The sequence below is a fragment of the Stigmatopora argus genome, chromosome 9, assembly GCF_051989625.1.
Source record: "Stigmatopora argus isolate UIUO_Sarg chromosome 9, RoL_Sarg_1.0, whole genome shotgun sequence".
Taxonomy (NCBI): Eukaryota; Metazoa; Chordata; class Actinopteri; order Syngnathiformes; family Syngnathidae; genus Stigmatopora; species Stigmatopora argus.
In genome coordinates, this window is record NC_135395.1 from 8,740,581 (window position 1) to 8,884,268 (window position 143,688).

The following is a 143,688-nucleotide window of genomic DNA, read 5'->3' on the forward strand; positions in this document are numbered from 1 at the left end:
GAAGGAGGCCAAGGGGTTTCAAATGATTATCATTATTGTTGTCAAGCAGGGGCGGGGAAACATGTCCGCATTGCAAATTTGATTTTTAAAAATGGAACAACTGAATTAGGTTTTTAGCAATATCAAAGCAATTTTGTTGTCACGTGACTTAAAAAAAACCTGTTTGGTTCCAATAGCGCAAGAAAAACATATTTATACACAAATCAGCCATAATGGATTATAAATCACCTAAAAACTGCTGTTTTTCATCATACTAAAATGTTCAACTCCATATCGATACGCATTTTTAAGGTACTCGGACGTTTGGTCGCCGGACGTTTGACAACATGACAGAGAGTTTGCTGTTGATACCAGCTCTCAAAATTATATTCATGAGAGAGAGAGAGTTTAATATCTAAATATCTGCTGTTGAAACCAGCTCCCAAACGTCCGGTCAAGCATTTTTTAATACTATATAAATATAAATTGTGGAGTAGCACCACTAATTTCGTTATACGCAGCTGTTGTATAATGACAATAAAGGCTTTTGATTGATTGATTGATTGATTGATTGAGGCTTTTGATGAATGCCCAAATTTAAATGTCATTTTTTGGGAACTCTTTCAGTGCCATTGATAGACATTCACTCATGTGGCTCTGAAAACTAAATTCAAACTCCCCAAAGTACTTTACAACTAGCAGACATCCAATACATTTTGCGGTCAGCCCTCCCGGGTCAAAGGGGTTGGACACCATATGCCAATTAACTAGGATAGGCTCTCCCAACTCCCGCCAACCTTGTAAGGATAAGCGGGACGGATCACCAATGAATGAACGCGAGAGACGTCCGCCTCGTTAGCTGCTGGAAGTTTCTGCCTTCTCTTGATTCGGCGCGAACACCCGCACTTTCGTCTTGTTCTTAACGAGCAGCACCTACAGTTCAGTCAGGTATCGTGCGTCATTTATCCGCTGACACCTGAAGCTCACCGGAACGTCTAACGAGAAAGTAAAGGTCGCGCTTACCCTCATTTTAATGATGTCTTTTTGTAACCCCAGAAAATGTTGAACTTATTGGCCGCTATTGATGGCAAGACGTCAAATTCAGTTTACCGGCGTTTGCTGAAAACTGTGGTTACAAAAAAAATACAATAAAATAAGGCTAATTTGGAGTCCAATAATATTGCTAATCCAGGGGTGTCCAAACTTATTGCACATTGACAGCTACAAGATGATTGTGTTGCTTGAAAAAATAAAAATAAAACCCTGAAAACAGCCGTGTCCTTTTCCCGCAGTGCTGATGGGTCTAAATATTACCACGCCACAACGCCGGAAAATCTATTTCAAAGGTGAGAGCGCAGGCTGGGAAACGACAGCGTGTGATTGCGCCACTGTTTGCGTATATCGCTTGACAACAAATCATTCGGAGGATTACGACTGTGACCGCAATAAATCTCTGCGATGTTCTACTGGAATTTAGAGCTTGGCCTTTCGACCTTTTCTCTGAAATCAATACAAATACAATAAAAAGTAGTGATCATAAACTTGTCAATGTTTTCTGCTCTGGTGCATTGATGAGAGTTCAAACAATGATTTCAATTGGAAGGAGGGACTGTGAAACTAAATCATGTTAAATATGACTGAAGGCGGGAATGAGCTCATCTGGGCAGAAGGCTTATTCTAACGTCAATTTGGTTCCATATCTCAAACCCAGGAATAGAGTCTATGAATAGGCCTGGTATTAATTATTAATAATGTAAAGTGGCCAAGAGCAATCATAGAAATGAGTACCTTACCTCCATCTCAATGGTCCTTGCGAACAAGATTAACCTTAGAATGGAAGTTGTCCAATTTTTTCAATTAAAAAAAAAAAAAAAGTTAATTTTCATTCCACAGGGGTGCTGGAGCATATCCCAGCCAACATTGAGCAATATGCGGTACACAACATAAATCAACTGTCAGCCAATCGGAGCGCACGATGATACAAACGTCCGACTACACTCATACCTGAGGACAATTTTGAGTGTTCAACCTACCGTGCATTTCTTTGGGATGTGTGCGGAAGCCGTAGTACCCGAAGAAAACCCACACAGGTACAGGGAGAACATGCAAACTCCAATTTCTGCAAAACAAAACATGTAAGCGTAAATATTTTGCAACCATATTTTGTGCAGCATGTTTTATTTGCTTAAAAAGGGATTTGCGACCCCAGTTTCGGACCTTGGACTGGCTTACGTTAGATCCTGAAAATCAAGCGACTCGGACTCAAGTCCAAAAAAATAAGTGATCGCGACATGCCGACTTTTCCAGTGTGTTTTTTTGTTTACCTCACAGTCTCCTGTGCGCTGTCGTTTTCTCGTAACGGCCTTAACTTGGACTCTGTTGACATCAAAGAGTCAGTCGACTGCGGAGCTGGCACGGTCGCTATTGCGGTGGCATTTCTCAATGTCGGCACGCCAAATGTCAACTCTTTGTAACCTTTACACTGTCAGGGGAATCACACTCTGACAAGTCTACCTCCTTGCAGGGGTCATTTTGACTTGGCCATCTACAGTATATGGCCACACTGGATTGTAAAATGAATTTTCCACATGCAGCCGCAAGTAGAATGAATGCGTTTGAGTGCTTTTAGTTTCGACGCTCGGCTTCTTGCTTGACTGAAAGTGAAAATAGCTGATGAGAAAAAATATTGTGCCCAAGTGGAAATCTAAAAGAGCGTGACATTATTTACATTCAAATGGGGACGCAGTAATTTAGTATTAAAGACAACAATTCTTATGTATGTTTTGAAAGGCATGGCTATGGTAAAAAAAAAATCTACAGCTCTAAAGTTTTCCCACACTTGATAAAATGCTTAGGGGGTCTTTGTTTTTGTTCCCTCTTTTATCCCACTACCAGTTTTTTTTCTGCCTGGAGATGGTGAAATCAAACATGGAGCTATTCCATCCCTTCTCTTTCTTCCACCAAAAAGCGAGGCATGATTATCCATCTCCTGCATCAATACATGCTAACCTTGAAAGACCTTCAGAGCTTGAATGGAAAATTGTGCGTTCTGCGCCACCTGCTGCACCAAACAAGAAATAAATGAAGAGGGAGGTGTTCTCACGAGGATCCTCTTATGGTCAATATCTTCAAGTGTAAGGGGAATAAAAGTGAAACTTGGTTGGGGCAAAAAAGAGCAAAGTACAATTGTTCTAGACTACAGAGTTATGAAGAATGACAGATAGTTTGAGTACATTGACTACTTGATTTAAATACCTAAATGTAAATTTGCTATTTGTAATAGGTTAAGTATTTAGTACAACATGATTTTGTAGTCACATACTGTGATATTACAGTCGTAAGATCATTTATTTTCACTCATTTAACTCGTGTTTACGGGTTTATACCTTATTAAAGTTTGATAAAAACAAAAATTGGGCATGACAAAGTTGCGAATTGTGCACTCCTTTGTCCTGGATACTTTTTCAATCACAAGAGACACAGCACTACTACCAACTAACAGAGGAGGGCGCTAAAACTCCAAAAGCCATTTTCCAACTGCCATTGAAAACCAACAGAAGAAGAAACCTTCGCTCGACTTCCGGGTGACAGTGTTTCGTTTCTGCAGAGTGGTTTGAGTCCCCTTTTTTCATTTCTGCCTCATCAACACAACCATGTCTTTGGAAATTGAATCGGCGGAGTGAGTAAACAAACTATTGACACCCGGTATTTAAAGTACACTAAACAAGAAGTTATTTGTCATGTTTAGCCACATGATGCGAAGCCTTGTTCTACGCTTCTTTTCGCGATGCTAGGCTAAGCTAAAGCAACTCAAGTTTGCGTCAAGTGAGGTTGTTTACGGATAATCGAGTACCTAAGGGCACTGCACTTGCGAAATGACTCAGATTAAAACTCAATTTCCTAATGCAAACTAAAACATGAAAGAAAATATCTCGGATTAATGTAACTTTTGTGACTCTTCTCGCTTGCAGTGTGGTACGACTCATCATGCAGTACCTGAAGGAAAATAACTTACACAGGTCGCTGGCGACCCTCCAGGAGGAGACCACGGTGTCGCTGAATACGGTGGACAGCATCGACAGTTTCGTGGCTGACATCAACAGCGGCCACTGGGACACTGTCCTCCAGGCCATCCAGTCCCTCAAGCTGCCTGACAAGACCTTGGTGGACCTTTACGAGCAGGTAGACCTAGGGATGTGACAAGAAATGACACGTCAGCAAAGGATGTCACAACTACTAATTTTTTTTGCTGTTTGATCATTGCATTTGATGTCATCCCGTCACATTTGCTTGGTGTTCAGGTTGTACTCGAGCTCATCGAGCTGAGAGAGTTGGGGGCGGCACGTTCCCTCCTCAGGCAAACAGATCCCATGATCATGTTAAAGCAGACCCAGCCGGAGAGGTACATCCATCTGGAAAACCTGCTGGCTCGCTCCTATTTCGACCCGCGTGAGGTGAGGGAGATTTATTCTGGTTGCGCTCGTGATGACGGTCCTTCAGTTTGAGTTTCTTTGCAGGCGTATCCAGATGGCAGCAGCAAGGAGAAGCGTCGGGCGGCCATTGCTCAGGCCTTAGCGGGAGAGGTCAGCGTGGTGCCGCCCTCCCGTCTGATGGCTCTGCTGGGCCAGGTGAACTGAAATTGTTCTAGTAGTTTTTACTGCAGAAATCACAAGGGACATATTAAAGCATCAGATTCTTCAACTCTCTTGAATCGTAGTAATCTCTATTTTTGGACTGTATCATATCTTCACTTTTTCTTTCTTTCCTGAGCAGTCACTCAAGTGGCAGCAGCATCAGGGTCTCCTTCCTCCCGGGATGACCATCGACTTGTTCAGGGGCAAAGCGGCCGTCAAAGATGTCGAAGATGAGCGCTTCCCCACTCAGCTCAGCAGACTCATCAAGGTAGCGTACTTGTCTCACTCCATAGTTCACTTGTGTATTTACAAGCGAGGATAACGTGTTTGAAGCATCTCATTTTTTTGGACAGTTTGGTCAAAAGTCCCACGTGGAATGCTCCAGATTCTCCCCTGACGGTCAGTACTTGGTGACCGGCTCCGTGGATGGCTTCATTGAGGTCTGGAACTTTACCACGGGCAAAATCCGAAAGGTAAATCAAAATCCTCTTGTGAACAACTTGTAACTTGCCTCACGCGTCACCAATCCCGTGTTTTTTTTTTTTTTTTTTTTTTTAAGGATCTCAAGTACCAAGCCCAGGATAACCTGATGATGATGGATGACGCCGTGTTGTGCATGTGCTTCAGTCGAGACACCGAGATGTTGGCTACCGGCGCTCAAGACGGAAAGATCAAGGTGGCTTAGATTTTGAAAGCGGCCAAACGGTGTCCAAAAATGGCCCAGAGATTAATGTTGGGCAAATGTTGGGTATCTGGGCAGGTGTGGAAGATCCAGAGCGGCCAGTGTTTGAGGAGATTTGAGCGTGCGCACAGTAAAGGAGTCACCTGCCTCACTTTTTGCAAGGACAGCAGCCAGATACTCAGTGCCTCCTTTGACCAGACCATCAGGTAAGAAGAGGTTCCTGTAGGGCTATTTACCTCCACTGCCATTTTTGGAGTATTAGGCGCATCCACCAAATTAGTCAAGAAAACTCTAGTCATTCATGTGCAAGCCACTCTGGACTATAAACTGTAGGGATTAATATAAAACGTGTATAGGTATATAACAAGAATATGTAAATATTGACCCAAGGAATAGTTGTGGTGGGAAATCCAATGTACTAAAACTGCTTTGTTTATGATGTGTATGTTCCTTACTATTGAACCCTCTTAGGATCCACGGGCTAAAGTCGGGCAAGTCCCTGAAGGAGTTTCGTGGACACACGTCGTTCGTCAACGAGGCCACGTTCACTCCCGACGGCCATCACATTCTCAGCGCCTCGTCTGACGGCACCGTAAAGGTAAGCCCAACCCCGTGTGTGGTGTTTTAAGAAAAAAAAATGGACTTATTGTGTACCTCAGGTGTGGAACTTTAAGACAACCGAGTGCAGCAGCACCTTCAAACCGCTGGGCTCGTCCGCCGGAACCGACATCACCGTCAATAACGTCCTCCTCCTGCCAAAGAACCCAGAACACTTTGTTGTTTGTAACCGCTCCAACACGGTTGTCATCATGAACATGCAGGGACAGGTACAGGCTTCGTCGTTTTTTTTCCCCCAGCGGTTTACTCAAGAATTCTACAACGCAACTATTTTCAGATCGTGAGGAGTTTCAGTTCCGGTAAAAGGGAAGGTGGCGACTTTGTGTGTTGTACGCTGTCGCCACGCGGCGAGTGGATCTACTGCGTTGGGGAAGACTTTGTGTTATACTGCTTCAGCACCGTCACCGGCAAGCTGGAGAGAACGCTGACGGTACGGCTACGGTATTTGCTGTTTCAGAATAAAAGTGCTCATTCCCGCCTCTTTGGTGCTCGCCAGGTACACGAGAAGGATGTGATCGGCATCGCCCACCACCCCCACCAGAACCTCATCGGGACCTACGGCGAGGACGGCCTCTTAAAGCTGTGGAAGCCCTGAATCGTTTTGTATGTGCTCTCTAATGACGTGAATACCACCACTACGCAAGAAGCAAGCTCGTACTCGATGGTTTAGAAAATTTAAAAGGATTTGTTGTTTTTTGTATTTTTTTTTCTCCCGTCTTTTGTAAATATTTTTTAGGACTTTCCACTCATATGTATGCTGTTTTTTTCCCACTTCTCCCTCAATTGAACTACCAATAATATACAGTACAATTGAAACATGCATTTCAAGCAATGGGACGACAATATCGATGTTAAGAAACAACAATCCGTTACGGAATAATTAATTCTGTGTATTTTGTTCCTTCTCAGCTGTGCGATTAAAGCTGTTTAATTTGCTTACAATGTTTTTTTTTTTACCATAAAAAGTTTGACATTTAAAATTCAAAAGCCAACTAGAGAATTCTGTTTCTGAGGAAAATGCATGGAAATGTTGAGCTGCAATGTAGGACAATTACCGTAACAAAAAAATTATATTGGTACAATATTTAATTGCAAGAGTATCAGTGTTCAGTTGTTTATTCGTTTTGTAGCTACCATCAGTGACCAGAAACTTGGTGCTAAGGGGTAAATGAGGGCTCCTTGATAGTAATGGAGGATATTTTTACTGAAAATCGTATTTTATCGTGACGTAATTTTCTTGGAACATAAAAAAAAAAACAATCTATTACTACTATGTACGAAAAGAGAGGGCAGACGAAAGCAAAGGCAAAGAAGCTCTTCCCCGACTCGGCCCTGTTCCAAAAATGGGGGGACGACCTCAGCGAGGAGGAGCAGAGGGAGGCTGAGAACTTGTTCATCAAGTACGGCTACAATGCTTTCCTCGGTGACAGCCGTGGGCTATCTACCACCTATACATTTCCACAGTACCGGATTGGCAGATCTTGGGGACATGCAAAATTTACGAAAGCATCCTCCCTGGTCTATAACAAAGCAGGTTCAAGTACAAGTAGAATGCAGTACTGAGCATGCTCAAGTAAGTGAGGGAAAACAACTCCGTGAAAAGAAGGAGGGGGTTGTGAGTCAAGGCAGACTTCATAAAAACTCATAGTTGCAGCCCTCCTCCTCTGCTTTTCTTTCAGGTGCTGTTGATATGAGGGCTGGCTGCTTTAAAACCATCCTGCCGTCCACCTTGGTGGCCTTGTTGCTGCTGTACATGGGCTCTGTTTTTCACAGGACCAACGACAAGACAAACCAGCATCAGGGGATGATGAACCGGCTGGAAAATATGGAGGCCACGATCCAGAAGCTGCGTGAGTCCGCTTTGATGAAGCCACACACGTGGCATCAAGTGTTTTGATTGGATTGGCTCATTTAAAAAAAAATGGCCTTTTGCCTGAGATCAAGGGCATGGAAAATCTTTCAAAATAGCTGTCCATTCTACAGTCAGTGCGGTAGACAAGCTGGACCCGAAACCGACAGCGACCCAAGCAAAAGCTGAGATAGAAAAGAGAGAGCAGACGAAAGGGAAGGCAAAGAAGCTCTTCCCCAACTCAGCCCTGTTCCAAAAATGGGGTGAGGACCTCAGCGAGGAGGAGCAGAGGGAGGCCGAGAACTTGTTCATCAAGTACGGCTACAACGCTTTCCTCAGTGACAGGCTACCAATCAACAGGGAGATCCCCGATACACGTGACGCCAGGTATAGCTACCGGAACTGAACCAGCAACAAAATGCATGACTTGCACGTTACAGGCAAGGATTGACACATGCTCCATCTTTCTTCTGGAAAAAAGATGCGCAGAGAAAAAGTACCCCGCTGATCTCCCCAGCCTGAGCGTGATATTGATCTACCTGGATGAAGCTTTGTCCATCATCAAGCGGGCGATCCGCAGCCTTATCGACAAGACCCCAGCCGACCTTCTCAGAGAGATCATACTGGTGGACGACCACAGTGCAAATGGTCAAGGAACTGAACGTTTTCTCCAGTATTGTTTCATTCTGGTGAAGATCAGAGCACATTTTGTGACCCATTTTGTGTGCATGTAACCGCAGAGGACCTGAAAGAGATGCTGGACGACTACATAAGGGTCATCCACGAGGAACGCCCAGGCCTGCTGAAGCGGGTTGTGCACAAGGAACAGCTAGGCCTGACCCGAGCTAGACTTTCCGGCTGGGAGGTAGCCACGGGTGACGTGGTGGCCATCCTGGACGCCCACATTGAAGTTCACCTGCAGTGGTAGGTGTGCTCTCAAGACAGGTTTAGCTTGTCAGGGAGATTAAATATTTGACTGTTTGCATTAGTGGTGGCATAATAAATTCATACGGTGATACAACGGAATATTCTGTATCCCGATTTGTTAGCGATACGCTCCATGTATCATCTCTAGGGGTGTGATGGTAAAACAATGGTTACAATGTTTTTAAAAAGGTGTCACTCTTTAATAAAAGAACCACAAGTTTGCTAGCAAGATTTTGCAATGCAAAAGGTTAACTGAGCATTCAAAGCCAGCCAGTCTTGTCAGTTGGAATGAATTGGACAGCGATGGTTGTCTATTGGTAGGAGATGGCTGAAGAAAGATATTCAGCTTGTTTTTCTTTTTATGAGTTATATCATAGAACAAGGGTGTCAGAATCGGGTTGGTTCGCAGGCCACATTAATATCAACTCCATTTCATGTGGGCTGGACCATTTTAGATATAATATTTAGATTTTTTTTTAAATATAAATTGATTAAAAGAACTGGTTCAAAAGTCCTGAATATTCCATTTTTTATAGATCAAAAAAAATGTTTATTTGAGCTTTTTTTCTTAGTAAGGGAAAATCTCTTTTAATCATTATGTTCCATATTAAAGTAGAAAACAGAAAATATTTTTATATATTTTTAGATTTTACAAAATGATTTTTGAACTACAAACAAAAATAAAAACATGGATGAAAAAATTGCAATTATTGATTTAAAAGGGGGAAAATCAAGAAATATCATATACATCTATAATCTTCATTTTAATTTGATCCTAAAACAGAAAGTCGGCACTCATGATTTACTTTCCCGGGCCACACAATATGATGCGGCGGGCCAGATTTGGCCCTCGGGCCACCACTTTGACACCCGTGTCATAGAATCTTGCAGTTTGCACTCAATCCTTGTTTGCATTGATGCCAATGTTTTTAGGGCAGAGCCGCTGCTGGCCCGCATCAAGGAGGACCGCACCGTCATCTTGACGCCGGTCTTCGATCGGGTGGGTTATGATGACCTGAAGGTGAACAAGTACGGCCCGATGGCCCAAGCCTTTGACTGGGCCCTGTGGTGCATGTACGAGCAGTTCAGGCCCGAGTGGTACACGCTAAAGGATGAGTCGCTGCCTGCTAAGTGAGTTACGCCCGATCAGTTTTACCATGTATCTTGACTACTTTTGTGAAAACAAAATGATTTTTGCATCCAGCTGCATTGCAAAAATATCAGTATACTCAGTATTAGTTGTTTTTGCATGATTCTTCATAATAATGAAGTATACAGTATTTACGTTTTACTTGTTACTTCATTGGTTGCCCTTGACGGCACTAAACAATTTGCAACGAAGCACTATTTCTTCTACTGTAAATGTGTAATTCTTCACTCTTTTTTTCGGGTGTTTTTCTTCTTCTTCAAATTAGGAGCCCGTCCATCATGGGGATACTTGTGGCAGATCGCAAGTTCTTCGGCGAGATCGGCAGCCTGGATGACGGAATGAAGATATACGGCGGGGAGAACGTGGAGCTGGGCATCCGGGTAAGACGTTGAGAGCGCTAAAACAAAAAGGCCTTATTTGCTGAGCGCGATCTGTTGGCTGACGGCGGTGTTCGAACCGGCAGGTGTGGCTGTGCGGCGGGGGCGTGGAGGTCATCCCCTGCTCTAAGATTGCCCACATTGAGCGCAACAGAAAGCCGTACCTGCCCGATCTCAGCGTCACCATGAAGCGAAATGCGCTGCGGGTGGCCGAGGTGTGGATGGACGAGTACAAGCTTAATGTCCGGATCGCCTGGAACCTTCCCTTGGTTGGTTTACACCGGTCTTGCATCCGTGTCCGTCAATGGTATTGGGGAGTACCAAGAAATAACCCAGATCACCTTAACCCTACACCCATGCTTCGCAATATTAATTTTTGGTTTGTTTGCTTGTCTCCTAGAATCAAAGCTTGGACATTGGCGACGTGTCCGAACGAAAGGCCTTGAGGGAGCGGCTCAAGTGTAAGCCCTTCAAGTGGTATCTGGATAACATTTACCCCATGTTGGACCCTCTCGCAGATCTGGTCGCCTACGGAGCGGTAAGAATTCACAGCCAGTCCTCCCAGTTTGAATGAATTAGACGTCTATCATTGTCAATGACAGGCCAAGAGTTAAGAAACATGGATTTGTCCACAATAATGTTGCAATATTACAGTGTTGCTGTATTTATTGACAAAAATGTTGCAAGGAAACATTCTCCTAGTCTTTGAGAAAGAGAAAAGTTTTGGACATGTTTGGATATTTGTTGTATAGGCATTTTTCTTCATTTCTAATGATGTTTTATCATGTGGCACTCAGAAATTCTGACCCAATCTGCAAATATTGCATTTCATTCTACTTCTCTGTGCAGTTAATAAACCAGTGGAAGCCAGATCTTTGCATCGACCAGGGTCCTGTTCCAGGCAGCACCCCCATCCTTTACAGGTGTCACTATTATGGTCCACAGGTACCAGCCTCATCCCTGTTATTATTTATTTTTATTTTTATTCATTTTATTTTGTATAAATTGACTTGTTGAGCTTTCAATGAAGTTATGTTTGACACCCTTGGCCTAGATTGAATTTCAAAATATATGTCACATTTTCTGCCACGATATTACCATAGCGCTGCTATTACCACAAAAATGGGCAGCTCTACATAGGAGGCATCAAATCTCACAAGTACAACAGCAACCGCTGCCTGGTGGACCCCGACAGTGGCGCCTACCCGGCACTCCACGAGTGCAAGTTGGCAGAGCAAAATAAGTTTCACATGTTGTGGGACTTTAAGCAGGTGGGTGATGGGATTGGGGAGGATGTCTATTGGTTTTGAGCATTAAAAAATAAAACACTGACCGCTTCCAGGGATCCTTCATCCAGAACCGGCAGACGAAGCGCTGTCTGGAGATCGCCCAGGGTCAAGACGGCAACTACCAGCTCATCGTGCAACGCTGTAACGGTCAAATCTGGAGAATACAAAATTACATGTCAGAGAGGGTGTTTTGAGGGGAACAAGAGAAAAGTTAAATGAGAGTTTTTTCCCACTGATGGGTCACTAATTCCATCAAATAAGGATGATACTATACTAATAGGTGTAACGATATAGTATTGGTATGGTGATATATCATAATACTTTGTATTCTATTTAGATATTGCTATAACCTTTAAAAAAGGTGCTACCAAATTTGTCCACTAGTACAAAATGTTTAACTAATTGGCTCTTGTTGGTCTTAAATGTAAGGTTTAAAAAAAACACTATTCATGCAATCAAGGGTTATAGTCAGGGATGCACATCATTTTTGAAGTATTACTCACAGGAATACTGACCGGTCTTATTATCTGCTTCAATTTCCAGTATTCTAAATAATGAAGTTCCTGTCAATGTCAAAATTCAATAGACTGCAGCATGGCCCTCAAAATTCAGAACTGCAGCTTGTTGCAATAATAGATGATAAACAGAACAATAGAAATGCATACATGCTTAACTTTATGAAAGGTAGCCTAGAAAAACAGTACACGATGCTTGCCGTAATTAGTCATTTGGCTTGTCACTCCATTTGATCAGAGGCTGGTTAGCTACGTCTTCTCGACTAACATGTATATTAGCGATAGCTTGCGCTTTATTAATGTGCGCATATTTGTCAAATATAGGGCGATTGGACTTTTAGGACCCTTTATAAAACCCACCTGTTTATCTGATGTTTGTGGATGTGAGTGGCAAATCAGATCTTGCACCGCATTGCAGTGCGCTAATCGTTAACTTCAGGCTACAGCACGTCCTGGGAGTCACTTTTTAGGTAAAAAACTCGGTTGTTGGTTCCCGATCCGGTTAGTCGTTTCTTCTCTGGTGGTGAAAGAGCTTATAAGCTTCGTAAAGTCTTTTTTTTTTTGCATTTGCATGTAAAGGTGACACAAAAGCACACGATGTTAAGTTTGTGTAATTTCTGTTGCACCTGCGCACCAATTATGTGCACGCCTGGTTCTAATCATGGAGATAACCCCGTTTCCAAGACAACAGCACCAAAAGCAAATGTCTGCATGACCACTTCAGGAACTTTTGCACAAATGACAAATAATGGATGATCTGTCGAGAGTAAAACTTTATTTACATGAAGTTTTGTTTTTCCATTTAAACAAATGAATAAAATGGGACTTAGTTGAAAAGTGCCAGCTTCCACTTGACCATGCCTCTCATTGCAGGAGGTGTCAGTATCTCCAAATCTGGAATGAAAACATGTTCAAATCATAATTTTTTGGGATGCAATATTTATGTATTCTCAAAGTTCAGCTTCCTGTATATACCCCAGAAGATTAATAAACCATTGGAATTAACAGCATAAAAACCCAAGGTCAGATTTCTTTCTGTACTATTTACATCTAATATACAACTAAAACTCTTTTAAATGTTATATTCAGCATATACTATTTTAAAGCTCAATTGCATATTCAGAACATTATTACAACCAAAAAAAATTGAACTGAACTTTACTCATTAAACAATTCTCTTATTTAGAAAGGAAAGAAAACATTTTTCAGCATTTTTTAGAAATCCATTCAATTCTGAAACCTCAAATATTCTATTAGTTTAAAAAAATTCAAATATTTTGTGTATGAGCTAGTTTTGTTAACCTTCTTGCGATGTTGGCTGTGGTGTTTGCTGCTGCTGCTGCTGATGATGATGATGATTGTAAGAAGCCATAATACTGTTTGCCGTTGAGTTTGGTCCTGTCAGCTAAAACACAATCGACATTTTCATTGTTTAGTGCTTTAAAGAAGCCATGTTTCTCTAAAAACTAAAATAAACTCGGGATGTCCCGGGTTCCTGATTTGGAATGATTAAATATAATACCGGCACGTGGCTGCCTCGCATTCCCTGAGGCCACACTTGTGGGATGGCTGCCTCAATTTCGCGCAGAGCCGCAGCGAAGACCAGCTGCAGCTCCTCTGCTCGCTTGTCGAAGTGGAAGAGCAGGAGGGCTTTGAGCATCGCCTCGACCTCCTCTGCAACGCACGGCGAAATGGCAAGACCGCGACAGGGATTCCAATGAAAAGCGGCTTAAATACATAAACGAGGTCAAAAGTGGGAATGCGTACCGGTCATCTTGTCAACGGAGGTGACGATCTCTCGTAAGGCGTACAGGAGAGCTCGCTCCTCCATGGGATTTCCTTCTTTCAAGCTCAGTTTCTTCCTCTCGGCCTTGCGGCGGTTCTTTGAGGACCTCCTGCGTGACAGCGAGGTGCTTTTTAACAGGACTCGGTTCGTTTCCTAAAATTTCGGTCTTGAGGAAACTAATAGTAAACCATGTGCCTTGACCTCATGTCTATTAAGATACGGGATAACGGGTCTCTGAATAAGCGACTTACGAGGACACTCGCGAGTTGCTTTGCGAGTACTTGGACCCGCTCATGACGCTGCTGGCCTCGGAGTAAAGCTCGGCGTCCGCGCAGTCGGGACCGTCTTCGTCTGCCGGGAAACGAGACCGATGACGTCGTCTCGGCGACCAATCGATCGCCTGAAGCACTCACCCAGGATGCTCATCCGGGCTTTGTTCTCCTTCTCCCGCCGCACCAGTTCCAGACGCGTGCGGTGCCGCGAGAAAGTGGCCGTCTGCGTCTCCACCGAGAAAATCTGCGCGCTGGCCGCTGGCAACCAAGACAGAAGGTTTGATTTTGGAGAAAAACATTCTATTAGCACAAAAGACTATAAATGTATACCTTCAACCAGAGCGGGTTTCAGGTTCGTCTCCGTGATGTCGGCTCGGTCGTGCATGTGAATCTTAAGAACAAAAAAAATATATAGAAGCAAAAATAACAACAACAAAAAACCATGTATATGTACATTATTTATATATATATATATATATATATATATATATATATATATATATATATATATATATATATATATATATATATGTATGTATATATATATATATATATACATACTAGACATAGACATAAATAAAATATATATATATAAAATATCTTATATTGTTTTTTTTTTCATTTCCACCAACCAGTCGTAGCGCCTCCTCCCAGGCCGCGCCAGAGATGAGTGCCAAGATGGCCTCTTCACAGTCCTGTGTGATGGCAGAAAAACCCAGAGAATTAGTAATATTCTTTTTGACAATAGAGTTGTTTTGTGTAAACGACCCACTTTGGCATATTGGTCCAGCAGCAGAGCCGCTTCCGTGTAGCGTCTCTGTTCACTCAGCTTTCCTGAAAAAAGCAAACAAAATACAAACAAGACCTTTAATGCCTCAAAACATGGCGGCCATCTCCATAGTTGAAGATCCACCCTCACTGTTACCTGCCAGATCTCGCGCCAGCAGGGCAAGTTGGTCGTCGGGCAGCGGAATCTGTTGCGCCACGCAGACGGCGTTCTTCCAGTGGGAACCGGCGGTGAAGGCCTGCAGGGCCCCTTTGAGCTCACCGCATCGCCACAGCAGCAAGCCCGCCTGCTCGGCCTGATGCTGTTCCAGCAGGTGCTGGGCGTAGGCACAGCTCAGCGCCTTAGAAGCAGATTCGAGAAGTAGTTGTGAGACGAAGCTGAGTGGGAAGCGGGGGAAGCTGGCGTACCTTATGCTGAGCGCTGTACACTGGATAAAGACGCAGTGCTTGGTTAAATAATTTCTGCTCTTTTACCAGCTGCAAAGCTTCCGGGAAATGCTCCTCTCCTAAAACGATGGACAGCATGCAAGGAATGGAGTGCTGTTTTAATTGTAATGACATGAAAAGTAGTGCTGCAAATGACTTCAGAATAGATGAGCAAATATAAAATTTTCAGACTATAAGCCAACGTCAACCATCCATCCGATCATGTGATTGGCAAAAATGTCGTTGACCAATAGCCGCTTGGGTGTAGGACGAAACAAAATGGAGCCCCTACCACATCTGCTCAGGTGCATCAGAGCCTTGCCATAACGTTTTAGATGTTTGTCAATGCTGTAGCGCTGGTAGTTGACCTCCATGCTCTTTAGAGTGTTCAGGAAAGGGAGATACTCTTTGGGGTCCTGCTCAGGTAAAACACATAAGAGAATTCTCATTAGGCATGTTCCCAACTCATACTTTAGCACGTGAGACCGAGTCAACTAATATTGAGGATCTGCCTTTACCGTGTCCGGATGAATACATCCGAAATATATGAAGGAGGAAAAGTACATCCAAATGTCCAATTTGAACAAAGACATCCGTTGTGAGGCGTAGATCGTTGTTATTCATAGGTTTTGGTACCTTTTGCGATTTCTCGGCCACCATGAGCACCAGATCGAAGTCGTACGTCCCCAGCGAGTGTTCGTACAAGTCGTTGACGTTGACGAGGAAGAGCAGGTACTTCAGTGCCTCCTCTGCATTCACAACGCCGTCTCCTTCGGGAGGCTTAACTGCAAACATGATTAGGAACTAGAGTTTTTTTCTTCTATTTCAGGCAGCCCTAGTTTTCCTGCCCTTGACGGTGCTAGACGTCACATTCTGATATCTCAACATATCTCAGTGTCACGGTCACCTCGAAGGTTGTGGACCTTTTGCAGTGCGCTCTCCAACTCGGGAACTGTTTTCTTTACATGTGCGGTCAGTATGGAAAGACAAAACCTGAAAACAGTGGGAAGAGAACACAGATTTTAGACTAACGTAACTAGTGTAGGGGAAAGTTCAAAGTTGTACTCAAAAGTATTGAACCTTACTTGTTGGGATCTGTTGCTTCCATTGTGCTGCGTAAAGCGTCACACACCACGTCCACCTTCTTGTGTTTGGGAGTGTGTTCCCGGCTCACTGGAAGCTGCGCGCATCCTTCAGGGTAAGGGTACATGGTGGTGCTTGTGTCTTCTGCCCTGGAGGGGAAGATGCAGTGTTAAACACTAAAATTCAACAATCAATGGTCGCTTCTGTTGCGACAGAGAAAAATGTGCCGACCTGAGCTCGGTGAGGAACAGGTTGATGTTGTTGATGGAGTCGAGCTGCGTCAGAAATGTGTGCGCGTTTTCCAGGAACACCTGAAGAGAGCAGATTGGAATGCCTTCAAAACCTTCATCTTGCAGCAAAATGAAAGAAACTCACTCTCTTTTTTTAAAATGAAACTATATTTCATAATAGCCCCCCATGAGGACAAGCGGCTCAGAAATGAATAACCTTTAAGAGTTGTGGTCGGGCCTTGTGTGTACCTTTGGGTTGTGGTCATAAATGAGGTTGAGGTTGATCCGCAGCTTCCTCATACACTCGAAAGCTTCCTTGAACCTCAAACTGGAAATCCAACAATGGCGGTTACTGCATGAATCAAACGCGGCGGCTGCACTCTACTCACTCGTCAAGCCACTGCCTGAGTTGCGTCAGCACCAAAGCGCGATGGTGGACCGTCTCCAAATTCCCACGCGGCATCTCCAAACCCAAAGACACCATAGTGAACATTTGCAAGGCGACGCCAGAGGACGCGCATTTTGGCGTTCACCTGTAAGATGATTCGCGTATCTCGTGGCACCACTGTGACCACACGGGACCCCCGTTCCACCCGCCGTGTGGTCTCGTCGTTCTGCCCGCTGTCCTGGGTCAAGGCTAACCTCAGCGCTACGATGTCAGATTCAACATTTTAGTAGGACATAGATTCTTAGTGGGGAGATATTGGTAACCTATTGAGATATATATATAAACGAGATATTGTCACACCCCTAATGATGAGATAAAGTCGCTGTACCTTGAAGACTAAGCGCCGTAAGTCGGATGCAGCGGCACGTGTGAGCGTATGTGGTGACCACCAAGAAGTCACCGCAAACGGCGAAGGACGACACATTGGAGGCGAGCTGAAGGGTGAAAAAGAAGCAGTCGATTTCAAAGCCAACAAAATTGTTGATTGACGTTTCAAAATGACCACCGACCTCCACGTCTTCTGCATACAGGTGAGATCGGTCCGTCATGCCCAGCACACGCTCCTGTTGTTTTGAAATGACTCACTTGAGTTACACATTCATATTTATTGTCACAACCCTATTATACTATGCGCTTTTTTAGTTTGATTACCTGTCCATCCATACTGCAAAGGGCTATTTGCGTACATGGCACAGGGAAATTGACGACACACCCGTTGGAGTCCCGCCACTCCTCCGTGGTTGGCTCGGAACAATCTGCACAACCAGTTCAATCTTTGGATTATTAGTTTGGTTCATTTCTAACCTGTCAGCTTGCAAAAAAGTATCTGGCAGCTTTCAAATAGTGTTGCGCTGACACTTCAAAAATGAAATCCATGCAACATAACTTTAAATAGTGTGTATATTAACAACTGACCCCAGAGCAGTTTCCTCAAGCGCCCGTCCTGCAACTGTAGAATAACAGAGCGTGTGCTGCAGCAGTGGACCATGCTTACCACCATGCCGTCTACCTCCAGGCGAGAGCTAAATATTCAGCAAAATAAAAATAAAAAAGTCAGACTGTAGCTAAAAAATAAGTCGCACTCATCAATGTTCTTATTCGTTACCTAACTGTGAGCATGTTGGAGTCCTGGTTCGGCCGCAAAAATATTAGAACGGAAGATGTGGGTGACAGAGCCGAGCTAACAGCTACAAAGAGATTGTCCTGAAGCCACAGCAGATGTCGCAGAGAAAGCGGCATCTTCTGGGGGGCCGCAACGCTACGAGTATGACAGAGACATGTTTTAAGAGGACACGGGTAAGTAGTTAATAATTGGCAGCATTATTTATTACCTGTATGTTTTCTGGAGGACCAGAGGAGACACCACAGTTTTGAATCCATTTGCTACTTTGTCATGTTCACCTGCAGAATCTGTTCAAGCAAAAGGTGAGGGAAATAAACATCCAATGCTACGCCAATATATAGTCAGCTTTTTGCCACATTACCTCAAGGCTACTATTTTTTTACTTTTCAAGATGAAATTTATTATTTTTTATTTTTAAGCATTAACTCAGGGCTTGTTCAATCACTGCCAGGCAAATTGGATTGGACGTCTATTCGATGTCAATGGCAGAGACAAAATTTTAAAATTTCAAAGTAATTTGTCTGCAACCTTTGTTCCGCAAAACTGATTTGCAAAAAAAAATAAAAAAAGGGGATTGGTGATATTATTTTTCTAATTTTGGAGACCCACCTTCGCGAAAGACGACTACATTTCCTTTAGCTGTGAGCACCGCCAGATGATTGGTCCTCTGAGGCTCACATAGAAAGGTCACCTGATTGACGGGTGACTTGAGCTGCAGCTCAAAGGAGCACATGGGTGGCGGAACCACGTTTTGCCTGAAGGTGGTCACCAGGATCTTATCTGAAAGGAGTCCATCAAACTGAATACTTGATCGTATGAATCACCTCCTTCTTCTAATTCTTTCTCCCACCTCCGTCGATCACGGCCACGTTGGCTCTGTCCGAGGCGTCTGTTCCCGGGCTCCTCTCTGTGGTCCAGCCCCACTCGTAAGACAGGTAGCTCCAGCCGCGGGTGACCACGTGCAGCCGCAATGAGTGCTCCGAGTCCCAGCTAACGCAGAGCGGAGCCTTGCTAGGGTCGCTGCCGAAATCTAGACTCTGCTTCAGGTACCAGTGGTAGTTTGCCACCGTCCACAGTTGCACTGAAGGCGGAAGACAGAACGTTCCCGCCTGCGGTGTGTAAGTGACGGCAAAAAAAACGAAGAGAACTCACGGCAAGCGTTGACGCGCCCGTCGGGATCGGCTGTTAAGTCCTCCAACCAAACTGTGAGAACAGTGGAGTCATTGTTCCACAGAAGCTCCTTCACCTGAAAGGACACGAACCCATATATGAGACCCAGGAGAGGAGGCTAGAACCCGATACAAACACGAACGAACCTTGGCCTGATCTTTTTGGAGAGGCAGAGTGAAGTCTCCGTGCAGGAGGCCATTCTTCTCCATGAAGACCACGCTGTGCTTGTTGGGATGGCGTCGAGTGCTTGCCATCAGACTGCCAGATGGTCTGAAATATTTTTTTTCTATTTACCTCTGTGCATTCATTATTGACATTCAGATGAAATTGTGATGTCCAATGTGGTGAGAAAAACGTTTGACTAGTGGTGTTTTCTACTTACTTCCAGCAGAGGGACTGCTCCAGGCCGTCGACGGGCTCGCTGGTGGCCTGCAGAACGCCCTCCCGGTTCCACACTCGAACCTTCCGGGCTCCCGTGAGCGGGCACACGGCGCTGACGGCAAAGAGCTGTCCGTCCCCTCGCCACGTCAGCCGGGGTCGGCGATCGTCCCAGTCCGCTGCTTGCCTGACTTCCTGGATGCATATGAGTCATAAACATTGTTACGTTTTACAGTCCTCTTTCAAAGTGAAATCAGTTTACTGAATTTTCTTCCGCAAACACACGTACCTGAGCCTTTGTCCGTGCGGCCACTTTCCCTTCTGAGCCGTGGAACTGGGTCTCCTTCTTGCCCCAGCCCACTGTGATAAACTCCCCTGTCAGATGAGAAAATACGTTCTAATCTAAAGTATTTATGATCTACCTACCGTATGCATGCATGTACATCTATGTTTATGTATGTATATATGTGCTTATATATGTGTGTATGTATGTATGTGTGTATATATATAATGTGTGTGTATGTACATGTATGTGTATATATATGTGTGTATGTATGTATGTGTGTATATATATAATGTGTGTATGTACATGTATGTGTATATATATTTCAGCAACACGCTTATTTATTTATTCATGTATTTATTTATTTATTAACTTACTTATTACCTATCTATTTATGTCTAAAATGCCTTTCCTATTTCTGCATCCTCACCCTCTTGCTACTGCGACAACAAAATTTCCCGAATACGGGATGAATAAAGTTATCCAATCCAATCCAATTCAATCATTCCATTTATTTATGATCCAAAAATCAGCTGCTCTACCTTCCCCAAATGCATCCTGGTGAATTGAAAACTCTGTGATGGGCTCAAAGTTTTTAGTCATCATGATGATGGTTTCCTGACCTGCAAGCAACAAAATATATTACAAACTCCCCAGTGTAGGTTGATAAAATACATTCTTATTCATACTGGAGGGCACAAACAACTGTATTGAAATTATTTCAAGGCCTCACCGGTGGTCAGAATCACAAGCTCTTCATCAGGACTCCAGCTCATACCAGTCAGCCCGCTGTCCACGCTTCCGACACACTCCAACTGTATCGATAAAAAAAAATTAAAGATCTGTTTTAAATATGAAACCAACAGGAGAAAACCCAAACAACATAATGAGATACTTGGTTTGTGTTGAAGTCAAAGACGATGACATCGCCGCCAGCTGTGGCCAAACACGCCGACTCGACCTCTGCCAAATCCTGCAGGCCGACCACGGAACCGCTACCGTCGGTCGGCAGGTAGCCATCTGCAGTCAGCGAGGCCTCACTCGCCACCTACAAACAGGAAGGATGAATAAAAGATATGCTTCAACAAAATACAACTAGAGCAGTTTCCACATTTTGGGAACCCATTTTACCTGACCAGTGTGGAGATCGAACTCTGAGATGGAGTACTGGGAGGCAACCAGTAATGTTCCAGCGTCAACACGCAGAGACAAACACTGCGGTGAGCCCGGACTCTGCAGCTCGGAAATATGGCGGCTCTTCAACAGCAGGTTCCTCATTGCGACTCAGAAAAACACCTGCACAATGAATTGCTGTCTTAATGATTTGATTTGGTGATTCTTAATGATCCCATTTACTACTTTGATTTGCTTTGTACTTTGTGCTTTTGCTTTTGTTTTGTACTGTCTAACTTATAACTATGCCTTTCCTCTTGCTACTGTCACAATAAAATTTCCCGAATACGGGATGAATAAAGTTATCCAATCCAATCCAATAACCATCCTCTGTATCCCAATAGCTTGTGCAAGGCAAAAAAATAAATATTGTATCGCCATATTGTTAGATCATCTTTATCGTAAACCATGCGAATCGTATCTAATCGGGAGGTCTCCTAGCTACGATCTCTGCCAGCACTAATCTCAAGCCAGAGCAATAAGCATCGTGACATTTTCTCTGCTAATACGAGAAGAAAAAATGATGAAAATGCAATTAAAGCGGTACATTTTATAATTAGACTGGAATATTTTAGTAACTCCGAAAATTGACATCAGAACGCCAGCTAAACATAGTTTGAATCTACAGAAAATTGAAACACCTTCCGATTTACTTCATAGTCATGAAATTTAATGACGGCTAAAAAAAACAATACAATTTGAATAACTTAAATTATTTTTTGTCAGGCAGTCATTGTTCGAAAATGGAACTCTGCGGAAAGCAAACTGCGAAGAACGAGGATTTCTTTCTGAATCGAAAATCAAGAGCACCCGATTCATTTCTAAAATTCAATACAATCATTAAACACCTACCAGCAGAGGTAAATTAATATTTTGTTGCGCCTGTGGCACAACACCAACAACCACACGTGGCTACGTCACACTCGTAACCCTTGACCTCTTCCTTCACAACATTTAGCTCAACTCACATTGCCCTCTTCCGGTCACGGAGGAAAACACCGGGGAATACCAGCAAAAAGTTTACATTTATATATTTTATATGCTTGAATATGATAACATTAATCAAATCTTGTGTAAACTACATCCAATAAACAGATACAATTTTAATCAAAATTTTACAACTTGTAGTGCCCGGATTTCACTTTTGGTCAGGTATTCTCGCGAGATTGACCATGACTTGATTGCATGACGAGTAATAAAGTGGGCGGAGCGCGCGACTTCGGAGTGACAAGACAACGAACGAACGTGCCGAAAAGATAAATATATATATATATAAAAGGTAATAATATGTTTCATCCTTTGATATAAAGACTGCTTTTGTAACCGATTTTCACCGATTGAAAGCGTTTGACTTATTTAAGATGCGTCAGCGACACAAACGAAGAAAAAAACTTGGCTTGTTTAGGTCGTCTTTATTTATATTTGATTTCACGACTTTCACATTTGTAGCTTTATTTTCCATTCAATTTTCTAATGTTAGTATTTTTTATTATTACTATATGTATTTATGGACTGATATACTATTCGGTTGTTAGTCTCATTGTGCCTTACGATTGGCACCCTTGTGAAGATAAGCGGCACGGAAAATGAATGAATCAATATACATATTATTCTATTATATTATTATTCTCCAATGTTTTATGTATATTTGTTAAAGGTAAATTCAGGCATTAAGGGGTTTGACATGACTGCTAACATTAATACTCCAAGAAATAGTGTGGAAAATCTTCATCCAGACACTTTGAAAGGAAATTCAGACAGTTCCTAAAAATATAAATGAAGCATAATTTTTCTGTGAGTTGTCTTGATATTTTTGTCTTCAAGGAGGCGTGGCTTTACCCAAACTAACAACAGCATGGCCAAGCTGTCATCTTGGGAAATGTTGTCCCGCAGCATTCCGATCTCAGAAGGATAATGAATTTCTTCCGTGTGATGCAGTACTTGTGCACCTGTTCCATTTTTGGAAAAAAATATGGATTTTTTCAACTCCAGACTATCATGCACATAGGCCTCGAACTAGGGATGTGAACTTTGATTACCAAAGGTTACGATACAATTTGCGATATAAGGCTGACGATATCGCACTTATCTCACGATTTGGAAATAGAACAATTGTCAGGAAATCGATCAACGCTATTCTTCGATACAACTAATAGAAAGAAGTTCATCATTAGTTTATTTCTCGTAGATGGCCGATTCGTTTGAAGTGGGACAATGGCAGTGAATTAACATTGATTCTCTGCCAAAGCTCCCACTTCAAATGGGTTGGGCGTCTACAGAAGTCAATGACAGTCAACGAGTCAACATGGACATGTGGAAATTTTGCTAGCAAAATGTCGTCCTGTTGTCGAGAAATACTACATTAATCCACTTGTTTCGGCTTTACTCTAACTTGACATCTTGCTTTGGCATATTTTGCTGTACGTATAATTTCTATTGACCATTTTCTGCATTTGTGATGAACCTTCTGAATATTCTCCTGGCAGCACAACATGACCAGCCATTTGGGAAAAGATGGACCATCCCACCCTGCTTTTGTTTGCCGCCAGGGGACCCCTTCAATTGCTCGGACACTGTTGGACCTTTAAGCCCATCCAGTGTGGAGGAGCGGAAGTTGTTCTGATTGGTCCTCGCCTGGCCTGTGTGGAACTGTCAGCCAGTAAAGTTTGCTTCAAGGTAAGTGTCACTTCCTCTTCTCTACCACCGGCTGCTGCAGTCAATCAGCTTATTGTCCGTGTGTGTATAAGTGCGCACCCCCGCTTTCTGTTTTCCTCTACCGCTCCCATCCCCCCGACACACACTTTATAGTGATTCGACACTCACACACTCGTGTCGCATGCAGTGTGTGTGTTAGTCAGTGGAGAAACTTAGCAGCCTGTCTGTGTGTTTGTTTTTTCCATGCAGGAGGAACATCGAGGATCATCACCGAAACGTTGAAGTCTTCATCACAGGTTTGTCTTGCTGTTGTTTTGCAATTTGAGCATGGGAAAAAATAGGTTTGGGTACTTTTGAGGCCTCACCATAAGGTAGAATTTGTGGCCATAATATAGCCATGCCAAGAGTTATCAATACATTGGTCAGGAAATCGATTTGCAACCTTGGTCAAAAGTTTTGGGACTCCTTCTCATTTAACCGATGGTAAAAAGTTTCAAAATCATGAACATGGGTGTACGATATTATACGGAATAATATAAAAGACAAAAAGTTGATGTTTCCAAATGCGAATGAAATATACAGGAGGATAGCAACAGTTCTGCAAATAAACAAAGCAGCTCTATTATTGCAACATTCTTGTAAACAATTAATAATAATAATTGGACATAGGCTTTGTCATCATCATTGACTCAACAAACAACAACAAAAGCCTAATTGTCATCATACCCAGAAACTGCGTATGATGAAATTGGTAGTGCTTCTCCATAAGGTGCGTTTTCTCGGCAAAAGACCCAAATAAGTGATAATGTCTTAACTCATTAACTGCCATTGACAACAATAGATGTCCAATTCATTTAAGATGGGAGGACTGATTTTGAATGCTCATGTTTGAGTGCCATTGACGCAAGTGCCAACTCAGTCACATTACAAACTATTAGAGACTTGCACGTTACTTTATGGAGTTAATGGATGATTTAAATTGAATTTCTCAGCGTTCTAATTGTTTTACCACACATTGGAGTCATTGTTTCGCAATTCGCCATTGTGGTTCAAATTGTCCCAACGGTGCGCTCACAGATGCATTGTCAGCGTCTCGCTCAGCTCCGGCTCACGAACTCCATTGCAAAACCTCCCTCTGCCCCCCCCCCATTGCGTCCTCAACTATAACAACAAAACCTCATCACCTGTCGCCCCCCAGCCATGCCTATCTGTGTGTTACGCAAAATAATAGCGCAGTACACAAAAAGCATTTTTGGTCATTCATTCAACTGAGCTCAATAGACTCTGTAGAAAACATGTCAAATTATTTGTGAATTTATTTTCTATACATTGACAGTGATCTCCCCTATGGAGGTGCCCGGGTTCCCGCCACCTGTGCCCTTCCCTCGAACTATCCTGAAACACTCTCTTTCGACTCCGGGTGCTGTGGAGCACCATTCCTTGAATGAGCCGTCTCCTGAAATCGTGAAGCTTCACGTGGATGGAGATTTGGAGGACGATCCATTTTTGGATGCGGAAGAAGAGCAGGGTAGAGAAGATGTGATTTCTTCTGTGGGGCAAGTGGAAAAGATGGCGGAGGAGGAGGAGGAGGAGGAGGAGGAGGCCGCAAAGGAGAGAATGGCACAGAGGCAATTGATGGCTGTCGAAGAGCTGGTGCAGTCTGAAAGGAACTACCTGAAGTTGCTGCAGATCACCACCGTGACCATTAGAAGTAATCTGCAGAAACTACAGGTATGACATGTCAATACATATAGAGCAATTAATAGAGATATATAACCACATGGCAATTAGAATTTAGTAAATTATTAGTAAATCTGAATCTGCCAATATCGAGTCCCGATCCAATAGGGGAAGAAAATACATCCATTTTTTTCCTCTTATTTTATAGCCATGTAAATGTTAGTTATCAGTGGTTTCAAGCGACAAGAAAAAAAAACTGAGGTCCTTTTTTTGCTAATCAGTTATGCAAGCACAAAATAAGCTAGGAAACATATTTGATTTTACATAAACTAAAAATACTATTAATTTGAATGGTAAAACTAAAAATAAAGTTGGTCGTCTAATGTGATAAATTGAGTTGTTTTATTTTCTTGACTTTTTTGCTGTTGCTGGGCAATTTCCTTCGTTTCTGTAAAGTTTGTTTTGATAAATATAAATACAACATATAAAAAGTAGTGCATATAACTTTTGCAATGTCCTTATACTAGTGGGTTATATTGTTGCTGAGCCAATTAAACTGCTGCCACCCCCCAGTCAAAATAGACTATCTGTCAGAAAAAAATATAAAATAGCTCTCTGTATTGTTGAAAGAAAATAGCAGTAAACAAGTAGAAAAAGTCATTCTTATCCAGAAGAGTGGATGTTATTACGGCCACTGATTTATGGTGAACACATCAGCAGCCTGGCTGATTTCAATCAACTGCCTGATCGTTAATCACGGGGGAGGTAATGAAAGGTGGCTTGTGAAGCGTAATGGAATCTGGCTTCGTGAAGGCAAGCGATAAGGTGTGATAGAGATGGAGAAAATAAAAATAAAAATGAGAAAGTGTACTGCTGCTCAAACAGAAATAACATGCAGGATTTATAGCATGTGTAATGTGAGGGTTAGAGGCAATAAAGGTGAAGCTGCATAGGCTTATTCTTGTGAAATCATAAAAAGGAATGACGAGAGAAGGAGGGAAATGTCATGAACATTGTTAAATGGTGAAGAATGGCCTCATTTACACAATGATGCACTTGTGCGTTGTTGTTGTTCGATGGTCAAGTTGCTGTCTTGTTTTCAGAGCACAGTGCAGATTGTTCAGTGTTTCACTGGTTCTGCCATCAGACTTGCCGGATAACAGATATTCTGTTTCTTGTCATTTCCTAATGACTTCAATGTTATTGAAAAAGTGGCTTTTTGTATTGGAAATCTGTGAGGTCTAATTTTTTTTTTTTGACATTACAAATCTTTTTTTTTTTTAATGGAAACTGCCCAGTGAGAGACATCTAATATATAGCTGTATAATTTTGGTCTAGTGCGGGGGTGGGCGAATTATTCCACCAACCCATAAAGAGGACACCTTTTCAGCAATCTGGTGTCCTACAAGTGCAATCAGTGAATTGCAGTCAGGTGCTTCTTGTTTCAGCCCAACCCCCGATGGGTAAACTGTCTGTTCTGGATAGGTAGGGACAAAAACTTGCACTCACAGCATTTGAACCCAGGAAATGGCAGTATACATTATTTCACAGACTGCATGTATATATCTGTTTTGTGTTTTTTTTCACAGCCTCCATTGGTCAACTTGGACAGCATGTTCCTTTACCTGGGGGGTTTGATTGACGTGTCCAGTCGTTTCCTCAGCTTGCTAGATCAGAAGCATCAGCGGTCTGGAGAGTCAATCACGTTGGAGGCATTGTGTAAGTGGGAGCTCTCCAACTTCAATTTTTTTACAAGTCATTTTCAAGTCATACTTCCTGCCAGGAAACATGTTGCTTTTTGGAGCAGGGAGGATTTCCCTCAAAAGTGAAACATCCAACTTCAGAGCTCGGGACAATTCCCATCATCCCTAATTTTGCCACGTTTGATTTCCTACCAGGCGACTCATTCCTCAGCCTGTCGTCCGAAATTGAGGCTGCCTACAAAGAGTACTTGGCCAACTACAACCGTGTTATTGAAGTGGAGAACTCCTACAAAGAGAAGGAGGCACTGTGGAACCAGATTGTTCAAGTTATCAAGACGTCTGCGTATGTTTTTAAACTATAACCGGCAGAAACTTTTGAGTTTCTGCCCTGATATCTGTCATTTTGCAGGCCTGAAGTGAATGCCACCTCACTGAGTTTCTTCCTGGTAATGCCCGTGCAACGCATCGCCCGCTACCCTTTACTCCTCCAGACCATCCAAAAGCACACGGACACACGGCACCCGGCGTACACGCTGCTGGAGCAGACGGGGCACGGCGCCATTGCCATCAACTGCCGCATCAACGAATACAAGCGCTTCCGGGAAGTTGGTAAGAAGTGATTTCAGCAGATCTGGATTCAGTGACGTGATTTGTAGTAGTATGAGCTCTTTGTCTGTTCCCGGCAGCTGACAAGTACAAGAAGAGTGAGACATTGAGCATCATAGATAAGATCAACCGCTTGAATTCACGCAGCATCGCTAAGAAAACAGCCAGGTTGGGACAGTTCATCAAACATGAAACCGGCATGGTTCCCAAGGTAGCACATACTAAAACTCTCACTACCCAAGTGACCATAATACGACGAGTATTGCTTGTATGTATATTATCATTTTAAACCCATGCTCTGTTGCAGCTGGTGGATGAGGAGTTTGATGGGCTAGAAGGATTTTTTTCCATCTTAGACCACGCCATCTTGCAGTTGCTGGTCAACGTGGAGCTCTATCTCCACCACCTCCAGGTAAGTACACACTGGAAATGTAGAAGCCGGCCAACATATAAGCACTTCAGCAATCATCACTATCTTTTTTTTTTGGTTCCTAGAGATTCCTGAACTGCAGAACAGAGGAATTTGACCTGGACATGGATGGCGAGAAGGCACCCATTTGCTATAAGGAGATCACCAGCGGACTCCGACTGTGGATCCTACCTGTATTTGTGAGTTATCGTCCAGCGTCCAATAAAATCCCTTTCCGAATGAGGTGGAATTGGGAGTTCTCGTACCCTGCAGGAGGAAAGAATGAGGGACTTGATCCACAAGCCTTTGTGCGCACTCCGCGACCTCTTGGTGGGCCCGAGGAACCTGATCCGAAAAAGACTGCACAAGCTGCTTGACTACGAAGTGATCGAGGGCAAGACTTCCCTGAGCTATGAGGAGCAAGCCATCGCCAACACGTACAGGTGAGTTTTTTTTACAAGAGCCTGTTCCAATCTGATTTGGATAAGATCCCACTTTTTGTGTCATTCCAGGCATGAATTCTCGAGTCTTTCTTAGTTTGCCTATCTAATTGAATGTTACTGAGTGAAACTATTCTTGGCCCTCCAGGACGATGAACACGTTGCTGCTTAACGAGCTTCCCAAATTTAACGGTTTGGCGCTACAGATGATCTGGAGCATGCTGGGAGCGTTCAGCTGCCTGCACAAAGACCTGGCCTCGGACTTGGAACAGCTCTTCCAGAGCTTTGCCCAACAGGTATCTGCGCCAGAATCACTAACTATTTTCGATTTGTTCTCAGCACTTTTGTCTCCTCGCAGCTTCCACACAGCTCTTTAGATGCCGGCGCATTCTGGGAGTGGGCCGAGAAAGCGGTGCTTGAAGGGGCGAGGGCTTTGGACGCCTTAGCTCAAAGTACGGAAGAGACGCTCCTGGCGCCGGACTCTCAGGTTGCTAATTTGACATTTTTCATTTGTTTAGACCATCGGCAACTATATATTGGAAATCATCAAGTAACACATTTTTCTGTCTTTTCCCCATTTCAGCCCCTGAACGCTTCCTCGCAGCAGCGACTCCAGGAGCTGATGGTCAAGCATGGCTCAGACAAGATCTATCAAGTGACAGGCGCGGTGGTGGGCGGCCGAGAATTGAACCTCACCCTCGCCAAAGGAGAACTGGTGGCCGTCCTCAACTACGCAGACACCCGCGGGGACAGACGCAGGTGGCTGGTGGATGCTGGAGGTGAGTAACTGGACACCCGATGGCACTAGGAGTTTGAAATAATAGCAGAGCTTATTTTAGGCACAAATCTATCCCAAAATGTGACAAAAAATGCATAATTATGAAATTAGATCCTAATTAATGTTCCTTTCTCAGCTGCTTTGACCCACTAAAAATACCTCCAAACAAAATATAATGCAACTACAAGGATGTGCTGCAGATTTTTGCAGTCTGCTAGCAAGCTATCCATGCAAAGGCTTTTCTCTTGTTCCAGTGTTAGCGTTTTGTCATTTTGTCAACATGTGCTGGCTGACACAGCACTAAAATGCATGAGCATCAATTCTGGTAATTACGATAAAAACTGGGCGTTCAGTGATGCATTGTTTTCGATGAAATGACTAGGAAATGGTCAAAACAACAGCCAGAATGTAGTGCCAAATTTATTTTCTATATGCAAAATTACATTTACATTTACATTGATGATGCTGAGAGTGCTCTATTGAGTGTTATTTACAACGGTTATATTGAGAATGCTTAAACTGTAATGTAGTCATTGAGGGTAGGACACCAATGCACCATATTAGCGCCCTCTTGTGGGTAATCCATTTTCAAAACAATTCAAAAGTAAAAACTATCAATATACCCATTTTAAACCTCACCAAAAATAATTCCAAGAACCAAGTAAAGTATTTTATTAACAGTATTTTATTGAGGTTTATGTCATCATCTTGAGTAGAGGTTGTAACTTCTGGGTGCCTTTTAAATGTTCTACCCAAAAATTAACAAGGAAGTGACCCAAAATCCTCTAATACTAGTTTCTAGTATCTAATATTAATCTTGGCTAATATGGGTGCATTTGTCAACCGTAGGAAGACGGGGCTACGCGCCAGCCAATAAGCTATCCCGCTACCACCAGGCGGAGGAGGCGCCACCACCCTCGCCTCACCTGAGCCTTCCAAGGGGGGCTGGAATTGTCAGGAGACACTCGGACACGACCCACATCCCACATACGAAGGCAATGGCGGCAACGTTCAGCCAGCCGTGCTTCCAGGTGACACTCGACACATTTACGACAAGTTAAGATGTTAATGACTTCATATCAATTGTAAAGTAATCCTCTTGAATTGAAGTGGAGACTTCATCTCAAATAGACACACTCTTTAGCCCATTGCTTCAAATTCTTTCCACAATTTTCTTTACTTCGTTTTTCTATCCTGTAAATGACAGCCTATTCCTTGGCTCACTACAGTTGAGTCAATAAACCCCCTCAGCTATTTACATAAATACAGAATCAACTTAGCAATAGCATTTACTTTTAGTCTTCACATTATCATAATAGCATTACATAATTGCGTTGACATGCTGTAAAGCCTGAAATTAATGTTCCTCACCGAGTATTTATTTACTAAATTAAATTTTGTGGCTGCATGGGATTGATTGATTGTCATTTGACTGTGCACGCTGCAGGAGGGGCGCCGGTCTGTCACGCCCACGCATGCATCCTGCATGTGCTTCCCTCTGTGTATGTGTGTGTTATTGATTTTTTACTATTAATTCATGTCAGCGTGTGACAGCGGTGTCAAGGCCTGTAATCGTGCGTGATAGTTTATGTGACTGCGCAAACTCCAGAGCGAGAGCAAGGTATGGCGCAATTTCATTACACTTGTCTGCACGTGCATACGGAGCACACTTTCTGACCTCCTGTCAAATTGAATGATAGGTCATGTGACCTCTTCAGGCGTCCCTGAGCGTCCTCATAAAAAAAGACAATGCATAATCCAAGGCCAAGTGACCGTGATGATGACAACGACGATAAAGGAGAGTTCGATTTAGGCAACGCGGCCGTATTTTAGCCTCAATTGTGTTTTTGTTTTGGTCTTAATTAGCCACCTACATCTTTTTAATACCATATCGATTATATTAATAACCTATTTGGATACAAAGTATTACAGTATTGATTTATGTGAGCTGCTGACATTGTCGTGACAACGAGCTGGCAACTAAATTTATCAAGGGCACAGTGTCAATGGCACCCTGCTCAATAGCTTAGTGTGTGGCGTGTGTGTATGAAACATGTAAACATGCTGAAGGGGGAAAAAGCATTTTATTTTGAAAAGTCAATAATGAAGATAGAAAAAAAATCATGAAACGTAATAATCAGAAACCAGGAACTTTTTGTAGTTTGTATACAAAGTGCATATTTAGTAGTTTGGTACAGACTGGCGTAGTAAACTACAAAAGATTCGTAGTCTTTGGGGGCTCTGTTAAGATGACATGTAAGAAGACTCGATCAGCATCTGTCTGACACATTTGTATTTATTTGTCTCCAGGTGTATGCGGCGTACAGTTTCACGGCGCGAGGTAACCATGAAGTCTCGCTAGTGGCGGGCCAGCCGGTGCGCGTCCTGGAGCCTCATGACAAGCGGGGCAACCCGGAGTGGAGCTTGGTAGAGGCGCATGACCGGCAGAGGGGCTACGTGCCCTCCAACTACCTTGCCGTGGCGCCCGCTGCAACCGCAGTCACTTCAAAACGCCCATCCTACTAGTGCAATGGTATGCATCCACAGGTAAATATTGCTTGCTCATTCTAGCCTGAACAACTAGTAACAAAATGTATCAGAGAATCCGGTAGGGAAAAAGAAATGGCAAAAAATAGAATACATGCAAAAATAAAGCCAAGACGGACAAAGTCAATTAAAACATTCGAAATCCAGGCAAAAAGTAAGTCACAAACTTGTCAAGAACAGCAGCAGTAACTCAGAAACCACATTTATATGCCCATGCGCACACACACACCTTTGTTTAAGCTGTTTTAAAACTGGTTACTATTTTCTTCTATTGTTTACACTTCTTGTTTTTCACTGGCTCTTTACTTCATTTTTTGATTTTTCTTGATTTGACTTATGAACATTTGTTTCATACTTGATTTTTGTCTCTTTTAAACTTGATTTTGAGTTGCTCTTGACTGTGTTTTTATTGGCTTTTGACTGCTTTCCACTTTGTTTTGGACTATTTTTACTTCTCTTTTGTAACTGTTCTGAAATAGCTTATTCTTTTTTAAAAATGTCACAAACCTTTAAAGGGTATGAGGTCGTTGGAGCTGAGAGCTTCAGGTGAACTTTAATAACTGGAAAAAGGAGCCTCAGTTTCAGTTTTTTTTGTGTTACCCTTTAATAGCTATGCTAGCATCCCTGCATGGACATTGAAAGACCTGGTGATGCTTGTTGCCATGGACACAGCTTTACTCACTGCAGGTCACATTACTGTGAAGAAACAAGAGCAATGAAATGAAGGAAATAATCGTTTTGTTTAATGTTTCTTTGCATTTTGTTTTTTAAAAAGTCATTGCACTACAGGACTAAAGAAGTGTCAGCATTAGTAGTGAGAAGTGAAGTAGTAAAAATGCAGGAAGACAGTTCTATGTGATAATCACCAGCTTGCACAATCCTAATAAACATGAAAACAATCCACAAAGTTATTATTGCTCATACCAATGATCATTAAGATAAAGAAAAAGATCAAGAAAAAACAACTGTTTTTCTAGTCTTACAAATTATATACATTAAGAACTCAAATACATAAATAACTGTCAACCTAGTACATACTGGGAATGTTACCCACATAATCTTAACATTAGTTGCATTGTACAGTGTGTTGTCAATATCAATGCAAAAGTACAGTTGTGCTCAAACTATGTATAGTATATATGTTTCCCCTTATTGTCAAGTGTGATGATTAACTTATTGGACACTAATAGTGTCTGTTTTGTTGAATGGAGAATTGTACTAATGCTGAGGTTTACGTGAATAGAAATAAACTACCAACACATCTTACACTCACTTTGTCCTAAGTTTAATTCATTAAACCTTTGCCATGCCCCAAACACAAATTAACCCTGTGAAATTCCAAGTGCGGATAAAGAGCCATTTGAACGACAGAACCCTAAAATATGTATTTAAGAATTCACTCTGTTAGCATGCCCTCTAACCAATGAATGAATGAATGCATTTCTGAGTATTCTTCATTTCTCAGTCAGTAAACAAGGATGATTGGAGTTGCACCATGTCCGTACTCTCACTTAACTCACATTCGTGCATGCGTGTATGGTGCATGTCTTGCTCCATCAGCAATTTGACGGAAAATATTGTTAGCCATCTGCTGCTCGACTGCAGACGTAGCATGTTTGCATCTGTGTTCCTGGAGCAAATTTGCCAGTGTAACAGTGAACAGATCTTAGGCTATAAATATCTCGTCCTCCAGTCCAAAGTAGGCTAAAAATAGAACTGCTCCCTCATAGATGCCCTCATGTGGCGCCCAGGAGAAGTGCACAGACCTGATGTTGAACTTCTGTCCATCAGGGAGAGATTTGTGTTGTCTTTAAGTCATTCCCTAAATGAAACGCTTACTGCAAAGATGAGTTCATTTGCATGGTGAACATGCCGGTGTGCTTGTGTGCGTTTCTCGGTTTGCATGCAGGATGACAAAGTTCACCAATTGGTGCTAATGGCAGCCTCTGGGTGACTTCCAGCCATCTGTATCATTGCATGCAATAGTGTGTATGTGTGTTGGGAGGTTAAGGGGAGGGGGCAAAAATCAGTCGCTGAGAATGTAACGGTGTACAGACTTATTTAGGCTTGTATTTGTTGTTTGTAAAATATTAGTGCATAGAGGACAAACATGCGAGAGGATTAGTTGTGATGCAGCAGGCCCAACCACATCTTTAAAAGTGAGTGTGTTTGTGTGTGTGTCAACTGACATGCCTACTGATGCTTTGTAATGTAAGCGACCTAGCTTGTGACTTTTTTTGTTTTGACTGCACAAGCTTCACATGTAAACTGTATAGAAGAATAGCTAACATTATTATTTTTTATAAAGTATAGTTAGTTTCCAGTAAAAATGGATTGGACGCCTGTCACTGTCAATGGCAGGTATAGCACGCCCTCACAATGGAAGTGTCATATAGCTACCCAATGGGAAATGGCTGATGCTGCAAGTACACAGATGGCAGACTTGATGCAGTTTGACATTTGTATCGCTAAGTGTATTAATCCACTGTGCTCTGCAGCCTTGTCAGTGCACATCTGTTACCAAACATCTGGACACTGTGTGTTTTGCTGTTTTTGTCTATGTGGACCCCACAAGGTACACACACACTCACACAATTGTATGTGCGCGTGCACTTGTGTCACCTTTCTTCCAGGCCATTGCAACTCTGCATGTTATACTATGAATTGCCGGATATAATGATTGACGACGACGTCCAATCATGTCGCTCTTAAATGTTAATTCAAATTCTTTAAATGGCTTTATCGCTTGTAGAAATCCAATCCATTTAAACTGGGAAGGTGGCAGCAAATGATTGAATGTTGATTCGGTGCCAACTCTCGCACTTCAAATGGATTCTACGTCTAGCAACATCAATGATAGAAAAAAAGAAGCATTTTTTTTCTTCTCTGGTCAAGATGCTTACAGCCACCAATTAGTTTATCCCAAGTCGACGACCAATCCATTTGAACTGGCAACAAATGCATTAACAAGAAAAATGTCATCTTAATGCTTAATCTTTGGTGAATGTAAAAACAAAAATTAGTTGTGTATCGTAATGTAATCTATAGGATTTTTCTCTTAACCCGGCGTGCTGTTGCGGGGTGGGGCCAAAGTTAGAGCGTGCGTTATTGATGGCACTGACCTTCCGCCTCATGGAATGACGGGTGCCTCGCTCAATAATAAATTGGACACTTTCCTGTCAGCCGGGGTTTGTCCGTGAGAGAGTGACAGATATACAACGCGTTTTAGTTGCCGTGTCTCTGAGTCAATTTGGTTCTCTTGGACCTGTTGTCATCCAGGTTGTGTTGTTGTTTATTATTATTATGGTGATGAAGTCATCAAGTTCAAGAAATAGCAAACAAATTACCTGTCTGATATAAATCAACTTTGATCACAAATGAATTAGACCTTAAATGACCAATAAATCCGTTTCACACAGTGCAAGTAAAAAAAAGTCTTTACTTAACTCCCTTTTAAAAAAAACAACCAATGTATATATTATTAATTGGATTTAAAAATCCCTTTTTTCCTCCCACCCGATTCCAACCCTTTGCATGTTGCCAGATTGGTGGGTTATAATCGGGGCTAATATTATTTTGTTGCCTGGTAGTTGGCTGAATGGGTTTATGATTTTTTAATGTATTTGGGATTTTGGGTTGGACCCCCAATACATTTTAAAAAAGTGACGACATCATATTAGAAAACATCAAGACCTGGTCAAATTTGCAATCACATGATGTGATCCTCATCCTCATAATACAAAGCGAATTGAAAGGATTTCTATTGGCCAAAAGAAAGTCAAGTGTTCTGACTTTACCAAACATTTTCCTAGTAAGGGCCTCACGCGGGGGGCTCCCCTCCAACGGATCGACCCTGTGGCCTCCACCTGCCCGGGGTCGCCGGGAGCTTGTGACCCCTTTGTTGTTTTTCCACTCCAGCGACATAGTGTGTGTATGTGTGTTCATGTTAAACAAACACGCCAAGACTTAACCTTTACACCACGTTATGAAAACATGTGAGGTGGGGGCCCTCACATTCTGGGAGTGTTCTGACGGACCCTCACACAACAGTGTGACCGTTACATGTATGTCATAGTGTGTGTGTGTGTGTGCGTGTGTGTGTTTTGGGGAAGACTGGAGGCGTTCTTGTTTTGAATTCCTCCTAGCCAACTGTCACAATAAACTTGTAGGTTCTCGTCCGAGCGTGTATTTGGAAAATTACTAGAAATGTGACCGCAACAATATTTTAAAGGTGCTATGAATTAGTGACCTTATAAAAAAATAAACATGATTTCACTAATGTAGGAAAATAATTTGGGAATCCAATTGGGAAACAAAACAGTGCCCTAGTTTCTAAAATGTTAACTCTAAGGGCTGATTATCATTGTCCATACAACAATTAATTTAGTTCACTACAAAAGACAAAATTATTTCATTAGTTTGTAGTTGTGTTTTTTCCCCCCAGGTAGCCTTGGGTCAATAATTGTTGGGAAACACTGGGGTAATGCGCAGGATGAAAAACAAACGTCCTTTCCTGGTTTTCAGTTGCATCTCGAGGGTATTTGCTGACTATTAATTATGCTAAGCTACAGGAAGCTCTTCTTCTCCATCCGCCCCGTTGAGCAAGCGCCTGCTCCTGTGACATCATCGATCCAGCGCGGCCTTCAGGTGGCCTTGGAAGCGACGCAATCACACACGCGTATGCACGTACACACTTGTAATGTCAAACTGTGATCGATAGCAGGGCTAATGGGAAGCTAAAACATGCATAAACACCTCCCACCACACACACATGTAAGTAAAGAGGAGGAATCAGATTTGTCACCCTTTAATGATGTTTTTATTTAATTTTTTTAAATCACATCCATGTAGGACAGAGGTCTCATACCTGTGGCCAGGGGCCAACGGTGATCCCTGTGACAATATTTTGCTGACCCCATTTCACATACCAATTGTGATAGTTTACGATATTTAAATGATATAAATAAAATTAAGGAATTCATTGAAAAATCCATTTGGAAAAAAATCTATTATGTACAGAGTCATAAGGAAAAAAAGGAATTAAAAAAAATGCTAATGACAAAAATAGCTTGCAGTAATAACAAATTTAAATAATTCTAAATAAAATAGGATTTTCGCCAGAGGAAGAACACTGTTTATTATTTAAATATAGTATGCTGTTAGGCATCCAATCCATTTGAAGTGGGATGGCTAACTGTGAATTATTGCAAGCAAAAGAAAACATTGCAAAAAAAAGTGAGCATTACAAACAGTCAATAGAAACCATTAAATCCCCCCCAACCCCCCTGTCCCCTCTCCTTAGCCATTTTAAAACCATTATATTTTACTATGCCATCAGCATTTCAGGTCCATCTTTTTGTCAGCGTGTGTTAATGTGAAGCTATGTGTGTTAGCATTTTTATGTTTGTTTGGTGCAGTAAGCGAAAGCCGGATGAGCTGTCATCATCATGCAGCATTTTGGATGAGTTTGCAGAGGTTATTTGAGGATCTCTTCTATATGGCCTCCATGCATGTGTGTGTTCGTGCATATGTGTGTGTGTGTGTGTGTGTGTGTGTGTGAGCGTGCTTAGAGGTAATAATTATGTTGGATTTCTCAGTCACTGGAGCGAGGGGCAGGCAGGTGCCCGGGGAGCTAAACTCTGCATCCTTATATTCCCTCTATATTCATTTTGTAGGCTTTCTGTATTCTCTCTCTTTCTATAAATGTGTATAAAGTACGCATTGGGGGGAGGTTGACAATATATTGGGATACATTCCATCTGTGAATCGATATTATTGGTTAAAACAGTTGCCACTCTGTTGAATACATTAGTTGTCCAAGATTAAATGAATGAGATGCCCATTTATTTTTCTGTTTTGAAATAGGTTATTTTTCCTTGAATTCGAATATTGGCCCATGTGTCGATCATTTTTCTACATATCGTGATAATTGTGGGCCTTGCATTAGGGGTGGCCTGGTGCCAACACATTGATAAGAAACTTAGTACTATAGTTATTTGTGCCGTCGTGAATACTCTTCTGCCACCGGTGGCCAAAGCTTGCAAGTTCCATTGTTTGCTGCAGTAGGTTTTCTGTCGTGATTTCTTGCTGGTGACTCATAATAATGCACACCCTCTCCCTCTTACACGCGCACACGCGGGTGGGATTAAAGGATGGGTAGTTTCAGAGCAGCAAATTTTTGCTCTTGGCATCATCATTGTGGATTTATTTTTTATTTCATGAATTCATTTGGATTGAAAGGCATTTGTGTATATCATCTTTTCTGCCTGTGGGTGGAAATGTTTTGGCTCCTTCATCAAATCAGACCAAAGTGTCGTTGAGTTAAAAAACAAATGTGACATACAGGTTGCTGGGTGCCTCAATTGAATGTAGAAAAAGGTTCAGAATAAAAAGTAAGCATCAATAATCTTAATCAAAACAGTTATTATTTTACTTCATAACTAAAATTGACGGCAAAAGACCAATTTATTTAGCGTTGTAATTTACCGTATCCCCGCTAAAATTGGTACAAAATTCCTGTTGCATTCTTTGCTTGGCGCGCATTATAGTCCGGAAAATACAGTACAGATTTGCCATATTGACAAGAATAATTATGGGGATGCAAAGTAAAACTCCCCTCATGTAATAGTGCATTTTTAAAATGCGTATATATGTAGTATTATGAGTAGGTTATGGTTAGGTGTGCTTAAAGAATGAAAATGACAGTATTTTCTATTTTTAAAAAGATCTTAGCAGAGTAGGAACACATTTTTGGAATCAGTCCAGTCAGTACTGCTTGCGGACATCAGAGAGTTAAAAGAACTTGGAAAGAGTGTGACATTGGGGGTGGGCAGCAGGCGGGCTGGGGTGTGGGGGGGTGGTTTGTCCACCAAGCGCAGTGACACAGAGACGGGGCGCTGCGATTGGTCGAGAGCGTCTGTTGTATCCGAGTGGAAGCTGAGGCGAAGGGAAAACGTTTCCACGTGCCGGCGGATCACATGACTCATCACTCTCTCTCTCTCTTTTTCTTCATCCTGCTTCTCTCCTCTCCTCTCGTCTCCTCTTCTGTCCTCACTTGAGCCGCCTCCTAAGCAACCAATCAGAGGAATTGCTCATTGAGCATCCCCTGCTGCTCCAGAAAAGAATGTCCGCAGAAGAGCAGGCTGTTGATTTTGAATGATAAGCAACTTGAGAGAAGGCCCGCGTTATTATGTATGTCAATGGGTTCAAAGGTCACAGCCAGCTTGGCGTCCTAGGTCACTTTTTAACTCGGCCCTGTTGACGCATTTAGACTCAGAACAAAATTCAGATCAGGTGACGTCGTCATTGCTTTTTAGGTTCTTTTTATTTGTTATTACTGCTCATTTATTTCATATTTTAAGGCCAATTGTTTGTCTGTGAATGTTATTTGTTTGGTGATCCAGGGTGATAAATAGTCATTTATAATATATATGATGCACATCTTCCAAGCACTTGATTTCACCCTGCACATTTCCCGTTGTCGCGAAATGAGGGTTTTTGACATTTCTGTGGCAATATAATGTTACTTTTCCACTTGTTTCCACTTTTCCCTAACTAATTATTGTGTGTAAAAGTGAATCCATTTGAATTCTTACTGTGATTAATGACAGTGCATAATGGAACCCAAGTGGCCCGCGGGCTATACATTTCTCCACCCATGTTCAAAAGACAACATTTTGTACCGCATCAGCATTTTACGTCCTCTGCGGGCACCCACTCTGCTACCTTTTCCAATTTTTTCCCCCTTTTCTTCTCACGGGATGCCTCAGGTTCTCCTTGACCTGACCTTCACATCTCATCCACCAATGGGATGATAGTTAGCGGACCGCATGACTTCACATTTTCTCGTACTTGAAGATTACCCCTGCAATTTGCGCAGTGAAGACGGACTAAACGGACTTCTCATCTCGGTATATTTCCTCCCGGGAATGATGTGCTCAAGGTGCCGCGGGCATTTAGGTTTCTACCTAAGCTTAGGCTTTCAAATGTGGGCTTTAGGCAGGAGCATGACTGGGTCTTGTTTAGCATACAATGGTGTGTAGCCCCCCCTGTAACAGTGCGGCAGGATGCAGCCAGTCGAGCTCTCTGCCAAGTATGCTAAAGTTGAAGGTCAGCCCCCTGAGCAAGGGAGCCCTTAACGCAAACGGGCCACGTGAATCTGGCAACTGGGCAAGCGTGTCATTGGATGGTCCTCAATCTCTTACTGCGGCCTATCAAATACAGTCATTAATCACTGTGCCGGTGCTACGTTAACAATCTTGATCCGCTTCCTCCCACAACGGCTTTGGCACCAGCAGGCGTGAGACGCTCAAATGTTCATTCGCTGCCAACCTTCCCGTCAAATCGGATTGGACGTCAAGTAAAGTGATAAAGTCATTATTGCGGGTGGGTGCATCTTGGCCAGAGGAAGACCTATTTTTTATTTTTTGACTAATTGGCTCTCATTACTGCTGCTAGAGATCTAATCCATTAAAGCAAGGGTGTCAGACTCGGGTTGGTTCGCGGGCCGCTTTAACGTCAACTTGATTTCACGTGGGCCGGACCATTTTAGATATAATATTTAGATTTTTTTTAATAAATGGATTAAAAGAACTGGATTAAAAGCCCTGAATATTCATTTTTTTATAGATCTAAAACAATGTTCATTTTAGCTTTTTTTTATATATTTTTAGATTTTACAAAATGATTTCTGAACTAAAAACAGAAAAAAATTGATTAAAAAATTACAATTATTGATTTAAAAGGGGGAAAATCAGAAAATTTAATATACATCTATACTCTTCATTTTAATTTGATCCTAAAACAGAAAGTCGGCACTCTTTACTTTCCCGGGCCACTCAAAATGATGTGGTGGGCCAGATTTGGCCCCCGGGCTGCCACTTTGACACTAGTGCATTAAAGAATTAGAATGAACTCAGGCTACCATGAGTGATAAATAAATACTGTTTTCTTGTAAAATTTCTTGGGTCTGGCTAATTATGAGGTGTGCCTTTATAGTCAGAAAATTACAGTAATTATCCAGAACAGCTTGAATGTTCAGCAGCGTTAAACATTCCACTTATATGTACATATGTTCACATGTCTGAAATGCAGTCACATCTATACATTTGTAAATGTTATGTATAGAGAAGACTATAAATGCCAATGTCATTTTTGCGCAGCGTCAAATGAGAAGTTTCAGAAGTTGATCCCACGTCGTTTCCTTTCAAGTCTGGCAGCTCTAAACGTAGAACTGTCTTGGAACGTTGACATTTGTACGTTCGGCCTTGGGGTCATCTCTTTTCTGTCAGTCGTCCAACTACCACCACCGCAACTCTGCTAACCGCTATGCGTGGCAGCTGCATAGGCTGCATTTCTGGAGGGGGGGCGCTCAGGGAACACAGTGTCCTCGCCATCGTAAATCTAGGTATCGGAACGGATCTTAGAAACAAACATCGGGAGGATTGCCTTTCGTATTTGATATCGTTACAACTAACTTACTATTAGAGATACTTTATTGCTCTAAAATAGATTCATATTTCAAATTGGTCTACCGCCGTCAATGGCGGCCACTGTATTAATGCAAATATTTCCTGCTTTACTATCAAGAGTATTGCAAAATCAAATTGACCCTACAACAGTAAACTGATAAAACAAATACTATTATCAATATTTTTGGAATGCAATATCCAATATCATATCAAAATACATTTCACAATTGATACTCCATTTTTACAAGCCTACTAAAGACAGCTCATCAGCCATTAAAACAATCCAGTAGCACAAGAACCCATTTGCGCATGGATTTTCCGTGAAATTAACACCATTGCTGCAATGACGACAGAATGCAAAGCAATATACTGCGATTTGTTTTATAGTAGTGTGTTTTATAGCACTGTACATAAAATGTCCTCCTAGACCAAACTATTCCACAGACAGAGCAGGTTTTTACATTTTTAAGACACCGAATTGATGAAAATAAATCCCCTTCATCGCTTGTAATAAAATCCTGTCCCCAACAATCAGGTAACAGGGTGATAACTGTTTCAGCAGGGCTTTTTTTGTTCACCTGTCAATGGACACAGCAGCTCTGTTTGCAACCTTTGTGTGTATGTGTGCGGGTGTTTGTCGGCTCGTGAAACGTGAACCCCCCGCAAATACAAATGCATATTCTGGAGAGCGACGACAAGTGTCTTTTTATTGCAAATATTTGGAATGTCACCATGTTTTATGCACATTGTACCTTCAACCAACACCCAAGGAAATTGAGATGGGTTGTAAGAATGGAAGTGCATGCAGGTAATACCCCCATCCCCCCCTAATGCTGGGAAGCCCTTAATGAGAAAAAAAAACCCCGTAATTGGTACCACCTGTCGCAAATTGTTAACCTTTTGCAAATGCACGTGACTCACTCGGTCACCCGCACCAAAACATAATGAAAATCTGACAGAGTGCATTTTTATCAGAGCTTTTTAGACTGTTTTGAACCATTATATGAATTTATATTGTGCAAGTAAAGTTATTATTCATTAGAAGTAGGAACCTCTGGGGCTCTCACGATATTAATTATTTATGGGTATTTTTACTGGGAAAACGCACTTTGTGGAGTAGCACCACCAATTTCGTTATACGCAGCTGTGTATGATGACAATAAAGGCTTTTGATTTGATTTTGATTGATTTTGATATGATACGATTTGAGGGTTATGTCATTTGGTCAATGCAGCGCTAAAATGCAAGTTATGATTATTCATGTGGGTGATGTTACAATGTTCTCTTAGACATCATTTTGGATTGAATTATTATAAAAATAAAGCAGGATTTAAGTGCCAATTTCATTTTCGACATGTATAATTGCTCACCAATTCTTAAGACCTTTAATTGTATGCTTGCTACTCTTTACTCTGTATTTTGTCAACATGAGTCTTGCAGAAGAAAAACTTGTTTTTATGTAATAAATATCAAAATAGTCAAATTTCTTCTGAGATGTGAAAATATTTTGTTTGAGTTGCTCTCTCAAGCCCGGTTGAGCATGTAGCTACTTGTTTGACTTTGTTATTATGTTTTCTTGAGCTAATATAGCCTACTGAAGATATTCGTAAAAGGGGGCTTTTTAAAGTAATCTATAAATAAAACAGTGCAGAGTCCTTGATTTTTCTCCATAAAGTTCCTTTCAAAATCAGTAGGTCGCACTAACTTGCAAATAAAGACGACGTCAGCGAGTGAAGTTCTTTCAGGTAATAAAAATACTTTTTCTAAACATTCCAAAGAGTTGGTTGAGGCATGTCTACTGAAATTGGGATTAAGGAAATGATGATTCACATTTGGAGGAATGAAGAAGGAGTGGAGTTGGCCACATAATGTCATCAAGTCAAGTGGATTAAATAAAGAGACTCATTCTGTCAGTAACACAACTTGTTTTTGTACTATAGCGACTCATTCTGAGCAAGCACATGTGTGAGCCATATGTTATACTGTAGAACCATCCTCTATTATAATACCCAAACCACTTATGAATTCCCTTATTGGACTAAGATTGATTCATTTGATGTATTTTTGAAATATATATTTTTTTTCTATGCAATTTTTACATTTTTAGCCTTACTTTTCAATTGAATTTCCTATATTGAGTATTTTAATCAATACTACAATTTGTATCTACTTCCTCCAATGCTTTATGCATAGTAATTGTTAATCAATTGGCTGCCATTGACGGCGACAGACGTCCAATCTATTTGAAGTTGGAAGCAGTGCATGAACGCTAGTGATTTTTAGGCTGAATTGTGATGCTATAACAAAAATAACATATAAATGCTGAAAAAAGTCAATGTTAAAATTGAAACTCAATTCGTTATTGTATATATATACCTGTTTTGTGTGTGCGTGTGTGTGTTAGAGAGAGAGTGTATGGGACGAGAGCCAGTGAGCGTGATCTCCGTGTAAACAGAAGCGCCCTCCACAGGCCACACGTCTCATTGCAAGTGTTCCGTCTATTAGCCGGAGCCCGGCTTCGAGGCGCCTCATTCACTAGAAGATGGCGGACTGCGCTACACTATTAGATGAGGAACTCTCGTCTTTCGTCTTCAACTACCTGACAGAGAACCCCGACAGCCAGGTAAGAGCCACGATCGCTTTGCACGAGAGCCCGAATGCGTATTTGTCTCGGATTGTCTCCACCGTCCACCGCCACCGGTGCTCGGAGCGGCGAGAGGCCGGCTATAGGGAGACCTTCGCCGGCTTGTCAGCGGCTTTTCGTCGGCTCGGCTCGGTGCTCCGGCTGGTCTTGATTGACGACGCTCGCGCGGAGGTGGATGTCATCATCGTCGCTTTGCACGATTCTGGGAGATTTCACGTGTGATTTTTTTTTACATCTCGGGGGGTGCCTGAGCGCGGATACTGCGGCTCCCCTGCTGCAGCTGGGGGAATGCGGAGCCGCACTTTGGAAACTTTTTGACGCATTCTTCACTGGGGAAGCTGGCTGTCAGTGCAGCCCGGCGTGGACACGTGGTGACTGACAACGTGTGCACCATGCCCCGAAGGGGTTGGGGGATCGGGCTGATTGCAGAGGGAGGTCTTCGGGAGGTCTTTTTAGCCTTAGGCACCACAACTGTTATTATTATTCGTTGTTGGATAACGACGCCGCGTTGACGATCCGTGGCGGAGGAGAGAAGGGGGGGGGGGGGGGGGGGGGGGGGGGGTTGATTCCCAGTAGATCTCCCGAGTTGGTTCAACTCTCACGATCCACCGTATCCCCCGTTGAGGGGAGACAATATTTTGACTGTAAATGGAAGATGTTGCCTATTTTTGCAAGGGGAGGGGACGCGTTATAGTTTGCGTAAGCTCTCGTGTTACAAAACGCAAGTCGAGCGTTTGTTGTGGTTCTTGGTTATATGAGCTAGACACGAGCGTGCATTCCGACTCGATTAAAAGCACCTTTTTTAAGAGGATTGCCAAGATCGCCCGACTCGGTGACGCGTGCGCACACCTTGCTAAACCGAGTGGCAACTTTGGCGAGGAGAGACGTGGCATACATCGATGATCGATCATCGTGGTGGTGATGCGATGCGATGTGGAGGCGATTTGAATGTCACGTGTTGCTTCTAAATGGAAAAAAAAATCGAGTCCCTCTCAAAGTGAGCTTTCGGAGACGTTCATGGCTGGATTGAGCGGCTAGGGATCAAGGCTCTTAATCCCTCATCTTGCTCTTGGATGGATGCCGCGCTTCCGAAACACGCACGACGTGTGATGCTCGATGCTCGAGACACCCCCCCCACCCCCAACCTCGAGGCCCTCCCCTCCCCACAAGCCCATCCATTCCATCCCTCTCCAGGATGCACCTCCATCCCACCATCAAGCCACCCACCCACCTTCCATGATATAACCACTGCATCACTGTTGTGTGACATTGGTGTCTGCATCATGTGTTCAAGCAGATTGGCACTTGAAGCAGGTTAAGTGTGTGTGTGTGTGTGTTCTAATTTTAACACGCTGCATTAACCTTTACATTGGACTGCATTGTGACATTGCAACATTCAGCATTTAAGCTGGCACTTTGGCACACATTACTTTATGTGCTGTGACCTTGCTCCCGATAGACGTGGCTGGTGACCACGTTGTTGCACTCCCAGGGGGTTTTAGTGGGTCCCGTGATGGAAAACAAGCCCAACCAGTCCATTTCCCGATTCCCAAATCGGGATGATAATTTAGGGGTGGGACAATAAATCCATACGTCATCATGCTTTTTATCCGGATGAGCTATTGGCAGTGCCACACGACTAAATACAATGTATTTATTTGAGGCGGAGTCTGAAGCCGCCATCTTGGATGGGGCAACCCGTGGTTTAAAACTAGATTTCAGCATGTGTTTTCTTAGTACCGCCCCGATATTATAGTGCCGTTTCAGTACCGAATCTAGTATCGGTACCAGCGTGACCAATGTTAATGATATGCTAGTGCTAATAATTGATAGATTGTCTATGTTTAACTCATTTACTGCCATTGACGGTGCCAAACCTCCAATCCGTTCAGACTGGCAGGTCTTCTCGGGGTCACAATTATTTGTCTAATTGATTAGTAAACGAATCATTTTCTATTTTAAGAGAAGCAACGTCGTCAACCCTTGTTTAGCTTATTCCTTTACGTTTTTTAACTCAACGGCTGGCCTTGACGGTGCTGGACGTCGAATCCATTTTTGTTATCACAAGCCTGATATCGAAAATACTTTCTTATCATGTAGCAGTCAGGGGTTCCCATTCCTACTCAATAGGTAACCTTGCAAAAGGCCCTAAAACTGATTTTACAAGTCACTGGGTGTGTTAGAATTACAGGGAGGCCCGATTAACACAAATAACAATTGTCTCCTTTAAAGCTTATCTTTTGCGTTAATATTTACTGGAGGTTATTAAATGGTCCTTCCCTTGTCTCTCAATTCCACTGTGCTCTCCGCTCTTGTAATACTACTCCTCGTGATGTGTTACAGAACCGCGCTGCTGCAGTCATGTGAGTCGTAGTGGAGGAGGGCGGGAGGGAGGTTTGGGAGGAAGGGAGGCGTTGACGTGACGTTGACACTGACGCGCCTCCCCCTCTTCTTTTACCCTCCAGCATGTGACTTTTCCTCTTCCTTCTCTGGCTTGGCTGGCTGTCATTCCCCTTGTTGCACATTCACACACTTTTTTAGGCTGTTTTGAGTGACGTTTTGTTGGCGAGATAGCTTTAGGGATATGTCATATTGCCGATTGTCTACAATTTTGCACTGTAGAAGCACCTGGACTATGTGATGCACCTCCAATTTATTTTAGAAAATAGTATTCATAAATAAGCCACACCGGAGTATAAGTGAAATGTACACCTTAGTAACTCGATCTTGTTACGTAAAAAAGATACTCTACCGTTGTCTCTTAAAGACTAATGGAAAACTCTTTAAATGAGGTGGTTAGGTTTAGACCGCTGTGTCAAAAGCTATTTGAAAAAGTAGCGTCCTACTTCCTCACAACTCAGGGGGAATCTTCCTTGATTTGTCAAATTTGTAGTTTCCCTTTGTGAGAAGCAGTGGTCTACCAGAGCACTAATGCCTGGTATGATGTGGACGCTTCTTTCCGAATAGCCCGAAGGTTAACGCAGGGCCTCTTCAAAGGAAAGAGCGTTGGGTTCGCGCTCAATAATTCATAAAGGTGCTTACACGGCTTCTGTTTCGTCATCATACACTTGCGTCTATTGGATTGGACTGACGTGTTCGTTAGTCGTGTCAAGGTTCAACTTTGAAAATTCAAATTGAGCATTTTGAAATGTGTTCGCGTATGACATCTCAAAAAGCGTAACATTTCATTTTGAAATGCACCCTATCAGGTTGCTTTTGAAAACTTCACTTTACTTGGCAATATGCGCGCTATAGCATCTTTCTCAAGGGGGCATACAAAAAAGCTTGAGGAAACATTGCTTAAAAAGACAAAGTAAGTCTATTGTTTTGCTTTTAATTTGGTATTTTAGGATGAATTTCAATGAGTCATGGATCTGACATCGATAGTCATCCAAAGATGAATTGAGCAGAGTTGAACCTGGAATTTGTAAGCCCGATGCTGCCTTCATCTGACGCGGCAACAACTAAAAATAACAAATGCTTTGTCAAGTGGAGTAACGCAAGGCGACTCAACCTTGTGTGTATTTAATAAATAAGTACGTGCTGACACTGCTCGCGCCAGCCTGTGCCTGTCCATTGCACCTGGTTGCCACGGCGACACAGCATGCTGGCACCTGTGTGTGCGCGGGTGTCCAATGGGCAATGGAAATTTCCTTCAAGCTTTTTTTTTCCTTTTACACCTGTGTCCTTGAAAGCCCTCATGTTTACACATACAAACAAAAGCGCACACCCATCCATCATTGTTGTGTTATGAATACAAACTTTAGTGGTCAGGCTACAATATCAGTGAGTTATATCAGTGTGTTATATCAGTCATTGGCTAAATCTTATATAAGAAGGTGTAGCTAAAAGTTGGGAGATGTTTTTGTCATTTGAAGTTTGATCATTGGATCAACTCATTAGGAGCCAGCCCAGGTCACAAAGTATGTGTTGTGGTAGTTAGTAAATGATGGAAATGCATATTGAAAAGAGCTATTGACGGCAATACACGTCCATTCCCTTTCAAATGGGACTCAGGGGAACAGATTATGTATATACGCTAGGTGAGGTCATGTAAGGTCAATACGCAAATGATGCACGTATATTTGAATGTATGTCTGTTTAATTGTAAATTTATTACAATTTTTTAATGTTATTTTGAATTATTTCAATTTTTAATGAATCACATCTCATTCTAAGTGTAAAATTTTACTATCATAATAATTGTTTGTTTTTGCAAAATAGATCCTTTTAAGTATTTATTTTTAAATGTGCAGTTTTTTTGGTTACTTTTTAAAATTATTGTCCATTACAAAATTCAGGCAGGCAACACTAATGCAATAATTAGATGTCACAATATTGGAAAAATATAGAAAAAAAACCTTTAAACCCCTAAAATATTCACCTTGTAGAATAAATCATCCCCCAAATAAACTAGAATTTCCAGGATACATTTGCACAACTCTTTTTGTTACTCGTTGTGCCACCTGACCGACGTATGTTGTTACCATGACGACAGACAGCACTGCTCCAAATGCCAAGTGACACTTTAGCAGACGTCCTGGGTTCCTGCATGCGCCTTAGCAGCAGGTTGCAAACTTGACAGAGTGACATAACCCGCAGATGCCCCCCTTAATCTCCCTAACCTCGCAGATCCCATAGTCTTAATCACACACAATAATCCCGCTTGTGGATTACCTATAGTGGAAACAACACACTGATGCAACTATGTTGGCCGTACGCGTTAGCGTGCGATCGTAATTTATGTCGATATTCTGGCGGAAAATCGATATTGGGATATGTCGCAATATTCAGTAACGCGACGGGTTACGTCAGTGGCAGGTAAACTAGGGCTGCCACAAATAATTTACTCATCATTTGGTAAATTGTTGACCTCAAAATTGAATTGAAACATGAGCATTCATAGTCAGTCTGTGTGTTTTAAATGAATTGGACGTCTATTGTTGTCAATGGTGCGCATTGTGTTGAATACATTGTAAAAAAAAATCTAATTTAGAGATTATATATATCATGTTATCGTAAATAGACATGATGAGTCGATGTGTTAAGATCGAACCCAGGTTAAGAACCACTGATCTAAATATTATGTCATGCAATGTACATTTTCCCGGTAGAATAGTATCTTTGTTAGTTTTAGTTGGATTGTCACACAAAATTGCAAAAAAAAACATTGTTTGATTTTTCCATTTAGGTTTACGTCGCTTGTTTTTCTCTTTAATAGTTTTGTATATCGTAGATTGATTTCCCGAGACGTGTAACAATAATTGTCCCATATTCCCCAAATCATGAGATGATTATTATCGAATTGTATTGAAAATCAGTTTATTGGCAGGTACCCAGAGATTGCTTAGTGTTTTGGTATTTGTGTAATAAATTTGTGTGTGTAGTTAGGATTTTGTGTGTGTGTGTGTAAGCGTGTGCGGCCAGACATCCCTCCAACGTAGTTTGCCTGTTGGCCGCGTCAGGGCGAGCTCCAGTCAAAACACTGGCATCATGTCAAGACAGAGAGAGAATGAGAGAGAGAGCGAAAGCAAGAGTTGCACTGTTCAGGCCTGCGGCAATCAGACTTTTTATTTTTTTTTATTGTTATTGCAGCGAAAATGAACGCAGGCAATGAAATGAGTGGTCTGTCTTAAGTGGGAGACACCAGGGAGGGTTTAAGCCGTAATATATCTGCAGGGAGAATCCAATTATTAGCAGGAGTAGCAATAAGGGCCACTTTAAGCACAGCAGATGAAGAGGAATGTCGTTAGCAATCAAATACTCTTAATAGAAATAGATGACGACGATGACGGGGATTCTAATTGCAAGCTGATCCAAAGATCAGATTGAAACGGGTCAAACGGATTTTCATGTTAACGTGACAGTGCTGCCAAATCTGGAACATGTCGGGATGATATTTGGTTAGATTTTACTCCTTCTGAAACGGCATAATTATACCCGGCAAAAACATACAATACACTTTTCATTGAAATATCTGTCTTGCCAAAATACTACCATATATAAACTACTGTACATGGACATAATATATGTGCTTTAAAGGGTGTTATTGTAACTAATTCATCATCCATTAAGATGGTAATAATGTATTTTTAATTTTTTTAAACTACTATTAATAAAATATTAAAAATCTCGTCAGCAGCCAGTCGGAGCAAAGCTATTAATTTGATGATGAAATACTTTTATTTGACTCAAGCAATTGTTTTTAAATGAAAGGCAGGCTGTTTGCAGAAGCAAGCAAAAAAACAACTAACTTAGCTTGAAAAAGAACGTTATTGTTATGTGTCAAAGTGGCAGCCGGGGGCCAAATTTGGCCCACCGCATCATTTTGTGCGGCCTGAAAAAATAAATTATGATCTTTCTGTTTTAAGATCAAATTCAAATGAAGATAATATATGTATATTTTATTTCCTGATTTTCCCCTTTTTAAATCAATAATTGCAATTTTTAAAATCAGTTTTTAGTTCAAAAAGCCTCTTGTAAAATCTAAAAATAAATATATAAAAATATTTTCTGTTTTCCACTTTAATATTGAATATAATTAACATTTTTTTTCATTATTTTAAATGAAAAACAAATGATTAAAAGACGTTTTCCCGGCCCACGTGAAATCAGGTTCACATTAATGTGGCCCGCGAACCAACATTTGACAATGTTCCTGAAATAAAATCACAAAAGAGCCTCTTGGGTTAATTTTAAAAGTAGAAGTGGCGTAAACAATCAGCCTCTGGCTTCTTCCAAAAGTCTGCAGTAATGCACAGCAGGTGCTCTGCGCATGTTAAAAAAAGACATTTCCCTGGTGGAGGTCACAGCGATAAATCAGCTTCCAAAGAAATAGGACAGGCGGCATGAGCCTCACAGCGGGCCTCCCCGACGCTCCCCTGCCCGACGGTGACGTTCTAATGCACTTAAAGGTGGAACACTTCAGGTGTATATTTCGTACGATCACTTCGCTACGCTTGTGTACCATTTGGCTTTTGTTTTATGCTTGTTTTTCCCCTTAGAAAATGTATTAGTGCTAGCTAATTGCCGCATGTGGGATCAAAATCCTTTGGGAGTTTCCGCTCCGACGCCTCACGCCATGATATCATTTTCATCTCAATGCTATTGAGAAAAAGGGCTCCGGATGAGTAGTTTACGCAGATGACAGATGGTATAATGACAAATGTAATTGAGAAGACCCTGGCATTACGGGGGGAACACTTTTTGTTGATCTTACCTATGCACAAGGGCAAGCGGATAAATCCAGAGTTTCGTGGACATTGGTAACACAGATATGTTAAGTGCCTTAAATCGCCGTCGTTCAACAAAGAATTTAACATTTTCACGTAAGAAAATCAGGTAGATATTCCATTGTAACTAAATGTGTACACTTCAAAAACAATTGTCATTCTAACTACCAAAGACAAAAACTGAAGATAATTTTATTTGTTTTAAAAATGGGTGTCAGACTCGGGTTGGTTCGCGGGCCGCTTTCACGTCAACTTGATTTCACGTGGGCCGGACCATTTTAGGTATAATATTTAGATTATTTTTTTATAAATGGATTAAAAGAACTGGATTAAAAGCCCTGAATATTCAGGTTTTTATAGATCTAAAACAATGTTTATTTTTGCTTTGTTAAAATATATTTTTAGATTTTACAAAATGATTTTTGAACTAAAAACAGAAAAAATGGATTAAAAAATTACTATTATTGATTTAAAAGGGGGAAAATCAGGAAATTTAATATACATCTATACTTTTCATTTTAATTTGATCCTAAAACAGAAAGTCGGCACTCGTGATTAACTTTCCCGGGCCACACAAAATGATGCGGCGGGCCAGATTTGGCCCCCGGGCCGCCACTTTGACACATGTGATTTAAACGATTGAGATGACTCATTTTGTATTGTTGTATAGACAAACATTTGAAGTATTTTTTAGTATTTTTTTTAAACCAAAAATGAAAACATTATTGTACAGTTTCAGCTCCAAAGATACCTGACACATTTGATGCACTATGAATATGACATTTATGTGCTTTGAATATAAAGTAATGGCAGGAAAAGGTTACCAGTGCCCACTTTACTTCATTTTTCTATACACTCAAAAAATAAGAGCATTTGAAAAGCTGGTTTTATGCCGCTGATGAGCTCCAGTTACACTTTCAAGACTGGCATCTTGCTTCAAGAGTTTATGACGCAGTGAACTCTGCCCCTGATCTGATCTGCCCAGATTAGCGTTCAACATACTGCAAATCCAGCGCCACCCCATACATATTGCTTCATCGTGCCGATGTGGCAATTAGCCACCACGGCAAGCAAATGGCAGCGGCGCAGAAATTAAGCCCCGCTTTGAAAAATCAGGCCAAAGGTCTCCGGCTTGACACTACTGACAAACTCGGCAGTAGATGAAATATTGCATCTTCGATAGATCAACGGGTAAAAGCAATATTGTCAACGTAAAGTGATTGATTGATGATTTATTACAGGTACATGTTTTATGGCTAGTTATCAAAGTGGGCCGTCATCCAAGTTAAAAACAAGGTCTGAAAAGCTCACCGTCGTCTTTGTAGGACACGTTAGAAGCGGCTGAAATTACACAAGAATAGTCATACTGATTTGGCAGACTTCCAGTAGCTCTTCTGGCATGGCTTTTTAAGACTTTGGGTTTGTTCATAATAGAGACGGGTTTTAAATTCCATGTTCCAAGGCCGCGTTTTTGTCTGTAAAGTACACCCTGGGATTGCTTTTCGACATTTTTGGGGGTCTACTTAGGGAGTGTCAGAACAGGACATGTGACAATTACATTCAAGTGAGTAGGCAGAAATTTAGTATTAAAAGAAAAGATTTTTTTTCTTCCAAAAAATGATACAGGAGCCCCAAAACAAATGGAATCGGTGCAACACTTCTTTTGACTCTTTTGAACTAATACCCAAATTTGCTTCAGTACTGGTAGCATAATTGATAGTATATGTACCAAGGCGGTCGATTGGCTCAGGCATGATGAGGCGGGTAGTGTGTGATATCATTAAAGTTTGTATTGGTGGTGATAAAGAGAGGGAGCGGCTAAGATTAATGATGGAAAGTTTATAGTTCTTGTGTGCAGGCAACATGATTGTGCCTGCATGCAGGATTAAAAGCGAAAGGCTTTTTTGGGGTGGGTCACCCAGAACAAATAAAGCCAGGTAGTTTAGTTCCTAGTAGCAATTTTATGGACATTTTTGATTTCCTTTAGAGACAAACTTTCTCTCCTCAGTTATTTGCATGTCCATCAAAAGTTGAACACTAACTCCAAAGTGGCAATTTGGTCGTTTTACAATTTGAGCAGTCACAAAAAATCGGTTCCTCTAGGTTGGCTGCCATTCACTGCACTAGATGTTCAGTTTATTTTCACTAGGAGGGGCAAATGAATGTATTCAAGTCAATACTAATTAGACAAAAACACGAAATTGGGCAAGCATGTCAATCAAGAGAAGACTGACTAGTGTGATTGATTGAATTTGAAGGAGCTATTACGGTCAGTCACTTCACCAATTTCCCCAAGTTCTTCAAAGACAGTGTTTTAGCCATTTGCAACCAAATTTCCAATCTTTTATCCCCGGATGGATGAACGATGTGATAGCGAGAGAAATGATATTTTCCGCAAGTACTTGCGGCTGTATTATCGCGAAGAATTTGATCCCTCACTGCAACGCCTGAGTAATATAGTCTTTCAAACAAGTTAATCATTGCCATAATTGGGAGTCGGTTTCTTGGGGGGTTTGCGAAGGGTCACTGGCAGCCCCCTTTCCTCTTCTTTTTGCTATCTTTTTATCCTTGCTTTTTCATTTTTGCCGGGCACGCTGGTTGACCTACTTCCCAAAGACCCGCTCGGCTTGCGTGACCACAGTGCTGCAGCAGCATCACACACCCCTGCGCTTGCTGCTTTGTGATGCTTACACATGCACATTTACTACCCAGCACACTCTGTCCTGGTCGTACGTCTACCTGAAGATGATGTACTCGAGGATTCGCCAAATTCCTGAAGTAGGACAGTCCAGGAATATGACTCAAGTCAGACTTAAGTAAAAATAGCCCGTTTTGTGAGACTCCGCCTGTTTTCGGTTCAAACTACACATCTCGATGATTTGTAAATCAAAGCTCACCATTTATAGTATTCTTATTTTTTCCCATTCTCATCATTGCACCTTCAAAATGTCGAATGAATGAACACACTCCCAGGCTAAATGGAGTGGACATCTAGCGCACGCAATGGCGGCTAATGAGTTATTTGGGTTTTCATCCAGAAATTGCATCTCCTAATTCTAATTTTAGACAGAAAATAGTCAATTTTCATGTCATGACATACAATTTTCCTTGCATTTTTCAGAATAGATTTGTCTTGCTTGATTTTTGTCACGGTAACTTTCTTCCATACATTTTTTTAGGTTAACATCGTGTGACGTGGCGTGTACCTTTTTTTATTTTTCGAAATATAGAGTTGAAAGCCCAACATGGTGTCATAATAGCAATAAAGTAGTCGTATTACTTGTTTTGTAGTTAGCGACACACCCACCTAATTCGTTCTTTTCCCTCGCCCGAGGAATGTCGCTGGCGCCAATGATGCAATACAATATAGGTAACAAGGCAAATTCTTCAAAATTTCAAAATGTATCTAGTCCATTTAAAAAAAATCCAATTCACATAGTTCATACATAAAAACATCAATTAAATCAAGACACAAAGAAGTGAAACACATTTTTGTCCCACAAATTTAAAAAAAAAAAAAAATCCAAGTGTATTTTGGTGACCCAAAAATTCATTGTAAGTCTCAAAAAAAAAGATTGAGAGCCAACTTTTAAAGAGGCTCTGAAATTCAGTTTTTCTGAACAACAGTTGGGGAAAAAAAGCCACTTTTGAGGTTGAATTTGGATTGACATGTCGTGTATTTCGCAATTACTTTGATTGAATCACAGTCGTTGTCATCGTTGTTCTTAAAAAATTCCTCTCGGCTTGACCCGGGTTTAGACTTGGAACTTTTCGCAAAATCTGATATGGCCGTTCTCCAGAGGCTAAGGTTCCAATGTTTGTGTGCAATAATTAACACATCATAGTTACTAAGTTACCATCTCTCGTGTTTGATCATTAGTGTCGAGCCACCACATATCCTGCGTACTCTCACACACACTTTTGATTTGATGTGTTGTATATTTTGTGCATGCTTGAGCCAAACACACAAACATACACACACACACACACCTTTGTTTAGATATCCAAAAGGTTCCTGCTTGTCCTGACCTGCTCCCACCCGCTTTTCATTTTCCTCATGTTTATGTCCATATCTTATTCACTCCCCTTTGTCTATTTCATGTTGACTTTACAGAGACATTACTGTCAAAAACCCACGCAAAAGCGTGCACACCCACACGTACACTAGGTTTAGTTTTTACTGTTTGAGACGAAGGTACAAAAATATCGTTAGTGTTTGAAATGCAACTTTGAGTCACAATAATACCCTGATATTTTGAGAATCCTGATATGTAGTCTTATTAGAAATCACAATGAACATTTGAATTTTGTATGTAACATAACTTGTATGCACAATGTTTTTCTAATACATATCAATGTAGTGTGAATCGGATCATCTCGTACGGTACTCGGACGTTTCGTCGAAAGACGTTTGGTCCCCGGACGTTTGGTTGACCGGACGTTTGGTAGAACGGACGTTTGGTAGAATGGACGTTTGGTCGCCGGGTAGTTACTGTTGGAACCAGCTCTCAAAATTATAATCATGAGAGAGAGCGAGAGTGAGTTTAATATCTAAATATCTAATGTTAAAATATCAACAGTAAACTCTCTGTCATAATTTGACAGCGAGCGAACCCGGCAACCAAACGTCTGTTCTACCAAACGTCTGTTCTACCGAACGTCCGTTCTACCAAACATCCGGTCGATCAAACGTCCGGTCGACCAAACGTCCGGTCACCAAACGTCTTTCGACGAAACGTCCGGTCACAATTTCGGTACAGCTTCATCCCAATAGGTTGGAACGATTCACTAAGTTAAAACGGCCCGATCCTTGACTTTGCCGATATTTTCCGCCTCTGATAGCCCGTGTGTAGCTCTGACTGCCTTTCAAGGCGAAATTCTCGGGTTTTCATTCAAAGGGCTTGAGCTTGCTTGTCATGCTAAGCTAAGCTTTCAGAAAAAAAAGTAATGCGGAGACGTCCGAGCTTGGCAAATGTTCCATTTATGGCATCGCCGTCTCCTGCGACTGAAACGAGGCTAATTAGTGAAAGGTGGGGGTGCTCACGATGGACCTTTTAGGGCGAAGAAGAGCCCTGCACCGCCTCCTCATCCTCATTCTTTTGCTCTACTGCAGTGCAGGATGAAGTGCGCTCTGGTTCACGTAGCCTCCAGCAATATATTTTTTTGGGAGACTTTAGTGGATCGCCTTTATCGTTGTCATGATTCAACGAGTCCGATTAGTGTAATAGTGATACAATTCAATCTAAGCCTACCAGGAAGAGTCGTTAAGGGATGCTTAAAGTAGGGGGTTCCCAATCACATATTTTTGCATGTGAGATCAAGTCACCTGATTTTGAAATTGACAGTTTTAATAGGACAGTCCAAATAAAACAAACATCAAAATTGTACTTATCATATTTTCTCTCGTATAAGCCACACTCTTAAAATTGCCTTAAAATCGTTGAATTTGACCATTTCTCGCATATAAGCCGCCCCCTGATACACAATTTTCAGTATGTGTTTATTTGAATAAAGCAGGTGTTTTTTTCCAGACCCTGGTGAGGAAGTCCAAAACTGCTTGACGCGAAAACACGCAAACGTCTTTTTGTAGATGCCGCAAAGAGCCTACAATGAGTGCAGATAAACTTGGGGGAGGTCGTAGGTCGTAGTTCAATGTCTTTCTGCTTTTGTATTTGCGTGTGCGTATGTGTCCTAATGCCTAATATGGAGATGCTAGCTGTAGCTGTGGGAGTCTGTGTGCCTTTGCCAATTATGCACATGCACAGAAACCAACTTTAAAGCAGTTTTTGTTTGTTTGTTTGTGCCTTTAGCTGTGCTATTCTCAAATAATTTGACTTTTATTATTATAATAATACCAATAGCGTTGTGACTATATATATATATATATATATATATATATATATATATATATATATCAAACTACTAAATTCACATTTTGTATCAAAACTAAGACTTTTTATCAATTTACTTGAACAAAAATAAAAAGTCTACGTTTTTGGCTCGTCATTTTATTTTTATCTCATGACGATTCATTTTAAAATGCAACGTCGTGTTCTAAATAGGTTTTGCATCTTGCTTCTATTGTGACTCAGTTAACTCATCAAAACGTTAAAGCCGTAAAATAAGTTATACAATAGAAAATTGGACTGTTCCTATCGTTAAAAGTAGGTAATTATTCCTCAGGTGTGCTGTGGGGCATCAAAACGGAACACCGAAGAAGTCTGGTCACACAGGACTAATTCTACGTGTTAAGCCACTTATCCGTGGTTATCTTGTGGCGTCAGTCTAAGCGGCCTAGTCAGCTAACTCAAGGCCCTACTCGGACAGAGTCGTCTTTTTATTTATTTATTTTTATGTTTAGCACTTCCGATGATGTCAGATGCTCTTAAGGTAGCTTTTAAAATTGCTCTCATTCAAGTTTTTATGGCTGACATTTATTGTATAGGAAAGACTAAAAAGTTTGAATGACCCTCTTAACCGTGAAAATAGAAATCATCTTTGTTTTCTCGGACTAAGCTCTGTTTTAAGTCATTAAGTGTTACGAGATGTTAGTCGTCATACATTAAAAGTTCAATATAAGTACTTATGAATTACCCAATGGTGGCAGGTTTTTCCTCTTTAAAAAATCTCCCTTAAATTCAGATTGACCCTTCAAAACAGGCTGAAAATTGTATTGTGTACATTCCTTAAATTTTGCATTTTAGGGACATATTTTTTTCGATATATTGATTTTTGCGGGCTATTCACTTTGACTAAAGACTCTGTAATAACGCTGCGGTCAGGAAGCATTCGGAGAAGGTGGCTTATGATATTAGATTCATGCCACAATTCAATAAGTGTCATGTGAAATAACGCATACGGCAAACGTGTTTGAAGCGTACAAGAATTTCTTTTATGCGTAGATTGTGTGGAATGGCAAATTTTGATGGGATGCTTTCTGTCCATTAACGCTTTAAACACGTATCACACAGGCCATATTTCACATCACGCTTATAAAAATTTGACAGGAATCTAATACCATAAGCCACCTTCTCATGATCCCAGCGTTACTACAATGCGACTCGGGTTGAAAAGTGCGCAAATGTTGGGCTGTGTTTCGCAAATCTGTGTGAAATGTCAGGATGTGGAAGGGAATTTTAATGGGGGAACACGCACTGTCTTGTAATAATGTCACTGCCATTGTGCAAGTGTGAATGTGTGTGTGTGTGTGTTTGCTCGGCATCCCTCACACCTCAAGGACAGAAAAGACGATTACTTTATTCTCCCTCCTGTATGTGTGTAATGATGTTAGACGACCACTGCAATATCTTGATGTATCTTATGTGTGGTTATAGTATTACAGTATGTACAGTATGTATGTGTGTGTTGTCCTTGCATGTGACAGGACTCACAAGAGATATTATATTTTTACGGTCCACAGCAAAATGCGCATTGGCAACACTAATAACTGCAATTGGATGTCAAATGGGGCTGTAAAATTCTGTCTCATGGGCCGAGAATGACCCCCATTTTGACACCAGTGTCCTATAGGAATGAATAAAAACATTGAAGAAAAAAACTAAAAATAAATACATGGTAAAAGGGCAAAGATTTCTTTTGGGGATCTCTTGTAACTGACATTCTTAGTGAATTTCATATGTCAAAGATCCAATTTTTGGGGGTCATTTTCTTGGCCATTCTTTGGGGGTCACATGGTGTTATAATGGCTGAGTGACACGTCTAACCTTTTCCTGTGTGCCGTAGTGTTAATATCTTCTACGTGAGTGTGGCCATGATGGATAGACAAGGCTGCATGTGCTGACATTTGTGTACGTATTAATAGCTAAGCGTGTGTGTGTGTGTGTGTGCGTACATGTGTTAAGTGTGCGTGCTAATTGCTAAAGTCCATTCTATTTTGGCCCGCTCGCCAAAATAGACGACATAACTGGCATGCAGTCTTTGAGGCGGCCACAATTTTATCTTTCATCTGACCTTGCGAGATGCAGCTAACGTGTCCTCTAGCGTTCCGTTATTTTTGGCTCGCCGCCTCGCTTTAAGTTATGACTTTCTAAGTGTGCTCATGTATTTGGAAATCAACGTTGAGTCGCACGTGGTGGTCGTCCAAGGTTCCCGTGGTAACGCCTTTAAAGAGAACTAATGTGGTGGCTCAATGGCATTTATTGATATTTCTTAACACCGGCAATACATTTATTAGCTCAGTCATTTTGTGGTCATTATTGCTTGCATTTTGATAGATCATGAAACTGCTCATTCTAATCGGGTGCACATTTTGTGTCATGGCGTTTCAGTTTAAAATCCAGTTATGGGTGCTTCATTTGGCTTGTGCGGTCGATTGGTCGCTGGTCTTTTGGTCGCCGTCTTTTGGTCGCCGGTCTTTTGGTCGCGGTCTTTTGGTTGCCCCGACCGCGACAACGGGCGACCAAAAGACCGGCGACCAAAAGACCGGCGACCAAAAGACCGACGACCAAAAGACCGGCGACAAAACAAGGTAAAACAACACGGTCTACGCATCAATAAAAGCCAACAATGGCCATGAGCAGTTTCACTGAGCCGACGTGTGAGTGTGTAAGAGTTTGTATGTACATGCGTTGTCCCTTTAAGAAGTTACGTCGACCAAAAGATCGGCGACCGAAAGACCGGCGACCAATCGACCGTGTACCTTCATTTGGACCCTCAATGAGAACCAATGAGTGAACATGGATACTATTCTAGTGGTTCACATTCAATATTAGAAGTCTGGGTCCAATATAGTTGATATATTGGATGGATGGATGAAAGCCAATGTATAGCTTTCTCAGATTATATACTTAAGTTAATCAACTGGTTTAAAAAGACAAGTGAGTAATGATCAGTCTCCTTCTTAGGACATATTCACATCTGCCCTGGTTGGCCTGGACTAAACCCAAAGATTTTGTGGCGTGCACGTTTGGGGCTGTTGTGAATGAAAACCAGCGAACTCTGATGCGGGGAGGGCAAAGTGCTGATGTGGTGAAAGTCGATCAAAGGTGCTGGAACAACGAAAAGGACGCAAAAGTTGTTTCACTTGAAGGGTTGCAGGGTCCATATTGAGCAACACGTGTGTGTCCTTGCATGGATTTATGTCTGCGTGTGCGTGTGTGTGTGTCAATGGCGTCAGTGCGTTTGGCCGTGACTAGTTGGTCGGCTACTGTAACGCAAAGGTGGTACTTCTTCGCTGACCAATGACAGGATGGATGGGTTAGCTCCATTTACGTGACCAGTTCTTGAGGGGAAATAGAGCCAGACATTGCAGTAATGTTTTTACTATTGTATTTTATGTTATACTACGTTGATTTTATTTACAGTTTGAATCTATTATGTTCACTGTACAGCACTTTTTAATAACTGCTGTTGTTTTTAAAGTGCTTTATAAAATCGACTTGAGTCCTCAATAAAATTGGACCGATATAACGGGCCAATTCATGCACTTTTTTCAAGATCAGTAGATGAAGATCTTTCTTAAAAAGTTCAGCCGATATGATTAAGATGTCAAATCAAATCTATCTGGCTTCACCCTGCGCGCACACACAGGCGTTTGTTGCGGTGACACCACCATGTTGGCTACTTCCATGGCTGGCTTCATCTCCCTGGAGACGGAGGATTGCGCAATCGCACACACACACACTAACACGAACAATTATCTCTCATTCAAATGTGTGAATTGTCTTCATCGTGTCAGGGGAAAAAAATCGGCATCCTCACATGACCCTTCGCACTCATCACGGTCGAGACGAAAGTACCCCCCCCCCCCCCCCCCCCCCCCACACACACACACACACACACACACACACACACATACACACACACCCGATGGTGCTCAGGGGCTTCGACATGTGATGTAAGTCGGGGAGGGAGAGAGATCAAGTGTAGCGGGGTTGTATCTTGGAGCAACAAGAGTAGCCTGCGTTGCTTTCAAATGCACTCAAGCACATCCGTGTCTTTCTTAACTTGTTCACTGCCATTGACGAGGTTAGATGTCCAATTCAATGAGTTCAAAACCATGAAAAAATGAGCACGCGGTCCTATAGTGGGGTGTCTTTTTTTTAGAATTTTGTTGCTTAGCATGTCTCCGTTCTCAGATTGACCTTCCTTTGTGGAGTTTGCATGTTTTCCCGGGCCTGTGTGGGTTTTCTGTGGGTACTCCGGTTGTCGTAAAGGTTTCAAAATGAGTCGGAAATTTTATATAGTATTATTGGTTTGCTCTTATGCTTACGGTAACTACACAGTATTGATATTGGATGTTGGGTTCCAACTTAGGGGCAGTCGTCATTGCACCATTTCATTTGGTTCCTGCGGTTCCATCTTCAAGATGGCAACTCACTTCCTCAGCTGCTTCCCGCTGTCACCGCCCTCGGGAGGTGAGGATGCAGCGTCTGCAGGCCGGCGTGAGGATGAGTGTCATGGAAACAGTGCGGCTAAAAATATAGCGTGCATCACGCGTGTTTCCTTCCTGCACTCGCGGATGAAAAAATCCCAATGAGAAATGTCGGGAAAAACCCCACAGATTTGGGCAACAGTTCAATAAGGAATGGTGCTTTGATATATGAATGTGGAACGGACATATTGTGTTGTTGTTCCGGTGACCAAAAAACAGGCCCGATTGTGTCATGTTCACAAGATCAGAATTGAGTAAAAGATTAAGTAGTAACTCATTTGCATTGCATTGAATAAATCAAAGGCTACAAGAAGAATATATAGTTAATTGCTAACAAAATATGCAGCGTTTCACTTTTTTCCCCGCGTTATGTAGTGTGTGGTTTGAGAGATACTGTCCTGTTGCCAGGTAGAACAGGTTTGAGCAAATGTCGTCTTGAGGTGGATTTTAAAGCGCCACGAATTGCAGATTTGTTTTGCACTCAAGGCTTAAAGAAGTATCGACGTATAGTCGTATGTCTCATCAAATAACCGAGTGGAATTATTAATTCATCGCAGACAGCTTTAGCCGTTTGTCTGCATTTTAGCGAGAGGAGCAGACGGGGAACGCTTAGCGGCAAATTGTTTTCGACGTGTCCGTGTCCTCGTCGGTGTCATCTCACATTTGTCAACAGTTATAACAAAGTGCCTGTGAAAGTCATCACATCGCTCTCAATAATAGGGTCTCCGAGCCCTTCCTTTGGTGGTATTTCTCAGTAAATAATGTATGAAACCTGAAGACTACATTTTCCTAACAGGTTCGTTAACCCATCGGCCGCCATTGACGACGCTAAAACTCTAATTCATTTTAATGGGGAAGCGCAAATTCCTTGGTTCTGCCAGATCAGGATTGGAATGATTTTAAAAAAGCCTGCACTTGAAGTCGCTAATGCAAATCAACACTGGTGGAGTGTATTTATATGTAAATTGTCATTTCATTGGCATAATGAGGCGAAGCATGTATTGTGTGATGTCTTTAAGTATGCAGGATCTGTGCGACTGCAGCTGTAATCACTGCAGAGTGGAGATGGCTGTGTGCACGTGTGTGACGGCTTTGCTTGTTTTCACTGTACGTTTCCACGGAGCCAAATGGTGGCGTGATTCCGCAGGAACAGCGTGCGGCGGCGCGGCTCGGTGTCAAGGCGCAAAGCCTCATCAATTTGCTGATTGGTCATAAACATCATGGATGGGAGTGTGCACTCCAGGCCGCTAGTGGGCAGATTCGGGATAACTGGAATTACGCGCTGAAAGTATCATTGGGAAAACGGGGTCCAAATGTTTACAATACATCAATCATTTGATTTCCATTTTTCCTCTTAATGTTAAGCATTTATTAGATTAGTTTAGATTAGATTAGATTAGATAACTTTATTCATTCCGTATTTGGGAAATTTCACTATCACAGTAGCAAGAGGGTGGGAATACAGACATTTTAGACATAAATAAATAAGTTAATAAATAAATAAGCGTGTTGCTGAAATATATATATATATTTATATATATATATATATATATATATATATACATACACATTATATTGTCTTAATGTTAATGTCTTATCGTGTCAAAATTTATCATGTATTGAGTAGGGGGAATACAGACACAGGAAAAGACATTTTTGACATAAATAAATAAGTTAATAAATAAATAAATAAGCGTGTTGCTGAAATATATATATATATATATATATATATATATATTAGATTGCCTTAATGTTAATGTCTTATTGTGTCAAAATGTATCATGTATTGAGTATAAAATAAAACTATGACTTGTGACTCCATCCTCAAAAAGTAAACAAATGTTCTGATAATACTGTGAAATTTCCCTGCGATTTTTATCCAAGGAAATTATTTTTCTTTTAATCTCAAAATTATGGCCATTGTTAAGATTCCCCCAAAACATATCTCAACCTTATTTCTAAATTGGACTTATTTCACCTCCATTACAGTAAGCAGTTTCTTTTAATGGTCTTTTTTCCCCATTTGAACTAATATCCTGAAATCAATAGAAAACTTTATTTAACAACTCTTTAGACTGGTATAAGTTTTATTGTCTTGTAAGATTTTCTCTAAAAATTTACCAATTTTTCCCTAGGTACCCACTATTATAAATCCTACGATTTCAACTTTAGTGTAACCTCCAGCAATACTAGGTGTGTTGCACAGCCAACTAGTGGCCCTGGCATGCACAGCACCCCATTTTTATCCATTGCCCCGACTGACTGACTCACTAAGATGCTCCAGCAAGTATTTTGAGTCAATCCATTTTGGACGTGGAGCATATATGGCACTTGCGGACATGTTTTGAAGCGGCATGCGAACGTTTGTGTGACTTTGACAGTCGGTGCACCCCCTGAGGCCTCCATTCGCACGTGATACGTTTAGGAAAAGACCGCCGCCGTTGTGTGTGTGTACGTGTATGCGAGACAGCTGTTTCCAGCCATATCCTTTCAACCTCTACCCCATCACCCCAACACACACACATAGGCATAACAACACACATTTTGGCACCCCACTTCTTCTCCAGAAGATCTCTGCCCATTCTGGCTGGCTGCGATCGAATTTCAAAACAAAGCTACCCCCTCCCCGCTTTTCTGGCACCAACTTTTCCCACCCCGGATGGAGGGAGCGGGCTGTTTATTGACAGTGACACCCCCAAATTTCCAACACGGGTAGGATTAGATGAAATTTTCCCACACCTCGTCGCCATTCTGGTTTGCGTGTGTGGAGATGCTTGTTTTTGGGGGCGCCTTTGATGTTTAAAAGTCAGGGGGAGGTCTCATGAGATGTCGGGTGGGGAGCGCGTCCCTCTGGAGTACCCGATGGAAGCTTCCAAAAGGAACTTCCATTTTTAGACGTTAAGCCGAGGGAAAGAAAATGGAGAGTCACTTGATGTTCTGCTTTGAACTGGAGAATGAGTTTGGTAACAAGACGGTCTTTTTCGAGTGAACTTCACCAAAACGGTACCTTTGGGTATTAGTAGTCATGTTGACACGCCCGTTGGGGCTTTTCAGCAAGAAAACAACATTTTCTTCCAATAAAAGCCACGCTGGGCTATAATTTGCAGGTGTCCACTGAGGTCACGGGTGGGTTACAACTTATGTTAGCTGACTTTGGTTGGGAGAAGTAACATTAAGCTGGTTGTCAGCCAATAGCGGAGGCGCCGTCATTTTCACGATTTTATAGATGCATTTTCATCCCATGAAGTTCTCTAAAACAATAATGCTGAAGAGTTGTGGGCTCTGTTCTCAAGTAGGGGTACTCGGACATTTCGTCGAAAGACGTTTGGTCCCCGGACGTTTGGTCGACCGGACGTTTGGTCGCCGGGTTGTTACTGTTGAAACCTGCTCTCAAAATTATAATCACGAGAGAGAGAGTGAGTTTAATATCGAAATATCTAATATCAAAATATCAACAGTAAACTCTGTCATAATTTGACCGCGAGCGAACCCGGCGTTCTACCAAACGTCCGTTCTACCAAACGTCCGTTCTACCAAACGTCCGTTCGACCAAACGTCCGTTCGACCAAACGTCCGGTCGACCAAACGTCCGGTCGACCAAACGTCCGGTCGACCAAACGTCCGGTCGACCAAACGTCCGGTCGACCAAACGTCCGGTCGACCAAACGTCCGGTCGACCAAACGTCCGGTCGACCAAACGTCCGGTCGACCAAACGTCCGGTCGACCAAACGTCCGGTCGACCAAACGTCCGGTCGACCAAACGTCCGGGGACCAAACGTCCGGGGACCAAACGTCCAGGGACCAAACGTCTTTCGACGAAACGTCCGGTCACGCAAGTGGTTCACCAAAATATTCCTATACTGCTTTCTTAAATGGACTTGGAGGTTCGCTTCCTCTATTTCAGGCTGACTTTTAGTATTTTTTTTTCTTCATTATTATTTCTTTTTTTGCAACAATTGCAAAAGACATTCACAGTGTGTGAATGTCTGCAAAAGACTTCCCCTTTGGGTGATGTATGTCTGTGTATTTTTTTCTCACAAAATCTCAACATTATAGATGCCTTTTTCTCCTCTTTCCCGCTGGTTTAAAGAGCCGTGACCACACGGCTGAATGCGTGCACGCGTGCACAGCCCATTGCACAAACTATTTTTTTCTCAGTTCCTCCTCCATCCGTCCTCGTCTTCTCCACTTGCTTTCCCGGTGATGCGGGTCCATACTCCTCTTTTTCTCTACAATATGTGATTGTGTATGGGTGTCCGGGCCATTCCGATTAAGCCATTGCAGTATATGATTTGCTTATTCTGCCCAGATACACGTTCTTCCTATCTCTATTGTAGTTTAAAAGAAGCATAGCATGGAGAAAAATGTGGATTAAACAGTGAAATACAGTGTTTTAAAATATCACTCTTTGTGAAGGACATCCACCGGTTGATTATTTTGGCTATTTAGGACACAGGGCTGATGGGAAATGGAGTCCAGCTGTCAAATCTGCCTTTTCACTGCTTTCTCATCGGCTAGCTCCTCTCGTATTTCCTTCACGTGTCATATTGCTTATCTCCGAGGTTCCTGGAAATCCTACCCAACGACCTTGACAAACGGTGCTCGTGTGTGTAAGCGACAGTGCGCGATAAGCGTTTTGCGTGCTGTGGGGCAACAAGGCATATTGCAGTCCAAACGAGACAAACACAGTTTACTGTCAAAAGAAATGTATGTTTAACATTATTAGAGCTATAGCAGGATATAAAGTATGGAAAGCTGCATTTTATGTATTTGGACACTTGGAAAGATTGAATATGTTTTTTTTATTTCCTTGAATTTCACAACATACAAATGAAGATGTGATAGGGCCTTGGCTAAGATTGCTGCGCCACTGAGTTCATGAATAATTTGCATTCAAGCAGGAATTTACCGTGGTAAGCATCTCGTTAACAACCGTGACTCTCATGGTTTTGTGGGCAAAATATTGGAAGGGAAATCTTAACAATTTTATGACTCAATAATCCTGTTAACCTTGGAGACCAAAATAAATAATAACAAGAAACGGCTTCCCACAAATTAAAGAGAAAAAAAATCTGTCCACCCACTTCAAATAGATTTGATGTCTAAAATACCAAAAATATAAATAGTAAAAATGTGTTCTTCCTCTTTCTTAGATGCAGCCTCACACTAATTAAGTGACCATAATACAAAGTGGTATTCGTAGCAGGAGGGAAAATGTAACGGCTTATATTCCGGAAATTACGCTCATTAGATTCTATATGAAGCAAAAGGACTACTAATGGACTACAAAGGAAAAAAAAACATATTTTGCAGTCCGTTTGCCCAAGGTCTTTGTCATTTATTGTCAACCCGAGGCGGGATGGCGAGTTTAACGCCACATGTGCACCAGCCGAAGAACGTGACAGAAAGAAATCGTGGAAAATGAGAAGCGTGGCGCAGTAACGAAGGAACGTGGGAGGGATGACGCTTGTTCTCGCCCGTTGACTCGTAATGAGCTTGTTCTCTCGCTGAGACCGATTCCAAGCGTTTGACCTCCTCTTATAGCAAGGACACTTTGCCTGCGTGCATTAATGCGGCAGGAGTCATTTTACTGTATGTACACTATGTAAATGTCTAACCTCTAGTGTGTTAATATCTTATCGCATGCAAAGCTTTCAGTGGTTGTTCAAATCATGTTTTAAAATATTAGTACTTATTGCGAGCCAGCCTTCTAGTAATCTTAAATTCACTAGCAATTCATGCTAATTTTTAACAGGTTTAAGGCCTCTCAAGGTGCCATACAAGTTATTGTGTTGTTCTTCTTGTGGACACTAACTTGGAAGTCCTACTCAGCCATTTGTTAAGTGATCATTTTGAAACTTGGTAGCTTTTGTAGCATGGCTCACTATCTACCAATCCTCAGAAGCTGATTTTTTTTGGATCGGGGCTGATTAATTAACCCTTTCAGTGTGTGGCTCCAGTTTCTTAACTAGGTCTACAATGTCTTGTGTGTCTTGTCTGTCTTGCTACTGCAATAAAAAAAAATCCAGAATATGGGATTAAATAAAATTATAATCTAATCTAATAGTCAAAATCAAAAATAACAATAATGACTACTTTTTTATACTAATACACAGGATAACAGTAGGTAGTGTGTGTGTGTCGAAGAGATCATCTGTGTGTGGCAGACGCTCCTCAAGTGAGCGGCAGCCTGCCAGGAATAAGTCATGAGACCCATGCATGAGCTAAATTTAGAACTATACACACACACACACACACACACACATGCACACATGCACACATGCAATGGCAGCCAATGGCAATTAAGTAGCAATCAATCACATACTTCTGAATATTATGTGCGTACGTATGAGTGTTAATTTTCATCCTGTGTTTCTTCTTACTTTATGGGTTGGCAGCCACGTGCAAAATCACGAGTGTACTGCTTTCCATTTCCTCGAACCCTTTCATGCAGGGATTACGATTTTTTTAACCCTTTAAAAAGTTATCTTATTTCAATTTTACAACTTTTGACAGCTCGAAAAGACATAAACCAGGGGGAGAACAATCCTAAGTGACAGAGCCGTTGATATGGCGGTATGACGTTTTGCCGGTGAAGAAAAGCCGATTCCCGAGCTCAGGAATGAGAGCGTTGTGGCCCGATGGTTTGGGTGACGCCTGCGAGGAAAAATACCTGTCAATCATTTGGCACTCAGTTGTAACCAAGGTTAAAAAACAAACCACAAGACCTCAATGATTTTTTTACATAATTCCACGGGATGACAAACATACTTCCTTACTTACCCAAATTTCTCGACTAGAATTTCCTCTGCTTTGAACCCTGCGATTATACAGTCCAGAGCGGCTTATATGTGGATTTTAACAGGCCGTATGTCTTTAGTCGGGTTGTCAAGACCTGAAAACCAGTAAATACGTAATGTCCAACACTAACATATCTACTAATGATTAGCTGTCCGGTATTGTGTATTCCACGCTCAAGGTTTAATGTGTAGATGTGTGCGAGGATCGATGGCGCTTAGATGTCATGTTTAAACCGCTTCCTGTCAAAGTGACCTCCAAGAATGGTGAGGGACTCGGCTATCTTCAAGTGCTGTGAGAGTGTGTGTGCAATTACAGTGAAGTTGCTCCCTCATCACCATTCCTCAACGCTTCACCTTCGCGCAATTTGACGTCAGATCACTTATAATGTATAAGTGCACATGCGGAAAATGCACTATGCTGAGTAGTTACTTTTTACTCCTGCTCTAAGTGAAGCACTTTAATGTGCTAGTGTTAACTTAGTTAACCATTATACTAAGAAGTGTAGTACACCTTAAAATGATTGTTTTTTGGTTTTCAATACCGATTTTGCTAACCGGATGTGTATATTGAGCGATACTAGGCTTTTTTGAAAACAAAAAGGTAAAAAGATATTCCCTATTTTTATGTGGTGTAGATAACAATGAATGACGATGTAACTTGAGACTTTAAAATGCTCCCAAAGGGAAAAATACTGTGGCCTTATTTTTATTTATTTATTTTGTTTGTTCACAGTCAGTACATAAGCTTAGCTCTTGTCGACTTTTTGTTTAAAGTTGACGTCGCCTTATGGAAAAAAATGGCTGTGGGGGTCAAGAAATAAGGGACCCGTGACCTTCTATTTTGCTTTGCTGACCTTGTGTGACGCCCTTTCAAGAGTGTGTGTTTAGTATCTGACCTCACGTAAAATCATGCCACCACATCTATTGGATTTCCCGCATGCGTGGATCAATATAAACTCTCGTTAATGGAGAGAACTCATTGGCTGAAAGGTCACATGACGGCCGTGTATTCCAGCGGTGCCCGCTTTTTCTGCCTATATGTATATTTAGAGCAGTATTAGAGCGTCTCACTCAAAATGTGATAATTGTATAAAGTTCTACTACATATGCCGCCTCGCTATATGTAGCATTGCTTGCTCATTACAACCTAATTTACCAAAGATAGGTTTGTCACCGATAGGACAGAAAGAGGGACGTCAGGACAGATTTGGGTCTGTCTTTTATTACTGTAGAATTTAGAATAATTCTTTGTGTATGGCAATGCGATTAATGGCGGTTAATTGTAAGAATCTCATGGCATTGTTCGGAGTGTCTGATGTCAATCCTACCGATCCTCTGCGCATTGTCGTCATCATCATAGTTCTTGGCCAAAGGTAAGCGTACCATGGAGGAGAAGGCGTTTAAATTTAGCAGTGTGGGACGTCGCAGTGGGGCCGATCGGCCTTTCCACGCGGACGCTCTTCTTTTAGCGCCGTTAGCACTCGTGCGTGCAGGCAGCCGAGCTATAAATAGCGCGGCTTTCATTCGCCGTTGTCTCAGCAGTGGCGTTTGTTCTCTATCTCTCTTTTTCACTGTTTCCCAGAGCAGAGTTTGACCACACATGGAATAGCAGAGTACAATGACAAGATGATTTTAGTCATTATGGTTCGTTTGTGCAAGGTGGATGCTGTAAAGAATAACAACCAAGACAAGTGATCAGATGTTCAATTACGTGGTGGATTTGGGCTTTTGTCTGGATTAATGCGCCGTCATTTATCACTGTTAATTAGACGTGGATTATAGACAACAAGCACCCAGGATCTCTTCTATCATGTTAACACACGCGTGACTCCATCTCCTGTGGTTTAAAAAAAAAAAACTAAATTACTGCGGTCTAGAAAACTAGATCTCAAAAGTACATATTGCGTAATTATTTTGTATTGCGAGTGGGGGACATGTCCCAAATTTGTATTCACCAAATTCATAACGCACAGATTTATTGTCTTGAGCTTGTCTCCTGTATTTAATAGTCATATTGGTTCATTTGCTAACATGCTGAACTCCTCCTGAACTCGAATATTCCCTGGAACTTTTCGGATTCAATAACATCAAAGGTATCAGTACTCTTCATGCCCGTTTGCTTAATCGGCCATTTTTTTTCTCTCCTCTTAATGGCCCAGTTAAGCCCTTGTATCACAATCCAAAGACACTCTGATGAATATGTCCACTGAATGCTTGCTATTGTCTTTGAGGAACACATTACGTCCAGGAAATAATAACCCCATTTTTTGTTTTATTATTTTTCATCCCTTTCTGGCACGGGCAGCTTTTCGTAAATAATCACAGCATGAACTGTGTCTGACCCCCATCGCAAACCCCCTTCCAAAGTGGGGGACTGCACTGCATCTGAAAATTAGGATCCACTTTGGTCCTGGCTACTTTTGCATCACTCAAATTTGCAGTAACTGAGGCACAGCTTTGTCATCAATTTAGGTAAATCATCCATCCATGCCATTTAAAATGGATTGGACGTCCGAAACTGTCAATGGCTGTCTATTAGTAAACTGGGTTTGAATGGAGGTGAATCATTTTCAACTTTACAACGTTGACTTTCATTCCTTCATTTTCCATTCCGCTTAGCCTTAGTAGACCAGTGGGGGTGCTATGAGGAAACTGGAATACACAGGGAAAACCCACGCAGACCCTGGGAGAAGATGCAATCTTTACACAGGAAGAAAATTGCTTCTAAATTCACGATCAATGTCATGACTATGGATGGACTGTAAATTGCCAAAAACTAAACACTGCTCAATTATTATATCTACATGTGTGATTGAAGTGAGCGAAGGAAAGGACCAATCACACGTGGGTGATGCTTCTAATAGGATTGGATGGCGAGGCCTCTGCAGAGGACTGCGCCTCACATTTGGGCAAGGATGCATGCTTGGCGAGATGAAAAAGGAGAAGAAAGATGGCGCACGTGAGCGGGCCGGGATGTGATCGGCATGCTAAGAGCGCGTCAGGCGCGCCCACGATTGCACGCACGTGCACGTGCGCACACCTGCACGAGCAGCTGGAAGGAAATGAAGCAAAGGGAGTGTCTAATGGAGGGCGACCGCTCTCTCTTTCCCCTCGCCCTATCTTCCTCTAAGTCACGACTGCCTCCTTCATTCTCTTTATTGTGGTACGGTGACGCTATTGAACAGTTACAGGTATATTTTTTCATCTTGAAGGATGGGCGATCATGAAATGCTTGCTTCAAAGCAAATTGGATGTTTTAGTGGGATTGTTCATATTAGAAATGAAATTTCATTTGACGTTAAGTGCAATTGAATTCCTCCCATTGGAAATGGATTGGATTTGTCGCCCTCAATAATAGCCAATGAATTAAGACAATTATAGTAGATCATTTCGGCAGCATCCTGTTATTTCTGTAATTAAACACTAACACCTTTTTAAAACAATACTACTTTGTGGTTAGGGATTTTTTAGCACATATCGCTATTCTTAATGGCATCATTTAAAGGAACGGGCCTAGTCACATGCTTTATTGTAGCAGCAGACATGTTCTCATCTGGCGTACAATAGCGCATTCATCTTTTTGTTGTCTGTAGTCTAGAAACAATGTACAATCCAGGCTGTACTCTGAACGTGTTTTTTTTTTTAGTTGTTACTTAACTACTTCCATTTTGTGTTATCTAATGTCTCTAGTATGCCACACTTTTCCGGTGGTGTCACCTACTTTGCTTCCCTTTTTTCACAGCTTCACAATGACTCGACTCAATGTGCCATGTGTGTCAATGACTCGAAGCCATAAGGCTGTTTGCTTCCTCCGTGGAAAATCACTGCTACAACAGTAGATGGCCTTTGATTCTTGTCATTGTGTCAATATGAAATAATGCTTGTGGGAAAGCCTAACATAATGGGTCTTTGGTTTTGCATAGTGATTTTTGGTTCCCAGCCATGAATTCTCCGACATCAACATGTTGCCGATGCCATCGCTTGTCTGATGGCAGGATTCCATGTTTCTATGTGAATTTGAATGATGACTTCTTTTGGTTTTGTGTGTCCAGTATGGAGAGGAGGAGGTGTGCTCAGATCGCCTGGATACGGATTTTCCCGACATCGACCTCTCCCAGTTGGACACCAGCGACTTTGACAGCGTCAACTGCCTGGGCGAACTCCAGTGGTGCAGCGACCAGGCGGCGGACGCGTCGCCGGTCTCCATCCGATACAGCAACCCCGACGAGCTCTTTGAGGTAAACAGTGGCCATTTTGCACTAGAAGTTCTGAACCAAAATTACTCATGATTTTTTTTCATCCATACAAGTTCTTAATAAGAATGTGCCCATCCGATCACTGGCGCAATCACATTATTTTCAAAAAATTGGAATCGGCTGAAGAAAAACTTCAGTTTTTAGAATGTATTTATTTCATTTTACTCATGAGGATTTGCTCATTGTCTACCGTTGACGGCGCTGGCGTTTGATTCAAATTCGATTGGACAGCAAGTGAAAAATGATATCTCAATACCAACCAGGCTTCCCCAGGTGATTCACAAGCAAAAAAAATAATAATCGGTGCATCCCTGGTTCTTAAGTTATTCATACGCACTGACCTTTGATCCAATGAGGCTAATTGATCGTTTGTGTTCGCGCTACAAGGTTAACGTGAAGTTCAAAAGTATTTTCCGCCGCGTTCCAGATTGAAGAGGAGAACGCGGCACTGCTGGCCGCTCTGACGGACAGTTTGGACGGCATGGTGGACTCCGAGGTGAGCGGCCTCTCCGTCTTCCCCGCCCTGGGAGACGACGAGCCCGAACAGGACGAGAAAGACCAAGAGCACAATCGCCATCTTTCTGTCAGCGCAAACCACTTAAAACGCTCACAGGACAGCGAGGACCCCTCACTGGTAAGACCACTTTTCTGTTGCACTCTTTCTATTTTCTATCCGACTAAATTTGAAATCAATGGCAGCCAATGGCTTATAAAATAAAATGTGTTTTTCCTCTGCCCAAGTTGCACCCTCCCATCAATACGTTTATTGCTAGTAAACGTCCAATCTGTTTGAACTGGGATGAGGTAATTGCTAATAGATAGTAAGTCAAATGGTAAGAAAACAGTAGCGTCGTATAGTACAGAAATTACGGTAATTGGAGTTCACAAGGAAAATCCAAAATTAAATTCAGACAAATTTCTGGTGACATGTGGTCGTGCTAAAACAAAGAAATATCAGACTATTGGAATTTTTGCAATCCAATATCATATATACAACATTTCAGTATCGATGTTTACTTTTACCATCCCTACCAAAAGCTCATTGGCCCGTATAAATCCATGAATAAGCCACAGGGTTCAAAGCGAAGGAAAATATTAGCGTGGAATTATGGTAGTTTGTTTCACACCAACTTGCCTCTCTCACTTTTTACACATCATTGTGGGATGCCTTACCAGACCCCCCCTTTTTCTCGCGGGTGCCCCCTTCAGTTATTCCCTGAAGTTCCAAGACTTCCAGGAATTTAATTTTATTTGTCTTGTCCTGGACCCATGTAACCCCGTGGACGCTAAATATCCTCCATCTTGATAGTCTCCTGCCACAATGCTAACGTGTTCTCTCGTAGATGGACTCTAACTCATCATTCACAAAAGTTTAAAAGACTTTAGTGTGCGAATCCTTGTGCTGTAGCTGGACTACAAAGATGCTTTTGTTCCGAATGGCTGGAGCGTAAATATTCCCTCAGCTTGACCATTTGTATGTAGGAGCCGTTCTATTAAACTCCACAAACGTAATTAACGGGCTAAGTCAGATTTTTTTCTTCTTCCGAAATGTAATTTTCAAACTCTAACGAGGCTAGTCAAAAGTATCAAAAAATGAAAATTTGTATGCGGATACAATATTTGAATGCAAAAGTTTTAAGACTCGCACGAGAAAGGTCAACATAAATTTGGTGTCATGGAGTCAATTGGATTTTGCGCTAGTCTTCATCGATATAGTGGATATTTTTGCATTGTTACCCCATTGAGGGCATTAGTCATTGTTCATTCGCTGCCCGCCCCTTCCTCTTCAAAAAGATTGGGTGTCTACTAATAATAAATGCATCTAAATAGAGCCACATGATTAGATTTCCATGCATGTCAATGTACTTGTATGTATGTGGTTCTAAGATGGATGTACTGGATGGATGTCTGTCTAGTGCTCTGTGGGAGGGAAATTGAGTCACGAGACTAGGCACCCTTTACCATTTTACCATTTTAGACAAGTGGAGTAGTCACACAGGCACATGTATAAAGTGCGTAGGCAAGGTGAAATGCTCCGGGATTTTGTTTTGTCCCGAAACAAGAAGTCTCATGATACCATCGTTTTTGTGTTTTGACAAAAAACAAGTGCAGCCCAAGCAAGCCCTTGGCTGACATTGAGAAGTCAATAGTATGGCTGACAAGCATGGACAGCTAGTTAATGAGTTACATAGCAGCAAGAATGGGAAGCTAGAGAGAAAACGATTAAAACGTCAAAGTCACTGGGGCTTCAAATAATACCATGTTGGATTTAAAAAAAAAAATAAAACAGTCCTTAACTTATACATATTTTCCAAAATGTTGTGAAAGAAAATCTACATCAATAAATTATTATTATTATTGATATACATATCTATGTACATTTTTTCCATAGCTTTATCTCAGGTTAGCTGTCCTTTGGCCCTGATGATGATAGTTCCCTCTATTGTTATGAATGTGAACTGCATTTACAAATATACATTCATTCATTTTCTGAACCGCTTTATCCTCACTAGGGTCATTGGAATTTCTTTCTGGAGTGGGCTTCTTCTCCCTGTGCCTGTCTGGGTTTTCCCTGGGTCCTCCCACATCTTATGCATGCATCCCAATGTGGATGCTAGGCTGTTTGAACACTCTAAATTGCCCCTGTATATATACTTTATATAGGTTGGTGCATTTTATGGAGAGGTAGATTGATCGGTATAGTAGGAATGGGAAAAAGGTAGTGAGGAGAGTTGAATACCAATCAAATGTAGGCTATCAAATGGGCTTGAGTGTGAGGCTTGGCGTACAAGGCTTTCATTGATGTGCCTTAGGATGTCTTCCAGAAGGAAGCAGCCTGTGTTTGAGAGGCCCTGGATGCTTCTGGAAAGCTCTGTGTGTGTGTGTCTGTGTGTGTGCGTGTGTGTGTGCGTGTGTGTGTGTGGCCCAAACATACACATAGCTTTGGGATACTTTTCAGCATCCTGAATGGAAGCTACCTCATCATCACCATCATTTGTGCCCTCTTAGCCAAGTTGGCTGGCCCACAAAGTCATTTGACCCACAAATTCATATTCATTTTTTTTTTAGCCAAACTGAGAATGCTCGTCTTTTACAAATCATGTATAGAGGAGGACAAGATTCGTAGTAGACATTTTTTTCTGGCCAGGACTCAATTTGATGCGGTCACTGCAGGGCTTTAGGTAAGGAGAAGGCCTTGTATTTTGGCCACTCTCCTCTCAGTTGCTTTCAGTTGTCTCAAGCATGACGTCGGATTTCTCATTAACCTAGTTCCGCCCCATTTTACACGTAATGAAGCCTTAAAATGGCCCAACACGACATCTCTAAATTGGTTTAAGACTAGAACCAGACTACAACCATACTAAAAGCCGGTTTATGACAAAATTAGACAGATTAGAGCTATAGTAACAGACTACCATGAGATGAATACGTGATTAGAATTAATCTGCAACCCGAACAGGAAGCAAAGAGTGCTCCCGAGTGGGATCCTTGGATTTCCAGTCTTGTCTGATTGATTTTTTCTTCTTCTGTAAATATTCATGAGTGATGGCGATGATGATTTGGATTGTATCACTAGTTAAAGATCCTGTTGCTGACTCCACCCAATGTACCTGCCGGAAAAGATGGCTCTCAAAGGCATCGCTACACCAACAGAGGATTGCACCCACGGACGGTCCGACCGCCAGCTAAAGTGAGTATAATAACCCTTTCTGTAATCTGGACACTAGACTAGGTAGAACATTAGGAAAGATTAGAACACCATACCAGAACCGCATCCAGAGTTATTTACAAAAATGGCCAGGTGTCTTTTAAACGGTCACTTTTGTTGTTGTTGTTGTTGAGACTGAGTCTAGCAATTCTATTAAATTAGGCTGTCTGGGTAGACTTTTAACATCATTGCGTGGCACTTCAATTTCTTTTTTTTTTCCCCTTGCCCAATGACAATAAATGAATATAGTGAAAGAGGCTATTTAAATTCCAAACACAGCCAAGCTGAACATGTGAGGGATGTCTTTATTCACTTTTCAATTCGGCTCTTCAGTCATCAGGAACAAAAAAACAACAGCCCAGACACCTCATTTTAGACGTGAGTGTGGTGCAGAGAGACCGGTCATTGCTCATCAACAAATGTGGCGGCAGGGGGGACCATGCAACTGTTCTGTGCTCAATGATTGTGGCACTGTTTGTTCAGATTGGCTCAGTAAAAGCTGGGTCAAAGGTAAGAGGCGAAAACAGGGACAATTATTTAACTTATTTGATTATAAGTAGTAGCTATATTGGAGATGCAGACTAGTCCAGATTAGAATATGACAAGCATCAGATTTATACTAAAAAATACCAAACTAGTCCCCACACTAAAAAATAATACACTATCACTGGACTGCAACCAGAAACTAAATACAAGTGGATGAAAACCAAACTAGCTATTAATTAGTCTGCAATAAAAGAGGCGGCCTTTTGCAGATCAGCGTGTGATGAATGGGTCTTAATGAAGCAACCTGTGTACGCCCTCTCAGATGGACCCCTCTCAGATGCGAAAACCCCGCGCCGTGCGTCCGATGGGCCGCCTGTGCACCGAGCTCCATCGCCACCTCACCACCGCCCGACGGGATTCCGAGGAGCCCCCGGCGGCCGAAACGGAGGAAGAGGAAGACGACGAGGAGAGCGAGTCGGAGGACGATGACGACGAAGAAGACGACGAAGAGTCTTCCGGTAGCGAGGCGGAGGCAAAGCAAGGCGAGCCCCCCGCCGAGCCGGCCGAACCTCAGTTCGCCTCGGAGAAAGAACTCCGCTCTGTGGTGGAGCTCATCACCTACATGCACACGTACTGCGTGCCCGTGCGCAAGCAGCAGTTTCTGGAGCGCAAGGACCCGCCCAGGCCTCGGGCCCGGCACGAAAGCGCCCGCCTGCCCGTCACAAACTCTCACAGCCGGGTGGTCCTGGTATCACCGCCGGCGAGCGGCGTTCCCGCCGGCGGCCCTCGTCGGCTTCCCTTCGCAAGGCGCAGGCAGATAAAGACTGATTCGCTTCTCCGCGAGCTCCTGCAACAAAGCGGCTCCTTCGACGTCAGCAAGCCTTACGGACCGCGCTGTCCACCTTACACCCAAACTGGGGCAGGATCCCCGCCTTGCCATCGCCCAGCTGGTACCGGCACCCCGAAACCGGAAATTTGTAAAGACCCTTCCCTGCCCGATAGAAGAAACTCCTCCTGCGAGATAGCGCCAATCCTTCCCGAGGCGGACGGCGGGTCCTTCTCCGTCCGTCGCTCCAGGCGTCTGGCCTCCTTCCCCAGCCGCTTCGCCAAAAGGATGCGACCCGGGCGGGGGAGGGAGCTGGACACGAAGGAGGAGTGGGATGACGTTCGGACGGCGGCGAAGCTCTCGCCGACTCAAGCTGGAAGCGGGACTACCACGAAGACGGTATCGCAAGACGACGCAACCGAGTCGACCAAAATCTGCTGCCACGATGGTGAGCTAGGCCACGCCTATGATTCCTTTTTTCCAGAGTTGTTGTTGTGCCAATGAGCTTTCCACTTGAATAATCTGAATGGAATGGCTGTTAAGTGACAATATATTCTGAAAGTGGTTTAAGATTATAGTTACCCTAATTTGTTGGACTATAATCCAGTCTAGCCTATTCTAGATTCTTTAATAGAGTGGTCAAAATAATTGAAAAGTATCACTACTTACCCATCATTTGTCAAATTTTATTTTGCACCACTCTATAGTAATGGAGGATGTTTTTGCATTTTCCTTGTTAATGAATTGTTATCTTGTTAAAATAATGGATCTACCTAGTCATTTTAATGTTACCTTTCTCTTGTAACACAGCCTAAAGAAAGTTGTTTTGTAAAAAGGCACGATAACAACAGGATATGTTGAATCATAGACGCGTGTCAACATGTTTTGTGGACACGTTTTGACAAGCGAGGCATGACTGATGAACGTTGTGATTTTGTGATGTGAGTCAGTCATGTGGCGAGAACAAAACGCATCATGTCACCCACCCACCGCCCACAAGTACACCTTTTTTAACGTTTTAATTGTATTTTTTTGTGTGTTTGCATGAACAGAGAAGCCAGTCTGCCTGTGTCTACCCATCAACGCTAGCAAGTCCACAGGGTGAGAATTTCTCTGCTTTGTCACGTCACACTCGCGCTGTCCGACTGTAACATTGTTATTTGGGGGAGGAGCCAATGTTTGCCAATTGGTAGTAGCCACAAGCAGCCATCTTGTCATAGGAAGTTAGCGCAGATCCCCAGACTTAAGAGACACTTGCATCTGTGGAAGAATCTTTAAAGGAGTTCCCTTTGAACCCCTGAAGGAGGTCTCATCATAAGAGTACTTGATGTATAATGCATAATGGCAATACTGCATCTATTTTAATGCATAGGACTTTGCAAAGTTGTCAGTTCTTATTCCAACAGACGGATATTGATGCCTTCTAATCCAAAACAGATTGTATTCCGAGATGCTTTAATGATTCCGAGTGTAATCGGAGCCCAGAAGAGCACGTCGTCATCCCCCTCTCTTTTCCACATTAACCTCCCGCCGGCGTCCCTGGAGCGTCTCCAGCTCGCTCTGGCCTCCACGCCGAGCGCGCCCACCCACCCTGGCGCCGCTCCACCCTTCACATTAATCTGCCTTTTGCCAGCTCCCTTGGCTTTTTATTCCCGCGGCCGGCGTGCTCGTGTCTCCCCAAAATAACAAATGGGAGAAGAATGGCGGTTAGGACGGGCCTGCATTTGTTCGCTGTGATAAGATAGGAGGCATCGCGATGAAACCTGACACAGGCTTTTCTCCTTGTGTGTTTTCCAAAACTGAAGAGAGTTCAGCAGCAAGACCTTCGAGCAGACGCTTGGGGTGGATTTGTGTGGAACTGCAGGTAAGATTCAAGTCCTTGAAATATACATAACTATTTGATACAAGTACCGTGGTGTGATTGTGTGCCATGTCTTCCGCAGGCTTGACCCCGCCCACCACGCCGCCTCACAAGCCGGTAGAGGACGACCTCTTCAAGCCGTCTGAGGCTAGAAAGGGCGACCCCTCCTCCATCCACGCATCCGTCCAATCCTCAGCCGGAGGGGTCGGCGGCCTCCGGGGCACCTGGCTGAACCGTGCCCAACAACGTAAACTTCCGGAGCAGACGGAGCTGTACGCCCAACTGCGGCGCATGGGCCAGACCGGGGACGCCGACGCCTGCCCGGGCTTCGGCGACCATGACTACTGCGCGCTGAGCCTCGGAGAAACCCGCAAGCGCAGCATCGCCATGCTAGGCAGCATGTTCCAAGGGTCCCGGAAACCTAAGGCCAGCGAGGCCACGGCAGAGAACGGTGTCCAATCAGAATCGGGCGAGCCTGTGACATCATCGCCGCCTTCCGACTGCCAATCCGCGGTCGCCTCGCCCCCTGCCTCAGAGGAAGAGGCGGAGCCCTCCTCGGTGTCTCGCTCACCCTTGCCTACCCTCCACGTGTGTCCTGACTCTCCTGCCAGCAAGACCGATTCCAGGTACAAATTTCACTGACGATATCATGATTGACTGTGTGTAGTCCATCGTATCAAGGCGGAGAGCAATTGCCAAATATGGGTGGGAACCTTTAGGTACCTCCCGATGATTCGTGATACACTCATGATAACAATCATTTCACAATATGGCGCTACAACTATGATTAATCCTTCCGTCGTATATCAATTTACGATCCTCCACCAAACAACCCATAGACACTATTCGGTACTCGGACGTTTGGTCGACCGGACGTTTGGTCGACCGGACGTTTGGTCGACCGGACGTTTGGTCGACCGGACGTTTGGTCGACCGGACGTTTGGTCGACCGGACGTTTGGTCGACCGGACGTTTGGTCGACCGGACGTTTGGTCGACCGGACGTTTGGTCGACCGGACGTTTGGTCGACCGGACGTTTGGTCGACCGGACGTTTGGTCGACCGGACGTTTGGTCGACCGGACGTTTGGTAGAACGGGTTCGCGAGTCCCGAGGTTTGAGTCACGAGACTTTCATTTGTTTAACCCTAACCCTTTTCACTCAATGTTAAATAATAGTCATTAAATCCCTATTCACCCAATGTTAAAATCTATCAATTGCATGCAAACTCGTTCTACCAAACGTCCGTTCTACCAAACGTCCGGTCGACCAAAAGTCCGGGGACTAAACGTCTTTCGACGAAACGTCCGGTCATGCACTATTCTAGTAGAACGAACAACTTTGCCTCTCTATAGTCAAAATGTATCGGGCGTCAGCCAGTGTCGATGGCTGCCAATAGACATTAATTTTGGTCACCTGTCAAATCTGTTACTTCTTGTTGTTCACCTACTTTTCTTCCCTCCTTCTCCCAGTCCATCCCCTCACTCATTTTTGTTCCTTTTTTCCCCCAGTGAACACTCGGAGATATGCCCGACTGAGGAGCAGGGCAACAAAGCCAAATCTGATGAGGTACACAATGTTCCTGTTCTACGACAAAGTGAATCACTACACTGCAACATCTGCAATGCTAAAACCCTCCCACGTCCATCTGTGTGTTTTCTCCCGCCCGCTGCGGACCGTTGCCATGGTTTCCGGACTGCCAGGAGAGCTGTCAGGTGTTCTACATCCACAACCTGCCCAGCAGCATGACCCAGAACATGTTGAGGAAGCGCTTCCAGGTGTTTGGCACGGCCGACGAATGCAAAGTCATCATCTGTAATGAGTACGTAACCAGCCAGACTTAGTACTTTTCAAGTCATTTTTTACACTAGAGAAACTAGAAAAGCTAGTCTCATGCCCGAGGAAATCTTCCGCTTCGGTTCAAAGTGCTTATTTAACCATCTGCTGGTTTTTCCAAAAGTACGCTGAGTGGCTTGACTGAGCAACATGCAGTTTAATAGTTATGCATATAAAGAGGAACACATTTTCAGCCTCATGGTTGAATGCAGCAAATTAAGGCTCATTTTGATCTGATTGATGTGACATCTAGTGATTATTCAGAGAAAACTCATACTTGAAATTGTTGTCAGTTTTGAACTTTCCATTCTTATTTAAAGTTAATGTTACATTATTCAACTCACAATATTTTACGATACAACTGATAAATAGGAAAAACAAACTGTTACTAAATGAAAACATTGTTTGTTTTTTGCACTTTTGGGTGAAAATCCAACAAAAAACAGTCTTCCTCAGACAATGGGTATATTTCAGTGTAACCTTACAAATACAGGATTTCCAAAATGTTTGACTCCATTTCATAGGCCAATAGTTTTGACAATTTTCATTGGAATTACCTCAAATTTCACAGTTGTGGAGAAGTTTTTGTGCATTTGGCATTTCTATCTTTTCAGGTTAAGAAATATCATTTTGCATGTTACAGTATGCTCGGAGTCAGTACCCGAAGACAGTGCAGCGTGCCGTCTTTACAGATTTTGCAAAGAAGGCACCAACTACAAAATCTTGCAACTACAAAACATCTTGCCACTTCTCCCTTTTCAGGTCAAATAGAAATCTAGTGGGCCAGTCCAAGCTGCATAAAGAGGTGGGTTGGGAACTTAGCTCAAGCAGTAGAGCATCCACTCCCCATGTGAAAGATAGTTGGTTCAAAACCAATGTCTTGAAACTTGTCACTTTTCAGGTCAAATGGAAATGTAGTTGGCCAGTCGATGCCAAGTAAGGAGGTGAATTGGGAACTTAGCTCAAGCAGTTGAGTATCCACTCACCATGTGAAAGATAGTTGGTTTGAAACCATTGTCTTACAATTTGTCCCTTTTCAGGTCAAATGGAAATGTAGTAGGCCAGTCGATACCAAGTAGGCAGATGGGTTGGGGATTTAGCTCAAGCAGTAGAGCATCCACTCACCATGTGAAAGATAGTTGGTTCAAAACCAATGTCTTGCAACTTGTCACTTTTCAGGTCAAATGGAAATGTAGTAGGCCAGTCGATACCAAGTAGGTAGGTGGGTTGGGAACTTAGCTCAAGCAGTAGAGTATCCACTCACCATGTGCAAGATAGTTGGTTTGAAACCATTGTCTTACAATATGTCCCTTTTCAGGTCAAATGGAAATGTGGTAGGCCAGTCGATACCAAGTAGGCAGGTGGGTTGGGGATTTAGCTCAAGCAGTAGAGCATCCACTCACCATGTGAAAGATAGTTGGTTCAAAACCGATGTCTTGCAACTTGTCACTTTTCAGGTCAAATGGAAATGTAGTAGGCCAATCGATGCCAAGGAAGGAGGTGGTTTGGGAACTTAGCTCAAGCAGTAGAGTATCCCCTCACCATGTGCAAGATAGTTGGTTCAAAACCAATGTCTTGCAACTTGTCACTTTTCAGGTCAAATGGAAATGTAGTTGGCCAGTCGATGCCAAGTAGGGAGGTGGATTGGTAACTTAGCTCAAGCAGTAGAGCATCCACTCACCATGTGCAAGATAGTTGGTTCAAAACCATAGTCTTACAGTTTGTCACTTTTCAGGTCAAATGGTAATGTAGTAGGCCAGTCGATGCCAAGTAAGGATGTGAATTGGGAACTTAGCTCAAGCAGTAGCGCATCCACTCACCATGTGAAAGATAGTTGGTTCGAAACCAATGTCTTGCAACTTGTCACTTTTCAGGTCAAATGGAAATGTAGTTGGCCAGTCGATGCCAAGTACAGAGGTGGATTGGTAACTTAGCTCAAGCAGTAGAGTGTCCACTCACCATGTGAAAGATCGTTGGTTCGAAACCTATGTCTTGCAACTTGTCACGTTTCAGGTCAAATGGAAATGTAGTTGGCCAATCGATGCCAAGTAGGGAGGTGGATTGGTAACTTAGCTCAAGCAGTAGAGCATCCACTCACCATGTGCAAGATAGTTGGTTCAAAACCATTGTCTTACAGTTTGTCACTTTTCAGGTCAAATGGTAATGTAGTAGGCCAGTCGATGCCAAGTAAGGATGTGAATTGGGAACTTAGCTCAAGCAGTAGAGCATCCACTCACCATGTGAAAGATAGTTGGTTCGAAACCAATGTCTTGCAACTTGTCACTTTTCAGGTCAAATGGAAATGTAGTTGGCCAGTCGATGCCAAGTACAGAGGAGGATTGGTAACTTAGCTCAAGCAGTAGAGTGTCCACTCATCATGTGAAAGATCGTTGGTTCGAAACCAATGTCTTGCAACTTGTCACTTTTCAGGTCAAATGGAAATGTAGTTGGCCAGTCGATGCCAAGTAGGGAGGTGGATTGGTAACTTAGCTCAAGCAGTAGAACATCCACTCACCATGTGCAAGATAGTTGGTTCAAAACCATTGTCTTACAGTTTGTCACTTTTCAGGTCAAATGGAAATGTAGTAGGCCAGTCGATACCAAGTAGTCAGGTGGGTTGGGAACTTAGCTCAAGCAGTAGAGCATCCACTCACCATGTGCAAGATAGTTGGTTCAAAACCATTGTCTTACAGTTTGTCACTTTTCAGGTCAAATGGTAATGTAGTAGGCCAGTCGATGCCAAGTAAGGATGTGAATTGGGAACTTAGCTCAAGCAGTAGAGCATCCACTCACCATGTGAAAGATAGTTGGTTCGAAACCAATGTCTTGCAACTTGTCACTTTTCAGGTCAAATGGAAATGTAGTTGGCCAGTCGATGCCAAGTAAGGAGGTGAAGTGGGAACTTAGCTCAAGCAGTAGAGTAGCCACTCAACATGTGCAAGATAGTTGGTTTGAAACCATTGTCTTACAATTTGTCACTTTTCAGGTCAAGTGGAAATGTAGTAGGCCAGTCGATACCAAGTAGGCAGGTGGGTTGTGAACTTAGCTCAAGCAGTAGAGTATCCACTCACCATGTGCAAGATAGTTGGTTCGAAACCATTGTCTTCCATTTTGTCACTTTTCAGGTCAAATGGAAATGTAGTAGGCCAGTCGATGCCAAGTACAGAGGTGGATTGGGAACTTTGCTCAAGCAGTAGAGTATCCACTCACCATGTGCAGGATAGTTGGTTTGAAACCATTGTCTTACAATTTGTCACTTTTCAGGTCAAGTGGAAATGTAGTAGGCCAGTCGATACAAAGTCGGCAGGTGGGTTGGGGATTTAGCTCAAGCAGTAGAGCATCCACTCACCATGTGAAAGATAGTTGGTTCTAAACCAATGTCTTGCAACTTGTCACTTTTTAGGTCAAATGGAAATGTAGTAGGCCAGTCGATACCAAGTAGGCAGGTGGGTTGGGAACTTAGCTCAAGCAGTAGAGCATCCACTCCCCATGTGAAAGATAGTTGGTTCACAACCAATGTCTTGCAACTTGTCACTTTTCAGGTCAAATGGAAATGTAGTAGGCCAGTCGATGCCAAGTACAGAGGTGGATTGGGAACTTAGCTCCAGCAGTGGAGCATCCGCTCACCATGTGAAAGATAGTTAGTTCGAAACCAATAACTTGCCACTTTTCAGGTCAAACGGAAATGTAGTTGGCCAGTCGATGCCAAGTAGGGCGGTGGATTGGTAACTTAGCTCACGCAGTAGAGTGTCCACTCACCATGTGAAAGATAGTTGGTTCAAAACCGATGTCTTGCAACTTGTCACTTTTCAGGTCAAATGGAAATGTAGTAGGCCAATCGATGCCAAAGAAGGAGGTGGTTTGGGAACTTAGCTCAAGCAGTAGAGTATCCCCTCACCATATGCAAGATAGTTGGTTTGAAACCATTGTCTTACAATTTGTCACTTTTCAGGTCAAATAGAAATGTAGTAGGCCAGTCGATACCAAATAGCCAGGTGGGTTGGGAACTTAGCTCAAGCAGTAGAGCATCCACTCACCATGTGCAAGATAGTTGGTTCAAAACCATTGTCTTACAGTTTGTCACTTTTCAGGTCAAATGGTAATGTAGTAGGCCAGTCGATGCCAAGTAAGGATGTGAATTGGGAACTTAGCTCAAGCAGTACAGCATCCACTCACCATGTGCAAGATAGTTGGTTCAAAACCATTGTCTTACAGTTTGTCACTTTTCAGGTCAAATGGTAATGTAGTAGGCCAGTCGATGCCAAGTAAGGATGTGAATTGGGAACTTAGCTCAAGCAGTACAGCATCCACTCACCATGTGAAAGATAGTTGGTTCGAAACCAATGTCTTGCAACTTGTCACTTTTCAGGTCAAATAGAAATGTAGTTGGCCAGTCGATGCCAAGTACAGAGGTGGATTGGTAACTTAGCTCAAGCAGTAGAGCATCCACTCACCATGTGAAAGATAGTTGGTTCGAAACCGATGTCTTGCAATTTGCCACTTTTCAGGTCAAATCAAAATGTAGTAGGCCAGTCGTTGCCAAGTAAGGACGTGGATTGGGAACTTAGCTCAAGCAGTAGAGCGTCCACTCACCATGTGAAAGATCGTTGGTTCGAAACCAATGTCTTGCAACTTGCCACTTTTCAGGTAAAATCAAAATGTAGTAGGCCAGTCGTTGCCAAGTAGGGAGGTGGATTGGGAACTTAGCTCAAGCAGTAGAGCGTCCACTCACCATGTGAAAGATCGTTGGTTCGAAACCAATGTCTTGCAACTTGTCACTTTTCAGGTCAAATGGAAATGTAGTAGGCCAGTCGATGCCAAGCAGGGAGGTGGATTGGGAATTTAGCTCAAGCAGTAGAGTCTACTCACCATGTGAAAGATCGTTGGTTCGAAACCAATGTCTTGCAACTTGTCACTTTTCAGGTCAAATGGAAATGTAGTAGGCCAGTCGATACCAAGTAGGCAGGTGGGTTGTGAACTTAGCTCAAGCAGTAGAGCATCCACTCCCCATGTGAAAGATAGTTGGTTCAAAACCAATGTCTTGCAACTTGTCACTTTTCAGGTCAAATGGAAATGTAGTTGGCCAGTTGATGCCAAGTAAGGAGGTGAATTGGGAACTTAGCTCAAGCAGTAGAGTAGCCACTCACCATGTGAAAGATAGTTGGTTTGAAACCATTGTCTTACAATTTGTCCCTTTTCAGGTCAAATGGAAATGTAGTAGGCCAGTCGATACCAAGTAGGCAGGTGGATTGGGAATTTAGCTCAAGCAGTAGAGCGTCTACTCACCATGTGAAAGATCGTTGGTTCGAAACCAATGTCTTACAATTTGTCCCTTTTCAGGTCAAATGGAAATGTAGTAGGCCAGTCGATACCAAGTAGGCAGGTGGGTTGGGGATTTAGCTCAAGCAGTAGAGCATCCACTCACCATGTGAAAGATAGTTGGTTCAAAACCAATGTCTTGCAACTTGTCACTTTTTAGGTCAAATGGAAATGTAGTAGGCCAGTCGATGCCAAGTACGGAGGTGGATTGGGAACTTAGCTCAAGCAGTAGAGTATCCACTCACCATGTGCAAGATAGTTGGTTTGAAACCATTGTCTTACAATTTGTCACTTTTCAGGTCAAATGGAAATGTAGTAGGCCAGTCGATACCAAGTAGGCAGGTGGGTTGGGAACTTAGCTCAAGCAGTAGAGCATCCACTCCCCATATGAAAGATAGTTGGTATAAAAACCAATGTCTTGCAACTTGTCACTTTTCAGGTCAAATGGAAATGTAGTTGGCCAGTCGATGCCAAGTACAGAGGTGTATTGGTAACTTAGCTCAAGCAGTAGAGTGTCCACTCACCATGTGCAAGATGGTTGGTTCGAAACCATTGACTTCCATTTTGTCACTTTTCAGGTCAAATGGAAATGTAGTAGGCCAGTCGATGCCAAGTAAAGAGGTAAATTGGGAACTTAGCTCAAGCAGTGGAGCATCCGCTCACCATGTGAAAGCTAGTTAGTTCGAAACCAATGTCTTGCAACTTGCCACTTTTCAGGTCAAATGGAAATGTAGTAGGCCAGTCGAATCCAAGTAGTCAGGTGGGTTGGGAACTTAGCTCAAGCAGTAGAGCATCCACTCACCATGTGCAAGATAGTTGGTTCAAAACCAATGTCTTGCAACTTGTCACTTTTCAGGTCAAATGGAAATGTAGCTGTCCAGTCGATGCCAAGTAGGGAGGTGGATTGGTAACTTAGCTCAAGCAGTAGAGTGTCCACTCACCATGTGCAAGATAGTTGGTTTGAAACCATTGTCTTACAATTTGTCCCTTTTCAGGTCAAATGGAAATGTAGTAGGCCAGTCGATACCAAGTAGGCAGGTGGGTTGGGAACTTAGCTCAAGCAATAGAGCATCCACTCTCCATGTGAAAGATAGCTGGTTCAAAACCAATGTCTTGCAACTTGTCACTTTTCAGGTCAAATGGAAATGTAGTTGGCCAGTCGATGCCAAGTAGGGAGGTGGATTGGTAGCTTAGCTCCAGCAGTAGAGTGTCCACTCACCATGTGAAAGATAGTTGGTTCGAAACCATTGTCTTACACTTTGTCACTTTTCAGATCAAATGGAAATGTAGTAGGCCAGTCGATGCCAAGTAAGGAGGTGAATTGGGAACTTAGCTCAAGCAGTAGAGTATCCACTCACCATGTGCAAGATAGTTGGTTTGACACCATTGTCTTACAATTTGTCACTTTTCAGGTCAAATGGAAATATAGTAGGCCAGTCGATACCAAGTAGGCAGGTGGGTTGGGAACTTAGCTCAAGCAGTAGAGCATCCACTCCCCATATGAAAGATAGTTGGTATAAAAACCAATGTCTTGCAACTTGTCACTTTTCAGGTCAAATGGAAATGTAGTTGGCCAGTCGATGCCAAGTACAGAGGTGTATTGGTAACTTAGCTCAAGCAGTAGAGTGTCCACTCACCATGTGCAAGATAGTTGGTTCGAAACCATTGACTTCCATTTTGTCACTTTTCAGGTCAAATGGAAATGTAGTAGGCCAGTCGATGCCAAGTAAAGAGGTAAATTGGGAACTTAGCTCAAGCAGTTGAGCATCCGCTCACCATGTGAAAGATAGTTAGTTCGAAACCAATGTCTTGCAACTTGCCACCTTTCAGGTCAAATGGAAATGTAGTAGGCCAGTCGATACCAAATAGGCAGGCGGGTTGTGAACTTAGCTCAAGCAGTAGAGCATCCACTCCCCATGTGAAAGATAGTTGGTTCAAAACCAATGTCTTGCAACTTGTCACTTTTCAGGTCAAATGGAAATGTAGTTGGCCAGTCGATGCCAAGTAAGGAGGTGAATTGGGAACTTAGCTCAAGCAGTAGAATTTCCATTCACCATGTGAAAGATAGTTGGTTCGAAACCATTGTCTTACAATTTGTCACTATTCAGGTCAAATGGAAATGTAGTAGGCCAGTCGATACCAAGTAGGCAGGTGGGTTGGGAACTTAGCTCAAGCAGTAGAGCATCCACTCCCCATGTGAAAGATACAGACGTTCCCCTACTTACGAACGCAATTGGTTCCGACCGATTGTTCATAAGTTGAATTTATTTGTAAGTTGATTCAGTGCTATAAGTGCCGTAAGTTGAATGTTCGTAAGTAGGGGAGCGTCTGTATATAGTAAGGCTTTTTTCTTTAAAAAATCGACATAGTATAGTAAGGCTAAGAAAGTCGGAGAATAAATCTGACTTCTGATTCTTCTCCTAGTTATTGCTGTGGTCCAGTGGCAAAAATATTGGTTCAGAACTTGAGGTGGGAATCAGGAGTGAGTTCAATTCCACTCTTTGCAATTCACAAATTGTTTATTGAGGTAATGAAAAGGATAAATATAACTTCCAATCACTTCATTTCAGAAGTCACTGTGGTCCAGTTGCAAAGACAAACGGTCAGAACTTCTGTTGGACTCAAGTTCAAATCAGGAATGAGTTCAATTCCAGTCTTTGCAATTCTCAAATTGTTTATTGAGGTAATGAAAAGGATAGATATAACTTCCAATCACATCATTTCAGAAGTCACTGTGGTCCAGTGGCAAAGACAATGGGTCAGAACTTCAGGTGGGCTCAAGTTCAAATCAGGAGTGAGTTCAATTCCACTCTTTGCAATTCTCAAATTGTTTGTTTAGGTAATGAAAAGGATAAATATAACTTCCAATCACTTCATTTCAGAAGTCACTGTGGTCCAGTTGCAAAGACAAACGGTCAGAACTTCTGGTGGACTCAAGTTCAAATCAGGAGTGAGTTCAATTCCACTCTTTGCAATTCTCAAATTGTTTGTTTAGGTAATGAAAAGGATAAATATAACTTCCAATCACATCATGTCAGAAGTCACTGTGGTCCAGTGGCAAAGACAATGGGTCAGAACTTCAGGTGGGCTCAAGTTCTAATCAGGAGTGAGTTCAATTCCACTCTTTGCAATTCTCAAATTGTTTGTTAAGGTAATGAAAAGGATAGATATAACTTCCAATCACATCATTTCAGAAGTCACTGTGATCCAGTGGCAAAGACAATGGGTCAGAACTTCAGGTGGGCTCAAGTTCAAATCAGGAGTGAGTTCAATTCCACTCTTTGCAATTCTCAAATTGTTTGTTTAGGTAATGAAAAGGATAAATATAACTTCCAATCACATCATTTCAGAAGTCACTGTGGTCCAGTGGCAAAGACAATGGGTCAGAACTTCAGGTGGGCTCAAGTTCAAATCAGGAGTGAGTTCAATTCCACTCTTTGCAATTCTCAAATTGTTTATTGAGGTAATGAAAAGGATAGATATAACTTCCAATCACAACATTTCAGAAGTCACTGTGGTCCAGTGGCAAAGACAATGGGTCAGAACTTCAGGTGGGCTCAAGTTCAAATCAGGAGTGAGTTCAATTCCACTCTTTGCAATTCTCAAATTGTTTATTGAGGTAATGAAAAGGATAGATATAACTTCCAATCACATCATTTCAGAAGTCACTGTGGTCCAGTGGCAAAGACAATGGGTCAGAACTTCAGGTGGGCTCAAGTTCAAATCAGGAGTGAGTTCAATTCCACTCTTTGCAATTCTCAAATTGTTTGTTAAGGTAATGAAAAGGATAAATATAACTTCCAATAACTTCATTTCAGAAGTCACTGTGGTCCAGTTGCAAAGACAAACGGTCAGAACTTCTGGTGGACTCAAGTTCAAATCAGGAATGAGTTCAATTCCACTCTTTGCAATTCTCAAATTGTTTATTGAGGTAATGAAAAGGATAGATATAACTTCCAATCACATCATTTCAGAAGTCACTGTGGTCCAGTGGCAAAGACAATGGGTCAGAACTTCAGGTGGGCTCAAGTTCAAATCAGGAGTGAGTTCAATTCCACTCTTTGCAATTCTCAAAATGTTTGTTAAGGTAATGAAAAGGATAAATATAACTTCCAATCACATCATTTCCGAAGTCACTGTGGTCCAGTGGCAAAGACAATGGGTCAGAACTTCAGGTGGGCTCAAGTTCTAATCAGGAGTGAGTTCAATTCCACTCTTTGCAATTCTCAAATTGTTTATTAAGGTAATGAAAAGGATAAATATAACTTCCAATCACATCATTTCCGAAGTCACTGTGGTCCAGTGGCAAAGACAATGGGTCAGAACTTCAGGTGGGCTCAAGTTCTAATCAGGAGTGAGTTCAATTCCACTCTTTGCAATTCTCAAATTGTTTGTTTAGGTAATGAAAAGGATAAATATAACTTCCAATCACATCATTTCAGAAGTCACTGTGGTCCAGTGGCAAAGACAATGGGTCAAAATTTAAGGTGGACACAAGTTCAAATCAGGAATGAGTTCAATTCCAGTCTTTGCAATTCTCAAATTGTTTATTGAGGTAATGAAAAGGATGAATATAACTTCCAATCACATCATTTCAGAAGTCACTGTGGTCCAGTGGCAAAGACAATGGGTCCAAATTTAAGGTGGACACAAGTTCAAATCAGGAGTGAGTTCAATTCCACTCTTTGCAATTCTCAAATTGTTTATTGAGGTAATGAAAAGGATGAATATAACTTCCAATCACATCATTTCAGAAGTCACTGTGGTCCAGTGGCAAAGACAATGGGTCCAAATTTAAGGTGGACACAAGTTCAAATCAGGAGTGAGTTCAATTCCACTCTTTGCAATTCTCAAATTGTTTATTGAGGTAATGAAAAGGATGAATATAACTTCCAATCACATCATTTCAGAAGTCACTGTGGTCCAGTGGCAAAGACAATGGGTCAAAATTTAAGGTGGACACAAGTTCAAATCAGGAGTGAGTTCAATTCCACTCTTTGCAATTCTCAAATTGTTTATTGAGGTAATGAAAAGGATGAATATAACTTCCAATCACATCATTTCAGAAGTCACTGTGGTCCAGTGGCAAAGACAATGGGTCAAAATTTAAGGTGGACACAAGTTCAAATCAGGAGTGAGTTCAATTCCACTCTTTGCAATTCTCAAATTGTTTATTGAGGTAATGAAAAGGATGAATATAACTTCCAATCACATCATTTCAGAAGTCACTGTGGTCCAGTGGCAAAGACAATGGGTCCAAATTTAAGGTGGACACAAGTTCAAATCAGGAGTGAGTTCAATTCCACTCTTTGCAATTCTCAAATTGTTTATTGAGGTAATGAAAAGGATGAATATAACTTCCAATCACATCATTTCAGAAGTCACTGTGGTCCAGTGGCAAAGACAATGGGTCAAAATTTAAGGTGGACACAAGTTCAAATCAGGAGTGAGTTCAATTCCACTCTTTGCAATTCTCAAATTGTTTATTGAGGTAATGAAAAGGATGAATATAACTTCCAATCACATCATTTCAGAAGTCACTGTGGTCCAGTGGCAAAGACAATGGGTCAAAATTTAAGGTGGACACAAGTTCAAATCAGGAGTGAGTTCAATTCCACTCTTTGCAATTCTCAAATTGTTTATTGAGGTAATGAAAAGGATGAATATAACTTCCAATCACATCATTTCAGAAGTCACTGTGGTCCAGTGGCAAAGACAATGGGTCCAAATTTAAGGTGGACACAAGTTCAAATCAGGAGTGAGTTCAAGTCCACTCTTTGCAATTCTCAAATTGTTTATTTGGTAATGAAAAGGATAAATATAACTTCCAATCATGTATAGGCGGGCCGCCTCGTGGTGCAGTGGGTTAGTCACCTGCCTGCGACGTGGGTGTCGAGGGTTCACGTCCCGGTGTCGACGACTGTATGGCGTCGGCAGTCGGCCGAAGGCCGACTGTCGAACGCCACCAGGAACCCCCCCCCCCCCAACTGTCTTCCGGTCAGCCGAAGGCTGACCGGAACAAATTGTTTTGCTGAAAAAAATGACTAAGTGTTTATTTTAATGAAAAAAGGATTACTCATTTACTGAACTACATAGTGTCGTGATCAGTCAAACGAGAGCAGGATTCGAACCCCAGTCTCCCACACGGGAGTCAAATCCACTAAATTGAGTTCTGACCCATTGTCCTTGCCACTGGACCACAGTGACTTCTGAAATGATGTGATTGGAAGTTATATTTATCATTTTCATTACCTCAATAAACAATTTGAGAATTGCAAAGAGTGGAATTGAACTCACTCCAGATTTGAACTTGAGTCCACCTGAAGTTCTGAAACTCCTGATTGCCACCTCAAGTTCTGACCCAATGTTTTTGCCACTGGACCACAGCAACAACTAGAAGGAGAAGAATCAGAAGTCAGAAATTAGAATTCAGTTTTGTGTAAAGTTACATTAAACGTATGTTTGAGCGTCTGTATATATTAATCCAAGTTAATTTAAATTTGTTTGTTCCGTTTACGAGTGCGTTGTCGTGGAGAAAAAAAGCCTTACTACACTATGTCGTTTTTTGAAGAAAAAAAGGCTTACTCTACTATGTCGTTTTTCAAGAAAAAAAGCCATGCTATACTATGTCGTTTTTTAGGAAAAAAAGCCTTACTATACTATGTCGTTTTTTAAAGGAAAAAAGCCATACTATACTATGTCGTTTTTTAGGGGAAAAGCCTTCCTCGACTGTCGTTTTTCAAGAAAAAAAGCCATGCTATACTATGTCGTTTTTTAGGGGGGGAAAGCCATAGTATACTATGTCGTTTTTTAAGAAAAAAAGCCATACTATACTATATCGTTTTTTAAAGGAAAAAAGCCATACTATACTATGTCGTTTTTTAAAGGAAAAAAGCCATACTATACTATGTCGTTTTTTAGGGGGAAAAGCCATACTATACTATGTCGTTTTTTAGGGAAAAAGCCTTCCTCTACTATGTCGTTTTTCAAGAAAAAAAGCCATGCTATACTATGTCGTTTTTTTAGGGGGAAAAAGCCATACTATACTATGTCGTTTTTTTAGGAAAAAAAGCCTTACTATACTATGTTGTTTTTTAAGAAAAAAAGCCTTACTATACATGGTCTTTTTTAAACAAAAAAGCCTTACTATACATGGTCATTTTTTAAGAAAAAAGCCTTACTATACATGGTCTTTTTTGTAAATAAAAAGCCTTACTATACTATGTCGTTTTTAAAGACAAAAAAGCCTTACTATACTGTGTCGTTTTTAAAGAAAATAAGCCTTACTATACTATGTCGTCTTTAAAGAAAAAAGCCTATACTATGTTGTTTTTTTAAGAAATAAGCCTTACTATACTATGTCGTTTTTTACGAAAAAAAGCCTTACAATACTATGTCGTTTTTTTTTAAGAAAAAAGCCTTACAATAAATACTATGTCATTTTTTAAGAAAAAAAGCCTTACTATACTATGTCGTCTTTTAAGAAAAACACTTTACTGTACATGGTCGTTTTTTTAAATAAAAAAGCCTTACTATACATGGTCATTTTTTAATAAAAACCCTTAATATACATGGTCATTTTTAAAGAAAAAAGCCTGACTATATATACATAGTATTTATTTTTTAAACAAATAAAAGCTTTACTTTACATAGACCACTTTTTTTTAAAGAAAAAGCCTTACGATGTCCAGCCATTCAAGTCATTTTGCATGCCAGCTTTACGTTTGTACCAAATCTCGGGGTATTCTTTGCTCAGTTATGAAGCACGTCTAATAAGATGAATAAATATTTGACATTATCGTCGACAAGGAAAAAGAGTGTCGCCAAACTTTCGTCAAAACATATAGTATTTCTGTTTGACCTGAAAAGTGGGAACTTGGTTCACGCAGGCATCGATCAAACTATCTTTCGCATGGTAAGTGGACACCCTACCATTTGAGCTAGTGGGGGACACCCGGAATCTGTGGCCAGCCGATTGCAGGGCAAACTCCACACAAGACCGACCCGGATTAGAGCCCAAGACGTCAAACATTTTGGAACACCCTGTAAATACAGCAACATTATGTTAAAGAAACAACGGTCTGTCATCACACATTCACAACGATAGATGTCAAATGAGTTCATCAGAATGGACATCTAGCGCTGCAAATGGCACCCAACGAGTTAAAAGGCACTTTTGGGGTTAAAAAGTCGGTAGTGGCAGCCTAACGATAGGCCATCGGGATATAGTACACTGCGATATATCACCCTATCGATCTGTCTTCACCCTCCCAGGGAGCGCTGTGGCGTCATAAAGATTCGGCAGACTGGCATCCAGCGGCACCGACGGGAGCGCGAGAATGTTTTCCAGAGCATGACCACGAGTGGGAGGAGACTGACGAGGAAGCGCTATATCGACCTCGGTAATTACTGCAATAGTACAACAGATTTAATGTCATATTTTATATTGAGTAAGAAAAATGTTATCATACAAGTACTAAAAAGTTTTTCTCAATTTCTCAAATAAGAAAATCTTTTAGCTCATTTTGATTAAATTGTAATCAATAGAATGACATTACTTTTTCAGAGCGCTCTGGTAAAAAAGATAATATACCTAAAATACGTAGCAGTTAATTAATCGCACTGCATTCATTTATAGAACAACTTTTTTCTCGTACTGACGACTTTCAGTTGGTAATATTATGACTTTTTGTTTCTTACGAGTACTACGACATTAATCTCGTAATGTTAGGACTCCTAATTTTATGACTGAAATTTCGTAATGTTACAACGCACGATTTTATCCTTGTGACATTACGACTTTAAACTCCTAATATTACGACTTTCATTTTGTAATGTTACAACGCACGATTTTATTCTCGTGATATTATGACTTTAATTTCGTAATGTTGCAACGCACGATTTTAACCTCATATTACGACTTTAATTTTGTAATGTCACAACGCACAATTTTATCCTCGTGATATTACGACTTTAAACTCCTAATATTGCAACTTAAATTTCGTAATGTTATAACGCACGATTTCAACCTCATGATATTACGACTTTAATTTCGTAATGTTACAACGCACGATTTTATCCTTGTGATATTACGACTTTAAACTCCTAACATTACGAATTTATTTTCGTAATGTTACAATGCACGATTTCATCCTCATGATATTACGACTTTAATTTCCTAATGTTACAATGCACGATTTTAACCTCATGATATTACGACTTTAATTGAGTAATGTTACAACGCACGATTTAAACCTCATGATATTACGACTTTAAACTCGTACTAATGCTACAACTTTAATCTCGCAGTCCGCTTCAACTTTCTCTGTTTGGCCTCAATATCGGATATACAATACAATTGTGAATGTAATTTTAGCAAATACAAATAAGATCATTGCTTTACTGGTGCGCATCTGTCATTCTAGACGAGGCGGGTCCGGGTCCGGTCAAAAGCAAGTACGACACGCTGGACTTTGACACTCTGCTAAAGGAGGCACAGAAGTCGCTACACCACCGCTGACCGTCTTTCCGCGCTGGCTCAGCGCCGTGACTGTCCCGCCTTATTAAACGCCGCGCCCCGCCGCAGCAGCAGAAAGAAGCGGTACACACCTCTCCATGCAAAATGTTTACATTTTTAAAAATCGTCGGGAGTAAAGCGACGGTAAAAACTTTGATTTCATTTTTTTATTTTTGTCGGGGTGGGAGGGGGGCAAAAGCGGCTACTTTGTATTCGCTACGAGACCAGCTGCGGCGCGACGTCCCGCCGAGAGACCTCCGTAGCAAATCCTCATCGTGTGTGCGCGTGTGTTTGTTTGTCTCTGTTTGAAAAAAAATACCTGGGTGGCGGGAGGCATCCAATTGCCGTTACAAAAGAAAAAAGTGTGTGGTTGTAACAAAAAAAATAACGGTAAAAAAGATACACGCTTTGTTGGATGTTCTACATGGATAAAATCTATAGTGTGTGTGCAAAGAGTATAACGTTCAATGTAAAAAGGTTGACAAAGTTTACAAAAAAATTGATTTCTTGTTTTGTAATTGTAGTGCTTCCTTGATTTGATCTATGCACCGTTGGGAGGATTTTTCTGCTTTAGCCACTGTCAGCATCGACGCTAAATTCCCAAACTTTCTACGTTGGCCCCCACATTTGCTCGTGTTTGCTTAGCGACATTGAAACGTCCAAATCGCAATATGGGAATGTTCCATCACCAGAGCTAAAGGTAGCTTGGATAAGCTGTCATTTGTTTGCATAAAATGCTGTAATGATAGTTATTGGACAATAAGCCGTACCCACTAAATTCGAGTCGTAAATCGTTTTTTTTTTCTTGTTCAAACGGGACTTTAAACCAACTTTAAATCACACTTAAAGACTACTAAAATTCTCAACTCTATTGATAATCAAAAAACACCCTATCCCATTATCGACACTAAATGCATTTTAAATGTTATTTTTTGTCAACTATGTTAGACCTCCAATCTTCTGTCACTTAAAACTAAATTGCAATTCTAAAGAAAGATTATCACAAGAGGACATCCAAACTATTTTAACTCCGTTCAATCATTAATGGCTGCTAATTGGTTCAAAATTTTTATTTGTTATTTCTTTGGCCAAGATGCATCCTCCCTCCAATTAGTTTATCAATAAACAATAAAAGCAAAAGGACATAAGTAGTGGTTTATAGTCCAAACATTACAGTAGTATCTTATTAAAACAATCTATAAAAGGTGGAGCATTCCCACATTAAAGGGTATATGTCCCGGACTACGTCTTGTTTACATTTGAATTCTAGTCCGCAGCATCCGAAAGCATGACAATTGATTGCAATCACGAGAAAGATCCCAAACCCCCTCCTTGACCCCCTCCGGGCCGACTGAATCGTGTTGGTTTGATCCGATGGAATGTATTTGTCGTGGTGAATGTAAACATCTTTATCAGCATTTGTTTGCACCAGACTCACCCAGTCGGACGGTGCGAGGAGGGGATTTGTGTTGGCGATTGCTAAATTTTCCAGTAAATGGCGCAGGAGGTGTCAGCTGAGCATCTCTACCTCACGTCCGTGTGCCGTTGCTCTCGCCGCCGCCATCTTGCTATATCGTCAGGGTTCGTCCACTCAAGCCGCTTCTTCGTGCCACCGTCTGTCTTTGTACTAAGGAAAAATAAAACTTAAATTGACAGTTAAATACAGGCAGCTGTGGTTGGGAATTTTAACATTCAAGAACTGGGAGAAACGATATATGCACATAAAAATCTCACGAGTCAGCACGTTTAACTACCGTATTGAATTCCTCATGAGACCAGTTGCAAAGTTAAGGCAGTGCTTTTTTTTTTACTGTATTTTGTTGATCACTTTTTTTCAGTTTCCCTGCTTTTTCAACTAGATTCTGGCAACCATGGCTGCCAGTATTTTACTAAAAATTTAACGTTTATTTTTTCAAAAGTAGTCCTGGATAAATAATAAATTCCACTACCATTTCACATGCGAGCATGACTCCGGGCGACATCTATTTAACATTTTAAATAGAAACGCTGAGCTTTGTGTGGCATGTGGAAGTGGCTTTAGTTCCGAGTACTTCCTTTCCTCGCCAAAATAATAGTAAGATCTGTCTGTGGCCTGCAAAACGGGGGCATAACGTGACTAACTTTATTCCTAACCTGAATCCCGCACCTTCCTAATTTCAACCCCGCCCCCTCCGACCTTAGACCACACCCCCTTCTCGCAAGTTAGGCCCCCGCCGTCCGTGCTCCGGGCCGCAAACAGATCCCCAAACCGCAGCTTTGCGCAGGTTCGAGGCCTTGTTTTTTCAGCTCTTTCCACCGCTCATCAATACGCACGCACGCACACACAAGAACGTTGAATGTTTACATCATGGTTTACATAAAGAAAAGAATTAATATAAGATGATATAAAAATAGTATGTTCCTATAAATAACGTGTACATAGCACTAAACACAGCGTGTTTGATTTGGGCGGCGGCAGCAGGATTTGGAGGTCACGTTGACGTACAGTAACTTGACGCACAAAGTCCGACACTGTTCAAAAAAAAAAAATCCCTTTAGACGATCGCATTGGTTTAACTTGGTTGGGTTTTTCCCGTGTTGTTAAATGCAATACGCAAGAATGTGATCGACACCTGTACAGAACTCTATTTTAATCTTGCACACTTGAGGTCCTAACTGGGATTGTGGGCTGGGGGGTTGATGGGACGGTAAAATGATTGATGATGACGACGATGATGATGATGAATATAGAGCCAAATTTCATAGTAATCTTCAATGACATCATCTATAAACAATAGTAGGTAAATCCTTGTAAACAATCGTTGTATGCTTTGTTTCTCGATCCATCTTTACGTAATAATTGTTGGTATTTGCCAATATTTGACCCCTGACCTGGTCACCACCGTCATCATTCTCGTCACGACGGGTGTCGTCACGATTTTGGCGAAGCCTTAAAATCAGCACGAGGCTGGCTTTTTCGCGGCGTGCCCCTCCGATCCAATCCCAAGCGCCACTGAGGACGTTTGATTCTGAACAACTTTTTCAATAGCCATATTCGAAAAAAAAGGTATATACATATATATGAATATATCTCAATATATATTTGTGTGTTTGTGTAGATATATCGAGATGATGATCTACTTTCTTATAGAAAACTTTGATGTTGACTTTTTTTTTGGCTTTGTTTTTGCTCAAGTGTTTTGAGAAGACACATTTTAAAGTGTAATAATAAGCACTGTCCACGTGGGCTTCATCCAATCAATCCAAATAGGAAGAATAATAGTAATAATACTAATAATAATACTAATAATAATCAAAACTTCCAAAGGGAAAAGAGCCTCATTATAATGCAATATGTCTTGCTCTTTGGGATAAGTAGGTGGGAGAAAAACGGGATTAAAAACTGTAAAACTTGACCAAAAAAAAAATACAAACAAACAAAAAAAACCACCAGGTTGGCGGCTTCCTTGTTTTTTCTGTTCAGTGCTAAAATGTTGATTTATTTTCTACTATTTTTTTAAGGAAGAAAAAAAATCATGTCATCAAGCGAGATAAACCTTTAAGGATGTCAAATGAGCACTTGGTAGGAAAATGAATATAAAGTGGAATAATAATTATAAACATATATGTGTGTGGAACAAAAAGATAAAAGGGCATACGTTTTATTTTGACTTCTGATGACTATCAAACTCACCTGATTTTCTTTTTTGGAGCTAAAAATATGCTAAATACTTCTAGTGAGATTTTATATTTTTACATATGTTTTTTTTTATTTATGCTCCACTTAGCTTGGATGTTTTGAGGTGTTTTCTCCTTTTTTTCTTTGTGTGGTTTCACAGCAGGTAAAGAATGTGGAGAGGAGAGGGGATCAGGGAAAAAAAACAAGGCATTTCAGTATTTTTCAATTGTTCAAATCTAGTTTCATAGATGTTATTGTTATAAATTATATTTGAATTGGTGTACATTGTTTGAAACAGGAAACGCTGGCTTCCTTTTCAACTGAATCCATTTTTCTCTTCAGAGATTGTTTACATTATGAAACTGTAGAGACGTTGCTCCTCATATACTGTATAAAGGAAATATATCCGTTGATTTTCCCCAGAAATAAAACCCTAATGGACAACAGTGAAGATACTACTCTTGTTTTTTTTTTACAATTTGTACAGTGAAAACTGCTGTGGATGTGCTTCGTTTATCACTATACAGTGAATATTACTACTTACCTTTCATGCACTCATTGTGATCTTTTTCTTCTGAAATATTTTTATGACCTACACGGGTCTCAAACTTGAAGCCGTGAGACAATATTTTGCAGCCCCTTTTGAAAAGCAAACAGTATTTATTCACATAAATAGCTAACATAAAGGCCACTAACATTTTCAACTTGATAACCACACTGAATTTTTTTTATGTGACATTGACGATGACAGATACCCAATCACATAACCCCACCCCACCCAAAAAAACCTATAAATAAAAAGTGAAACCCTCAGAAATACTTTTCCAAACTTTTGACAACCCAATTAAAGACATTCACCTCATTGGACTGCAACAAAATGACGTCTTATAGTCATACCATGACAAATATGTTTGTACCGTATTTTCACGACTATAAGGCGCACCACATTATAAGGCGCACCCTCAATGAATGACACATTTTAATTTTTTTTCCATATAAAGCACACTGGATTATAAAGTGCCCTGTCTATTTTGGAGAAAATTTAAGACTTTTAAGTGCGCCTTATAGTCGTGAAAATACGGTAATCATTCCCCTCGCATCAATTATCTTATCACTAGTAGCGAATGGACATCTGCCATCTCTCCCGCTTCAAATAGATTGGACATCTATTCCCATGAATGATAGCCAATGAGCGAATTCCCAAAGTTGACAAGTTGAGCGTTTCATTTCTTTTGATTTAAAAAGGAAGATTTCGTGCAGCTTCCATCCGGGCCCCGCTCGGAGACAATGGCGAGCATCTAAAAATAGTGGTCAGGGCTCCAAGTAAAACCCCCCGCCGCCCCCCTCCGAGTCCGAGCCCCCACCTCCCGCCTTTGCGGCAGTCACGGGTTGCTGGGCGTCACGGCTCGGCTCGGCCCCGGACGGCATCATGGCCGTATACGGCAATCCTTTGAGCCGCCTCTTATGTCAGCGGCGTTTACGTCACGAGGCGGTGACGACACACGCGCTTACGTGGGCGCTACTTCTAAGCGGGGAGGGGGGGGAGGAAGACCTGAATTTAGAGCGCGTTTGAGCCCCTTTGCAGCCTTCATCGGTTTTACTAACTGTAGCCTGTCATGTGCTTTGTTGTGAAACACTGACGTGACCTACATATGAAATAGTGCAGCGTTTTAATGACTTTTTGGGGGAGATGGAGGATTTCTTTCTCTTAAAAATTGGTTTTTCCAAAACCCCTCTCAGGAGATGATTTTGGGAGGTTCTGTTTTTCTTTGATATCTGTTTGAAAAGGGATTATGGATCCAAGAAGATGAAGAAATATGAGTAAAATATTTTCTTGCAAAGAATGAAAGAAAGCCATATGATAGCGTTTTTTTCTTTTCACTAATATTTACAGTGAAAAAATACTTTGGGAATGTATGACTAGTTTTGGCTGCAAATATATTTTTTTAATTCTTGAAAATAGGAAAAATAAGTCCTAAAATTTGTTCTCGTTTTTCTTTCCTCTGAAAAAAAGACAACTATAATTTTAATTTTACTATTCAAAAATCAGAAGATTTAATCAGACAAAACAAAAATAATTTGTACGAAAATAGCAATATTTACTATTGTTTTGCTCAATTACATACAATGTGTACACTACACAACTACTTCATTTCATTTTAACAATAAATATACTTTGCAAAGCCCAGATTGTTACATTTAACCATCTAAAAGTAAAAGTACAGCTCATTTTTAGCGTATATTATCCAAAGTAAGTCAATCTATTGGATTCTCACCATACGTTGATAATGTTGTTGGTATTTTTTTAAGCATCCAAATGGATGTCTTAGCTCAGCGTGCAAGTCTTGGACTGAGCTGCACTTGCTGCACCAAAAAGAAACCAAGAAAAATGGAATTAGGCATCATAACAGAGGACATTTAGTCACCTAGCATGGGAGCTGACCTTGTCTGGCCGCCGCCACCTTGCCCGCCGCCTCGTCCTTGGCCTTCTTGGCCGCTTCAATGACGGCCATCTTGGCGTCATGCTCCTCCTTCAGGGCGTTCCACTCCTTCCGGTTGTTCAGGAGACGATCCAGCATGGGTGTGATCTCCACGTGGAAGCGACTGAACTCCTGGAACATACCACATCGACATTGCAATATGAGGTATCATTCAAACTGTATTATTATTTTTTACTCACCAAAATATAAATTAATTCATTTAAATGCCCCATTGTTTTTTTCCATATTGTCTCAACACCAACAAAAATATTTTACTTTTTTTTTTAACAAATACATCTTTTTATAAGTCGCAGTTGTAGTGGACAAAAAGAACTGATCATTTTAAATAAAATGAAAATGTAAGGATCCATTAAGGGGAAAATCAATGATTAAAAAAAAATAAACACAAACATTCAAGGCTGGGTGTATTTTTCTCTTCAATTTTACGACTCTTGTTTTCTTTAGTTTGAAAATTCTGAAGTGATAATGAAAATGATAATAACTTTTGAATAGATGTCCGCTGCGGTGACCACTGTCCCTGAAAGAATTCCGATGGACATTTTTTTTCGTGAGCGGGGGGCTAAAATAATATGATATGACCTTGTAAACAAAGGCGCAGACAAAGTCGATGAAACCGCACTGCAGCTTCGGAAGCTCCTCTGCTTTATTTCTGTCCATCATGGGCTGAAAAGGAGACCCGGGATGCATTTCAAGACCTTGTTCCATCCAGCGCTTGCCGCGTATTGATTTTCAGAGAACGAGTGCACGTGAAACGATCGCTTACAATGGGTTGTTGCTCCAGCACTGTCCTTTCCAGGTCTCCTTGCTCCCAAAACTCTGCCGCTACAGACAGCGCCACCTGTAGGCACAGTGGAAATGAAAACCTATTAATCCACATTTGTTTTTTGGACAAAAAAATGGAGTAACTGTCAGAAATTAAAGCAGTCCACATTAGATGTGGGAACAATTTTAGATTTAAGGATGATGTCATAATATGGCGATCAAAAGTAGCATCACACCGACCTTGCTCTGGATCTCCCAAGGCTTGGCGATGGCCGACAGGTCGCAGGCCGTCATCATCATGGCCCTGCGGGATGGAGACACGTGACTTGAAGGACGGTGTGCACTCATGTTAGTTTTTTGCGTTTTGCGCGTCTCGGCCTACATCACAATCTCCTTGCGTGTAGTCTCCAGCATCATGTATTTGGTCCAGTCGTTCCAGTTCTCGTAGGACTTGGACTGGTCCACAATCTTCTGGAACATAGTCCGCTTCCTGAAAAATTAGAAAAAAAAAAGACAAAGGTTGAACCCGATGGCAGCGCCAACGAGCCGGACGAACGGAACCGACTTAAAGTAGAGCGCCAGGTCGGTGGCGATGATGGCGATATCCATGAGGTGGATGACGATGTCATGCTGACGGCGGTTAAGATTCTGGTAGATGTTCAGAGACTAAAATGTACCACCAACATGACAAAGTTAAAAATATGAATTTTGTTAATAAATACAATGATCATGAAATGTGTTTTGCGTGGCACACGCCTCATCTCTCAACAAAGTCTTGCCAAACTCAAGATGGTGTCTCTCCAAGATGGATGAGCCGTGCAGCTTTGCCAGAGGATTTCCAGACCTACACACAAAAAGGACTTAGAGCGATTAAGGCCGGGAGGTTACACGCTGCTAAATCACCAACGAGCACGCCGCAGCCATTGGCTCATTTGGCTACAGATGATGAATTGCATCCGTTTAGGTAAGCCACCCCAAACACGACTTGAGCGCTCACTTCATCTGGTAGAGGTTGTTGGTGCCTCGGTGGTCGATGTCGTGACACAGGCCGGCCGTCACCATGGCCATGCACTCCAGGTCTGTGTAGTAACGCTTCAAATCACCCGTCTGAACACATACAAGTATACGTCCATTCATACATGCATACAAAGCAACTTCTTTACAGTTAAGTGAATATGCACTAGTTAAGTATTAAGAAACAGTATATTGGTATTGGCCAAAAAAAAACAATATCTAATCATGAAAAAAATGCCTTCTAAATGTAATGTTACTAACAGATACTGGCTCTAGGGACTTCATTTCTTAACTATTCTGAATACCCAATACGAGCCTAAAAAGGTTTGTCTTGTTAATTTAAATTAAAATGAACGATGGTATTTTCTGGACTATAAATCACGTTTTTTTTCATTGTTCGGCTGGGCCTGCGACTAATATTCAAGTGCGTCTTATATGTCTTTTTAACCCTTCTCTGACCACCGAAAGCCTGTTATGTTGTGTTTTTTAGGCTATTGTTATCTAAAAATGTGTTATGGTAAGAGATGCCTATTTAAGATTTTGGTCTCTATTGTACTATTGTTTTTTTAACGTATGTTTCCTCTTGGTTTCTGGTGAAATAAAAATACTTTGTTTTCATTCTGTTTTGTATGAAGCCCACAAACTACGGTATTTAAAGTTGTGTACATTTTCAGGCATGGCTTTAAGAAACTTGATATAAATACCCAGTTTTTCCATTTCCCTCAAGCAGCCCAAATGAACCCAAGAAAGCTGCTTGAATCCAAAATGGCACACTTGTTGAACTTTGGAGCATACATTTCTAAGACTGTATTTGTGTGTGTGTGTGTTTGTGAGACCATGAGCAGCGTGAACATGGTCTGCCCGACGTTGAATCCGTGTCTCCAGTTGTGATAGGTGATCTTCCTGTAGCCTTTGCTAAGTGAGTACATGAATCTCACCAGCGCCTGTGCACACACAAAGCCATTAGACTCCATCCGTCCAAATAAGTATTAAAAATAGCTTAGCCGAAAGTTTATTTCGAGTAGAACGCAGCGGCTGACCGCCGATGCTTCATCATTAATTAACTTCCTGCATTGCAGCCAATGAGAGTTCGCTAGGTACTTCTAAATAAAGCCCCCTCACTGTGTACCCGAACAATCGGAGTCAAATATCAACGCAAAGTCCAATTTGAAGGGGAGTTTGGCTATAATTGTGATGAAACAGCAGGAATGTGGCAATTACATCATCATGTGAAATTTAATAGACAACATAATTATTGATCTGGTCCTTATAAAGACCAACAACTTGATGTGGTTCATTCCAATTTCATGTGTGTCGTTACTAGTGAAAGAGGCACACCATTTTAATACGATTTCTGTCAAAAATAGACACGTTTGTGACTATTTTCAGGCTTGAGAGGGCCAAAGTTGCTATTGGGCCAACTTGAAAAGCATCAAACAAGGCAAGAAAAATGGCTGTCACCTCTCTGGGTATGTGAAACTTGTCTACCACTTTGAGCTCGTAGTACATTCGGATGCCACACTTGACCAGGTCTAGTTCGCTGTGGTCAAAGTCGCAGAAATGAAACTCTAGGATCTCGGCTTTTTTGGCTTTGGGGAGGACTTCTGACTGTAAATGAATGGGGAATAAAACATTTTTTGAAACATGTCGGATAAATGAGTATAAATGCGGAAGATAGTGGGCAATAATGATGGATTGTTATTTACCAGGATCTCCTCAAGCTCCTCCTCTTCACACTCGTCCGGTTCTTTCCCCCAACGTTCGCGGGTGTTCTAAGAAAAAAGAAAAAAAAGAAAAATCTGGAATTTCTAGATTGATTTTGGCTTCAAAACCCCCCGAAAAGAGATTTGTCTGCTGAAAATCAAAATAGACAAATCCATTTGCTTCATCAGGCTTCTTAAGATTCGATTATGGTTGAACTTTGTATGATAGAATAGCTTACAGAAAGTTTTTAATTTTCAGACTCTAAAATGTCACTGAACCAAAAAAAAGGCAAGCTCACTGTACAACAGGCAGGATTGATTAAAATATAATTTTTTATGTGAATCGACTCCTGACAGACTCCATTTCAAGCAAGTGAAATTGATTCGAAAACACTTGAAACAAAATGGCAGACTTCCTGTGTTTTAATGCAGTGCTTCTGTGGAGGTATAGTCATGACAGCAAATGTACGATTGATTTTTAGACCGTATAAAACGAGTGGTATTCAAGGCAGCGAAAGAGCAAAGGTTTATTCACTCTCTCCCAGTCAAAAAAAATAGATCTCGTGTTCTAAATGGCAGCCAATGAATTAACAGAGACACTTTTTATGGAAGTGGAGCTGCTCACTGACCAGGATGTTCTGGATTTCGTCCTTCCGACACTTGACGTGGTAGAGCACCATGTCCTGGAAGATATCCTTGCGGTTCTCCAGCTTGTTCATCTTGTCGTAGGTGTCCGGGTTGAGGACCGACCAGCCCAGGAATTGAGTCAGAGACTAAAATGATAAGGGACAAAAAATACAATTAAAAAAACTACTAGTTGACTATCAAATGAGCCAATACCATTTTTGATGAAACATCGATAAACTCATCATAACTCTTTAACTGTTAAATGACTGATGATGAAAATTATCACGATTACACGTCCCAAAAAAAATTGAAGTGACAGCAAATGAACAACGGATTGGACGTTTATCAATGTAAATAGCCGCCAACTAGTTTATCACCAAGCAAAAATAACAAAACATGTCACATAAAACAGATTTAACTTAAAAATCCCTTCCAGTGACACGTTGTTTAAATAAAACCAGCAGCACGTGATGAATCAGTCACTTTTGGTTAGAGTGTTTGCTTTGCAAAAAAAAATGAGTAGATTGTGAGCATCGAAGCTTGTGAACAAAGTGGACAGCCAAAAGCCCCCAGGCTGATAAATAATGTAGAGGCCCGTCTCTCTCTTTGGAAAGCCGTGAGTCACACGGAGTAGACAGACGGAGAGAAAGTCACACACACCTCCATCAGCGTTTCGTCCATCTCGTCAAAGGGTTTCCCGTCCTTCCTGTTGTAGAAGGTTGCCACGCCCACAATCTCTTCTTTTTTGTTGACGATGGGCATGGACAGAACATTGCGGATGGTCCAGCCAGAGTTGTCCAGAGGTTCTTTCTGGGAAAGGCAAGAAAAAGATGATTCATTACATTATGATCATGTTTTGCCATGCAAGGCCTGCAATATCAATTCTCAAAATATTGCGATTAGGTAGCAATTGATGATATTGTACCATAAAACTATTAAAAAGACAAGCGTGCTATTCATAAATGGAAACAGGTGATGGACAAGAAACAATCTGTGCAAAACTTTTGTTTCCCTCACCGAGTACAAGAAGATTTACGTGCAATATTTCAGTCAATAAATACAGAAACACTATATTTGCAACACGATGGCATGCAATGAGTTAAATACTTAAAAAAATCTTTTAGGGTGTTATTTTGGGATGTAACCAGAATGTGTTGGTTTAAATTGAGCTTTTATTGATTTATTAATGTAGTTATTCTTATATAAAAATATCTTTTTTAAATGCAATCATGATAAATCATTGAAACAAATAATATTAAGGTCTTTAGAGAGTGACCAATCTCACTGACTTCTGGCGAAAATGATTTCCAGACTTCACAATACTATTTTACTATATATTTTTTTTAAAGTCTTGATTTCATTGAATGTATAATGAAAGAATGCAATCCACTTGGCCAGCCAATTTGGCAAAGAGCGAGCACGTCTTTTCGGCCCTGTGATGAGATTCCAAAAGGAGTAAAAATGATAAATTTGGCCGTCAGGGTTAGCGCACCTCCCCGTGGCAAAGTGATTCTAATGGGGGAAAAGATGAGAGCATCCTGCTGGAAAGCCAGTGAGGAAAGAGAAGGTGATCATTTATGCTTTTTACGAGCGCAGCCTTGCCGACGCCCACACACACTCACACACATAAAATCATGTTAGTGCAACAACATCAGGTACATCTAATGTCTTCCACTTCTCAGTAAGCCTTGATCAAAAAGTAGTGCCATGAATTCAAGCGTCTCCTGAGTGGATCTCATTAGCCGTCTCTAATGGAGAACGCGTCCATCTCTTACCTGGAAGTCAAAGAATTCATCCTCCGCCGCGTTCATGATGTTGCAAATCTGTTGGAAACGTAGATATTGTATGGTTAGATAGCGTATTTGGTGGATTATGAACCGCACTTAAAAAAAAAAAATCTGACCAGTCCATTTTCAGCAACATATGTCGGCAAGCCGCTGACCAAAGCCCAGTGGTCTGCAGGGGGATTCCTGTACAATAACATGATACGTTAACAACAATTTCATTTGAAAATGGATCATTCGGCTATGTTCAAACAGATCGGGTTGGCTTTGTGACTGACGGGATGACTTTAATGTCCTCCTTGCCATGTAGGATATAGTCGATGATTTTATAGAAGTTAATTTCCTGTAAAAAACAAAAGGCAGAAAGATGACAGTTTAATGCCTATTTCATGCACCAACTAGAACATTTTATTCCTGGAGAAATGGGGTGAGATGATTTGATCTCTAATTGGTCTTGTCCTGCAGATTTGTATTCAATTCCAATTAATTTTGCGACATTTTCGGGTCACATCTTTCACGTGTTCATTAGCCCCTCCCAGTGATTGGAAGGATATTAGTCAATCCCATTGACTCACTCGACCATCGGGGGTTTTAGGTCCGTCGTATGGAGGAGCTTCTCCCATCAGGACGGGCCACAGATCGAAAAACTCCTAAAAAATGAAGAAAAAAATGAAAATGGAAGACACGCACGGGCAAATGGACGCCGTGAATTTTGGTCACCTTCGTTTTGGTCATGTCCAGCAAGCCCACAGAATAGCGATCGCAGTTGAGGAAGGCTCGAACCGTGTACAAGGCCTTGTGGAATTGCCTCTCGATATCGGTCAGCTCCTCAAAAACCTTGCTGGCCGACCACAGCAGCACCTGCAAATATGCACGAAAAAATGGGCTTTATTGTGAAATAAATGTGGAAAACATTCAATAAATATGGCTTACTAGATTACCGTATTTTCATGACTATAAGGCGCACTTAAGTCTTAAATTTTCTCCAAAATAGACAGGGCGCCTTATAATCCAGTGTGCTTTATATATGGAAAAAAATGTGTCATTCATTGAGGGTGCGCCTTATAATGCAGTGCGCCTTATAGTCGTGAAAATACGGTAAGTTAGATTTTTATTTCATCCCGTATTCGGGAAATGTCCTTGGTTAAATCAGCAAAACAGACACAGAAGACATTGTAGACCTAGTTAAACAACGCAAGTTTAAGATACTAAATATTCACTGGACAAATGGATTGGGCATTAAAGCGTCATTTAATGAGGTAACCTTGATATAACGGTGATACATTTTTAGACAGATATATCCATTTTTGGAAAGTATGGCCCTATTTGGCTATATGGATTTCTTATTATACTCCAACTGAAAAGCACTCACCTGGCCTCTCCTGGTCTCGCAGTTGTGCAGGTAGCTCAGGTGGAAAACTCTCAAGACCAGGTTGGCAAAGTTGAGGTACTTGTTGAGGGTCTGCCGGGAAATTATAATATTCACTTTTATTTTTTGATGCTTGACGAAGGCTCTTGCTGTGGCAAATAGTCATGAGTTATTTGCATTGGAATGAATGTTCATTGGATGTCTACCTTTACTTTACAAGTATAGTATGAATGAGGGTGTATTGATGTGGGCCAAAAGTGAAGTTTGGGCGAACCTCCTCATCCGCGGCAATGAAATGCGGCGTGTCATCCATCTTGTTGACAGCCATCATGACGGCCACCATGTCCTTGCCGTTCATGATGGGCACGGCCAGCACGTTTCTGGTGGTGTACTCTGTCAGCTCGTCCACAAAGTTGCTGAAGTGGGGATTCTAAAAGAGTTGGAGGAGAAAGAGGACGAGCAACATTTCAACATTTGATATATATATTTGAATATGTAGCAGACAAAGTCAAACTCATCTACAAGCACTTCTTTTTTTCCAATGTATTACAATTTATTTTTGAATTTTTATTTATTTATTTAGTTTAATTATTTTTCCCTTTTTAAATGTTTTTTTAATTTATTACTATTTATCTAATTGTTTTTTTAAATGGATCAATTACTTAACTTGAGGGAAAATCTTTATCTTTTTCCCAATAAATATAACATGCAGGCCATACTAATATTACGCACAATTGGATGTCAAATGAAAGCCTCGTGTAATGAAAACAAAATGATAATGTGTGTTAATAACGATGATAGCCATAAAAATGAATAATTCAAATAAAGGACAGTAGTAAATAAACTTTTGTTTGCTGCAGGACAACAACAAAAAGAAGCAATCTTTAAATGGCAGCGAGGTGTTTTTTGTCAGTTTTTGTGTGTGCAGTTGTTGCTGAGTCAGTGGGAAGGTCTCCACTGCAGGCCCGTGTGACCTTTGGCTGTAATCTGGGATCGCTCTAATTCAGGACAGATTAACCGGTTTCGCTGGGAAACGCACGCACGCACTCCCACATGCACGGACACACGGACGCGCACACGCCTAAATATCGCAAAGCCCGTCCTGAGGTATGATAAGCGCGTGTGTGACATGAAGGTTAAAAGGTACAGCGAAAAGAGGACAACAAACGGATGGGAAAACCTAATCTGAGGGAAGCATAATCTCCGCCTTCAATGGAAACAGAAAATCTCAGCACACTGCTTGAAAGGCCACTGCAGTGTCCTCATTAGCATCACAAAGCGGGCCAATTACGAGGAAAGACGATCTGTCGGCACAAGCAGAATTGCCCCACTTTTTTTTGTTCAATAGTGAGAGGAGACCAATCTGTTAAAAAAAAAAATCATGTGTGGAACATCTTGGTGTGGGAATGAAAGTGACTAAAAACTTCTAAAAAACAGGGCATTGAGGGAATAATTCCATTAAACCGATTTGAAGGCCTGCTTTGGGAAAAATGGAGTTATGGCCCTCTCTAGTGGTACTTTGGCGAAGCAGAGGATTCAAAACAAAACAAAAAAACTCAAAGACGAATTAATCTGAATTGGATTGTTTACATTTCCTCACTAATACAGAATTAAAGGATGATTCTGTGCTCACTTTGTTACATTTTGTATTTTTTTTAAAAATCCTTTTGTCTTATTTTATCATCATTTTGTATTATTTTATGATAATTTTGTAGTGTTTTTATCATCATTTTCTATCATTTTATTATCTTTTTTAAATTGAATAATTTAGCATTATTTTATCATCATTTTAAGATTTTATAATTTTGTATTATTTTATCATCATTCTTAAATTTTATAATTTTGTATTATTTTATCATCATTTTATTATTTTGTATTATTTTATTATCATTTTGTATTATTTTATCATCATTTTATTATTTTGTATAATTTTATCATCATTTTATTATTTTGTATTATTTTATCATCATTTTATTATTTTGTATTATTTTATCATCATTTTATTATTTTGTATTATTTTATCATCATTTTATTATTTTGTATTATTTTATTATCATTTTGTATTATTTTATCATGGAGTAGCAGTTGTTTCGCTTGACTTCGGTGCAATTAACCTGGGTTCGAATCCCACAGGGATTAAGAATGCAAACCGTTGTCTGTCTCTACGTGCACCTTATGACAGACTGGCGACCAGTCTAGGGTCATGATGCCTTTCACCTAAAGTCAGCTGGGATAGGCTCCAGCACCCTGACAAGTGATTTTGAAAATGAATGCATTAACAATAATTAGAATACAATAACTAACATATGTATCCTTAACTTCTTTTGCTCCAAATTGGTGACTATACAACATTAGTAATTCATGAATAGACCGCTACCGAAACCTGTAACCAGCCAATTTACGACCCTCCCAATTCAAATAGACTGGACAAAAAGAGGAAGAACCCATTTTACTTTTCCATCATACATAATCTCTTTAGATGGCGTTGACAAAAAGGTGTATTGAGGAATTACCTGCGAGACATCGGGCACGTTGACCATTTTCTTGGTGGAGGCCACCAGGCCCACGATGCCCAAATCTAGCGGGTACACGATTTCGCTGTCCGGCTGAACCAGGCAGTCATCAAACACGGACTCTTTATGCACGTTGAACAACCTGGAGGAGGGAAAAAAAGGAGTTCATGCATTTCATTGCTTCTTTAGTTTGTTGTTGTGTGTCAACCTGGTGGCCAACTCAGCGACGCCGTTCCTCTGCCGGTACATGAAGAGGCTCATGCGGTCGGCCCTCAACATGAAGCTGAGGTGCCTCATGAGGTTGAAGAGGGACTTCTCCATTTGCAGATTGTCTTGGATGTCACGCACCAGATCGAAAAGGATCTCGCTCTCCTCCACCGCCGTGAGCTTGTGGTAGCGGCTCATGTCCACCGCCGCGGCGCGGCTGTCGTCCAGCAGGTCCGACACCACCTTGGGCCGGAAGTTAATGTCGTAGTACTCCTTGGCAAACTGCGGGTTGGCGTCCAGGAACTTCTCGGCCGAGGCGGCGTCCACCATAACTGAGGAGCAAAGTGGACGTTAATAATAGTAACATTGGATATACATTTTTCCAAATTCGGGAGTTAATGGGTCAAATATGACTAATTGAACTAGTTAGTGATTTAGTGAGTATATCAATAGAATGAGAGATAGTCAACGATAGACCTAGTTTAATTTAATCTAATCTAGTAAACTGATGAGTCTTATACGAGTTAGTGAGTGAGTCTAATGACAATGTTTGCTATTGAAAGCAAACCCCTATAAACTGTAATGTTAATAATATCGGAGTACATGCAAAGAGCTGAAAATTAAAAAGGATACCTGATGAAGTTGTGATTTTTTTTCTTCAGGAAAACAGCGTCAGATTCTTTTCTTCTATCTCACAGTCTGCAGGTGGATGAGAGAGTGTTGAGGATTATTACAAGGGTGATTTTGATGATCACATGCACTTTTAAACCTGCACACAAATACAATCCTGAGATTACAATAGGGCCACTACCTGCTAATCCTTTTTCCTCATCTATGATTTGTTCTTTTTGTATTTATTTATTTATTTATTTATCCTTTCATGTGTCTAGAGAAGGCAGTTATTTTAAAAATGGCACACCAGACCTTGAATTCTTTATAGAGCAAGTGACTGGAATTGGTCATTTATTTATTTTTTAATTGCTTTTGAAAAAATACTTATTGCCAATCCTTTGTTGAGCAGGTAATTTTTTTGTATTATTTAATAAAAACTTGAACTTTTTCATTACTTTGGTCAGTGTGTATTTCTGTTTTATTTACTCTCACTCAAATCATGAGCATTCACAGCCAGTCTTTCAAGTTTAAATGAATTAAACGTCAGGTGCTGTCAATGGCATACTCCGAGTTAAATACTATATTAAACAAAATAAAAATGAATTTGACAGTTTTGCAGTTTTAATTCATTTTAGTTACCAAAAAAGTTAGATACCCTACAAAGAGTTAAAGATCTTTAGTGTCAAATTTTTGATAGTTACCCACTGCAGTTAAATTACTAGATAGGATTTTTTTCCTTGCCAGAGTGGGACGTCTTCACGCAAACCGGATCTTTGTAGTTCGAGCGTCTCGCGTCGTTCCGTGACGTCATCACGCTGGAGCGCTTCTAAGTGTCATGAAACTGAAAGAGGATTCAAGTCGACATACACGGATCTTCTCCTTACACTGATCGGGCGAAAAATCCAGCTCAGCCAAGGTCAGTAACTTGCAAGTAAACAGCCCAAAACAACTTTAGTTGCCCGCTTCGGTGGGGTTAAGTGTAACATGAACTTGCTTCTTCAGGTGACTGACACGTTGGCGACTTGTTGACAAAGACGCTCATTCATCATTTTGAATAAACTACTTTTTGCTTGAGCAACTTTAGAATAAAAACCAAGAGCGATGTTCCTCTATTTAATCTAATTTCCTCGAAATTACGATTTTAAATATAGCCTGTTTTAATAATCTCTCAACGCGGAAGAAACACGCAGAATGTTGTGGTTTTTATCAATGAGTCATACTTGAAATTGTTATTTTTTTTTTTTAAAAAGCCTATTGTATTAAGTGTTCCTTTACTTACTGGGCGTGTGTGTGCGTGTATTTGGTGCAAAGGTTAAATAAAAATAATTGTTAAAAAAAAAAGTGTTTTTTTATTTTTTTATATTAAGTTATAGTAGCAATTGGAAGAATAAACAATCCCTCTCAACTAGTTTATTTTGAATCTAAATTACACTTTAATTTTTTTAATTTTATAAATCAGTGCCAGTGATGAGTTGTCATGGAATGTGAGGCTAAGGCCAGTGAAAGCTTGCATTCTTTTAACTTTGCACTCTCACCAAGAACCATTGAATGTGATTTAGTACCTACCTCCCTTACTCAAAGGCCATCTTAGATTAGTAGCTAACAACATGATACGCATTCTTCACGTTGGTGATTGTATGCCTAAAAGTGAACTACATGTGAATGAATCCAAAATTTAGATGTACCTGATATCCATGATATTTCCTTCCATCTCGCTGCCATTGAACGTTGATTCCCACGATTTGTTCCTTCCACTTTCCGCTCATTGAAGTCATCCCCTCCGCCTTTCACAGAGAGCTCGACCATGCATCATGGAGATGCCTGCTGCGCGGCATCTGTGGACAAGGCCAAAAGCGAACAGGGTCATCCTCTCATCCTGGAAAGGGTCCCGGAGGACCGTGGACGGAGCTGTCCGTCGGCGTTGCTGGGCCGCCTTAGAAAACACTGCTCGTGCTCACCGCAAAAGATCAAGTCCAAGGTCTTGGGTTTCATCCCCATCTTGAAATGGCTGCCGCGCTACCAGCTGAAGGACTGGATCCTGGGAGATGCCATGTCGGGAGTCATCGTGGGAATCCTATTGGTCCCTCAGTCCATCGCTTACTCCTTATTAGCCGGCCAGGATCCCATCTACGGGCTCTACACCTCTTTTTTTGCTTCCATCATCTACACCTTGCTGGGCACCTCGAAACATATCTCGGTGGGAATTTTCGGGGTGCTCTGCCTGCTGGTGGGTCAGGTCGTGGAAAGGGAGTTGGGGTTGGCGGGGTACCTCACAGAGGGCGTGGGCAACAACGGAAGCGTCACCAACAACACTGCGGTGGAGATGTGTGACAAGAGCTGTTACGCCATCACCGTCGGGGCAACGGTTACCTTTACTGCAGGGGTGTACCAAGTGCTGATGGGCATCTTCCAGGTGGGCTTCGTGTCCATCTACCTGTCGGGCTCGTTGCTCGGTGGCTTCGCGACGGGCGCGTCGCTCACCATTCTCACCTCGCAAGTCAAGTATCTGCTGGGGTTAAAAATCCGCCGACCGCAGGGCTGGTTCACGCTCTTCAAGACCTGGTACAGCTTGCTGGCCAACTTGGGGAACACCAACCTGTGCGATCTGATTACCAGTCTGGTCTGTCTGCTAGTGTTGTTGCCCACCAAGGAGCTGAATGACCGCTTCAAAGCCAAGTTGAAGGTCAGTCATTCCCGTTTGTGGCTCAAACGGATCTGTAAACAAAAATATTGGAAATCTCTGTATTATATTGGTCTATTTGATGAAGAATAACCCGTCGCCGAACTTTTGGTCGCCGGACATTTGGTCGCCCGGACCCAAACAACGGGCGACCAAACGTCCGGCGACAAAACAAGGTAAAACAACACGGTCTACGCATCAATAAAAGCCAACAATGGCCCTGAGCAGTTTCACTGAGCGGACATGTGAGTGTAGAAGAGTTTGTATGTACATGCGTTGTCCCTTTAAGAAGCTACGTTAGTCAGGGTCTTAACAAGTTCTCCAACAAAACACAATAAAAGTACGATTAATTTGGAGCTTTTCTTTAGCCTAATAATTAATAAGGCATGAAGTATGACTAAATAATAATTCGCAGTTTGTATTTAGGGAATTTGAGCAACAATTTTAAATGGTATTTATCAATACCTTCCGGGCGACCAAACGTCCGGCAACCAAAAGTCCGGCGACCAAACGGCCGAGTACTGAATAACCATTCAAAGTCTCTACAACTTACTTACAACTGCTTACATTTTATTTCTAAGACGGGTATCATATTTTTCTATTCACCTCTGCAGGCTCCGATTCCTTTCGAGCTCTTTGTGGTCATCGTCGCAACACTGGCGTCTCACTACGGCGGCTTTAACGCCAACTACGGCTCGGACGTGGCGGGCGAGATCCCCACGGGCTTCCTGCCGCCGCAGTTACCGGCATGGTCGCTCATTCCCAACGTGGCCTTGGACGCCTTCTCCATCGCAGTGGTGGGATTCGCCATAACCGTGTCCTTGTCCGAGATGTTCGCCAAGAAGCACGGTTACCGAGTGGACGCCAACCAGGAGATGTACGCTATCGGTTTCTGCAACATCCTGCCGTCTTTCTTCCGCTGTTTCACCACGAGCGCCGCCTTGACCAAGACGCTGGTCAAGGAGTCGACGGGCTGCCAGACGCAGGTTTCGGGATTGGTCACTGCCGTGGTGCTGCTACTGGTCCTGCTGGTGATAGCGCCACTTTTTTATTCACTCCAGAAGTGAGTATATCTTTATTTGCATACAGTCCGATGGCCAATCTTGAAATTTATTCTTTTTTGCCGATAACCCGTTCAAGCGGTACACGGTCGATTGGTCACCGGTCTATTGGTCGCCCGGAAGGTTATCGATAATTACCATTTAAATTGTTGCTCAAATTGCCTAAATACAAACTGTGAATGACTATTTAGTCATACTTAATGCCCTAGTAATTATTAGGCTAAAGAAAAACTCCAAATTTCCCGGAATTTTATTGTTTTTTGTTGGAGAACTTGTTAAGACCCTGACTGACGTAGCTTCTTAAAAGGACAATGCATGTACATACAAACTCTTATACACTCTCACTTCAGCTCAGTGAAACTGCTCATGGGCATTGTTGGCTTTTATTGATGCGTAGACCGTGTTGTTTTACCTTGTTTTGTCGCCGGTCTTTTCGTCGCCCGTTGTCGCGGTCTGGGCGACCAAAAGACCGGCGACCAAAAGACCGGCGACCAAAAGACCGGCGACCAAAAGACAGGCGACCAAAAGACCGGCGACCAAAAGACCGGCGACCAATCGACCGCACACGCGTTCAAGCAACTCTCTCTTCCCTTCAAGGTGCGTGCTGGCCGTCATTATTGTGGTCAACCTCCGCGGCGCCCTTCGCAAGTTCGCCGAGGTCCCCCGGATGTGGCGAGCCAACCGCGTGGACGCCGCCGTCTGGCTAATCACCATGGCGACTTCGGCGCTGGTCAACACGGAGTTGGGCCTCCTGGTGGGGGTCCTGGTGTCGGCCTTCTGCGTCCTGGGCCGGACGCAACGGGCTCAAGCGCTCGAACTGGGCCGGGCGGCCGACAGGGATCACTACGAAGTACTTTCGGCTTACCGGGGTCTCAAATCGCACCCGGGCGTGGCCGTCTTCAGATACCCGGCGCCCATCTACTACGCCAACCAGAGTTTGTTTAAAAACTCATTGTATCGGCGTGCCGGTCTCGACCCGGTGCGGGAGAAAATGCGGTGTATCAAGTTTGAGAAGAAGATGAAGCGGCTCAACGCAAACGCCGAGCAGGAATCGGCGAGCAGAGAGGACGGCGAGGGGACCACCGACGTCACCCTCGTGCCAGACCGTGATGAACCCTTACGCAGTTTAGTACTGGACTGCAGCGCCGTCTTGTTTCTGGACAGCGCCGGCGTCAACGCCCTGATGGAGGTGCGCAAAGATTACGCTGAGTTGGGGGTGGAGCTTGTCCTGGCTCAGTGCAACACGAGCGTCCTGGATGCTCTCCGACGAGGCGGGTATTTTACAGAAAAGCAGGACGGCGACGATGGCTTGATCTTCTTCACCATCGCGGATGCCGTCCGTCATGCAAAGCACGCTTTGGTGCTGAATGGGGATTATATTGGAAAAATTTGAGATTTACAAAAAAAATGTTTCGTTATGCTGACGTTCGTTACTGATTGGTCCTTCTGGGGCTGGATTTACACTGATGCGCTGGGATTGTTACGCAGGTTTTCTTAGTGTCAGCCATTTTGCAAAAAACGCAAGTTTACTAGAAATAATGCAGTTATGTATAGTTCTCATCTACTTCTCACATAAACAATGTAAAGTAGACACGGTAAAGAAACGTGATGTTATCACGCGACTATTTTTTTGTGCGTTTAGACAAATTTAAGAGTCTTTTGGATATTTCTGCCAACTAAAGTGCCTTGCGAAGCATGTTCAATGGGCTATTTACCCATCATTTCAAAATATCCTACTTTACAACAGTTAGTACATGACACTTGTATTTTTTTTTACTGATAGTTATTTTAGTGTTAGAATCTCCTACTGGCAGAGGCCTTTTTTGGGCGAGCTGCAGTCCACAAGGGGGAAGTATTGCCTTAAAATTTGTGTTAGAAATACTCGACAATACCAAAGTCTGACCTTTAAAGCCAAAGTATTGCAACAGATGAGTTACTGACGTCTGAATGGTCGTTTACAAAAGTATGATATTTATTCTTTGCACATGTTGACCCAAGCAGGAGTTCCTTTTGTCATGTCAAGCGCCGCAGGTTCGATTCCGACTCTTCAGTGTTTGCTCAGGGCGATGCACTCATCAGACAAACAAGTCGAGCAAAGTCCGCAGCTTGTCGAGAATAAAACGGAAAGATTAAAGGGGATTATCTCCGTATTTATTTTAAAGTTCATGTCCAAAGAGTAGAACTGAAAGCTTGAATGAGATCATCCCAATTGCGTCATTTACATTTTTTTAAAACTTTTTTTTAGTGTGTTTTCTGCCATGCTTGACAGGAACACCACAAAAAAGCACCTAACAATACACACAGTACTCTGACAATCTCATCCCTATCAATTTTAAAAGATGCCCAATTCACAATGCTGCAAGCCACAAATGAATACAATTTAAGCTCAGTTTCACAGCCTTGAACAGATGTTTTGTGTACCTTTTTATGAGCACTTATTGGGCGTTCGCAAATTGATCCCTGTGTGCTTTTGTGTACTTAGCCAATTTACCAGAAAACTATTCATCCATATAAATATATACTATGCCACACTGTGAAACAATGCCTTTGAAATGTCACTACAACATCAGAATGGCCAAATACCTCAATATAATGACACTGTCTATGATACATTGTGTTATTTTTTGTTGTTCTGGGGGATTTGTTTTTTCTTGAGCCACAAACACCTCATCAGAATGTGCCTAATTTTTTTGAGTGTATCTATATATACTGAGTATATATATATATATATATATATATATATATATATATATATATATATATACACATATATACACACATATATACATACACACTACAAATATACAGACATGCATACATATATGTATAAATAAAAACATGCTATTACACACTGCAACTGTCAGTAACGTAAAACTGCATTCAAAAAAAAAGAAATGCATTATGTACAGATGAACTTTATACACATGTTGAGTGTGGCAGTGGGAGGATTTGGTTGCATCATGTGGGAGTTTCAAGAGTGCCACCATTGCAATTTGCAATTTGTGCCAGTTGTTTCCCCCCCTTCATATTATCCGACAGAAAACGTCCTCGGAAGTGAGACAGTGGATAATAATTACATATAATATATGTAATAATTTTGCTCTTGTCCCAGCTGTGGGCTCGGTCCACATTTCTAGTGTCTCTTCTTTGGTGTTTTCTTCATAATATAATCACCCTTCCCACACATGTGAGAAGTACTCCTCATGCATACTGGACTCAGTATTAGGCACAATGAGGCCATCAGGAAAGAAAAAAAATCATTTACCATCACATTCACGTGGTGATGTGAAATCAAATGAATAAATAGAGGCAAAGGAAAATCAAAATAGAGCTATGGAGTTCATTCCTCTCATGCATCCTTTTAAGAAAAATGTTGTCCAATCACATTTATTTTGAAATTCCCCAATCTATGTGAAGTAATTGGAATACTGGAAAAGACATTTGGTATCATTGAAAAGCTCTGAATGTCCACTATAGAGGACAAAATGGAGTTAATGCGATTGGATGAACTGGGTGGAAGATATTTAGTTTTACAAATGTCCTTTACTGAGGACAAATTTTAAGTACTGGTATATTAGGAGGTTCTTGATTCAGTTGGATTTATGAGGCATACCATATTTCCCACATGTCAGTGCAATTATGCCTCCTAGAGGTTATAAAAAGAGTGAGCACAGACATGAGTGACATGAGGATGAAAATATGATTGACAGAATGCCACATGCTGAGAGAGGAAGAGAAATCAACTCAGAGTGTTCGCTTTGGCTAAAGGTACACTTCAGTGTTGTCAGCCTGCAATCATGATGATGTCAGGATGCATTAAAGCCCATCATGGAGATTGTGGACTCCTGCGTCACAATAAAGATCGGAGCAGTTTGAAGCCCCGGGCTATGCTCACAAACACACAAATGCAAAAAAATAAATAATAAATTGCTGATAGAGTCCACATGGGTTGAGTATAGCTTGTACCATACAGTTCAATGGTAAAGTATGTATGGTATTCCAATCTTAATTCTGTGTGTACCTTTGGTCAATGCAATCAAGATGTATTTTCAGAGTTATGTTTGGACTGGATTCAAAGTGAGATTCAGATCCAGACCTTTCTTAGCAGAAATATGTCTAATATATTTCTACTCTATTTTCCAAGCTGTCACTCTTAAGGCAGAAGCCCACAAGGCCAAGAAACCACTCCAAAGGAGGAAAACCACAAGAAATCAAATAAATAAAATCACTCCCACTGAGCAGGACACAAAATCATGAAGCATGCATTTATATAATTAATCTGTTTGAGGATTGCTTTTTACCTGAGCGAGATGTTTGTGGAAGAATCCTGTTTGTTTGTACAGAGAAGGCAATGGGCAAACAGGTGGAAGCAATTGGTGATCAGAGATAACATGCCAAAGACTCAGGCCTCTGAAATGCCTTCAAAATAAAACAGGAAATGACACTGACCTTCCCAAAAGTTTTGAAATTCAATTTCAAAGTGAAGTAGTGCAGGTTTCACCTGGGGGATTCCACTTGATGACCTTACAGATAACATTTACATCATCCAACATGATCACAACTCGTACATGAATAAAACAACGGGGCTTAATAAATTCTTTATGGAAGAGAATAATGGAACGTGTAGTTGGCAAAAGTGGCCAATCCATTCTGCGCCTGCACACCTCCATTTAATGAAGTACATGTCGTCATGTCAACCTTCAAAAGCAACAGCGCCATTTGTCACATGACCAACCGTCGTGTCAACTTTGGAAAAAGGCTGATTCAATATAGCTAAATTAAACCACACTATATTCACCATAAAAGAAGACATTATTATTCAAAAGAGTTCTGCCTACTAAGGATTGCCAGCATTGCTAATCCTAACAAGGTAGCCTGCAGGAGCGGAGTTATTTTAGTGAACCTTTTAAGTTTAATGTCTAGAAGGTTGTACAATTTTAAAATGTGCCAGTAAAATATTTTCATTTGCCCACACTTACATTCTAGTGAAAAGCAGTTAGCAGATTTGCTGCAGACTTTGAGAGTTGAATAAATGTACAGAAAATTACTTTTTTACCCTATGGATTTTATCTGACATTAATACTGATTTGAAAAATAAATCTGAGATTTTTCAAGGTACTTGCATAGAGTTTAAAATAAAACAAGATTGTTTTTCAAACAGCGACAAAGTCACCTGAGAAAATGAATAGAAATAAGTATTATTAAAATGCATGGATTGCCCCAATGGCACCAGATAATTCCCTTATTGGGAACCTTATATTTCAAAATTCTTTGCACATTCATCTTCCCAAAGGAGAAAAAAAATCATTTCCAGCAAAATCTACAATATTTACTTCTTAAAACCAAATAAAAACATCAACATCAAAACAAATGCCATTTTTTCACTTGTAAATTGCACTTTTCAAAACACCACACGCCATTCATTCCTTTGCCTCGAACGAGACGTCAAACGACCCATCGAGTTGGCCATGATCAGAGGAAAAGCACCATTGAAGACCTAATGACCCGTGAGCCAATCACACGGCTGTAGGACTTTTTTTTTCTTTTTCTCGCTTGGGTAAAGCCCACGGAGGCCGCTGGCCTGCTTGACGCTTTTGTTCTTTGAGCCAACAAGTCTAATTAACAGACCCTAACAGAAGCCTTGTTTACATCCATAAATAATGCAGTTCACCATACACAAGGGGAGGTTTGTGTTTGTGTGTGACGCCAGCCATGTTTCTCATCACGCCGCCACTTTGCCTTATGTAATCCAATGAGGACAGGAACGTTCGTGGCTTTATTCGTCCCTGCGCGCTCGCTCCGGTGTCGTTATGCAAAGTTGAGAGCTCGGAGGAAACAGACACAAAAGAAATTAGGCGTGTCGCCGCCATGTAGAATAATATTACGCCTTAAATAATCACAGCTCGGCACGAATTTTCTGTTCTTAAAAGCAACATCGTGGAATCGCTAAGGGCTAGTGCAAATTGTGTTACGTAAATAAACCATTGTTTAATTCGTTAATAGAATAGAATACAAATAGAAATATGATAAAATAAAAAGATAAAATAAGTGAAAATCACTTGTCTCTAAATACATACAGACAGATGTACAGATAGTTTGTTTTCCTCCAAAAACTGTGTTTTTTCCCCAAATATTGCATAACGTCAATGTTAAGAATATAGCACTCTTTAAGAACAAACCCTTTCTTGCATTTTTGGATAAACAGTTAGAGCTTTTATACTATTGTACATTAACGTTGGTCAGTGGGGCCGCATTTGTCTTGTATAGTTTGCTTTTACCCTTCTTAACAGTAAAATACCACAAACAACCATCTGCATGTACAATTAAGGACAGTTAGACTTCTCAAAACCCGGAATGAATGAGGAGGCCAGAAGACCCCCCAAAAAATCCTCATTCCTAACAACTAGGCCACCAGTCTGCCTATGCAGTATTTACTTTATTCATAAGCCTATCAACAAAGTGATGCTGAATTGTGATGACATGGAAGCACAATTATATACAACAGCAGCATCTTTTATACAGCGCCGCAAACCGACGTATGCAATTACATCGCCCTGGGTAGGAATAGGAATCCACCAGAGGCATTATGGATCAAACTGCAGCGTCAGCAAAGCACCTCACAATTAAACATTTGCAAAGACCAACAATCTATACACAGCTCCACAATGTACCAAATGTGGGGCTGCTTTAACTGACTCATGAACGTCTGTGATTGTGACATTTGCAAACCCATGGGAGCAGGTCACGTGACCCTAGCACATTTTCCTACAACACATGTCAAAACAAACCCCCAAAAAATCCCACAAACTCACCAAAAATGCAATCATTTTTTTATAGTGAAACTTTTCAACTCAATTAACCATTGAAAACCCACTGCAAAAACAGCCAACAACCAATAACAATGTGTAATATCTTAGATTGTGCAATATTTTAGAAATTACCTTGCCCGGACGTGACTTTATATATTTTTATATTACTTATTCATGTTTTTATATACACACTTTGTGGGGTAGCACCACCAATTTCGTAATACGCAGCTGTTTATAATAACAATAAAGGCTTTTTATTTTATTTTCATACCTCTAATTCAGGGGTCGGGAACCTTTTTGACGGAGAGAGCCATAAACAATTCATATTTTCTAATGTTATTTCTTGACAGCCATTCTCAGAATTGAAAAGTAAAATGACATGAAAATGTGTGATCTTTTTGTCCTTTCACCACTTTTAAGTATAAAAAGTCTCCAAATTCTTTTGACAACATTTTTATGACGTTGCTAATGAATCAGTATCAATGATATCATGCATGCAGAAGTGTAATAAAAAACAAAATTATGATTAAAGTGGTGGTAGAGGTAGTGTCAATGCCACAATGATGCTCCTATTAGTATGTTCGGGACTCAGCTCTCTCACCATTGATTTTCATATTTTACCTGAGAGCCATATGCATACCTGTCAACCTCTGCCGATAACTGCCCTTATAAATGATTATGATTCCCCTTACAAACCCACAAAAAACCTTACAAACACCGTACGACTCGTACGGTGTTTGTAAGGGTTTTTGGGGGTTTGTAAGGGGAATCATAATCATTTATAAGGGCAGTTATCGGCAGAGGTTGACAGGTATGTATATTGAATCAGCCTTTTTCTAAAGTTGACACTACGGTTGGTCATGTGACAAATGGCGCTGTTGCTTTTGAAGGTTGACATGACGACATGTACTTCATTAAATGGAGGTGTGCAGAAGCAGAATGGATTGGCGACTTTTGCCAACTACACGTTCCATTATTCTCTTCCATAAAGAATTTATTAAGCCCCGTTGTTTTATTCATGTACGAGTTGTGATCATGTTGGATGATGTAAATGTTATCTGTAAGGTCGTCAAGTGGAATCCCCCAGGTGAAACCTGCACTACTTCACTTTGAAATTGAATTTCAAAACTTTTGGGACTCTTGCAAGTGTTTCCAAAGAAGGTCAGTGTCATTTCCTGTTTTATTTTGAAGGCATTTCAGAAGACTGAGTCTTTGGCATGTTATCTCTGATCACCAATTGCTTCCACCTGTTTGCCCATTGCTTTCTCTGTACAAACAAACAGGATTCTTCCACAAACATCTCGCTCAGGTAAAAAAACGATCCTCAAACAGATTAATTATATAAATGCATGCTTCATGATTTTGTGTCCTGCTCAGTGGGAGTGATTTTATTTATTTGATTTCTTGTGATTTTCCTCCTTTGGAGTGGTTTCTTGGCCTTGTGGGCTTCTGCCTTAAGAGTGAGAGCTTGGAAAATAGAGTAGAAATATATTAGACATATTTCTGCTAAGAAAGGTCTGGATCTGAATCTCACTTTGAATCCAGTCCAATCATAACTCTGAAAATACATCTTGATTGCATTGACCAAAGGTACACACAGAATTAAGATTGGAATACCATACATACTTTCATCCATTTTTCTTAAAAGGATGCATGAGAGGAATGAACTCCATAGCTCTATTTTGATTTTCCTTTGCCTCTATTTATTCATTTGATTTCACATCACCACGTGAATGTGATGGCAAATGATTTTTTTCTTTCCTGATGGCCTCATTGTGCCTAATACTGTGTCCAGTATGCATGAGGAGTACTTCTCACATGTGTGGGAAGGGTGATTATATTATGAAGAAAACACCAAAGAAGAGACACTAGAAATGTGGACCGAGCCCACAGCTGGGACAAGAGCAAAATTATTATATTATATGTAATTATTATCCACTGTCTCACTTCAGAGGACGTTTTCTGTTGGATAATATGAAGGAAACGGAACCTCTGAAATAATCGACAACAATTAAATAAATTGGACACGGGGCATCTGGACTGGTCCCTCCACTGGACAAAAAATGTGATTGGTCTCACTTCCAGCCAAATGTCTCCAAAACACATCCTCCAGGTCTTTCCTCCTGCGCACACTGACTTTCCGAACACTTTTCACCCCGTGTCATCTGGCTTTAATGTCTCGCGATAGACTCAATTAGAGAAATGAAAGGAAATGTCAATGGGAGACACGGCTACCGGTAATCCAATAACACGCGCCATCGTGCAGCCTCCATTTCCACTCGCACACGTGAAGCCAACGGACGCCGCTGGCAAGAAGGTCCACTTCAATAATGCTATTTACTTCAGCTAAAATAACCAACATGGTTTTATTCACAAACTGACACATGATGTTTTGGAGCCATTTTATTTCGGACACAAGCGTTCTTCTTTTAGCCTTTTACTGTTTATTTTCCTCTTAGTGTGTGTTCATTGTTTTTTTTGTTTTTTTTGTGTTTGGACTGCTTACCTTTTTTGTGTATTTTTCTGTCTGTTTTGTTCTTTAGACCCTTGTCTTTTTCAGATGTGCAAATGTTCCTTGGATGTATTTCATTTTTGTTCTTGACACGTCCCTGATCAATTTCAGTGCCATTTGTCTGCTCTCCTTTTTTGTTGTTTTTAATCTCAGTGGATTTCATTTTCTTTTCATTTGGTTGTATGTTGTTCCTTTTTTGCTCCTCTGTTGTTTCTCATCTGTGTCTTTTATCTTATTTTGACCTTTTTTAATAATCATCAATGGCTGTTCTTTGATCTGTTGTCTTTTGTTTGTGCACCTACTGATTTATTTCTGTGCCTCAGTCTTACCTGTTTCTTTATCTCCTTTTTCCTGATAACTTTTAGATGGTTTATGCCAAGGGTGTCAGACTCGGGTTGGTTCGCGGACCGCATTAACGTCAACTCGATTTTATGTGGGCCGGACCATTTTAGATATAATATTTAGATATTTTTTTATAAATTGATTAAAAGAACTGGATTAAAATCCCTGAATATTCAGTTTTTTATAGATCTAAAACAATGTTTATTTTAGCTTTTTTTAAATATATTTTTAGATTTTACAAAATGATTTTTGAACTAAAAACACAGAAAAAAATGATTAAAAATTGCAGCCATTGATTTAAAAGGGGGAAAATAAGGAAATATAATATACACCTATATCTATCATTTTAATTTGATCCTAAAACAGAAAGTCGGCACTCATGATTTACTTTCTCGGGCCACACAAAATGATGCGGGGGGCCAGATTTGGCCCCCGGGCCGCCACTTTGACACCTGTGGTTTATGCCATGTTTTTTTTCCTGAAGTTTACCAAAACCCTCAAATTTCACCATAAAAACTGGCAGTCACCTCATTCAAATGTCTTTAAATTGCTCAAGTTGGGCAAGTTGTCGGTCATTATTCTTCCTCATTCTTAGCTTTTTCCATTTCCTTGCACCATTTCTAGTCTATTTCTGTAATTGCCATCATTAGCGTCAATACCAATATCGAGTCGAGTCATTCGCCTTGATTGAGTCGTCGGACGTCTCATGACAGCTGCTCTTCGGTATCGTTGTTATCCAATTAAATGGCTGATTGAACTGAAGCCTATTTAAACGTCAGGCCTCAATTACCTCCTCAAAGTGTACTCAAGCAAAATGTGATAAAAGCATAAAAGCTAAAGAGTCTGTCCGCATATCATCTTCGAGGAAGAAAATACAAGGTCCAACGGTCCATATTGATTGAAATAAAAACACTAAACTTCTAATAAGTATCTTCTTGCATACAAAGAGCTCCATTAAAATCATCACTTTTCCAGTACAAATTATTCCCCGCCTTCTGGCGTCATTCCTCCTGCCAATTATGTGCGATCATCTAATTTAAAGAGATTTGAATGCAGAAGATGACAATGCTGGTATTAATGAAATATGCAAACACATTCGGACTGGCGTGATAAAAAAATAATCAAATTTGGGAGTTCATTTCAGGATCTGACTTGTTCTAAAATGCCACTGAACACTTGCAAGTTGTGTGAGTATTCCAAGGGAGGTGTAGCAAATTTCATAACCACCTCGTCATGGCTTACATCTTTTATTTCAGCAACTTTTGCTCCAGTATGCTAAGAATTTTCTTCAGCTCTCCCCATTGTAGCGTTAGGTGATATCATTTCAACGTAACACCGCTTACGCCTCTTCTCGTCTTATTACACCATCCGACAAACTTCTTTTCACGAGCTCCGATTAAAGCCGTGCGCGAAAAGTCCCGTTTTAATCATGTTTGGCTTCTTCACTTTACCAAGATATTGTCATCTCATGAATATTACATTTCATCTTTTAGTAAATTCATACGAGAACAATTATGCAGGAGATAAAATGACATGAAAAGAGTACAACGGGCGCACCCGCAGCAGGAATTCAGGAAAATCGCATTCTGCAATTTTAGGGAAGATGGCTGTAAGTGTACGAGAGCGTTGTTTAAGAACGAGTGATGACATGCCGCGGCTATTGGACATCACAGCATGCGACCCAAATGAATGGCTGCCTAAGGAGATGTTTTCTTTTTTCTTCTATCCTCTTTATTAGAAATCTGTCTTATTAAAATAGATTTTCTCATTTTCACATCAGTGAATATGAAAGGTGTGCACAATTCTCTTTAAATTCCATTGCATAAACAATAACACCATGATTAATTATTTCAAAAAAACATTTTCAACATTCGCGTGACCTATAAACTGTAAAGCTGAAAAAAGAAAAAAAATCTTAATGGTAATAATACACAACAGGAAGAAGTAACCTTTACACGGCCTTTCAGTGACTGTCCATTTATATTTACAGTAACTTGAGCCATCAATTCAAATGGTCTATTTTTTTTCTATTTAACTCTAAAGGACAATTTGGACATTGCAATTATTCCTTTGCTTTATGGCGACATCAAGCACACGTTGCTTCACCGAGTCTATCCGTCTTCTCTGTGGTATCCCGTGAAAGAACACTAAGGTATTGATTTTGAATGCAATTACCGCAGATTAAGCGACTATGGAAGACTCAAATAGTGCTCATCAATTCTCCGACCCACCATAGATGATATTTCAAACAACTATACACATTAACACAACATTTCTATGTACTGGATCAGGGGTAGGGAACCTATGGCTCTTCTGATGGGTTCATGTGGCTCTTCCAAAATATGGATTTAAACCGCTGTTGTCAGAGCCGAGTCCCGAATGAACCAATAGGAGTGTCACGTCGGCCCTATGGAGCTGACACTACCTCTAACTTTAATTATCTTTATTTTTTATTAGACTTTTCAGCATGCATATTTTCATTGGTTAGCAATTGCTGCGTAACAGTGCTGTCAAAAGAATTCATTTAGTACGTTAAAAGTGGTAAAATGACCCCCAAAAAGTCACATCTCAGTTTCACATGTTTACTCTTAAATTCTGAGTATGGATCTCAAAGAAATAAAATTTTAAAATAGGAATTTTTTATGTCAAAAAGGTTCCCAGAAGTAGACTGAAAAATGAACAGTGAGCTTTCTCTATTGCTGCTCCATTTTTTTGCTATTTTTCTTCCAAAAGATGATCTAATGATAATTCCAAACATGCTTGGATTTCGTGACGCAGATTCAAGTTGTTTACATGTGCTTCGATTACAAACAATACTTGAACAAGTGATACAATTAAGATTGAACAAATCTCATCAATTGGGCTAAGATTCCGAGACCTTTTTTTTCATTATTATTTTTGACGGAGACTACGACGTAACGATTGTGGTGCCAAAAAGTCGTAAAATTTAAACTTCAGGACTTCATTTTCTAGGAGTATAAAGACGTTAAGTCTCATATAGAAATAGTAGAAAACAAAAGTGAGAAATCCATACACGTGCTGAAATGTGACAAAATGATAGACAAAAGGAGATGCGTTATAAAACCACAAAGCATGTTTTGGTTTTTTTCCATTCAAGCAAGACTGCTATTGATTAACAAAGCTTATTAACTGGCCAAGGACGGTTAAGACATTGCAATTATTCTCTCACAAAGTGCCAGTTTTTCGTCTCCTATTCTAACATCTATGTATAAATATATTTAAAAGCCTTTTTTTTCCCCACACCTGTCTTGTTTGAAGGGCGTGACTTTCCTTGGGGAACAGAGATTAGAGTCTGATTGCTTCCTGTTCTGCTCAGCTTGTTTATCTCTTATATTACATTTGTTTCTAATCGGGTCGCAGCACAGTTTATTTGGAATTCATGCAAGCGCCCCGTGCTCCGTCTTTGCTTGTGATTTAAGAGGCGCTGTGCTAATACACTGCATTTGACCCCTAAGCACCCCTCGCATTTTATTCCTGCACATGCATCATCATACAGTAACCGTAGAAGATTTAAAAAGGCACAGTTGCACATGATGGAGGAAATAAACAACTAAATTCAGTTCATCCATTCATCAAGGCAGTTTGTTATTTTTTCCCCCAAAAGTGAAATGAATGAACAAAATATCCTAATTGCATAATATTGTATGTACAGGTAATGTCAATTTTCTTCTTTTTATCAAATTAGGAAAAACGTAACCGGAATAAATGAGTAAATCATATTTTTTATTTGACTTTTGAGACATTTTTTAAACATTTTGGTGTAATTCCCTGGCAATAAGGAATTTTGCCTTTAAAACAAATTTATTGAATTAATATTTCATTTTTCCAAAACATTTCAAATTTTGAATGAGAAATACGATAAGACTGAAGTCAGCAAATGAAGAGAATGAAGTCACAAATGTATAGGAGAAAAGAATATTATGAGAATAAATGAACAATTTAAAAATTAAATTGTAATATTAAAGGGAAATGTAAAATTATGGAAAATGATGTCTTTTTAACATTGAAATTTTTTGAGAAAGTTGCAACTTCAATCACACCGCACAGTCATAAGTCAATATAAAATCCCTATAATGAAAACAACTAAATACAGTAATATGTTCAATAATATAATAGAATTGGATTGGATTGGATAACTTTATTCATCCCGTATTCGGGAAATTTCATTGTGGCAGTAGCAAGAGGGTGATTAGACAGAACAACAAAGCAAAAGCACAAAGTACAAAGCAAATCAAAGTAAATGGGATCATTGAGAATCACCAAATCAAATCATTAAGACAGAAAAGCAGCAAAAACACAAGACGAGCAAGAGTGGACGGAGCTACCGCCGCCGGCTGCCACTTGAACGGCGCCATCTTGGTTGCGGTAGCTAAAACGGATACAGACTCAAAAAGACGTAAAGTAGGACAAAAACTGGAACCACACACAGGAAGTCTTCCACAAGATGGGGAACTTCTGCAGACTGGGACCGAGGTAGAGAATATGCAGAGTCACTCTTCCAAGCTTATCCGCACAGTTCCTCAGTAGTCTGGAGCTGAAGACAACAGTAGCAGAGTGGAGCCCCTGGGCTCCGTTGCTGGTAAGCGCCAACAGCTCTTCCATCTTATCCCATGATGGAATGGTTGGTCAGCGTTGCTCTTCGTCATATAATTTAATGGAAAGTAAAGTATGTCAAACTAAACTTAAGTAAAGTTGGTATAGGTAAAGTGAAGTGTTATGATTATCTGAGAAAAGTTTAAAGTGAAGCTTTAGAATGAGTTTCAAGTTGAATTAAAAATGTCAATTAAATCAATGGCTTGCATTCACGCGATTTGACGAGGGAGCAAGTTGCGATCACAAACAATCTTTTGTAGCCCAATCAAGCACTTTGCCATCTTTGCAGCCTCCCCGATAGTGTGTCGCCAAGCCGCGAGGATGCATTGTCGATGACAAGGCAATGTGTCAATTTACACATGCAGCGAGAAAACAGACACCAAGGCTGACTGTGAAATCCAGGCAGGCCCCAATTTTGCGCTCTTCTCTAAAGCCTACCATTGAAAATGCCTTTGGTCACAACATTTTCTTGTCTTTTTTCAAGTAACAGAGACGTGCCGAAATAACTTTTGCATGCCGACGCCTGCGAACGCCGCGAGGTTAGCGAGAGCAAAAGGTGACAAATGTGCAGACAATGTGAGCATGGTGGACGTCTGTCGGCAGCTCCTTATTGTCGCACCTTCCTTCCTGGATGGTGATTAGCATTCCCGTACGAGAATAGGTTGAACTCATTCTACTTTTGAAAGTGTGCATGAATATTCAGCGAGAATAAAGTAGCGCCCTTTGCAGATTAGAACGGACCCGTTAAGAAAAGGTTGAAACCAAAAGGAATGTCTGCTTTTCAAATGTCTTTTTTACTATTGTTTAAATCAAGGGTGTCAAACTCGGGTTGGTTCGCGGGCCGCATTAACGTCAACTCCATTTCATGTGGGCCGGACCATTTTAGATCTAATATTTAGATTTTTTTAAATTGGATTAAAAGCCCTAAATAGTCAGTTTTTTATAGATCTAAAGCAATGTTTATTTGAGTTTTTTGTCTTAGTAAGGACAAATTTCTTTTGTTTTTCCTTTCAAATGGAAACAAAATATTTATTTAAATGATGTTCAATATTAAAGTGGAAAACATTTGTGTATTTATTTTTAGATTTTACAAAATGCTTTTTGAACTAAAAACACAAAAGAAAAAAATTGGATTAAAAAATTGCAATGATTGATTTTAAAAAGTGGGAAATCAGGAAATGTAATGTACATCTATAACCATTTAAATTTGATCCTAAAACAGAAAGTCCGCACTCATGATTTACTTTCTCGGGCCGCACAAAATGATGCGGTGGGCCAGATTTGGCCCCCGGGCCAGCACTTTGACACCTATGGTTTAAATAATAGAAAGACACCCGAAAGCGTTTTTTTAAATTATTTTTTTTAGAAACATTGCTCAGCAGAATGCTTGTTTTGACTTGATTTTTGCTCCCACTAAACTCAATTTCTCACATTGAACAAACAATGTCACAACAACAAAACGAATCTGGACTCAACAAACAAATTAGGTAAATTATTACGGTATGATATTGTGACAACTGATGATTATTGTGTTGGTAAGAATCAATTTTTTATAAAAAAAAATAATCATTCATTTTCTGAACAGCTTATTCTCACAAGGGTCGCGGGGGGTGCTGGAGCCTATCCCAGCATCAGGCACCCTGAATGGGCACAAGGAGACTGACAACCAATCATACTTAGAGCAATTTAGAGAGTTCAAGCAGCGAGGCAAGCCTATTTTTGGGATGCGAGAGGAAACCGGAGTACCCAGAGAAAACCCACGCAAGCCCGTGGAGGACATGTAAACTCCACACAGTGAGGAAAAAACAGGGATCGAACCGTGAGGCTGACGCACTCGTCCGCCAGAATGAAAAAAAGTAAAAATCTGGCTTGCTCAACAAAACGTCACAATGCTACTCCTCGTTTTAATCAAAACTTCCAAAAAGTTGAGTCATCATCATCGTCATCATCTCAGCGTGGCCCAGATCTGAAATTAAAATCACCTGTTCATACACGCATGATCAGACCCTTGCGTGTGACCCGCTTGACAGCCATGCATGTTTAATGTTGGCCAACGTTCGATCTCCTCTGCCTCCTCGCCAAACTAAACACGAGGAGGACGAGATGGAGGAGGAAGAGGGCGTCGGCATCAGCATTCATTGAGGTCAACGGAGGTTGTCTCTGGGCTGGACAGGAGGAATGCTTTCTGTTTTTTTTCCTCCTTCCTTTGTGTGCTAGAAGCCAAACAAATACCCTGGGACAGCCACGAGGGCTTTTAAAGGAAAGATGAGCCCAAGGAAAGGAAATGAAAGGAATGTGCAGACGCCACAAAGACTTGAAATTGACTCACTGCGAGATGAAAGAGGGGGACGTATCGGATTCTCTATCACGTTGCCCTCTCTCTATATAGTCCTAACTGCACTTTGAACCTAGAAATAGAATGGGCAAAGTCAAATAGTTTCATCCTGACATCACCATCTCCAGTGGACATTTGACTTCATGCTGAAATTACAATCCAGGTTTATGGAAGTAAAAAAAAAAGACCAATAAAAATAGTGTGTTAAAATACAGGTAAAGCGTGTCTGGCGATGGCGGCGCAGTGTTTGAGAACTGAGAAGCAGTCTTCAAAGATGACTTTCATATTTTGTATTTAGCATTTCCTACTATGAATATTGATGGATGTAAATGCAGGGAAAAGCTTGTTTTGCATCAAAATTAAAAGTAAATTCCCTTAGCTGTAGGGGCAAAGCAAACCTTTTTTTTGTTTTTCAGAGATGTAGTATAAGCCTAAATTCAATTCTCCACTTTACCTTTTTACTTAAACGGAATTTAGATTAGATTAGATTAGATAACTTTATTCATCATCCCGTATTTGTGAAATTTCCTTGGCACAGTAGCAAGGGGGTGAGAATACAGACACAGGAAAAGACATTTTAGACATAAATAAATAGGTAAGAAATAAGTTAATACATTAGTAAATATATGAATAAATTAATAAATATAAAAATTAACTAATAAATTAATAAATATATAAATAAATTCACAAATACATCTATAAACAAGCATGTTGCTGAAATATATAGTATATATATAAATATACATATACATACATACACATAGATGTACATGTAAACATACGATTGGTCTTAACCTTCAGCCATTTCTTTTGTTGAAGAAGATTTTAAGATTTAAGATTTTAAATTTTATTTATTTATTTTTCACTAAAAACAATGCATTTACATTGTTAAATCGCTGCTCCTGTGATTGTGTGTATCTACTATTGATTCCGTTCATGATTATTTTGGTTTAAAGCGACCGTTCCCTTTGGTCCTTTTCACGTGGCTTTGTTTTACCAATTAAACACCCAATTAAACAGAGCCTGGGGATAATACGACGGCACAAAGTTTTCACAGCCTCACGCAGACTCATTTTCATTTGCACATTTAATTTGCAAATAACTAACGAAGACCCTGCCAAGGCAGAACACCCTGTCCTCAAATAAAAGCTGTTTGATTTCGACAACAACAACAAAAAAATCTAGCTTCATCATTTCATTCCCCCACCAACACTACTTTGAACTTGAGAAGACGTAAGTCTCCTTCTGAACCGATTGAATAATGTGTAAATGAAGAAAAATATTTAAAAATTCTCAAAAATAAATCTTAGTACATTGGGGAAGAGGAAACAAAACCAAAGTTATTCACTAACTGACCCTTTTCAATCTATTTTTTTAATTCTTATTCATCATGATTTTTCATTAAGACTAGAACTTAGTGTGGAATATATTTATTTTTTATTGATGTATGAAAAGCTTGGAATGTATAGCTGTTCGGTTCGAGTCTACATGGGGTAAGTGCTATATTCACTTTCTCACATGCACACACTAAATAATGCAAAGGGGTTTTATTGCTGTGCCTGCTGTTTTAAATGAGCTTTGTGAAGTGGGAACGTAAGGCTGCAATTCTCTCCGAGATATTGAAGGTGTCTGCGGCACCACCAACCTGCCGGATGAAGATAAAACATTTTACTTTAAGACATCTTGACACACGACACACTGCACAGATTACACGGGTGGGTGAGATTCGTACTGGCCAAAGGGGCTTGAATTGAATCAAAAATAATCAGGCTTACTTTTCAATGAGGCTGTCATAGACAAGTTGGCAGATTTTTACATGTCTTATTCATTTTGAAAGAATCCCACGGCAAGTGTGCTTGACTTTTTTTGTGACACATTTAAAAATAACCCAACATGCTTATCGTATGCAAAATTATAAGTTACACTGTCCTGATTTTTTGCTTAGGCATATTTTACATTATGCTAATGACAGTGGTTATTTTTGGAGTTGTACAGTTAAACATTTGCCTCAATGCAGGTTTTACAATCTCGGCAGATACATTTTTATCTTACTCATTCTATTAAATACTATTTTTGTTTGCTATAGCCTTAGGATTTTTTTTGTTGTAGTCACAGAAAATTAAATGTCGACCAGCATTTTTTAACAACAGTCTTCACTGTAAATTCACAGCAATATGAAATAGTACACTGCGTCCAGATAAAACCAACAAAAGTAGCGTCATAGAGACGACATATTTACTCCTCCAGCGCGACCAAGATTTAGCCTCTGAGGTCCATATGATGAACGACTCTGGGTTGTATTTGTGAAGTGGTAATGATTTAAGATAAGCAAACCTGGATGTGTGAGTGTAAATTTCTGCTTCCACTCATCTCTATTGGCCGACTCCAAATAGGATTGCCATGTCCTTATGTCTCCATGAATCTCGTTTGGCACTTTACACTCTCACGAAAAGGACATTACATTTATGGAGAAATGCAGATACCAAAGAGGGAGTACTCATAAAAGGGGGAAAAATAAAATACAACAACATTAATTAAACATCCACTCACTATAATCAAAATACACCACAAAAATGACACTAGAAATGCACAAACGCTACACAAAAATGTATTTAAAGCGCGCCTTCTTGACAGGGGGTGAAAAAATGTTGGCTCATCCAAGAGTGACCAAATTTTAAGCTTTAAAAAAAACCCTGAATGACAAAATGCATTCTGGGAGCTCAGTATTTTTGAAGAGCAGGCTTGAAGGGATTTAGTGAGATACACAAGCCTCTCCAATGGCGGGTAAGCTCCTTCGAGATGGTTTAGGTTCTCAAGATTAAAGGACCAGTGACAAAAAAAAATGTCCGTGTATTCTGTACATCCTGTGAAAAACAACTCCATTCAAGCGATGTTTGAAATGTTGCAAACACTTCAGGTTGCAGATGGCAAAACACAACACAGCTGAGGCAGACATTACTTTAATTTACATTAATTTCACCTAAACAAATGACAAAATGTTTCCACCAACAACCATTACAATCCTTCCATTTTGTCTTCTAACGACACTAAGACGTAACATGCAAAACATCCCAAAAAAGTTATATTTTATAATCCCTCCGTGATGGATGAAGCTTTGTCAATGCAACTTACATTGACACCCAGAAGCTTCAGTTAAACTGGCAAAAAAGGGTGAAATAACAGCTTTGTTTAAATGAATGGCTGCACTAAATCCCACCTTTGAAATGCAATTATTTCAATGGTGTTTTCCTACCAGTGAAAAACCTCTGCGCCGGGTTGAAAATGGCAGCTTTAAAGCCTTTTGCTCACTTTGTGTCCAAGCCCTCAGCAAATGATCTCCCTGTTAAGGGCAAACCTCTCGATTTTTTTTGCCCACACCTCTCACTTCTATTTTCTATCACCAAACGGGGTGTCCAAAGAGCTGGAAAAATAAATACAATGGACCGGGAAAATAAAATTACTCATAGTGTGTGGGCAATGTCGAAGAAAGTACTCTCTTGAACCTCAATTTGTCCACGAAGCCCAAAAGAAAATATTGTGAGTTCAAAAAATATGCCTCAAAATCGAACAAAATTTATAGCGAGGCATTCATCCATTTTGTTTTTGTTGTGTTCAGGGTCACGGGGCGCCAGAGCCTATCACAGTTGACACTGTGCGAAAGGCTGACTTTACGCTAAACTGGTTTCAAGGCAACCAGTCACACATCGAGTCCCACCATCACTGAGTGGGATAAAAAATGCAATCCAAAGACAAAACAAAACACGACAATAACAACTTTTGGTAAGATCATTTTGCCACTTTAGATTTCAGTCAGTGATTACAAAAGAGCTTCAAATGAAAATCCAGACCAAATGACCTCCAGAGGCTCTTTTGGGAGGTACACGGTCGATGGGTCGCTGGTCTTTTGGTCGCCGATCTTTTGGTCGCTGGTCTTTTGGTCGCCGGTCTTTTGGTCGCCGGTCTTTTCGTCGCCCGTTGTCGCGGTCGGGGCGACCAAAAGACGGCGACCAAAAGACCGGCGACCAATTGACCGCACACGCTTTTGGGATTCCCCTTTAGCGCGAAAACCTTTCACCCCACTCCCCCAATCCCATCCGTCTTCCTGCGGTACAGCGACCCCGAATAAAAGTCATTATCACCTGCCTCGGCTTCCCACCGTCAACCCGGCTGGAAACAAATGTCTTCATCGGAATCCAGATGGAGCTGCGCGATATCACAGATATTCATCCCCGCGGTGTTTAGTTTAACGGTGTTGCGTCAGCGATAGCTTGCTCCATCTTAACTGACATTTGCCCTCTTTATGACATTATCTTCGCTGGTCCGCTTCAATGTGAGTCAACGTATCGCTGTGCTTTCATTGCGCTTTTGTCTGTACTTTCCGGATATAATACATCCACAATGGGAATATTTCAAACACCATCATGGTCCATTAAAACCGTTCCAAAGCAGGCATTCATTTTTTTTTGAAAAGCGTAGCAGGTCAATTGAACAAATCCAATTCTTGCTTGTCTGAATAATAAAGCAATTCAGAACAGGCTTTTAATGCCAAATGAATTCCAAGGACGTTAACCTTTTTGCCTTTGTGTGACGCGCTGCCATACTGTGATGCTACATTGTTATTTTATTACAGTGGCCCTGAAGTGTAAAATCAAAAATCACTTTCGCAAATCAAAAAACAACAACTGCATATTACAAAACATGACTTAAAGGTTACGGACAAAGTTATGTGGCGATAGACAAAATATATATATAGAGAAAAGGCACGGATAAAGTCAAACAAGCCTTGGAGAGACGAGAAGAAACAATGTGGTAATAATAGTTTGTGCTGCTTTTCATTTTATGATTTATTCATGAGTGACTGACAGTTTCCGTTATTTTTAAACTGATTGTGAGCGTATCACTATTGTTGACCAAGGTGTAGCTCTGTAGTTCAAGGATGAGCAAATTAAAATGGGACATGAAAGGTAACTTCCAGAGAAGGAAATAAAAGATCAATTCTTTTATATAGCACCAGTTTTTTTTTGTTGCTCCAGTGGCATTGCATGGGTTGCATTTCTGTGTGTGGGGACAACCAGCAAACCACAAATTAGGATCAGATCTCGCTGTCCTGTACAAATGTGACGGGCTACTGTATCCAATTACATAATGTAAACAACATCAAAATGACTGTGATCGGAAAGCTAAATAGTCGACACAGAGTGACCATTAAATCGGCACTTACAAAATCAAAGACTCCTTGCAGTATTTGCCTAATGGTCTGTTTGGTCATTTTAAAAAGGGTTCTGATTCTGACCACTTTGTAACCAGAATATTCTTGCTTTGTAAGAACAAACCGACTGTCAGCAAATGTTGCCACTCCCTTAGTCTAGCCTATTTGGGTTATATATTAGGTTTGGTACTTGATTTTAATGAGAGCTTTTTTCCATCCTGTGACTGATTGTTACAGTCAGATTTACCACATTTGTGTCAACATGCCCTCACATTCAATCAACAACACCTCAGTCCTTCTGCACTGCACCAGATAATACTATTGGGAAGTGGTATTACTGTTTTGCATACGGTCGGTATAATTGCAAAGCATTAGTAGTAGAATTAAGAGTTATGAGAAGCCAACCAAATCCGCTCTTAAAACGCAAACACTGAAAGCCCAGCCCACCTATAGCCTAACATATAGTTCATATTTGCAGTTCAGGATTGACACCTTGGGAGCTACTCAGCAAGAAGAGAGCATCTCTTAATCCCTTAAGGCGCTTTTAATATCCCCTGTGAGTTGTTCATTTGCATTCAGCTTCCGTCAGGAAACATGTAAAGCGCAGAAACAGGAATGCAACAACGTGACCAAACAAGACGTCTTTCTGTTCTGTGATGGGGTGACCTCAGCAAACACTGCCGTGATGCCTTCAATGTGTCAGGCTAGAAAATGAACCGCACTGAAAACCAAATGTGTTTTTGTCTGGCGAAAACAACTTTGCTAACAGTTATTAGTGGTTTAATTCACCAGACATTCTGATTGTAATTTTGTTCGACTTAGTCAATTGATCTAATAAGTCCCGGGCAAGAAGATGGCCTTTAAAATTCACACTACATTACTTCCTCCAGACTAACCTACTGATCATTTATTTCCCATGACTTCTATTAACGAACAACCTGTGATCTCCACTGTGTCCTTTCAAAACCTTTTATTATTTTGCTCGTGAACAAAACAAGCGAGCCTTATTGACGATGCCGCCCTCGTTTGTAATGGCAAATTCCCACCGAACAAACATTGCTCTCATCCACCGCCTTGTGGCCTCCATCCAATAACGGCTCTAATAACAACTCAAAGCAGGCAGTCAATGCCATTATCACCAGGAATGAAAACATCTATTCCGATGAGCAGAGACCATCAAAAATGCCCTCGTTGCCCAACAGAGTGCAATAAGTTTGCATCAGTATTGATAATAAATGCTCGAGAAGACAAACATTGTACTTAATGGTGGGGCGCCGGACGAAATCTTTGTCACGAAGCAAGAAAGTTGATAATTAACATTTTTAATCGAGACCTGCGAGTGTAAAAATGATCAAAGTTGTAAACAATATCAGGGTCGTTCTTGGCTCAAGTTGAGGCAGAGGTGGAAACTACGCTCCTTAAAAAAATGCAATTCTATTTTGGTGTTACGCATATTAAGGGACACTTCAGTCATTTTGATTATTTGTTTGTATGCTAAATATGATTAATGATAACATGGCTGAAAACACCTATGTGCTGAATTGCTGTGTTATGGCAAGAAATGTTGGTGTTTTTTTTTGGGGGGGGGGGTCAAAAAGTGGGTTTAGACACAGAGAATTTTGTAAAATTCAACCATTTTAAGACAAGTTTAAGGGTGCGGCTTATACGCGGATGCGGCTAATATGTGAGAAACTACGGTAGCCCAAATTTTCCGTTGATTTGGAATGACAACTTTCATGGTTGAAGGTCTTCGGGAGTTTGGAAAAAAATGAACATTAAATTTGATCTTATATTTACTTAAAATCGAATAAATTGAGTTCCTAATGGTCGGACCTGCCAAGGTATTACGAGAATTACAACAGTGGAGAATTCAATTAACTTTAACTCATTGCTGGTTTAATATTGGAGATTTTCCACTGACACCATTTACAGCCAGAACCACAACATTCATTTGTAGACAAAGAGCTGTCATTTTATTTAAAGGTATCTGGGGCACTTTAACAAGTGAGAGTTGTGTTGCAGTATCATTCATCTTTTACAAAGCAAGTATTTATTCCTTTTATAGTACGACCTACCCAGATGAATTTGTCCCAAACCACAGAATGTGTATTTTGGCACAATATTTATACCTTCTATGATAAAACACAATCCCGTACTTAAACTCGCCGATTCAAACATCAGTTTTCTTTTGTCGGACGAATCTGTTTTTGAGATTTCCACCGTGCCTGATTTACTATAAAGACTCGGAATGATAAGCACAAAAGAGTCTCAGATTCAGCATCCATGGCAAACAAACGCCCGCCTGAGCGAGAGACGAGACCGCCTGGGCGTCCGAGATAATGAGAGCATGCTTGTAAGGTTGCAAAAGGTACACACAAAAGGAACAGGCACAAAGACACTAAAAGTGATAGATGGAAGTAATCACATTTGACAGAGAGAGGGTCCAAAAAGACATCCCATCATCCCATAGAGGGCTCGAGACTCCCGGTGATCCGTCAACCTCCAGTCAAGTTCCAAATAATAACACTTGTACCGACAGACACAAGCTTCTGCAGTCTGGTATTCAATCACACACACACAGGATGACCCGGTGTTTATAGGTGTCTGTTTGGGAAATAATTAATTTATAGCACGGCATAGAAATTCAAGTAGCGTTGATTTACGTTTCACACCGCCACCGTGTTAAAGATTTTTCAATGATTGTTCGGTAAGACGTCAAGGTTTGGTTGTGTACTGCGAAAAGAAGACACAAACTGCAATGGGATTTTTTTAAGTGGTTCTGTGTGTATTCTCTGCTGTGAATGGAGCTTTTGAGTGTATAGTCGCTATAGAGACCTGGACTTTGTATTGGCTGTGAGTTGGAGCTTCTGGTCTTCACAAAAGAGACACCTCATTTGACGTGATTTCAGAAAGCACCAACTGATTTTTAACAGGATTTTTTTAAGGGGGGCTGTGTGTATTCTCTGCTGTGAATGGAGCTTTTGAGTGTATAGTCGCTATAGAGACCTGGACTTTGTATTGGCTGTGAGTTGGAGCGTCTGGTCTTCACAATAGAAACAACTCATTTGACGTGATTTCAGAAAGCACCAGCTGATTTTTAATTTACTTTGATTGGGGAAAAAAGCAGAGAGGGGGAAAGATTTAAAAACATAGCATGATGTCGGCATCAAATTCTCACTTTTGGGGATGATTTGTCCTGTTAGATATTTGCAAAATTCAGATTTACCGTCTGAAATAATGATGAAGCATCTCCCTAACTAAACTAGGGATCAGTGTAGATTTATTCTTATTAACCCCTGCATTTTTTTCCTATCCTCTATCAGGCATTTTCTTTAAAAATTGACATTATCACAAACCGTGTAATCCAGGAGAAAGCAAAAACCTGGATTTCTTTCCCTCTTGAGGGTGAGCAGACAGTGAATTCACCAAGGATTAAAAAGATTATCAGAGAGCAGATGGTCTAACCTAATAAGCCCACATAACACTCCATTTTTCTGTATGTTTTATGAGCACGTCATAATTCATGCTCCTCTGTCTGGTGAACCTGGCCTCTCTCCAACATATTACCGTGGAGCGGATCATTAAGTTCACAAAGGTGAGCGTGCGATTGAGCGTCATTTGCCCAGCGATACGACCCCGATGTATGGACTGTTGATGGAGTTCATGTAAGGCTGGAGTGCAGATGCTGAGTTGTAATTCAGCTGTCAATTGGCACTGACCTCCTGGTGAACGCTTCAAAGTCGCTCAAGAAGACGAGCCTGGACGACTACATCAAATGGAATAATTTCTCGCATGCTGACGCCGCCGCGTACGTCCGTCTATGATGATGATGGACGTCAACTACGGACAAGAGCTTCATGCTGTTGTTTTAACTTTGCAGAAACAAGCAGAATTTTTGCAGCTGACCTCCTGAACAAAACAAAAAAATAATGATCAGGCAAAAAGGGGTTGAAAACCACAATGCATTTGCAAAGGACACAATCAATACAAAAATATACACTGAAGCGCCAAAGAGAATTCAGAAGTTAACATTGTACCTCTTGGCTTGGACTATTTTGTGATAGTTTTAAAATAAATAAATAAAATAAAATCAGACTTAGGCTTGTCATCATCATTGACTAGACCAGGGTTGTCCAAACTATTCCACAAAGGGCCGCAGTGGGTGCGGGTTTTCATTCCAACCCATCAAGATGACACCTTTTCACCAATCGGGTGTCCTACAAGTGCAATCAGTGGATTGCAGTCAGGTGCTTCTTGTTTTCTTCAGAAATCTCATTGGTCAAAATGTCTGCGCTGGATCGGTTGGAACAAAAACCTGCACCCACAGCGGCCCGCGAGGACCGGTTTGGCCACCCCTGGACTAGACAAAAGCCTAATTGTCATCATACCCAGCTGCGTATGACGAAATGTCACGTGATTAAACTGCCCAGCATTCTTTCATTACATGGGGGGAAAAGCCCCCAGGTGCAGTGAAATATTGGATGAAGTGCACATTTCAGACCCCTCTCCTCAATGGTTCTTTGAATGAGGCCAATAAAGGGTTGACTAGGTCAAATGAGTACAACCCATGTGCAGTTAATTGTAGGTGATTAACCCTAAATTGTCTTCCAATCATCTCTGACAACAGCATTCTTCTGTTGATCAATGTTTATGATATTCACTTTGTTGCTCAGACATCCACTTTGCTTGCGATCATGGAGTTAAAGTGTTATCCAAATACGCCATATATATTGTTTCCCAAGTTTTAAAGCTTGTCTAGGTAATTTTTAAGCAAATTTCAAGATAACTGCCTCATTATCATGTCTTATTTTTTGCAGAGAAGCCGTTTCAAAGGATTCCTTTAAGGAAGAAAAGATAAATGGAAAAAAATAATGTCATTTTATTTGTGCTTTGAAAAACTTTTTTTTTTAAACTGGACACAGGCTGTCAAAATTCTGCCAATATATTACTTGAGAAACTCATAAGAATATTTAGTTTGCAACTCATAAGTTGAGGTTCTATTCCACCCTTTAAGAAAGAAATAATGTATGAA

The 143,688-nt window shown here is 41.2% G+C and overlaps 7 protein-coding genes across 8 annotated transcripts; 5 read left to right on the top strand and 2 right to left on the bottom strand.

Moving 5' to 3' along the window:
- The first annotated feature begins 3,541 nt into the window (after positions 1-3,541).
- On the top strand, positions 3,542-6,849 carry smu1a (SMU1 DNA replication regulator and spliceosomal factor a). The gene is made up of 12 exons (XM_077610404.1): positions 3,542-3,658; positions 3,951-4,161; positions 4,281-4,433; positions 4,497-4,607; positions 4,753-4,881; positions 4,967-5,086; positions 5,173-5,289; positions 5,374-5,501; positions 5,767-5,893; positions 5,955-6,122; positions 6,191-6,343; positions 6,410-6,849. Exons 1-12 carry the CDS (start codon positions 3,633-3,635, stop codon positions 6,506-6,508), a joined length of 1,542 nt encoding a protein of 513 aa, XP_077466530.1. The 5' UTR covers positions 3,542-3,632; the 3' UTR covers positions 6,509-6,849.
- Positions 6,850-7,615: 766 nt separating this feature from the next.
- LOC144082492 (putative polypeptide N-acetylgalactosaminyltransferase 8) lies at positions 7,616-12,064 on the top strand. Its single transcript, XM_077609705.1, has 11 exons — positions 7,616-7,763; positions 7,897-8,149; positions 8,244-8,410; positions 8,503-8,686; positions 9,623-9,820; positions 10,105-10,219; positions 10,303-10,485; positions 10,617-10,754; positions 11,066-11,161; positions 11,320-11,487; positions 11,559-12,064. Exons 1-11 carry the CDS (start codon positions 7,667-7,669, stop codon positions 11,697-11,699), a joined length of 1,740 nt encoding a protein of 579 aa, XP_077465831.1. The 5' UTR covers positions 7,616-7,666; the 3' UTR covers positions 11,700-12,064.
- A 711-nt stretch (positions 12,065-12,775) lies between these two features.
- Positions 12,776-22,152, bottom strand: elp1 (elongator acetyltransferase complex subunit 1). Its single transcript, XM_077610225.1, has 36 exons — positions 22,031-22,152; positions 21,137-21,301; positions 20,901-21,053; positions 20,739-20,820; positions 20,548-20,628; positions 20,012-20,097; positions 19,727-19,917; positions 19,491-19,614; positions 19,327-19,420; positions 19,025-19,255; positions 18,784-18,954; positions 18,383-18,461; positions 18,157-18,309; positions 17,967-18,073; positions 17,703-17,806; positions 17,561-17,614; positions 17,380-17,485; positions 17,137-17,252; positions 16,993-17,066; positions 16,853-16,931; positions 16,605-16,684; positions 16,376-16,522; positions 16,198-16,283; positions 15,927-16,075; positions 15,583-15,706; positions 15,273-15,370; positions 15,004-15,205; positions 14,851-14,912; positions 14,711-14,773; positions 14,409-14,469; positions 14,220-14,336; positions 14,058-14,157; positions 13,788-13,915; positions 13,543-13,694; positions 13,323-13,425; positions 12,776-12,914 (listed from the first exon to the last, which is right to left on the bottom strand). Exons 2-36 carry the CDS (start codon positions 21,281-21,283, stop codon positions 12,847-12,849), a joined length of 3,972 nt encoding a protein of 1,323 aa, XP_077466351.1. The 5' UTR covers positions 21,284-21,301; positions 22,031-22,152; the 3' UTR covers positions 12,776-12,846.
- A 1,070-nt stretch (positions 22,153-23,222) lies between these two features.
- arhgef37 (Rho guanine nucleotide exchange factor (GEF) 37) lies at positions 23,223-33,268 on the top strand. 2 transcript variants are annotated; one of them, XM_077610315.1, is made up of 15 exons: positions 23,223-23,854; positions 24,083-24,129; positions 25,170-25,564; positions 27,103-27,232; positions 27,412-27,559; positions 27,626-27,825; positions 27,903-28,033; positions 28,130-28,234; positions 28,318-28,431; positions 28,505-28,674; positions 28,820-28,967; positions 29,030-29,158; positions 29,255-29,450; positions 30,299-30,480; positions 31,760-33,268. In XM_077610315.1, the coding sequence occupies exons 3-15, from the start codon at positions 25,181-25,183 to the stop codon at positions 31,973-31,975; spliced, it is 2,253 nt and encodes a 750-aa protein (XP_077466441.1). In that variant the 5' UTR covers positions 23,223-23,854; positions 24,083-24,129; positions 25,170-25,180; the 3' UTR covers positions 31,976-33,268. The 2 variants fall into 2 exon arrangements, with proteins under 2 accessions (XP_077466441.1, XP_077466442.1); XM_077610316.1 differs by lacking the exon at positions 23,223-23,854 and having other exon boundaries at positions 23,907-24,129.
- A 10,668-nt stretch (positions 33,269-43,936) lies between these two features.
- Positions 43,937-100,453, top strand: ppargc1b (peroxisome proliferator-activated receptor gamma, coactivator 1 beta). The gene is made up of 12 exons (XM_077609028.1): positions 43,937-44,089; positions 72,589-72,774; positions 73,220-73,426; positions 76,370-76,483; positions 77,310-78,261; positions 78,866-78,914; positions 79,619-79,677; positions 79,757-80,300; positions 81,184-81,241; positions 81,376-81,494; positions 95,102-95,229; positions 96,253-100,453. Exons 1-12 carry the CDS (start codon positions 44,009-44,011, stop codon positions 96,345-96,347), a joined length of 2,592 nt encoding a protein of 863 aa, XP_077465154.1. The 5' UTR covers positions 43,937-44,008; the 3' UTR covers positions 96,348-100,453.
- A 1,960-nt stretch (positions 100,454-102,413) lies between these two features.
- Positions 102,414-113,251, bottom strand: pde6a (phosphodiesterase 6A, cGMP-specific, rod, alpha). Its single transcript, XM_077609470.1, has 23 exons — positions 113,116-113,251; positions 112,484-112,814; positions 112,276-112,417; positions 110,037-110,192; positions 109,766-109,855; positions 109,114-109,254; positions 108,969-109,043; positions 108,672-108,736; positions 108,513-108,579; positions 108,385-108,432; positions 107,270-107,419; positions 106,612-106,755; positions 105,986-106,051; positions 105,741-105,887; positions 105,116-105,223; positions 104,263-104,372; positions 104,022-104,109; positions 103,831-103,931; positions 103,648-103,755; positions 103,506-103,569; positions 103,267-103,341; positions 103,083-103,166; positions 102,414-102,614 (listed from the first exon to the last, which is right to left on the bottom strand). Exons 2-23 carry the CDS (start codon positions 112,810-112,812, stop codon positions 102,429-102,431), a joined length of 2,544 nt encoding a protein of 847 aa, XP_077465596.1. The 5' UTR covers positions 112,813-112,814; positions 113,116-113,251; the 3' UTR covers positions 102,414-102,428.
- A 598-nt stretch (positions 113,252-113,849) lies between these two features.
- Positions 113,850-119,443, top strand: slc26a2 (solute carrier family 26 member 2). The gene is made up of 4 exons (XM_077609468.1): positions 113,850-114,010; positions 114,888-115,777; positions 116,389-116,837; positions 117,433-119,443. The coding sequence occupies exons 2-4, from the start codon at positions 114,899-114,901 to the stop codon at positions 118,226-118,228; spliced, it is 2,124 nt and encodes a 707-aa protein (XP_077465594.1). The 5' UTR covers positions 113,850-114,010; positions 114,888-114,898; the 3' UTR covers positions 118,229-119,443.
- The last annotated feature ends 24,245 nt before the right edge of the window (positions 119,444-143,688 follow it).

Coding starts and splice junctions, on each gene's coding strand:
- LOC144082492 (XM_077609705.1), top strand. CDS start 7,667: ATGGGCTCTGTTTTTCACAGGACCAACGACAAGACAAACCAGCATCAG. Junction 7,764..7,896: donor GGCCACGATCCAGAAGCTGC/GTGAGTCCGCTT, acceptor TCCATTCTACAG/TCAGTGCGGTAGACAAGCTG. Junction 10,220..10,302: donor ACGTGGAGCTGGGCATCCGG/GTAAGACGTTGA, acceptor TCGAACCGGCAG/GTGTGGCTGTGCGGCGGGGG.
- pde6a (XM_077609470.1), bottom strand. CDS start 112,812: ATGGTGGACGCCGCCTCGGCCGAGAAGTTCCTGGACGCCAACCCGCAG. Junction 108,580..108,671: donor GAGGACATTAAAGTCATCCC/GTCAGTCACAAA, acceptor GTTATTGTACAG/GAATCCCCCTGCAGACCACT. Junction 106,052..106,611: donor ACGAAATCCAGAACATCCTG/GTCAGTGAGCAG, acceptor CTTTTTTCTTAG/AACACCCGCGAACGTTGGGG.
- smu1a (XM_077610404.1), top strand. CDS start 3,633: ATGTCTTTGGAAATTGAATCGGCGGA. Junction 4,882..4,966: donor AGCTCAGCAGACTCATCAAG/GTAGCGTACTTG, acceptor TTTTTTGGACAG/TTTGGTCAAAAGTCCCACGT. Junction 6,344..6,409: donor AGCTGGAGAGAACGCTGACG/GTACGGCTACGG, acceptor GGTGCTCGCCAG/GTACACGAGAAGGATGTGAT.
- arhgef37 (XM_077610315.1), top strand. CDS start 25,181: ATGGAGGTGCCCGGGTTCCCGCCACCTGTGCCCTTCCCTCGAACTATC. Junction 28,034..28,129: donor AAACCGGCATGGTTCCCAAG/GTAGCACATACT, acceptor GCTCTGTTGCAG/CTGGTGGATGAGGAGTTTGA. Junction 30,481..31,759: donor TCAGCCAGCCGTGCTTCCAG/GTGACACTCGAC, acceptor ATTTGTCTCCAG/GTGTATGCGGCGTACAGTTT.
- slc26a2 (XM_077609468.1), top strand. CDS start 114,899: ATGCATCATGGAGATGCCTGCTGCGCGGCATCTGTGGACAAGGCCAAA. Junction 115,778..116,388: donor GCTTCAAAGCCAAGTTGAAG/GTCAGTCATTCC, acceptor TCACCTCTGCAG/GCTCCGATTCCTTTCGAGCT. Junction 116,838..117,432: donor CTTTTTTATTCACTCCAGAA/GTGAGTATATCT, acceptor CTTCCCTTCAAG/GTGCGTGCTGGCCGTCATTA.
- elp1 (XM_077610225.1), bottom strand. CDS start 21,283: ATGAGGAACCTGCTGTTGAAGAGCCGCCATATTTCCGAGCTGCAGAGT. Junction 19,615..19,726: donor GAGCAGTCCCTCTGCTGGAA/GTAAGTAGAAAA, acceptor AAAATATTTCAG/ACCATCTGGCAGTCTGATGG. Junction 17,253..17,379: donor TACGGCGCTTAGTCTTCAAG/GTACAGCGACTT, acceptor CTGACATCGTAG/CGCTGAGGTTAGCCTTGACC.
- ppargc1b (XM_077609028.1), top strand. CDS start 44,009: ATGGCGGACTGCGCTACACTATTAGATGAGGAACTCTCGTCTTTCGTC. Junction 78,915..79,618: donor AACGCTAGCAAGTCCACAGG/GTGAGAATTTCT, acceptor CCAAAACTGAAG/AGAGTTCAGCAGCAAGACCT. Junction 81,242..81,375: donor ACAAAGCCAAATCTGATGAG/GTACACAATGTT, acceptor CCGGACTGCCAG/GAGAGCTGTCAGGTGTTCTA.